General features: G+C 39.4%; 2 protein-coding genes across 3 annotated transcripts; both read right to left on the bottom strand.

Moving 5' to 3' along the window:
- Nucleotides 1-8,852: 8,852 nt before the first annotated feature.
- Nucleotides 8,853-14,603, bottom strand: arpp19a (cAMP-regulated phosphoprotein 19a). Its single transcript, XM_073033130.1, has 3 exons — nt 14,451-14,603; nt 12,889-13,011; nt 8,853-9,722 (listed from the first exon to the last, which is right to left on the bottom strand). The coding sequence occupies exons 1-3, from the start codon at nt 14,508-14,510 to the stop codon at nt 9,552-9,554; spliced, it is 354 nt and encodes a 117-aa protein (XP_072889231.1). The 5' UTR covers nt 14,511-14,603; the 3' UTR covers nt 8,853-9,551.
- Nucleotides 14,604-26,727: 12,124 nt separating this feature from the next.
- Nucleotides 26,728-111,914, bottom strand: atosa (atos homolog A). 2 transcript variants are annotated; one of them, XM_073033128.1, is made up of 12 exons: nt 111,514-111,914; nt 54,774-54,958; nt 54,401-54,606; nt 50,734-50,859; nt 47,780-49,355; nt 41,097-41,225; nt 39,600-39,679; nt 38,381-38,486; nt 37,009-37,167; nt 36,700-36,768; nt 33,759-33,958; nt 26,728-27,375 (listed from the first exon to the last, which is right to left on the bottom strand). In XM_073033128.1, exons 1-12 carry the CDS (start codon nt 111,527-111,529, stop codon nt 27,222-27,224), a joined length of 3,006 nt encoding a protein of 1,001 aa, XP_072889229.1. In that variant the 5' UTR covers nt 111,530-111,914; the 3' UTR covers nt 26,728-27,221. The 2 variants fall into 2 exon arrangements, with proteins under 2 accessions (XP_072889229.1, XP_072889230.1); XM_073033129.1 differs by lacking the exon at nt 111,514-111,914 and adding an exon at nt 91,876-91,999.
- Nucleotides 111,915-144,179: the final 32,265 nt, after the last annotated feature.

The following is a 144,179-nucleotide window of genomic DNA, read 5'->3' as shown; positions in this document are numbered from 1 at the left end:
GAGGGAGTGTTGGGGTTAATTCGGGACTGCCATTACAGGTCAGGAGTGGCTCACGTAACACACATAATGTTAGGAGGCCGGGATGCGAGGGAGGGGGGAGCGAAACTGGGGACCCCGCTACACCGATACTATTAGTGTCACGCGATTCAGTAAACAAAAGAAACAGGTAACTCGTGAGCATATGGCTGCGGGCCAATAAGATGGACACAAGTGCCCGATATTACCTAATATGTAGCGGGGGGTGTGCTAGGGGGAAAAGGGGTATAAATAAGAGCAGATTGTAAGGGGAAAACAGAACGCCTTCTCCAGCGACTCCGTGGATTCGCTGTGCCAGTTACGAATTCTGCAATAAAGCCACGTTTTGCTATATTCCGGTGTTAGTTGTCTCTCTTCCTAAAAGAACACAGGGCAGAATTTCAAGCCCAACACCAGGCTGGTTTCTGTTTCAAAGCTGCAATTTTGTTCATGCTCACTTTCATTCCTGACTGCAACTGAATCATACCTCTGTCTGCAGTTTCCATTGAAATAGCTATTTCAACGGCTCTTTTAAATGTGAGTTGTGCTTCAGTTAGAAGTTATTTTTAAAGCTTTCTTGTAAGATTCCACAACTAAAGGATCTCTCAATGCAGTATTAAGTCCATTACCAAACTGACAATGTTCAGATAATCTCTTCAATTCAGCCACATAGTGTATGCTGAAACGGTTTCCATTCTTTTTTTGATTTCATGAAACCTAAAGCATTCTGCAATCGACAATGGTTTTGGTTCTAAGTGTTCCTGCATTACTTTGACAATATCAGCAAAACTCATTTTGGCTGGTTTAGTTGGAGCAGTCGACTTCTAAGCAAACTGTATGCCTTTAAACCCAATAAACTCAGCAAAACTGGTACTTGTTTCTCACTGGCTATTATATTTGCTTCAAAATACAACTCAATTTGCTCAGTATAGAAAATCCAATTATTTGTTGTGTAATCGAACGTGTCAATCTTTCTGATGTAGCTAGCCATTTCTGCTTTTTATTTATGATTATTATCACCTAGTACTCACTCTTTAAAAACCCATGACTTCCTTCATTTACTGCCTTTTTTAAACTCGATTGTGTCTTCCCTTCTGAAGAACATGTGTTGTGCTGCTATTTTTCAAACACAACCTTCCTCACTGCATTTTTTTTTTAGTTTGAACATCTCATTGCACTTCAACAGGTCAGTAGCCATCTCGGGTTCATTTAAAAAATACCTGTCACCAGAGTTATCTTTTGTGTCTTCAAAACATTAAACTAATTCAAAGGAAGACATGTGAGTCCAAAGTGCATGGTCCAACTTCATGTTTACTTTTAGCAAGACACATTGGTATCATGTGGTAGCATGATGATATCGGCAATTCATGTAGTTATACATATAACCTATAATAAATTAGTTAAATGAACAAGAATGCATAATCAAACTATATATATATACATATATACACACACACACACACACACACACGATTACTCAAATATTATTGAAATATTAAATTGCCAACACCCACCACCTCAAAGGATTAATGAACTAGATGGGTCATTACAACAACTGGGTAGTTTTTCTATCATTAGAATTACAGTCACAGAGTCTTACAGCAGTATAGTACAGAAACATCTCCTTTGGCCCAACTTATCCATGGAAACCATGGTATCCATGTAAGGTAGTCCCATTGAACTGCATTTGGCCCATAGCCCTCTAAACTTACCCTATCCATGTACCTGTCCAAGAGTCCTTTAAATGTTGTTATGGTGTGTCAGCCTCTGACAGCTCGTTCCGTATATGCAACACATTCTGTGTGAAGAAGTTGCCCTTCAGGTCCTTTTTAAATCTTTCTCCTCTTACCTTAAACCTATGACCTCTAGTTTTTGGATACCCTTGCCCTGGGAAAAAGACTGTTTGTATTTATCCTATCTGTACCCCTCATGATTTTGTACACTTCTAAATGGTCAAGCCTCAATATCCTAAAGTGCTAGCTTGCCCATCCTCTCCCTATATCTCAGGCTCTTGAATCCTGCAACATTCTTGTAAATCTTCTCTGTGCACCTTAAAGAGAAATTGTCTTCCCTATAACAATGTATTCAAACCTGTACACTATACTGCAAACATGGCCTCAACTACTTCTTTTAACAACTGAAACATCACTTAGTAACTAGCCTTTATTTGAATTCAGATTTAGTGAATTTTAACATATGCAAGCAGCAATGGTGTGATTTGAATTCAAGATTTGAAATTACTTAATTTTTACAATGCCACCATACCTCAAAGTAGAGAGGAACAGGATTACTTCCTTCTGCATGCCTTAAGCATTGAGTTGACAGAGCAAATGCCAGACCCAGGTTGCCTCTGCATCAAACTTCAGTTACAATGCAAAATCAAAATCATTGTACACAGACTACAAGGTTAGAAAGAATGTAACAGCACAAAGTGTGATGTGCCAAAGATGAAAATGAATAAGCCAGGTTAGGAAACTGGTCTAAAAGGTTAGAGCCCAGATTAAGTTGGAAAATTGGAACCAAAGTTGGCTTCACAGTAGGAGTCAAGAGGCTGATGGCAGAAAGCTGTTTTATAATTGCAATCCTGTGATCAGTACTGTGACCCTTACTGTTTATTGTGGCAATTATGATACAAATGTAGGTATAATTATTAATTCTGTACTTGGCACAGAAACTGTTGTTGACAGTGAGGAGAATAGTCATACTTTGCTCAAAAAAAGGAAATTTATTGCTGATCAAACAGCGTCAGTAGAGGCAAAGGGATAGCCAACCCTGCATCACAAGTAAGAGTATAGAGGGAAGACAGGCATTTTATCAAAATGAGAAGGAGGGGTGAGCCACAGGCTGGCAGACAATTGATGGAAATAGGAGATGGAAGGGGATAATGGAGCAAGACGGGAGGAGGGCAGGAGCAACACAGATATGGAGGCTGGAAGGTAAAGAAAATGATAAATGAAAACAGATTCAGAATCAGGTTTATTATCATTGACATATGTCATGAAATATGTTGTTTTGCAACAGCAGTACTGTGTAATACATAAAACTATCATGTTATAAGAAATATGAAATATATATAAATAAGTGGTGCAAAAAGTGAGATACTTTTCGTGGCTTTTTGGTCCTTTCAGCAATCTGATGACAGAGGAAGAAGCTGTTTCTAAAATATTGAGTGTGTGCCTTCAGGCTCCTGTACTTACTCCCAGGTGGTAACAATGAGAAGAGGGCATGTACTGGGTGGTAAGGGTCCTTAATGTTTGATGCTACCTTCTTGAGGCATTGCCTGTTGAAGATGTCCTCAATGCTGGGAAGGCCATTGCCCATTATGGAGCTGGTTGACTTTACAACCCTTTACAGCTGTTTAGCCATATACAAATACAAGTGTCACTATACAAATCCAAGGATCCCTAAAATGACAGTACAATCAGATAAGATGATAAAGGCATAGGAGTATTTGCCTTCAATAGGTGGGGCTTAGAATATAAGAGCATTGATTAGATTGCAGCTAAAAGACTGTGTATAGTTCTGGTTTCCACACTTTAGGAGGGACGTGACTGCACTGGAAAGGATGCAGAGGAGATTCATGCTTGTCTGAAATAAAGCTTATCAGTGTTCAGGAGAGACTAGATAGTCTTGTTTGTCTTGGAGTGGAGGCAAAAAAGGGACCTAATAGTGGTTAAAAAATTTTTAATTCTAGGTAGCGTCGATTTTCACCAAAGTGAGTTATCAAAAATTAGACAGCATAGGTTTAAAGGAAATCTGGGTTTTGCAACCAGAGTGCAGCTGGAATCTGAAATCTGAATGGGTAGTAAAGGCAGATACTCTCATTACATTTAATAAGTATCTGAACAAGCATTTGATTCAAGACGTAATGGCTGCAGGTCAAATGTGGTGAAATGTGATTAGTTTGGACATAATGAGCTCCAGGGTTATATTTTTGTGCTGTATGATATTCGGATGAGATTGAATAAGAAAGCAATGTGAATTGGGAGTTTACCTGAAAAAGAGTTATATCAACATAGACTTATTTTGAAAGTTGTAATGACTGAAACCAACTGTGATGTCCAGAATTACCGGTAGATTGATAACCTCTGGGATATTACAGCAAAACTGCAGATAAGTTGGTAATTCTAACACCATCACACTCAAGCTGAGACATTTAATGAAGCATGAAGATTTAGCATAGGAGGCCAGAGAGTAGTGAATCTTTGGAAATCATTGCCACTGATGGCTGTGGATGCCAGGTCTCCTGAAAAAAGAAATTTACATTTTCACCAGCCCATGACAACTCAAAGCAGAGAAAGACCATTCAAGGTATTGAGAACCAAGTTTTTGCATTGAGGTTTACACAGAAGACTCATGCAAATGGACCACTTTCCTTCCAAATTGACCATCTGCTTCATCAGGCATCAGCCACATTCTGCAATTTTTAAAGGCAGCAAAAAAAATTGACACCCATTTATCTGGCACCTTTTTCCAAAGCCAAAATACTTTTGTAGGAAATAGTGTGGGGACACTTGCATGATCACCTTGTTTATTTCAATACAACAAATTAATCAAAAATACCAAATTCAGAGAATATATTTTAACCTTTTACTTTTTCTGTTTAGAAATTTCTTCCTATAAACTTCCATATTAATTGGTTTGTAAAATTTATATAAGTCATCATAACCAACAAGCTAATTATTGACAGGAAGAAGAAACTAAAGGTCCATGAGCCAGTCCTCAACAGAGGATCAGAGGTGGAGGGTCAGCAACTTTAAATTCCTCAGTGTTATCACTTCTGAGGATTTGTCCTGGGTCCAACACATAAGTGCTATTACAAAGAATGCACGGCAGTGCCTTTATGTCGTTAGGAGTTTGTATAGCTTCAGCAAGTCACCTACAACTGAGACAAAGTTCTATAGACATGTGGTGCAAAGTATACTGTCTAGTATGGAAACACCAATGCCCTCGAATAGAAAAGCCTATGAAATGTAGTAGAGGCATGCCAGGCCATCATGGGTAAAGCCCACCCCACCATTGAGTACATCTACACAAAATGCTGTCACAGGAAAGAAGCATCCATCAAGAACCCCCACCATCCATGTTATCCTTTCTTCTCACTACGGCCATCAGGGAGGAGGTACAGGAGCTACACCACCAGGTTCAGGAAGTTACCACCCCTCAACCATCAGGTTCCCGAACCAGAGTAGATAACTTCACTCACTCAAACACTGAACTGTTCCCGCAACCTATGGACTCACTTGCAAGAACTCTTCATCTCATGTTCTCAAGTTATTGCTTAATGTTTTTTTTTACTTTTGCAGTTTGGTTGTCCATCTTGTGTGAATTTTTTCAGTAATTCTATTGTACATCTTTGTATTTACTGTACAAACTCAGGAAAATGAGTATGTACTTTGATAATAAATTTACTTTGAACAGTAGTGTAGTACAGTCCTTTCAGTCCATAATGCTGTGCCGACTCATTAACCTACTCCAAGATCAATCTAACATTTCTCTCCTGCATAGCCCTCAATTTTTTTCATCCATGTGCATGTCTCTTAAATCTCCCTAGTGTACCTGCCTCTATCACGACCCCTGGCAGCGTGTTTCATGTACTCACCACTGTTTAAAAATCCTAACTTTGACATCTCCACCATCCCATTCTTTCCTCCAATCACCTTTAAATAATGCCCTCCCATATTAGCCATTCCCATCCTGGGTAAGAGGCGATGGCTGTCTACTTTATCAATGCCTCTCATCTTACACTCCTCCATTGTCATTTCTCATTCTCCTTCCCTCCAAAAAGGAAAACCCTGGCTTGCTTAACCTTTCCTTCTTAGACATTCATGCCTGGTAAATCTCCTCTGCACCCCCTTCTAAGCTTTCCACATCCTTCTGATGTTGCAGTGGTAACAATTCTCATTCTAGAGTAACACTGCTTTTCAGTTCCGCAAATCTAACAGCCTCCTCTGGTTTTGTAGATATCTGAATATGCATTTTGGCAATGTTTTGTTCCACATCCACAAGAACACACCTTCCTTCAGGCTACACTCCGTCAGTACCAAGATTTTTGGTACTGGTACTTGTAGCAGTCAACACTTCTCTTTCCATCTAGAAATATAGTTTTTTTTACATAATATCCATCAATAAACTTGATAACTGAGCCAGAAACTTGTGATTATTGACTCAATTGTTTGGACAAAAGATGAGTATAAACCCTAGATTGTTTGGAGAACACAAAAACTGACTCTTAAAAATGTGACCAAAAAGACTGGAGAGTTGCAAAATTCCATCTATCTCAAAGTCCAGAAGAGAAGCTCATGGGTCCAGCAATGTGTGTGCTGCTTGGGATATCTTTACCCCTGTACGACAAAACTGATGTGGTTCAGGAGCTTATAAATGCCAGTTTTCTTAATGACATCCACACCTCTTCATTGCAATGGAAACATTTCCTGATTAAATTTAGTTTTACATGTTTAAGGTTTATTGCCCTGGTTGATTCTTGACTGGAAAAAAGTGGCAGATATTCAACAGGTCAAGCAATGTTTGTAGAGAAACAGGTCACTCACTGACAGCTATGCAGGCAGTTCTTCATCTGCAGGTTTGCAGAAACTCCTAGGTGGCCAAGATGAAACTATTAATAAAAAGCTTAGTGTCTTACATTCTTTTAAAATAGTTCTTTTTTAAATAGTAAAATATAGTAAATAGGTAAGAATTTGAAGACCAAGATCTTGTGATAAAGTAACACCCGACACAGTAGGAACAAGCAGCACCTGAGTGGAGGATTTTTAATTTCACTATAACACATTTAGTTGTGTTTTTAAAAAAATGATTAGTCAATATGATTGCCTTTGATGCTGTATTAATTGCACAGAAATTAAGACAATTAGACTAGTCATTCAGAGAGAACGGAGGTCAGCTGAAACACAACTCACAATTGTGACTGTGCTTCAAAAGGTTCAAGCAGGCGATCAAGCTAAATTTATTTTGGTTAAAAACAGAAAGTGCTGGAAACACTCAGTAGGTCAAGTAGCACCCACAAGGAGAGAACAGCATCATAGTTACAGGTCAGCTCCCCACCCCCCCCCAATCACTAAGCATTTGGAATTTGGAACACCTCAAATGACGTCAAATAAATACATCATGGAAACTGTCAAGTACTCATCCATGCCTAGTTGAAGACCAGGCAATAAACTGCTAGAGATGAAATTGAAGAAGTGGAGCAGCAAATCAAGTGGAACATCACTCAAAATGATAATTATTGCAAGTTTAACACTCGGGGGAGTTATTGACGCAGACTCTGAGTTCTGACAGTAGGCTATATTGAATTATAGTAGTTATCTTTCTTGTTCTTTATTGATATTCAAAAGCTAAGGGTTATGTCTTGTTTCTATTAAAATATTCAGTTTCCACTAAAACTGAAATTAGCTACCAAAAATAAAACATTTTTTTTCTAGACCAAGAATACTTGTTATAAGCAAGCTACAGACATGGCACATTCAACAAGACAACTCCCAATATTACAAAGTCACCACTAATTTAAGCACTGAATCATCCAAATGACAGAGGAAAATTCAAATGGATGACATATCTTAGTGCTTTTGGAAAGATTTGGCTAAACATTCCTCCCCTCCCCATCTTGGAGGGAACAATGTGCATGTATAAAGGAGGATTTAATTTTTGAAGTATTGAGTACTGTGTTGAATAATGCTCCTTGAAGATGTACAACTTGAATATAAATTTCAAGAGTGGCACAGTTGAGATTAAAATATCAAGGTTTTAAACTGGAATTGAATTTCACTCCAGCAAATTACTCCAAACCTGCTAACAGATCAGCCAATCTGATATGAAATTTATCACTGTGAGCAAATTATGTCCATGTGTCTTTGATGGTTAATCATTTGGTAGAAATGATTCAGGTACCATGCCAAGCCTGTTCCCCCATCTGAACTGGCTTTAAGTGTATATGGGAACAAGCAAACTGGGAGCATACATGACACCTCCATCGCTCAGGGTCAACCATGGATGTTGTGTCCTAGGTGAATTGATAAGCAAGTCAATGCAGTACAATATGAAGAGCAAGCTCTCCCTCTTTACATGAACTCAAAGGAAAGGCAGTTTTGGCACCAGCAGCATTGCAGGACTTGCACTGAACTCAATGTAGGACTGCCTTCGGGACTCCAGCTCCGGATTGGTCCCTCAGGGTTTATTCCTTCTCCAAGATGAGCTGTGAGCCACGGCTGACGAGCCCATCTGCCCGACTGCAGACAACAAATACATTTAACTGGCAAATGCCAACATAAACCAACACTAATTCAGATACTGGAAGTAACATGTGAAAGTGGTTCAAGTACTAATTCCGAAGCATCATTTACTTTAAGACAGAGTTTCACTGATGGCTCCTGCAATGCTGCTGTGCCAAACTGTATTGGTCTCTGCTGTTACTTTGGGTTCCGTTAGATGCGTGGAGGGGGGGAGCTTGCTACATGGGCGACAGCTTGCTCTTAATATTGTACTGTCCTGACTTGCGTATCTAGACAGCTAAAAGGTAACTTCAGGGTTGACCCTGAGTGATGGAGGCCACATGAATGCTACCAGTTTACTAGTTTCCATATGTCCAGTCCAGACGGCGGAACATGCTTAGCATGGTACCTGAATTATTTCTACCAAATGACTAACCAAAGCCGCATGGACTCCATTGACCATTCCCAGTGATATTTGGAGGTTGAGATCACCTTACAACTACAAAACACTGAAACCTAATAACGCAGAGAAGACTTCAATACCTACTTCTTGATTTATATAGTTAACTAATTGCACACACATCCCCAGCATTCAAATGCAGCAACAGCACATAGTGCAAAACTATTTTATTTACAAAAAAATGGCACAAAGTGACTGCACAGTTTATGCTCATGCACATTTCAATCACCTTGAATATATAGCCGCCCTAACCTACTAATCTTTAGGGATACCATTCAGAACTACAAGAGGCACAAGTTGTAGATTGAAATACATCCAGGAAGGGTATAGCAGTATGGACAAATATTGTCCAATTAACAAATATTTTAATACATTTAACATTTCTGAAGGGCCAATGAAAACTGGGTTGCAATTTTTTTAAAATATGTTTTGTGCAATTGTGTTAACATCCACCAAGGACTGTCACTTGCAACACTGAAGTTAGTACTAAACAGGGAAACGGTTAAGAAAAACAAATCAGACTTACCCAATCTAGAATTTTACAGTAGTACTAATGATCTCGAAACAGTAAAAACAAAATGTCAATACTTCTACATGAAGTTATATTTGTGCCTCAGTATTGTAGTCCACTACTTCCTACTTATAACATCAATGTCCTTGCCATCAGTGCATGGTTTAGTATCTGAAATCTCATTGTTCTGTGTTTACTGATCTTTCTTGCAGCAACAACAGTGTTGTAGTTATCTGCCCAAGCTGTCAGACGTATTGATGTAATGGTACAAGAAAAAAGCTAACACAGGAATTAATAGCAAGAAAGAGGAATGACAAGTTTTATGCATTCTTCAAGGTTATCAGACAGCCAGTTTGCTAGCAACAAGTGAAGGTTTTCTCTGAGGCAGATCTTGCGGAGTAGGAATGTGTTCGCCTGTCACTTGGTTCTTGTCTGCTCCACTGTTTGGCAGCTGCTTGTTCTTGATTTTAGCTTTAGCCATATTATAATCTCCTGAATCGAAATACTTCGGCTGCAACATAAAAATAATTCACAGTAAATAATCCCATTTCAAAACTTGCTTACAGTTTACTATTACAAGCCTGGCTTCTGATATTTTAAATCTGCAATTCCTCCATTCAATTTTTAACAAATTAAGGCAGTAGAGATTAATGAAAAAGTCCTGAAGAATATGAAGGCTATTCAGGATTAAACAATCTTGGAAGTATCAAGACATGTATGAACAAGTTTAGTAATGCACTTAGGTGGAGGCAAAGTCGAGAGGTTATGCAGTTATCTTATGTAAAAAGTGTAGCCAAAAATGGAGTACTGTATGAGAGTTTAGGAAGGAGGTACAGCTTCCAGAGAAAATGTATGTTTATGTAAATGAGATTTTGGCTTCCGAAAAACTGTAACTGTTGGAATTCTGAAATAGAAAACAGAAAATGCTGTGAAGACAGACAGACAGACATACTTTATTGATCCTGAGGGAAATTGGGTTTCGTTACAGCCACACCAACCAAGAATTGTGAAGAAATATAGCAATATAAAACCATAAATAATTAAATAATAAGTTAATCATGCCAAGTGGAAATAAGCCCAGGACCAGCCTATTGGCTCAGGGTGTCTGATACTCCAAGGGAGGAGTTGTAAAGTTTGATGGCCACAGGCAGGAATGACTTCCTATGACGTTCAGTGTTACATCTCGGTGGAAGGAGTCTTTGGCTGAATGTACTCCTGTGCCTAACCAGTACATTATGGAATGGATGGGAGTCATTGTCCAAGATGGCATGCAACTTGGACAGCATCCTCTTTTCAGACACCACTGTCAGAGAGTCCAGTTCCAGCCCCACAACATCACTGGCCTTACGAATGAGTTTGTACTGCAGATCAAGCAGAAGCTGTAAAAGGAGAATCAGCTTATGTTTCATATCTGAGATTTGGTCTATTAAACTTTGTTTTCTCTTTCCCAAGTTCTGAAGATGAGCTGCACACCTGAAATGTTGCTGTTTCTCTTTTCTCAAATGCAGCCTGTTCTGCTGAGTGTTTCCAGCGGTTTGTTCTATTTCAGCTGTTCTTTGAGCAAATTGGTTTTAGATAGAAATGACAAGATTCAGTCCAGATGCTACTCCAATCTGATGACAGTTTAATGAGTAAAAGAACGTGGGGAGTGAGGGGGAAGTGATCAAGAATTTATTGTCCATTATGGTAATGAAAGGATTTTTCAAAAGGGAACTGGATTGAGAAATAATTTGCAAGTCTACAACAAAGGAGCTTGAAGGATTGCTCTAAAGGACTCAATTGACTGAAATGACCTCCTGATTCAGCAAGAATGGCTGAAAAGTTGACTAAAAACATCAAAATGCTGCACCTCAATGCAAATGAAGACAATGATATATATCTTTTAAACATCGTTCACATTCACCCAGAGCCAATGCTTTTCCATATAGTTATTTAGGCAACAACAGAACTGAAGCAGTTGTATTATCAACAGTGTAAATGCTTGTACGTGGAGAATAACATTATAATGTATATTAAAAGTAGTAACCTAAATTAAGCCTCCATGAAATAAAATGAGGAATGGCAAAATATCAGTTACTGTATTACAGAACAAATAATACAAAAGGAAATATGTATTTTCTTTTAAAATAAAAAAATCAGTGCTACTAAATTAACTTTAATGACCCAAACACATAGGGACAGTGTATGTTCAGCATTACATTTTGTCCATTTTATCATTACTGTAAAGAAAGCATTATTAATTTGGGTTTAGAATTGTGGATAATTAATCAAGAGCATCTGAAGGTAGATAAATAAAAAAGGAAACTTATCAAGGCAAAGGAAAATGACTTAAGAAAGTACATCATAGTAAGAGCACAGCTGAAATGTTGAGAAGAGCCCAGAGACGGAAAAGTAAAATTTCAGTATATCCAGTAAGATAGAGCCTTGGTAGGATGGGACCCATCTAAAAAATCTAGCAAGATTCACAAGTTAAAAAGCATTGCTTAGACAGCACGTGAAATTTGCAGCACAGGGAACCTCTCAGCGACTAAAGTGAATATCAAACCTTAATAGTCAAAAAAAGGGGTAAACCAAGACAATTAAAAGCATTTCAATAATAAAACTATTTTGGTAGCTAGAAAATAGGATAGGATAATCAGGAGTCAAGAAACATTTTAATGATACTTCTTGTTACCACATAAGAGCCCAAAAGCCAATACTCAACATTTTAGGCACATCTTCTTCCCCTCCACCATTAGATTTCTGGACAGTCCCAACAACATTACCTCCTTACTCTTCTGTTGCACTATATTTTTTATTACTTGTAGTAATTTATCTTGCATTATACTGCTGCCACAAAACCAATTTCAGGACATGTCAGTGATAATAATGTCAAAGAAAACAACTGATTAAATTAGTACCACCATCACAGAAATAGTAAAATCTGGAGGGAACTTCAGAGCTTAGGATTTTAACAGATAAAGGCATAGCTGAGAAAAAAACCTCATTAAATTTGGAAGTTCATATAAGCCTAGAAATTGAAGAGATCAAATTTCTCTTCAATATGGTGCTGGAGGAAACAAATCAGGGGATATGAAAACATGGATAAGATTTTTAAAAACCTACATGCTGCTTAATAACAATTTAAACAACTCAATAAACAAAGTGATATGCAGAGCAATTGTATCGAGCGAGAGCACAGGAAGTAGACTTCTAACCAATGCACAGTAGAACAAAGAATGCAACCGGTGAGTGTTTTCAAAGACTCAGTCTGAAAATAACAAAGGCAAGATAACAGGGATAAAACTGTTTCTGAAAAAAACCAAAAAGTGTATAAAAGGATAAAATACCTTCAGACCATTTAAAAAAAATACTAATTGAAGGAAAAAACGAATTTTTATTATGAACAGGACTAATTATCAGAGTTACTAGCACAAATACCAAGGTCCTTTACAAAAGAAATATTAACATGAGCAAGTTCTTCCCAAACAAATTCTGATTTCCACTTTCAGATGCATTGTTTGTTTTACAGTCAACACTGTATGGCTTTTTAAAAAAATCCATATTTAATGCAGGTGGAAATGCTGCCAAGAAGTATGCGTACACAAATATGTATGCCTAACACTAGACCAAGAAAAATCTCAAAGAATCCACAAGATTCAGCTGATATGCAATTATTTCTTCCTCTAAATACTTGCATCTTTCTGTAGTCGCTTCCTCAAAAATTCCGATCCACCAGGTTTCTGTCCTAACTTTGGATACTTTAACTTCAACTTGGCCTCTTCAGCCTTTTCAGGACTGATGACTGTGTCCTCCATTTCCTGAAAAGGAAATCCATTAGGAAACTTAGTTGGACAGTTTAAAAACCAAGCATACAATCATAGAATATTATCAGTTGATCATCTCTTCAACCCAAACTGTTGTCTTCTTGCTACCCATACAGTATAGCCATTTTAAAAAAAAGAGGTACCTGTCAACAAACTGATCTTTGATAATTCATTATTTAGTAAGGGTGTCATCAGAAGGCAGGATAATGGGATTGAAAAGAAAAATAAATTAGTCATGATCAGATGGTGGGACAGACTCAATGGACTGAATGGCTAATTCTGCTCCTGTCTTACGATCTCTTCCTCCATATTAACTGAAGACTACTCTTCGGTCACTGCACATAGCAGTTGGATGTGCAGACAGGTAGTCTGGCTTAATAAGCCAAAGCATAAAATGACAGCTCTGTCTGGCAATTTTGCAGCTCTGCTGCGCAAGATTGAAGTACAATTTTTAATTGGACAAAACTCAAGAGTTGAAAGGAATTGACATAATGACACAGCAAGCCAGTTGAAAAATCTTCAGCTGGTCGTTTGTGACATCGCAGAAATCAAAAGGGATCATAGTAGACTTAACATAATTAGAAATGAAAGGTTCATATTTAATTGAAATGCAAAATTAAATCAAACAAGCCATCTTGAGGAGTTATTCAAAATGATTTCTCAAGCTGTCCTTCAAATAAGTCCAATCAAATTTTAAGGGGAATCTGATTATAAAACATATTTTCATAAAAAGAAGCAGTATTCAAATAAATTAATGTTGGGACCATTTCATTTGAATTCAAACCTGACATAGGAAGTAGATGTCGTATAATCATGAAAAAAGAGCATCAAGATGTACGTTATAAGTACATTTGGATAATTAGCATGCAAAAAGCAAATAATTTCAATGTGAGTCAAACAATTTACTCTGGATAATATCCTTTATATTTTGCCAATAAGCAAGAAAAATCAATTACACAAGGAAATTAAGGACAACAAATATAAATCAACATAAATTTATTAAGGCACATTCTGCTCAACGGAGGGACACCAGATTGCAGATGCTGGAATCTGGAGCCACAATTACTTTCCTCCCACAGATGCAGCATGACCCGCTGTGTTTCCAACACATTGCTTGCTGCTATTCAACAGATATTTGTTGACGAAAATATAGATTTTCAAAAAAAAACCACACACATGGAAGCAGTGAAAGAGAATTACTACCGGGGTGTTCATAAGGAAGCGCAAAAATTGTTCCCACTTCACAGAATCCAGCTGAAAACATCCAGGCACGATTCTCCCTCCTCCCCATTCCACCATCTTTCCCCCTTCCCATGCCTCACCTTTCTCCACACCCAGCCCCCCGCTCGCCTCACCCACCCACCTGCACCCCTGTCCCTCGCTTGCCCCGGCTCGGCCCACCCCATTCCCCGGCCTTCTCCGCAGCTCCCCACCTGCCGCTCGTCGGTCGACGATCCCTCCGACCTCTTCACCGCCTCGTACTTCAGTGACATCGCCAGCGAACCGAAGCAGCGAGCGACGAACCAGGCCTCCGCCGCCCTGTATCCCTCCGCACTGCGGCCCTGCTGCGCACGCGCCGCCACGCTCTGCGTCGTCCCACTACGGTTCCGCCCATTCATTACGTCACCCAGAGCCAGCCCTTTCAAAACTTTTTCCTCCCCCCCCAGTGTATATTTCATCGCATTCACAATTTACTCCGTTTGAATAACTATTTTCATTCATTTCTTCTTAACTTGATCATTGCTTATGAATAAAGCTTTTCTGAGTTGGATTCTGGGAAATGTAGTTTTCAGTCCCTTCGAGGCACCCTCGCACGTTCAGCAGTCAATTTTATCTATTTCAGAGAAACAGACAACAATGCTGAGCTGCAGCTGCTGAATATCTGAAATAAACTCAGAAAACACTATAAAACATAGGGGATGAATTAGACCCTTCGGCCCATAAAGTCTGCTCTGCTATGTGATCATGACTATATCATTTTTCCTCTCAACCTCATTTCCTACCTTCTCTCCATAACCTTTAATGCCTTTGGTAATCATCCACCTATTGACTTCCACTTTAAATAACCCCAGTGACTTGGTCTCCACAGCTGTCTGTGGCAATGAATTCCTCAGATTCACTACCCTCTGGCTAAAGAAATTCCTCCTCATCTCTGTTCTAAAATAACATCCTTCTATTCTGATGGTGTCCTCTGCTCCTAGGCTGTTCCACGATTGGAAACATATTCTCCACATCTTTTTTATCTAGATCTTTCAATATTCAGTATGTTTTAATGAGATCCCCCCTCACTCTTTTAAACTCCAGCAAGTACAGGGCCAGAACCATCAAAAGCTTCTCATATGTTGACCCTTTAATTCTTTGGATAATTCTTGTGAACCTCCTCTGAACCCTCTCCAGTGGCAGCACACCCCTTCATAGATATGGGACCCAAAGCTATTCACAATTAGAAAGCCTCAATATTACATCCATAATTTTATATTCTAGAACTGTTGAAATGGATGCTAACATTTCACTTGCCTTCCTTACTACCAATTTAACCTTCAAGTTAACCTTTAGGCAAACCTGCACTAGGACTCCCAAATCCCTTTATATCTCCAATTTCTAAATTTGCACCCTGTTTAGATTTTGCCCTTTATAAAAATTTTAAAATAGTTTGTCTTTTTTTTCCTTTCTACTAAAGTGCATGACCATACACTTACCTACAATGTATTCTATCTTCCACTTGTTTGCCCATTCTCTCAATCTGTCCAAGTCCTTCTGCAGTCTTCATGCTTCCTCAACACTACCTGCCCCTCTACCTATCATCTGCAAACTTGGCTAGAAAGCTATTTATTCCATCATCCAGATCATGAACACATAGCATGAAAATTAGCAATAGTCACCAAAGTGGAACACCAATAGTCACCTACAGCCAACCAGAAGAGGTCTTCTGCCAGTCAGCCAATCTTCTGTCCATGCTAGTATCTTTCTCGAAATATCATGGACTCTTATCTTGTTAAGCAGCCTTATGTGCAGCACCTTGTCAAAGACCTTCTGGACATCCACTGACTATCCTTTGTTTATCCTGACTGTTATTTTCTCAAATAATTCTAATTGATTTGTATGGCAAGATTTCCACTTAAGGAAACCATGCTGATTTCCGCCTCCAAGTACCCCAAAACCTCATCTTTAATATGGATGCCATAATTTTGCCAACCACTGAAGTCAGGCTAACTTGCCTATAATTTCCTATCTTTTGTCTCCCTCCTTTCCTCAAGAGTGGAGTAACATTTGCAATTTTCTAGTCCATTCCAGAATCTAATGATTCTTGAAGCATCACTACTAATTCCTCCACAGTCTCTTTAGCTACCTCCTTCAGAACCCTGGGATGTAGTCCACCTAGTCCAGGTGACTTATCTACCTTCAGACATTTCAGTTTCCCAAGCACTTTCTCCTTAGCAATAGCAAATACACTCACTTCTGCCCCCTGACACTCTGGCATACTGTTGGTGTCTTCCACAGTAGAGACGGACGCAAAATACACCATTTCTTTGTCGCCCATTTCTATCTCTCCAGCATAATTTTCCAGTGGTCTGGTATGCACTCTTGCCTCTCTTTAACTTATGTACAGTACCTGGAAAAAAAACCTTTTGGAACACTCTTTTGTATTATTGTCCAGCTTACTTTCTTATTTCATCCTTTCTCTACTTATTGCTTTTTTAATTGCCTTCTGTTGGTTTTTAAAAGCTTCCCAATCATCTGGCTTCCCACTATTTTTTGCTATATTGTATACCCTCTCTTTTGCTTTTATGCTTTCTTTGTCAGCCATGATTGCCTCAGCCTCCCTTTAGAATGTTTCTTTGGAGTGAACTGATCCTGCACCTTGCAAATTACTCCATAAACTCCAGCCATTGCTTCTCTGCTGTCATTTCTTCCACTTCCAATCATCTTCGGCCAGCTCCTCTCTCATGTCTCTGCTGTTACTTTTACTCAACTGTACTACTGATACATCCAATTTTAGCTTCTCCCTCTCAAACTGCAGGATGAATTCGATCATAATATAAATAATTGCCTATTTTACGTCAAGAATACTCAGCAGGTCGGGTAGAATCTGTGGAGGGAGAAATAGATTTAACAAAGCAGGTCAATGAAAGTCTACTCTAACCTTCAATTAGGTTATGGCAGAGCATCTGCTTCAAAATCAAAATAAAACTTATTGTCATATCCATAATACCTGCATGCATAGTTGCAATAAAAGCCATACTTGCAACAGCATCACAGGCACATTGTATTCACAAGAAAGCAGGGTAAATCATACACTTTTTTTTACAAGGAAGAACATAATTAGAAGAAAATAAGAACAAAGTTCTTTGTAGGTACAAGCACGACTTAAGATGCTAGAAATCTAGAGCAAAGCGTGGAGAATGCTGAAGGAATTCAGTAGGTCAGGCCGCATCAGTGGAGGGAATTGAGTGGGCGATGTTTCAGACTGAGATTCGTCATAATTCAGAGTGGTTATAACATTACTGTGCTGAGGAAGCGATTAGGCATGTGCAGGTTGGTTCAGGAGTCAAGTTGTTGAAGGAAAGTAACTGTTCTTGAACCTGGCAGTGTGTGACTTCAGCCTTTTGTACCTTCTGTCTGATGATAGCTACAAGAAGATGGCATGGCCCGGATAGCTGGGATCTTTGCTCACAGATATTGCTTCCTTGAGACAGCATCTAATGTAAGATACTACTAATGACAGGGAGGCATTGTGCTCATGAGGTATTGGGTTGAGTCCACTAGCCTCCGTAGCTTCTAATGTTCCTGTATATACAAAATGCCATACCAGACCATGATGTAACCGGTCGGGACATTTGCAACAGTACATCAAATACCATACTTGTGGAAAAATTCTATTCTCGTCAGCACCACCCTGAAAAAGTAATGGCATAATGCTTCTTTCATTTATGTATTTTTGTCTGGGCCTTTTAACATAATAAGATGAGCTAAGCCACTTCATAAAAGTACAGAATTATCTCACAGAATTTGACATTGAGATGAGGAGATGTTTGGGCAGAAGAGCAATTGAGAGCACACTATCTGCATAATGAATTCCAGTCTGATTCTGGAAATTGCATAAGGACATGAAAGTGTGTAGGTGGGTTGTGGGTGGTCATAAGTGCAGACAAAAACAAACACCACCATTTCTATCACCTGTGTACTATTAAGGACAGTAATTGATTAGATAAATCGGCTGCTATAACAGGTGGAATTTGCATTTATATAATTTACTATTAGAGAGCACTGTTGCAAATATACTGATGAAAAATGGAAGTCCAAAATAGAAATTGCATAAGCTGGGAATTAAATCTTGAAAACACAGCTGAAAAGAAATGAGAAGTTGTTTCAGATACAGCCCCAAGACAAGAACATGACATTGTGGGGGAAAAAAAGGGATAAGAAGCAGGAAATGTTTAATCATACTGCCAATGGCACAGAACATTTTCTTTGAAACTATACAAAGAAATCAGCAATATACAAATATTATTTCACTGATATTTATTTTAGTTTTTAAGTTAGTCATCTTAATGTTCTATGGTGTTTTGCAATCTGTAAATATTTAAAACATAATTGAAATTATGCTTTTATTTTCTGGTATACATTAATTTGGTAACATCATTGTTGCTGGATGCCTAATTATCTTTAGAAATGATCCCAGGGATTAGCAAACGTGATCGCTGAATCTTTGGAGGAAGATTTCCTGAAGGAGAACAGCAAGCACCATTTTTCACAAACTTTGCAGTTATGTCCATTATAGCTATACTTGTTTCTCAAGGGTATTGATTGCTATAGACAATTCTTTAGAGAAAACAACGTCTTTGCCTTTTGTGTATATATATTTTTTTACAAAAATGGTTCATTTTTTAAAATTTTAGATGAATGTTATAGCTGAGTCTTAGTGTCCCATGGCATTATAAGTACCTTTGCCTCTGTGCTTTGAGTACTCATTTGCAGTGTGACCACAGATGGAATACTGATTTTTCCTTTGAGTTAACTAGCTAATGATTCCTACCTGAGACCTCAATGTGATAAAATAATTTAAAAAGATCTTGTAGGATGATCAAGTAACTTATAATGAGACAATAATGTCTATGCATATAGTTAACCTACAGTTTTAGAATTACATTCAGCACCCACTTTATTCGGTACAGGAGTGGAACTTGGTGTGGTCCTCTCCTGCTATAGGCCATCGACTCCAAGGTTCAATATTTTATGCATTCAGAGATGCTCTTCTACATACCACTGAGGTAATGAATGGTTATTTGAATTACTGTTGCCCTTCTGTCAGCGTGAACCAGTCCGGCCATTCTCCTCTGACGTCTCTCATTAACAAGCTTTTTTCACCCATAGAACTGCCATTCACTGGATGCTTTTATTTTGTTTTCACCCTATTTTCTGTAAACTTTGGACAGAGACTGTTGTATGTGAAATTCCTAGGGGATCAACAGTTTTTGAGATACTCAAACCACCCTGTACGGCACCAACAAACATTCCCAAAGTCACCTAAATCACATTCCTTCCCCATTCTGATATTTGGTCTAAACAACAATAAAACCTCTTGACCATGTCTGCATGCTTTTATGCTGCCACATGATTAGCTAATTTGCTATCTGCACTCACAAGCAGATGCACAGATGTACCTAATACAGTGGTCACGGGATGTACTTAATTACTTTGTTCCAACTATTCAAGTTAACTGGTCTGGAGACACAAAAGATGGCAAATGTTAGAATCTGGAGTTGACTAGTCTGATCAATTGCCATGAAGGCTCAGATTGACTCTGAGATGGCTGAAACAGAAGTGAAGTTCTTCAGATGCTGGAGATCTAAAATAAAAACAGAAATTGCTAGAAGTGGTCAGGAGGAAAGGCAGTATCTTTGTAGGGAAAAGGAAAATTAATATTCTTGTATCATAATCCCCAGAATCCTTTATACATTCTTGCTCTCTACCCATTTACTAACCTTCCTTGTAGTTTATTTCAGTCTTCCTTCTCTTTATGTATCAGTCCATGATTGAAAGTTGATGATTAAACTTCCAGTTGTGACCAATTTAAAACGTTTATTTCTTCAGATATTGTTTGGTGTGCTTATTTCCAACATCTTTGTTCTTTGTTCAACTCTAGCTTACATTTTCCATAACAGTAATTGAAGTTGACTTAGTTGATAAAGTATTGGCCAAATTTGCAATGAACTGTCAGCAAGTATGGAATGGAATGGATGAAACAATATATTTTTTGGTTACGTTATGTGGATTAACAGTTCCATAAGTCAAAAGCCCCAAGTGTTGTTCAAAACTTTAATATTGTGTCTCAGCAAATAAGAACAGTCTTATAATCATATAGGTCCTGATGAAGGGTCTCAGACACGTTAGTGCTTCATTCCTGTCCGTGAATGCTACCTGGCCTGCTGACATTTTGTGTGTGTTACTCCTACAACCATATAACCATGACATTGACCTGTCCTGCTTCCTTTATGGATCAGTGGACATACACAGGAAGATTCCCCTGTTCCTCCTAGGACTTTTGCACAGTACTGTATTTGTACACATGGAGGGAAAAGCAACTTTGTAAATCTGGCAGGAGCAAAACATGTCAAAGAATGTTGGGATTGGCGAGGGTGGAGTGCTGTAGGAGAGATGTGTGATAGGTGGCAGAAAAGGAGTGCCAGGGGTTAGGGGATGGCACAGGTACAAACACACCCAGCCCTGAGACACCAGGCAAGGTAATTTAATTCCAAACAGTTGAGTTATCGATCATTGCAGAATGTCTCTCTGGTGCTTCTACCTCCTTCCCCTCTCCCTTCCCCTTTTCCCAACCATGATTCCCCTCTCCCAGCCCCCTTCCCACTCTCAGTCCACAATAGAGACCTAAATTAGAATCAGGTTTATCATCATTTACATATGTCATGTAATTAGTTTTTTTTTGTGTCAGCAGTACAGTGCAATACATAAAATTACTACAGCACTGTGTAAAAGTCTTAGGTACTGTAGCTATATATATATATATATTTCCTATTTTCTGCCCAACTGACAAAGCCATTTAATTTCACCTGCATTCCAATGTTTGTGTCAAGTGCAAGCTTTTTCTCTGAGTTTCCAACATTTAGGTTAATATATTACATAGCAGGAGACCGAAAACTCTGGAAACCCACTAGGCTACAAACTTACAAAAACATCCATGAACCATTACCTTTTGCTATTGCCAGAGAGCCATTTTAAAAATCATGACATCAGAGCAGTTAGGTCATTCATCCAATCGAATCTGCTCCACCATCTGATCATTCAAAGTTCAAAGTAAATTTATTATAGTAAATTTGTTACCATATACAGTACTATTTTGAGATTCATTTTCTTGCAGGCATTTACAAGTAAATAAAGAAATACCAAAGAAAGAATCTACCAAAAAAAAACATAAATGAAGACTTCCAAACAGCTAATGTGTGAAATACAAACTGTAAATAAAAAAATACTGAGAAGATGGGTTGCAAAGAGTCCTTGAAAGTGGGTCTGTAGGTTGTAGAATCAGTTCAGTGTTGTGGTGAGTGAAGTTATTCATGCTGGTTCAGAACTTTGATGGTTGTAGGGCAATAGCTACTGATCCATTATTTCTCAACCTCATACGCCTGACTTCTACACATAACTTTTGATGCCCTATCAACCTCTGCTTTAAATATACCCAACAACTTGTCTCCATGGCTATCTGTGGTAATGAATTCCACAAATTCACAATTCTTTGGCTAAAAAAATTCCTTCTCATTTCCATTCTAAAGGGACATCCTTTTATTCTGAGGCTGTGCCTTTTGGTCCTAGCCTCTCCTACTACAGGAAATATCCTCTTCTCTTCCTCTCTATCAATATCTCCCCCGTCCTTCTAAACTCCAGCAAGTAAAGAATCAGAATCAGGTTTAATATCACTGGCATATATCATGAACTCTTGTTGTTTTACGGCAGCAGTACATTGCAACAGATAATAATAGGAACTATAAATTATAATAAGTACATATAAAAGGTAAGTTAAATAAGTAGTGCAAAAACAGAAAAATACTGAGGTAGTGATCATGGGTTCATTGTCCATTCAGAAATCTGATGGCAGTGGGGACAATGAGAAGAGGGCATGATGGATGCCGTCTTTTTGAGGCTTGCCTTTTGAACGTGTCCTGGATGCTGGGGAGGATAGTACCATGACGTTTACAACTTTCCACAGCTTTTTCTGATCCTATGTAGAGGTTCCTCCATTCCAAATGGCGATGCAACCAGCTAGAATGCTCTCCACGCTAGTTGGAAATCTGTAGAAACTTGTGAGTGTGTTTAGTGTCATACCAATTCTCCTCAAACTCCTAAGGAAATATAACTGCTGTTATGCCTTGTTTGTAATTGGATGAATATATTGGGCCCAGGATTGATCCTCAGAAATGTTGACGGCCAGGAACTTGAAACTTGCTCACCCTTTCTACTTCTGATCCTTCAATAAGGACTAGTGTGATCCTTCGACTTCCACTTCCTGAAATCCACAATCAGTTCCTTGATCTTACTGATATTGAGGCTGACAGTGAAATGATCCTCATAAATTAACACATTCATCCTAGGACCATTCTCATAAACTTGATATGGACCCTCTGCAATTCTAGTATATTTTAGATATGGTAAGCAATTCTAGACTGCTTACTATACTACATATGTGGTCTGACTAATACCTTATAAAGGCTCAGCATTACACCTTGCCTTTAAATTCCAGTCTTCTCAAAAAGAATGCTAACTTTGCATTTGCCTTCTTTACTACCAACTTAACCTGTAAGTTAACCTTCTGGAAATTTTTCACTCTGACTCCCAAGTCCTTCTGCACCTCTGATTTCTGAATTCTCTCCCTATTTATAAATAGTCTATGTCTTCATTCCTTCTGCCAAAGTACATGACCATACATTTCCCTACCCTGTATTCCATCTGCCACTTCTTTGTCTATTTTCCCAACCTTTCCAAGTTTTTCTGCAGACTCCCCATTTCCTCAACTCTACTTCTTCCTCCACCTATCTTTGCACCATCCACAAGCCTGACCTAAAAGCCATCAATTTCACCACTGTCCTCATTACGTTAAAAAATATCACCTTAGTCAGACATGACTTTGCCTAATACATCCACGCAGGATGTCTTTGATTAATCTGTTTCATTCTCAATGAAAATTTACACTGAGCCTTAAAATGGAATACAACAATTTGTTCACCAAGTTAGACTGTCTGGCCTGCAGTTACTGTACTTGGTTTTCCCTTCCCTTCTTAAGCAATGTTTTAAAACAATCATTCCTCCAATCCTCTGGCACCACTCCAGGAAGGAATAGAAAACTGTAGTCAATGCCCCTTTGATTTCCTTGCTTGCTTCTTTAAGAGTCTGGGATATACACTCAGTGGCCACTTTATTAGGTGCATCTGTATATCGGCTCATTAGTATGAATATCTAATCAGCCAATCATGTGGCAGCAACTCAATGCATAAAAGAATGGAGACACAGTCAAGCTGTAAAGTTGTTGTTCGGACCAAACATCAGAATAGAGAAGAAATGTGACTGAAGTGACTTTGACTGTGGAATAAATGTTGGTGCCAGATGGGATGGCTTGAGTATCTCAGAAACTGCTGATTCCCTGTGATTTTCACACACATTTTCTAGAGTTAACAGAGAATAGTGCAAAAACAAAAAAAAAACATCCAGTGAGCGAAGCTCTGAAAGAGCCTTGTTAATGAGAGGTCAAAGGAGAATGGCCAGACTGGTTCAAGCTGACAAGTGGCGATAATAATTCAAGTTACGTGTTACAACAGTGTTGTGCAGAAGAGCATCTCTGAACACACATCATGTCGAACCTTGAAATGGATGGGTTACAGCAGAAGACCATAAAAACACCATCAGTGGCTACTTTATTACATATAGTGTATTTCATATCCCCATGATACAAACAGAAAATATAAATGAGTTATAACACTAACAACGTTTTCAGAGAATCACAGAAGGGGATTACATGGAAGAAGGGCATTTTGCTCTTCAAGCCTGTGCTGTCTTTTTGCAAGAACAATCCAGCTGGTCCTACTACCCAAGAGCTTTGTCGTACTCATTCTGTTTCCTTTGGAATGCCACAGTTGAATCAATATCCACTGACAGCTCATTGACAAAAAACATTTTTGTGATGTTACTTTAGCCATTTGTTTCTTGACATTTTCATCAACGGACTAATTTCTCTCTGTTTTCTGTACATCTTTCATGATTTTAAATACTTCGATTGGGATCCCCTTCCAAACTTCTCTGTTTTGAGAAAGAACAAGCTTCTCCTGTCTATTCAAGTAAGAAAAGCCCTGTATCTTTGGTATTATTCCAGCAAATCTATTCTGCACTCACTAAAGCCACATATTTCCTTACAGTTGGTCCCCAGAAACCAGGTTCAATAATCAATATTGCATCCAAACTTATGTTTCATAAAGGCTCCTTGTAACTTCCGTCAGTCATTTGCTCTGTATCTCAATTTACTGGAGCCCTAGATCTCATGCTGTCCTTTCATTTTCATTGATCTATACAAATGTACTCCCAGATTTCCCTATTCTCCATTTGGAGTTGTGCCACTTAGTTTGTATTGCTTTCCCCGCATTGTTCCAAATAAAATATAACACCATAGGCAACTTTATTTTGATTAAATGCCATGTGCTGCACATTTGCCCTCTCCATCAAGCTGATAACATTCTGCAAATTCAGAAATTGTGAGCTATACTTCCAAATTCATGTAGTGTGTCATTTATCATAAGAAATGCTATGATAAAGACTCCCGAGGAGTACCACTGCACTCTCTCTAAATATTTAATTGCATATTTTCCATTATATTTTGCTGTAATCCAGCAATTGATTAAGTAGGGGGAAAAAATCAAAGTTTAGATGTCTTATCAATTATAGTGGGCATTTTCATTTCGCAAGCTTCCAGTTTTCTAAGTTACATCACTCTTATAATAACATGGTTGAGAAAAGTTCTGTCATAAAGGTGGTCACTGCTCCACATTTTTGATACATTCCTACCATTAGAATTCACCCCAAGCTGAAAAATTGGCGTTCTAAGCACCCCCTCCCCCCCTGCAAAAAGACCAGCACGTGAATACAGTACTATTTCAAAGCATAAGGTGGTCCAGAAATGTATTGCTTGTTCAATAAGATTGAAGACATTAGATTTCTTGATGCCACAACCAAAATGGTCATTGACATGGTATTCAATGACTACTTAATGCACTTGTCAGGCTGCAGTTCAGTTTCTACATAGCTCTTTGCTGGTTTATTGTGTCCAAATTGGCTGCTACTTTCCCTATATGAGAACCATGACTACAGCTTAAAAATACTTGAATGTTTGTAAAGTGCTCTGTGATGACTGAAGTTCATGTAAATGCAGGTCTCAACTTTTCACATATTCTATACTGTACAGCCTAATTCCTCCCCTCAACCTCATTCCAAATTCCTTCCAATGCACCGCATTTCTTTAGTTGAAAGGTCCTCAATGGTTTCTTTGCATTCAATGCTGCTCTTTCATCTTTCAAATTGCTGGCATTACTGCTTCAAAAAACCTCACGGGTGACTCACTACTCATCTTTTCCCCCCCAAAAAATAACAGACTGAACCAGATCAGATTGTCTTATTCATTATTACACAAATTTCAATGGTGCTTTCAACCTGCTTGAAGCAAACACCAAAGTATAGCTGTGACTGCATTAAAGGCATTTATCCAGTCAAACATCAGGGATCATTTAACAAAGTTCATCATTTTTGTCAAGCTTGCTCCAGAGTTCAAATATATAAAAAACACAGATGCTGAAAATCTGTACAAAGAATGGGATGAGCTGTAAACACTTAGAATGCTAGCCAGCAACTGTGGAAGTGAAACAGTAAAAACCTTTCAAAGCAACAGCATTCTCCAAAATATTTAACTGTTTCTCTTTCCACAGGTGCTGTCTGATCTATTGAGTGGTTTCAACATTTTGTTTTTTATTACCCTCCAGATTTGACTTTCTACATGTTATTCTGATTAATTCCATTCCCTCTTTGTCCCAGCATTACTTTCAGATTGCTTCTACTCCGTGTCAATTTCCCATCTGCATCCTAACCCATACCTAGCTCCCATATAAAACTTCTCTTGAAGCTCTCTACCTAAACTTCTCAAGTTACTGATTCCTTCCCACTATGACGTGTTTTAGAGGGGATTGGTAAAGTACTTCTTACTGTTTCTGAATCTGTTACAGAACAAGTAGTCAGAAAATGTGGTCAGCTATTTGGTCCTGTGTAATCAAATGTCTTGATACCTCACAGCCTTGGAGGATGACTTGGGCAAGATATTAGAGGCTTGTCCATGTTCCTCAAATTAAACAGCAGCAAGGAATCATGCCTTGAGGGGACTGGAGGGCCAGAGCAATTTTTTAAAAAACTGTTTAAGGAAAATACAATCCTGATACAGTTATGAAAAATGGACTCTTATACATGTTAATAAAAACACTTGGAGTAGAAATCTATCAATGGAACTAAATTCTGGAAGCTGAGCAAAATATGCAGCCATCAACTACATGTGCACCTAACATAAGTTACCGAAGACACATTATTACTCCAGTGTTTCAATGCATGCATGCACGCACGCGCACACACACAGACACACACACACACAGAGTCATGGACAGACAGACACTGATTTACATAGATTTTGTATATTTGAGTATTAACCATGTCAAAAAAATACAGAGTATGATTTTACATGGAGAACTTTATGCTACATAACACTAAACAGGACAAAATATTATCTGCCCAATAAGTGAAACATTAATTTAAATATTAAATAAAATACAAATAAAATAAAATGTTTTAACACTAAACTACTTGTTTTTACTATTGCAACACATCCAATAAAGTGGTTTGTGACTTCCATTGTAACAGTACAGATAATATCAGGACAACATGGTTTTCATTCCAGTCTACTGCTTGCTTAAAGTACAAGGGATTTTATTCAAAACACTTACACAAGACTGGGTCCACGGTCTAATAGGTGCTGGGGTTCTAAAAGACTAGTACCAATAATTTATCACAATTATGTACTGTGCATACTTTATTTCCATTAATTAGCTGAACATGTGCCATTCTCCGGAAAAAAAAGAAAAATATATCCTAACCAATGAAAAAAGTTGCTAACATCGTGCTGAAAAATGAGGATTTGTTGGAAACTCTGTATAAGATTTTAATTCATATGCAGCACCACTGTCAACTTCCATTGACTTCCGCGAAAAAAGGAGTCTGACATCTCTGTGGAGGTAGATCTTCCCAGATTTTGAACTCTGGAACCTACAACATAAAAACAATCTGATTATGCGTTCATCAGACCTCAAATTATTACAAGCAAAATAAACATGATTCATCCATCACCTATTTTTAAACACAGATACACATTATATTTTTAACAACTTCTTGTATGCTACCCAAAAGCAGAGTTGTGGTCCACAAGTCAAAAAGAATTTATTGAAGAATTGATTCATTAAAGAATAAATTTGAATATTGAAGTTACTTTTACAAATCTAGCTGAGGTTAGCCTTAAGTTAAATGTATTTTTGAAAGACAATATAACTTAGTGGACACTGAATTTATATTGTAACTACCGTAGATTCCGGACTACAGAGCGCACCTGATTAAAAGCCGCTGGCTCTAATTTTAGAAATAAAATCAATTTTTTACTTGTAAAGGCCGCACCGGATTTTAGGCCGCACCGGATTTTCGGCCGCAGGTGTCCCACATTGTAATATGAGATATTTACACAGAAAGATATTACACGTGAGGATTTTTTAACTTTTAATTAAATCCATATGGTAACAAAAACAAATACATATTGCAAATGCTTTTTTTCGAACCGTGCCCGTAACGCGGCTACTTTTAAATATACGTTGCGTATACTTCTTTACTGAACAACATTCCAATATCTCCTAACGACTGGTAAAAAATATATATACTGCAGCCTACCAGGAAAAGTTATTGATCGCCTTTAACTTAAAAGCAGCGTTCGCTCAGATCCAAAGCCGCTCGCGTAATGTGCTCCCCCCCTCCTTTCCGTTTATCGCAAACGGCATTTAAAAGCAGCGTTCGCTCAGATCCAAAGCCGCTCGCGTAATGTGCTCCCCCCCTCCTTTCCGTTTATCGCAAACGGCATTTTTCCCACAAGACGCGGCGAAACCGGGTGTGACGTCATAGCATCCCGCGATGTAGTACAGAAAACAAATATAGTTAAAACTCTTCTAACTTTAACTAGAAAATGAATTACTAAGCGAAAATATTATAAACTAAATAACTGCCATAAAGGCAGCACAATGCTTTTCTTCGAGTGTTTTCCATGTTGATGAGGGTGAGTACAAATGACTGATTTACAATAATTTAATTGTGAAAGTGCGCTTGATTTATCGTACAATTTCATTGGACCTCTGTGAACTACTCATCAATTTTATTGGTCTACTGTTATGAGGCAAAATGTTTACGAGGCGGCATGAAAAAAATCATGTATTAGCCGCTCCGTATTAAAGGCCGCAAAGTTCAAAGCTGTTCAAAATGTGGGAAAAAAGAGGCGGCTTAAAATCCGGAATCTACGGTAACCCAATATACAGAATTTTGTAAAAACAACAAAGAGGAATAGCAAATTATTTCTTGGATTTTAGACCTTGTAACAAAAACAAAGGTTTCAATCTCATTTTGCTGTGTTTATCCATCAAACCATTCCAACAACTCCCACTGTCTTCGCTCTTTTTACCAAATTTAACACATTTTTCTACTTATTCTCCTTTACCTTTTAATTATCTCTAAAAGGATCCTGTATGGACTTGAAAATCCCCTCAATAATCAAGTCTACAAAGATCATCATACATAACCACTCATTTCTGGAATCCATGCTACTTTTGACGACTCCTGTTGATTATGCTTGATTTGTGGGAATATAAAGACCAACGTCATAAAGGCCTGCAATTACTCAGATCAAAATTGGGTACCATCCTAGTCACTCTCAGGTTTTCGGTCACTTAGAGACGTTTAAATTATAACCCTAAGGACATGGTAGTTTCTTTTCTCATTTCCTTTAGCATCCTGAAGCTACATGCTCCTTTAGCCAAATACAGTCGGCCCTCCTTATCCGCAGGGGATTGGTTCTGGGACCCCCCCGCGGATACCAAAATTCGCGGATGCTCAAGTCCCTTATTTAACATGTATCAGTGTGCTGGTCTTTAGGACCCAGCGGAACCCTGGACTTTATTTAACATATGTCTGTGCAGTGGACATTAGGACCTGACGGTGAAGCTCTGAATCCGCAGTGTTTCTGTTCACGAAAATAATCACGATCGTAATTGAAAATAAGGTGGAAGCAATAAAGCGATCGGAAAGAGGTGAAACGCCATCGGTCATTGGAAAAGTATTAGGCTACAGTCGGTCAATGATCGGAACAATTTTAATGGAGCATGTGAAAGGCCCTGCCCCGATGAAAGCTACAATTATTACTTAGCAACGCAGTGGTTAAATTATTGAAATACGTATGTTTCTTAAGTGTTTTATATGCATAGAAAGGTAAAATATGTACTATATACTAAGAAAAATGTTTGACTGACGCTAAATAATACCGGATGTACCTGTTCCGACTTCAAATCCGACTTAAAGACGGACTCGGGAATGGAACTCATTCATAACCCGGGGACTGCCTGTACTTTTGTCATTTCTAGATTACTTACAATACCTAATACAATGTAAATGCTATGTAAATAGTTGTTATACTGTATTGTTTAGGGAATAATGACAAGAAAAAATAGTCTGAACATGCTCAAGCAACGAGTGCTGGCGAGAGAACTTCCGGGTTTTCCCGATCTGCGGTTGGTTGAATCTGTGCATACAGAATCTGCGGATAAGGAGGGCCGACTGTATACCTTTCTAAAAATGTCCTCACCAATTACAATAGCATTCAACTTGCTGTCAATTAATTCATAATCATCTCCTCGTGAATATCCCTTTCTTCACTAAAAAGATCAATGAAAGCACAACAAATATCTTAATATTTTCTTTCAGATCATTAACTACGAATCAATAAATCTCTGCAAATTAGAAGATCCATTTTGCTTTTAACAGCTATCACTTTAAACTGATAGTTGTAATATAAAGCACATGGGTGCATATTGTTCATTTTTTCTTCTCATTTCTACTTATCCAATTGTTAAAGCCCTTTCTTCCAACATTCGCTTTTAAATCGATAATTTATTATCTTATATAGGCTTTATCTTCAACATTTCTTGGCTGATAATATCAAGACCCCATTAGAATGTATAAAAGTTACAAATTTCTATTTTTATATACATTTAAAGTTTCCAATACTTATTAACTTGGCAATCTCCTGCCCAATGTTGACATGAATAATATCGATCAGCTGTCCTAATGTCATTGGTGTTTCTGAGACTTTCCTGTGTGTATGTATTTCTGAATTTCAACAGTAATATTAAAAAAGCAATTGGCAGTAAAACACTGAGAAGTGTTGAAGTTGTGAGGGATGCTTGAAAAACGCACGTAAAAACTGTTATCAACAGCCCTGTGAACCCATTTCTTCTTCGGGCCCTGCAATTTTCTCTGGTTCTTGTAAGTTGTCAAGTTTAAATGAATGCGTAACTCTTCCATGATAGTTCAAATAAAACCATTACCAGCAGTTTGCTTGGAAATGCTGGATTTTAAACTCAGTTTTGTAAACTTGAATCTTTAGCAATAGGAGTAAAATGTTTCCCTTAGGGGCTTGTACTAAGCCTCAAGAATTATATAAATCTCTTTTTATTTGAAGTCAGTCTCAGAATGCTTCCAGCTTAAATATATAAAGGAAATCTTTTTACTTAGGAAGAATAGCTGAACCCCATGGTTAAGCAAGTAGCATTTAATAAACAGCAACCATTTCATCTCAAGTCCATTCTTTTGTTCAATCAAATCACAGATGTTTTGCAACATAACTATAAATAACATAATTTGCCCCATCTTCCTTAATTCCTTTAATTGAGAGAAATTCATTAAAATTAACAAACGCTGTCTGCAAAGAGGAACTCCAACCATTACCACTCTTTGCATGCCGAAATGTTCTTCAAATTCACCCCTGCAAAGTCAGGCTCTAATTTTCATTCTATGCTGCCAGAACTACAGGCCATTACCAGTGGAAATGATTATGTATTGTTATGCCCGCAGCCCCCTCCTTTGTGAGAATTGCAAGAGCACTCTTGGGTTGGGTCAGTGAACCCAGGAAATGAGGGAGAGACGTGAAAATTGCCTCGTTCCCCGGCGATGTAAAGTCACAAGACATTGGCCATTGTCTCTTGGAGACACGTTTGTGGATTGCGATGCTATGCTACGTGACAGCCCTCGGGCAAAGTGGGCTGGGTGACGGGGAGAGATTGCATCATCCCCCAACCTGATTGACATCTTCAACCCTGCAAGTCAGGATAAAAGAGGGGCTGTAGGAACAGCCCCCTCAGATGCACCAGCAGAAACGCTAGCGATCCCGTAGTAGCGGGAAGCCATTTGAAGGAAGCCACGTGCGTTCGGTTCCCTTGCCTGGGGACCGGTGGCTGGTACCACGGAAACAATTTTTGAACTAACAACGGGGAACCAACTCCCCCGACTCAACGGATCGACCTCATAAAAGACACGGGCAAGTTTAAGACTGTCTCTCTCTACAACCCAAGAAAGCTGCATCTTTACTGACAATTGACTTTTATTGGTTCAACGGACAATACAGTATCCCCTAGACAAACAATAGAGTTCTTTCTTATTGATGATTATGATTATACCCGCGCTCTGAGTATTGACGACATATATTATCTGAATGTTTGTATTAATCTTATTTTTGTGCCCCTTTATAAATAAAGACTTTTAAAAATAGTACCATCAGACTTCAACGGACCTCTCTATCTTTGCTGGTAAGTGACCCAGTTACGGGGTACGTAACAGTATACCCTATTGTGGTTCACCTCATTATGTTGAAAACTTCAATTAAACCACCCATTAACTCAATTCTAAGGAAGAAAACTGTGTATATTGTCTTTATAATTTAACCTTTTGATTCCAGTTACTAAACTAGCTGTATTCTCTCGCCAGGTTTACAGTATTCTAGGGATTCATACCATGACAAACTCACCTTTTTGATAATTTTCTTCATCTATCAATTATATTCAAATAAAGTCTGCAAACCCAAGTCTTACTATATATCCACTGTTTCTAGCTTTTAGGACAGGTATATGAATAGTTAAATTAGAAAATACTTGTCCTTTTAGTGCTAAATTGAATGACTACATACAAGAATCTATTTACCTTTGTTTTATCCATTTGTTTAATCAATTTACATCTCTGTATTATTCAATGCTTCAGTACAATAAGCAATGTGAATTATCAAATAGGCTGCGTTGAAGAGAGCAGGAATGAACATTAGGTAATTTCCAACTCATTTTTGTTTCTGCCATAACTGGTTTGTTAGGAACTAAGAGATTCACAGCACATAAGTAAGTAATCTGCATCATCAGAGCTGTGGTCCTCATTGCAGCAAGGAAAGATAAAATCCCATTTTGAAACAAATTTGCTTGACATAGCAAACAAAAATTTTGTCTCAGGACTCAATCATAAAATAATTAATTCTAAAACAGGATACTACTAATGACAGAAACTAGGATATCTTACCACCAGATAAATTCAATGCACATCCGAAAAAAAAACAAACACTGTACAATTTAATTGTACAATTAAATTGTTTTGTCACCGTTTCCTTCAAGATTGAAATGAAATTTAAAATCTGCTGTGTATGATCAGTGACTCAAGGTCTCAGTTCAGTATAATGGTCATAACTTAAGAATTTAAATGATAATATTTACCAATGGAGAAAACAGACATTCTATGTAAATGCAGTATTTCAGGAATGCAACATCATTAGGAGGAATTGGCCTACAACAGATCTGTGTTTTACCTATTCTTATGCTGGTTGAAGAAATGAGGCCAAAAAGTAAAATAATTCTACTCCATGTAGTCATATTACCATCATAATATGTATTCTCCACAACTCCACCAACTATTAAATGTCACAAAGAATAAAAGTGTAAAAATACAAACATTTTGCTCATTTTAAGCTTGGGCTTTATGAGCAAATATGTGTCATGATAAGCAGTGTATGGTATAAGATCACAGATCAGTCATTACCTTAATGAGTAATGGATTCAATGGGCTATTTCTGTTCCCAAAACAGGCTGAAATTTCCAGGAACTTTGAGACAGTGTGCTAGACTCTATCTCTAAATATCGATTCAACTACTGGTGGATTTCTTCTGAGCTGTTTTAGTGTTCAACTTCTCATAGAGTTTGTTGTAAGGTTACTGTTCTAGGTCTATTCTGAAAACAAACAAAGCTATTTCCTGTGATGTTATCCTGTTTGAAGCCGATTCCAAGCTAAAGACAAAAACGTCACATTCTTTTCTAATAGAGTCCAGTGATCAATGCTATGATGAAATTAAAACAATTGTTTTTAGAATTTTCCTTGAAAAATTAGATTTATATACAGAATATTTGAATACTTTGGTCATTACAAGTTAAACCATGTAACTTTGTGTTAAAAGATATAGATGACTACAATTACTTACTACTCCTACTAATGACAATTGCAATATACTGTGAATTTACTCTCATCTTTCTGCTTACCTCAAATGCACGAGGTAGCGAAGTATCCTTTCTTCTGTCTGGATTATGTTTTCTTTATTTGCATGCCCAACAGTTTCACGTTTCACAGGAACAGAAAATGTCCTCTGTCGTAGGAATGTCTGGTGATTGGCTGGCATTTCTCTCAAGTCATAAATCACTACAAACATCTTCACCACTGTCTTGTTAGGATTGAATAAGGTCTGAAATGTAATTTACATTTGTACATTATAAATTATTATAATATAGAAAAAAGTGCTACATAAATGGCTCCACAGGCCATGAGCAAATCTGATAAGCAAATTTAATATGTACAAAATGTAAATATTCCTTTAGGGAACCATGACATAATGGTTTCAATACCAATCTACGCTTCAAAAAAATCTATTCATATTAATGTTAATGACCAATAATAGCATGGCATTGTAACATTTTCAAACTTTTTAAAGAGACATGATTTCTGTTTTCTCCTAGTCTATCATCACTGCCAACTATGGGTAGGGTATGCCTATCCATGAGAAATATCTGCCAGTTTGCCAAAGCCGCTTAAAGCCCGAAAACAAAACATAAAAGCAATACAGTAATAACTGGCCCAATTCTTTTTCTGCTAAAGATGCAATGAGGGCTTCCTGCATTGGCCACACGTCAATGTGGTGAAAACCTATAACTCAGTGAAGTGTTGAAAATAAAAATCATTCTTTTATCCCATTACTGCATGCCTCTCTGTCAACACACGAAATGGGGGGGGGGGGGGTCTATTTATACTGCACCTTTTGTATTCCTTTCAAGATGTAAATAAAGTGAAAAATAGCAAATGCAGTAACCAATTTGGCATGGCAAGTTCTCAGAAAGAGCCTTGTAAAGATGACCTTACTACATAGCAATGTTCTGAGATTAATATTGGCCAGAAAGTTCTGAAAAACTCAACATAATGTAAAATCAGTATTTAAGAATGTGAACATAGATTCGCAATGCATAAGGCTAAGCTACCTAGGCATCTTTAGAAATGCAATGAAAGACTATATCAAACCTGAGTATTCAGTGCTTTTAAAATATCACACAAGCACAAGAAAATTGGAGTAGGCCATCTACACCTAAGAAGAGTTAAGCAATGCATTTATTTATCCTTTTCTTCCTTTGTGTTATTCTAATGCAGAAGGATAAAAAATATGGACTGATGTTATCTTTGAATAGTTGCTCAAAATATGATCAGAGAGTAAGTTGCAGCATCTATAAACACATTCTGTAAGCATTATTGAATACAGAGAATGATTACAATGACATGCATTTCAATTCGCTAAATCTGCACCCCTATTAGGAAGTACTAGTCATGTAAGTAGTAGTCAAAAATCAGAACTACAGTGGAATAATCTTAAAAGCTAACCAATTTACAGTATCAATGACAAGGACTGCAATGACACACATAACCTCTACGACTAAATCTCAGCCTATTCCCATTCTCAAAGCAAAAAATGGATTATAATAACATGGTAGCATTACTCTGATAACAATTCATAAAGTAGTAATTGTTTTTCTTAAGGTAATTCTCAATTTTAGGCTCTTGAGCCAAATTATTCACTACCACTGATAAGCTTTCATCATTTATACAGATTATCTATGCGGATACGTGTTTTGAATGAGCTTTAAATGGAGCAGTGACTTTCTATTCCTATTCAGTTCCTAAAATGGATGGGGTCAGCATCCTCAGCAGTTCCATTTCACAACAACAACATGGCTACTGAAAAATAAAATTAATGCAACAAATTAAATGATTGATTGGAATACAGTTCTCAGAGAGTGATCTAATCTAATAAAAAATAAGGAGAATTTTTTCTCGCATGGGACTGTGAATGTAGAATTCTCTTCTCCAGAGAGCTGTAGATGTCAAATCAATAAGTTCATCCAAAGCTGAGATGGATAAAATTTTGGACTATAGGGGAATCAAGGGGTATGGGGATCAGGCAAGGAAGTGGACTTGTGACCAATGATCATATCAGCAACGATCTACTGAATGATGAAGCAGGCTCAAGGGGCCATATGCCCCTTCCTGCTCCTATTTCTTATAATTAGGCTGGATTCACAGTACTGATCCAGAAAGATGTCAAATTCAAGTCTAGTACTAAGGAAGTTCTGTTTGTAATAGGATGGTATTTCTTTCTGAGGCCCTGTGAGCTTTAAGAAGGTTGCTAGTCCCACAGAGTTTTTTGGAAGAGAGCCTGGAGTTCTCTAGTCACAATCATCAACTTAGTTTCACTCAAAGAGCACCTTTAAAATACTTAAACAGAACTGGACCAAACTGGATACAGATTAATTTCCATTAATTATGCAATATACTAATACTATCTAACTATGGACTCACTTTTAAAGTGACGCTTCATCTCATGTTTTCAATATTTATTGCTTATTTATTTATTAATATTTATTTATTTTTGTACTTGTGAAGTTTGTCTTTTGCACACTGGTCGAATGTCCAGTTGATGCAGCCTTTCATTGATATAGTTATTATACTATCATGGATATATTGAGTATGCCCGCAAGAAAATGAATCTCAGGGTTGTATATGGTGACACAAATGTACTTTGATGATCCTTATTTTGAACTTTGAAGTTTGATTCACTTGAGATATGAATCACCGCATTTAGACACCTGTGTTATGATAGATATGGAACATATTGCGAGTCTATTTTTGATGATAGTACCCAGTTGAAACACGTGGGGGAGAAACATTCGATTCAGAGTATCTGAAATAAACAGTACTTTATTGACCAGTTCCTAGTTGAAAATTCTAGTAAATTCATTAGATACAATTAGTTCTGGCAATTAACCAAGACACAATGTGTCACCAGTTTTTTTTTTAAGGTGTTTCTTCACATTATCACAGCCTCATAGACGATAGGTATAAATAGCCATCAATGAATCAGGTACAAGTTCTAACTAAACTTACCACTTGTATTGTTCCTGATGGAGGCACTCGATAGCCTCGTTTTCCCAAGGATTCCAAACTAATCACACCCTATAAACATATAATCCTCAATTCAGAACAGATTATTTCAAATGAGATATTCTAGTTCTTAAAAAAATCAATTGACTAATTTGAAAAGAAATAGCTTCAACATACCCATAAAGAAACAAAATTCAACAAATGAATAAGTGAGTGATTTAGCAGTCAGTGAGATAGGGTCCTAATCAATTACTGCTACACCATGACCTTGATCACAAGTCCTTAACTACAGGAATGTGTGGTAACACATACCATGTAGGGTGATGGTGCATTATCATCTGAAACACTGTAGAAGGACACTTCAACTGGAAGAGTCATGTGACTGGGACAGAATGTTCCACTTGCTCCCACCTCAGCTGTGAAACCATCGACTGCTCCTAAAGGTTCCAAGCGGAAATTCAAAATAGATTCCTAAGAACATTAAGATACATCAATGTTACAAGTGCAAGGTAGACTGAATTACAATATTTTATTCTCTCTGTACATTTTGTAATGCTTCTGACTAATTAACCACCAAATATCCGATCAGAATCTTGCATTAGTGTTCCATACATTTCAATATCCCTGTATTTAATGAAATACTGTTATAACAAATCTGCTTAATCAACCCCACCAGTATTCTACCAAGTAGCATTTCTCATTACTGTGGGAGGGAAACAGACCTGAATGTCTAATTTTCGATGGTTATTAAGATCACGTATAGTGTGCAGAAGAGACTGACAAACTTTGCACATGTGAACAGACAAAAGAAATCATGGTTTTGTTACATTAAGCTTTCTCCATGGGAAATGTGGAGGGGAAAGGAAGGATCTGATGAAGCTGCTGCAAAATTACAGAAAGGAAAATAGAGAGAAAGTATTTCCATTCTTTGGTAAATAAAGATCTGGTACGAGTTTAGGACCTCCTTCAAAAGTAAAAGGCTGGAGTTGGAACAATGTATTCATGTGTGGTCACTCTGCCTGCAACATTGGTGGTGGCAGAACCTATTTGGACAAGAAACATTAAAGAATGGAAGGGTAGGAGAAATGGAACCAATTTAAAGTCCTTGTTGAATGGTGACACAAGCATGACAGGCTGAATGTTCTCCAACTACACTGTAGATTTTTTTCAGTACTATTTTCTACTACATTATTTTCTTGAATCACAATCTAATCTTTGAAACACTTTAATTCCTTTTGAGATACTGAGAATATTTAAATAGTATTGAGGTTCTCAAAATTGCCAGCGCTGTTTTCTGACATGTATTTATAGATCCATGTTATTCTTGACTGCATAATTTATGTTCTAAAAGGGTTCTGTACTATTCTCTGAATCTTCTTCCCTAAACTCATATGTTATCCAGTAAAAACATACTAGTCAAAAACTCATCAGTAGCTGTTATGACACTGCTGCTTTTACTTTTAAAACAGGTACACCATCTGTAAGCTTGCCATCAGTAAATTTGTGAACTGGTAATACAACAGTAGAAGTGAATAAATCCAAAAAGTCTTTAAAGGTCAAACAAAGGAAACTCAAAACCCAAGAATGGTCCTTCTAGTAAAAAACCTCTTAAATGATATAAATACTGAATCACTTGTTTAAATTATTTCTTTCTGAATGATACATATGCATTACTAATCTGTACCTCAAAGTTTCCAAGAAGGCTTAGACTAGTTGCAGGTGGAGCACTAACACTCAGCTGCTGTTTCCCTTGGTCAGCATCATTCTCTGGTCTTAAATACTTCCTCTGGCTATAAATAAAATGAGAACACGTCATAAAACTAAGAAACTTTGCCTTGTGTCGAGTGGAGTCAATAACACAAGGAATCAAACACTGCTTATTAAGTTCAATAGTAAAAGCTGTACAAACAGAATATTTTGTTAGAAATTAAAGAAAGAATATTAATCCTTAATTAGTTCAAACAAATGGTTACTAATATTTCTAAATCGTGTGTTTCAATATAGGATTCCCTTCACAGTAAATTGTTTTCAACAATCAGTGCAACAGTGTACCGACTCTGTCAAGTTCTGCCCCCATTCCCTCCTCCATCTTGCAGTCTTTTCCACTTCTGTATTTCAATTCTTCACTGGGGATACTTATGCTGGTAATTAATACTGATTTACTTGGCTTTAATGAGCATCTTTTTTCCGTGCACAAGTACCAGGTCAAAATCAAATGCCTCATAACAAACACCAATGACTCGCCAGCAGATGGTGCTCAACTCCATTAAAGATACTTAAGAGCAAATGTACTGAATAATATCAACATTATAGAAAACCAAGTTATATTCTTAAAACTGACTTTGGCAACCACAAAATAGGGTGCGGATGTAGATCAGGGAAAAGTCTGACGTGGACTTTTTACTAAATAGTGTTGTAGGTTGCAGATGTTAAAATATATTATTTATCCAGTAATATTACAGGACAGAAATATGAAATATTTATTTGGACACTAAGAGATTAAAATATATCCCAATGAGGAAAGTGGCATCAAGACATCCAATTCAAATTCAAATAGAGATATTATTTATCATAAATATTATAAAAACAAGTTCTCTGGCAGACAACTCTATGGGTAGGTCATCCTAATATCACCATTTCACCTACAGCTTCATTTCAAAGTCTCTTGACCAGAAATTGTTAGTTGTAGCTTGCTTAAAGAATTTAAGAAAAGAAGTCAATAGAGCAAAATGTTCTCAGTTAAAACAATGATATTATTTAAAAGTAGAACATAGCCAACCTAAAAATTCTGAAATGCAATTCATTAGAGTTGATGAGTAAATTGCCGACTAAATTTGGCAAGCATCTGTATCAAAAGACTGTATGCCACTTTCTTTTAACTGTAGAAAAAGACACAGAAATACCTTTTGCAAGGTACCCCTTTTAGTCTTTGCAATGAAGTGTCCAGGTCAAAGTATCCCGATTGTATTTTTCTTGGTGGAACCTTGATGTACAACAAGATAAATTCTATTAACAATTAAGTTATGCCGATTTACAGACTCTTTGACACTAAACCATTCCTACGATTGTAATAAACAATGCTCAACAATAATCCTTAGGAAATACAAGACTTCAAGATTGAAAGGAAATCAAGAAATATGGATTTAGTGCAGGAAAAGAGGGGTGAAGTGAAAAAAATGCCATTATGTCATTGAATGACAGAGCTCCATGACAACCAAATGATCTATTCATGCTTTTTATTTTTTTTATGTTTTATTACAGTACGTGAACGCAAAATTCTGATGCTATCAAAAGTGTCCCAAAAACAAAGCCCTTCAGCATGGAACAGCAGGAACAGTATATCAATACATAGTTCTGTTTGAATCCTATGTAGAGAAAAAGAAATTTCAGTGCATTAAATAGTACATATATAGGAATGTAGATGTAGGTTATTCAACTCCACAAGCCTGTTCTATCATTCAATTAGATCATGGTTTACCTGTACCCCAATTGCATTCACCGGCTTTTGATCTATACATTTGCTCTTAGCCTTTTCAGATATGAATCTATGAATTCTGTACTTGAAGATTTCAATTGACGCAGCATTACAGTCTCTTGGGAGGTCCAGGCTGAGTGCTTTCTGGATTGCTTCCTGATTTCATCCTAAATCATCTAACTCTAATTCTAAGATTCTGACTGTGTTCTGGATTTTCCTCACCAGAAAACAACACAGCTTCTCCGGATCTCCCTTACTGAACTCCATTATCATTTTAAAAAGCAGGTTTGATAATCTATAATATTTTCAACCAAGATTATGTCATGTTTGTTTGCCAAACAGAAAGAGGACGTCAAGTGTGAGTTATTTCTAGACTTTGATAAATAAACAACTGTATAACTCAAATATCAGACCTTGTTAGCATTGGCAACAGGAACAAATTTGGAAATCTATGTTAATATGTGAAACAAGTTGTTTAACTATCTGAAAGAATAAATGTGCTATTTCTATAGGGTGCATATATGATCAGTTTTAATTTAATTGAAATTGATCATAAATTTAATTAAAGACAATGCAATTTAATAATTCAAATCTTGCATGTGTAATTTTAATGAAACAGTCCTATACCATGTAAGTGCATCACTTTGAAACATGAGATTTTAACATTTTAACATTAACATTTTAAAATCTCCTTTCTAAAACAAAGCAATAAGAAAAAATGTGCACAGATTTGTATGTAGCTAGGACTGAAAACACCTGTATTAGTTATTGTTTCATGGGGGAGTCAAGATGTAAAATACCCAATTTTAAAACTGTCAAAATGATAACAGTATTTCAAATTTGTAAAGCTTTTATAAACGTTCAAAAGCTGTAAGCTATATTTTTGCATTAAAATATTAAAAATTGTCATCAGTCTTTAACTTACAGGACTTGAATGTAAAGGTAATCCAGTACATGGATGAAAAACTTTTGTTGAGATTCCATCTAATGAACGACGATTTTGCTTCTTCCAGAAATTCCCAGAAGGTCTCAGTGGAGATTTTGAAAAATTCTTCTGCAAGGAAAATCTTTATTATGAACTTGAACTCAAATTTTGTCATATAGTTTGATAGGTTAATCTCAATTTAAAAACTTCTGATATTTCCAGTGAGTGTTTTTTATTGCTTTTATGTTGGGGGGTACTACACCTACAAAACTGTGCAAAAGTCTTAGGTGCTCTAGTTTTTTTATATAGTTTCAGATGGTTCGGCCTCCACAGAGCCCAGATTTCAATATCATGGAGACTCTATAGGATTACCTACAGAGACAGAAGCAAGTGAGACAGCCAAAGTTTGCAGAACTGTGGCAAGTTCTCCAAGATGCTTGGCGAACCTACCAGCCAATTTTCTTATAAAACTGCAAGATGGTGTACCTAAGATAATTGAAGCAGTTTTAAAGGCAAAAGGTATTCACACCAAATACTGATTTGATCGAGTTTCTTTTAACCTGTTTACTGCTCTTTATAGTAATTTTTTTGATAGCTAAACTTTTCATTTCATTATTTTTGAAAGCATCTTCACTTTACAGATTTTTTTACATGTGCCTAAGACTTTTACACAGTACTATAGATAATATATGCAATCAAACATTATTTGAATCTATGCCCCTAACGATGACTCATCTCTGTTGGTTGGAAAAGACAGATGAGGTGATCTTGAACAAGCACAACAAATCAGTAGAAAAACAGTTCAAATGTGACAAGAGTGCAGAAGAATTACTATTTCTAATATTACAGTGTTTATGCTGGAACATTTGGTGTCCTTCAGTCTAAGTGCAAAATTGTTTGGGGGTGTGAGCTGGGGTGAATATAAAATCCTAAGACTTAACCAAGAGTGCACACTTCTGGTTTTAAAGGAGGCAAGATAGTAAAGCTGATGATAGATTGGATCAGAGATGGTAGATTGGTCAGATTTAATCACCCAACTGGGCAAGTTTTTCAGACCACTTGAAAAGCAAAACTAATAAAAGTAACAGACAGATGGATCCAAAAGGTTTGCATTGCTTTGAGTCTAATTACCAACTGGGAAAAAAATTATTTCAACATAAGCTACAATTTCCCACTGACTAGACTCTTTTGATCAACCGCCCCTCTTCTCAATTACTCCAATGTTGTCTCTCTATCTCTTCCTCTCTGCACCCCAGCTATGGTTCAATGCTATCAGCTTCCCTTTCAACTGCCCAGCATATCCTCACTCTCACTATCTGCAGTTGGGAAATGTTAAATCACTCTTTACTGTTTTTCCCCTATTCATTCATGAAACATCACTAGCAATGTCAGTATTTATTCTCCATTTCCAACTGCCTTTCAAACTAGAAATCAGTTATAAACTTCTCATGGACATTTATTGTCAGGAAGAATGATTCTGCAGCAGCAGATTGGTGTGAGACCTTAATCTGGATGTTTTGTAAGGTCTACACTCTTAAATGTTTCTTAAACGACTCTGTGGTGATTGGAATTCAGCCCCTAAATTTCTGAAAGCTGCCAAATTTTACAAGAATGTGTCATAGACTCTCTCAGCTAAAAAAGGTAAAAGCTCTTCAAAAAGGAAGACAATGTATGCAGGCTACTTCTACTCCCTACATTTTTCTTAAAAGTTGACACAGACAGAACCATGTCCCTTATGTTTCCACACAGATAGCATAAAATTCAAACTGCTATTTGGGGAGTAGCGTGGAGGACACTGAAGGGGCCCCTGAGGGATGACTTCTCTTTCTGTGGCAGACAGCAAGGACAACCCTTTGTAGTTACCCCAGCTGGATTTCTCTCCTTCCTTGGAGATGGTCACAATTATCCTATCTTTTAAGTTCCTACACATGTCCTCCTCTTCTAGGAAGTGAGAGATGAAATTTTGAATTTATAATAAGTTTCTCTTAACATCCAGATTAATATTTTTCATTTCCCTACTGACATTTTGTCTGGCTAGGATGGATTGTTGTGGGATAGAGTCAAAGGACACTCATGTTGAGGACAAAGTCATGACTGAAGAGTCATCCACTAAGTGTTACATCTGGCAGTCCCTCTTTGCCCTTGTTTAACTGTCCTCCATTCCTTGCTCTCAGTGGTTGTTCCTTGGGTGTGTTTGCTAAAAGTGGCATGGCACTATTGAAGAACCTGTACATCATGCTTATCAACAAGTTGCTGAGACTCCTCCAGTTTCTCCAACCACCTTCTGTTCTGTAGATCATATCCTTCAACGTGGTAATTGGGCATGCTTGTTGTCAATAAGGGACTCACTTTTTACTTAAAGCCCAGCAGCTTTGTTTGGAAGGCGGCGGCTCAAAACCAACTTTTCTACAGTAGTTAGGGATAACAATATGATGAGTCTTACCAGAAGCACTCTCGTCCGAAAAAAAGAATAACAAAAAATGTGCTTGTGTGCAAGGACTGCAATTTAGTATCTCTTAAGTGAAAAGCTGAACACCTGAGCAACATACACCAAGGCCCTGCAACCTTCCTAAGGAAAGGTGCAATACATAAAACCTTTCAGCAGATCACGATAATAATAATTGGAGAAAGTTAACATGATAGAAAAATGAATAACTATACCAGTAGCACCTATTTCTTAGTAGCTACTGTCTCCCTGCACCTCCAAAGTGGTGGTTTGTGGCGTACATGCATGCTTGTAAGGGTGTTCGGTTCTAGATGTTATGTGCTTTCCATACTTATTCCAAATTTTAAACCTCCACAGTTACATGTCAAACACCAAGGAACCATTTACTGACATTTTTGCCAGCTGCTTCTGAGCTGCATGAGTAAGTAGGAGAGGAGAAGGGTGACCTCCTGCCTGACTTTCAGAAGAGTAATATTGAAGCCTTTTAGGTGTCCTCACTTGAGGTTGTCACTTCCTACATCCATTACTGCCTGCTGAAAGCAGGACAATGATCACAATCACAGTGACAGTTCTGGAGATGATTGTAATTTGTCCCTGGCTTCTTCCAGGCCAAAGATGGGAAACATGGAACACTCAATTTACCTGGCATCATGTGTAAGGGAGATCATTCAATGGGAAGTGACTTCATTTAATTCTCTCTGCTTCTGACTGGCAGGAAGCTAGAGCGATGTTCTTTGCTAAGTGTGCAGGTTTCTCTATGGCCCAATCTACATTGCTTTTGAGCATTGCATTCCACTGCTGATCACATAGAACCAAAATTCATTAAACTCCTTCAATATGTAAAAACAAAGTACAGCTGGTAAAACAGAAAATGCCATAAGTACTTTAGCATCTGCAGAGAGAGAAATACAAATATTAATATAGATTAATGACCTTTCATCTGACAAAATGTCACCAACCTGAAATGTTACAATTTTCTCTCTCCACAGCACTTCCCTTAATATCCAACTGGTGTACAACCACTGGTAGTGAATCACTGATCCAATGGAGAGTATGCTGAAATTATCATGAAGCCTTTACTCTGTAACAGTCTGCTGTACCACATGTATTTGTGCTATAATGGCAACCAAATGATCCAATACATAAAAAAAAATCAGCAGCAATCTTCCACAGCCTAGACCAAAGTCTTCATCTGAAGCACCTGCAGCATAGTCTGTGTGAAGTTTTTCCCTCCAACAAATTAGATGGCAAGATTACACATGAACTCTGCTGCAGGGACCTGAGAAGCAACTTCTTCAGGCAGAACTTGGTAGTATATGGAATGAACTGTCAGAGGAAGTGCTTGAGGTACAATAACAACATTTTGAAGACATTTAAGTACATTGATTAAGAAGGGTTTAGAGGGACATGAGCCAAATGTTGGCAAAAGGGACAAGCTTGGTGGGCACCATTATCAGCATGGACGAATTGTGCCAAAGGGCCTCTTTCCATGCTGTATTATTACTTTATTATTCAGACCACTTGCATCCTGTGTTTCGTCAAATTAAGATTCTGTCACTCTGCTATCCTCAGAACGTTGAATCAGAGTCAGAATCAGGTTTATTATCACTGGCATGAGATGTGAAATTTGTTAACTTAGTAGCAGCAGTTCAATGCAGTGCATAATAAAGAAGAAAAAAAATAGTAAATCTCATTCAGTATACTTTATACAGTATATGTATATTGAATAGATTTAAAAAGTGTGCAAAAAACAGAAATACTATATATTTAAAAAGTCAGGTGGTGTTTAAGGGTTCAATGACCATTTAGAAATCGGATGGCAGAGAGGAAGAAGCTGTTCCTGAATCTCTGAGTGTGTACCTTCAGTCTTCTGTACCTCCTTCCTGATGGTAACAGTGAGAACGGTGTGAGCAGTGCTAGTATCCAAATTGGGGCTAGTGTAAAAGTCTTTACCCTCTTGTTGTTAAGCCACCTACCAGGGTAGTTAAAATGAAAAATCGACAAAGTTAAGACTGTGGTACAAGCTTATACTAGTTACAGATTGAAAATCAGAATATACCCAAGCTGGAGAAACACGGAATACTAGAATGAGGACAGAGCATACGGATGCTATCAATTTCAATGGCCATAGCAATGAGAAACTCAATAATCTTCCATGGAAGATCAGTACATGCTGATTCATCCATTTACCTTCTGTTGTCTTCACAGTTCTCAACCATTGTGTCCTGCACAATGAAGGATGTATGGCAGTGTCATGCAATCAATTTGATTGATGTGATCGTCATGACAATGTGGCCGGCAACATATGCAAGCTGAGATAGGTGTATTTTGCAGCACTCCTGATTATGTGTACAGAGCAATATATGAAGGTGGACCTAACTAGTAGACATTGTTGGGAGCAGAATGATAACGGTGAGTTGTATTAAGCAAATGAGAAGATATGATACACAGTTAAAGACATATTCAACACCTGATCCATAATCTCAGAACTTGACTTGTACAACTCCCTTTAAGAAATCAACCTTTTATTTTGTAAATATCTGGAAAACCTTCAGGTCTAATATTAAACACTCTTTTTAACTGACCACCTTGTCTATCAAACATGAAAAACTATTGGAAACTGTCCCTCTTGTACAGTGTCATACTTCAATGCATTCCAGGTCAGATTGGCAATGCACATTTCCCTTTTTCAACTTATATGCTCAACCAATGAGGTGGCAGGATGCTACAACCATGAAAATGAATGGAACCATGAATGAATGGAAGCATAACTGTTGTTATGCTTCCTTCATCCACACCATGGCCAACAGTTACCTGTGCATCATGATCCCAGCATGATTTCCAAGGCTATGAGTTTAGTTCTCATGGAACCCATTATTCTTGAATAATAAGACCATAAGATATAGGAGCAGCAGTAGGCCATTCAGCCCATAGAGTCTGCTCCGCCATTCAATCATGGGCCTGATCCAATTCTTCCAGTCACCCCCACTCCCCTGCTTTCATCCCATACCTTTTGATGCCTTGGCTAATCTAGAACCTATCTATCTTAGCCTTAAATACATTGAATGACTTGGCCTCCACAGCTGCTCGTGGCAACAAATTCCATAGATTTACTACCTTCTGACTAAAGTAATTTCCCCGCATTTGAGTTCTAAAAGGACGTCCTTCAATCTTGAAGTCATGCCCTCTTGTCCTAGAATCCCCTACCATGGTAAATAACTTCGCCATATCTAATCTGTTCAAGCCTTTTATCATTCGGAATGTTTCTTTGAGATACCCCCTCATTCTCCTGAACTCCAGGGAATACAGCCCAAGAGCTGCCTGGTGTTCCTCATAGAGTAACCTTTTCATTCCTGGAATCATTCTCATGAATCTTCTCTGAACCCTCTCCAATGTCAGTATATTCCTTTTAAAATAAGAAGTCCAAAACTGCACACAATACTCCAAGTGTGGTCTCATGGGTGCCTTATAGAGCCTCAACATCACATCCCTGCTCTTATATTCTGTACATCTAGAATTGAATGCCAACATTGCATTCGCCTTCTGAACAACCAACTCAACCTGCAGGTTAAACTTTAGGGTATCTTGCACAAGGACTCCCAAGTCCCTTTGCATCTCTGCATTTTGAATTCTCTCATCTAAATAATAGTCTGCTCGTTTACTTCTTCCACCAAAGTGCATGACTGTACACTTTTCAACATCATATTTCATTTGCCACTTCTTTGCCCATTCCCCTAAACTATCTAAGTCTCTTGGCAGGTTCTCTGTTTCCTCAACACTACCCGCTTCTCCACCTAGCTTTGTATTACCGGCAAATTTGGTCATTTACCGAATAACCTGAATCATCTAATATTGGATTGATCATAAGAAGCTAAACAATAGGATTGAACTCTCCTCTTAAATTCAGAAAAACAGACTTCCATTAGCTTTATTTGAGCTCAGGATGATACCACCTGTACTTAAAGCTGTATGCAGACTTGTATGTCAACTACAATGAAACTTTTATAAAAGCTAAAACAACAATCTGTTGGAGAAATTAGCAGGTAAACCAGCATCTGTGGGAAGAAAGGAATTGTCTAAGTTGCAGGTGGAAACTGCATCAGGATTATAAAGCTCTAAGTGTGTGATGTTAACAAGCTGCTACTTTAATGCAGGTCAAATTAAACAGCTTTTATTTGAGACCAACATAGATTTTTTAAAAAAACTACCAATATGGTAAAAGGTAAAGTTTTCTTACGTTTTGCATTTGATATTCTCCAGGTCTTTCTCTGCAGTCTCCATTAAGTCTTCTTGGCATCGTTGAATTACGTAAGCACGGTGATGCATCACAGCTCTGGGTTTGCGGGTCTATTTTTTCTTGGTCTCGCTTTTTTGAACTGACAGTTTCATTTGTTTTTAATGTACCAGAATGGTCATCAGAAATATCCAATTTATTGCATTCACTTTTAGTCCCAAATTTGCTACATTCTACAGAGTCTGAATGCCAGGCACATGAACATTCTATACTAACTGGATTATTTTTTGCATTGTTGACACTATTTTCAGAACAAGTGCCTGAGTTAAAAGAACAGTCTGATTTGTCTCTATTAAATGCACTGGTATCAAGTTCTGAAGGACTGTGATGTATAGAAGAATGTAGTTTTAATTCAGAATTATCTGCAGAGTTCACAATGTTCTTATGGAAGGAACCAGAACACAATGACTCAACTTTGGATTTTTTCTCATTTACACTGTTGCCAGATGCTGGGCACTTCCAGTTCACTTTACCTATATAATTGATCTTTGACAGTTCGGATTTACCATGCTTATTTACAGTCCTTTCAGCAGAGTGCTTTGTTTCAGATTTACCAATGGTATCGGTAAAAGAATCAGCTGGGAATAGTTTTCTTCGTGTCTGTGGCTTTGGAGAAGCTGTTTTATCGTGTCCAAATTTATCCTTTCTGCATAATGTGACTGGAGTATCTTGAGATGGGGTCCTGGCCTTTTTTCTGTTTTCTAAGAAACTACTTTCAGTGCGGGTGATAGAACTACAAAGTGTTTCTTTCCCTGTACTTCTTGGGCTTTCTTCTTCAAAAGAGCTCTGCAGTAGTTTAGCACTTGAACTTGACTCTTGTACTGTATTAAAATGGCTTCCAGAAATAGATGGAGGATTTTGATCACAAAAACTCAGCCGTTGAGCAATTCTTGCAATCACTTCTTCTCTTTCCTGAAGCAAGCTTCCTATCAAAGGGTTCATCTCACCCAAGGACATTTGAGTAGATGGACTGCTGGTTTGATTGGAATCTGTCACAGAAAATGACTTTAAGGTTTTGACTGTATGGGTTTCATAGGGATGTACCTTAGTTATTTCAGCAGTATTTGCCCATTTACAAGGCTGAGATTTAGTCTGTGAACTTCTGATATCACATATTTTTTCAGTATCACATAATGTTCCCGCTTTGCTTGTTTCTGAGATCTCAGGAGAAGGGCATTTTCTTACATTTACTGAACTTGTTGGCAACAATTCATGGTTTTGAATGGCAGTGCGTGTTTGCTTATTGTACTTATGTTGTACTTGTGGCATGTTGCAGTAGTCTTGCTCTTTTACATTGGTACGTTGATAAGTTTCCTTTTCTTGATTGGGGATATTTTTCCCATAGAAACTGAAGTTGGTGTGAATACTGCATGTCAGCAATGGGTAACTCGGTTGCCTAGGGAGTGATAACACACTCACTTGCAAAGCCAGGCTGTGTGAAATATTAGGAACTGGAAACACGTGTTCAACTGGTGGCTGGGTAAAATTTAGCAACATATCTTCATCGGTTGCACTGATCCTAAATATTAAAAAAAGTCATGAACAAAAGCATTGGAAAATTTTGTTATACAAAGGATCATTAATGCATGCCATATCTGTACTGAGCTATTTCATTTTCGCTCAGAATGAAGATACTAAAAGTCATTCTGATGTCCCTAATATCGTGCTTCTTGCATCTTTTTGGAAGAGTACTTGCAGTCAAGTTAACCTCAAATCAGTAGTTATTTTCCATGCCTAGAGCTTAAAGGCTGAATGGTCAAGCTGCACTGCAGCATGAAACTATAGACTAGATGTTCCCATGTGCTGCATTGTCAGGGGTGGCATCTTTCAAATGAAATATTAAACCATGGTCCTGTAAATTATCTAAAGTGGCTTTTGGAGAACAAGGGACCTCTACCAAAGAGACCTAGCCAAAATTTATCTCTCGATCAATTTGCTAAAACAGTTTATCTTGCCATTTTCATTTTGCTCCTACTTTAAGCGTGACTATACATCAAAAGTACTCAGTTGAATTTAAAGTGCTCCAGGACTTGCCAAGGTTGTCAGGGGTGGTAGTAAATGGTAAATTTGAGTAGCATACTGTCACGCTGGTGTCAGTGGAACTCTAATTTATTTTAGTATCATCTGTATCAAAGGTATAAAAGGGGCATGAAGGAACACAGAAACATGAAAAGGACATTCAGCCCCTTAAATCCACTGTTCAATTAGATTGTGATTTATCTGTTCTTTAAAATCCATCTACTCGCTTTGATTCTAGGACATAAAAGTCTAGCTGATCAAAAACCTCTACAATTAGAATAATGACTAAAGTTTATTTTTGTCTATTTGTATTCCTGAATCTCACTAGCTATGGATGGAGAAAAGTTTCTGGCACTAAGCCATAATCTTAAAATTGGAGCCAGATTCTAGATTCTTCAACCAAAAGGAGTAGCTTCATTCTTGTTTACCCTATTAAACATTTCAATCATCTTAAGCATTTATAACAAATCATTCTTTAATCTTCGGTATTCAAGGGAATTAAACCTAACCGATACAACCCTGGTATCATAACTCAACACTGGTAAATATATCCTACATATCCTTAAAGGCAAATAATTATTTCTTGAAGTGCATCTCTAGGACTCCAAATGGAGGTTGTACAGCTCTAACATATCTTTAGCCCTCTTATACTTCAGATCTAATGATAAAATCCTACACCCATCAACCTTTTTGCTATTAATTTTGATTTAGCTATAAGCTTTTTAGTGATTCCTGTACTTAAAAGTCCTTTATGCACACCTGTAATTCATAATTTCATTTCTACTTAGGAAAAGCTCTAATCTATCTTTCTTATATCAGAAGTGAAAAACCTAGCACATTCCCACAATGAACTGTAACTCTCTCTATATAATACTCACCGGTACAGAATATTACGTGGAACTGCACCTTGTGATGCACTCAGCCAAGCACTCAGCTGAGAAAAAAAGACATACGAACGAACAGCCTGCAGAAGACTTTTCTCTTCAATTAAACGATCTCCAGTTCTTAAAATTAAAAGATAGGAAACATTAATATAATTAGTTCAAAGCATTGTTAAAATGAGACATCTATCAAACATGCACACAATTGAATATCAAAATCTAATACTCGCATTGGATACAGTGAAGGGAATGACAGTTCTTTCTTGTCTTTCTCAAACAAAAATGATAACCTTAATAAAGCAATTCTTCAAAAATAAATCAGTAACTACTTTTTAAATTAAAAATAGATGTTGTGCTATGGAGACACTAAAGAATGGACTGCAAATGGACTTTGTTTCTTTATAATAAACCATCCTCTTGACAATTATTAAAAAGGAACTCCTTCTCTATTTCTCAACATACCCATTGATCTAAAATGAGGAATTTTCCTCATTACAATTGGATGAATAATAATGAAGCTCATGTCCCCTCCTTTTCAGTAACTCCAGTTGCAAGCAAATTGATTCTTATATAGTGCTGTATCTGCACAAGGGAATTATAACTTAGATTTCAAAAGGACCAACACAAACATGTACTTTGTGGTTCCCAAACGAAGGTAAGATACAATCTCCCTACAGTGAAACCATAATACACAACAAACCACTTTCAAAAAATTGTGCTTGTTTGCTGACAACAATTGAGAAAGAGAATTGCTTTCTCTTGGACAGCACTGAAATTCTTGAGTTGTTGAGGTTACACTCAAATCACGCAAGGGGAGAGTATGGCATCATATTCCTGACTTGTGCCTTGTGCTGCTGTTAAAGCTCTTTCACCAAAGGAAAGTGAGGTTCTGACCCTGTCCTTGTACCCACAAGATTCATGTGGCTGGTCCATTTGGGTTTCTCATCAATGGATGGCCACCAGGATGATAATGACGGGGGACTTGGCAATAGTAATGCGCTAAACATCAAGGGCAAGTGGGTAGATTCTCCCTTGTTAGGAGTAGTCACTCCTTAGCAGCTTCATGGCACAAATATTACTTTCAATTTTCCATCCCAGGGCTAACTGCTGTTTAGATCTTACCAAGTGCTAGCATGGTCTGCTTCATTTGCTGAGGAATTGTCACAAAATCTGTACACTACAATCAGAAAATATCCTAATCTCTGACCTTATGGAAAACAATCATTAATGAAGAATGAAGAACTGAGGAAGTAATAATTAATTTCTCTTGCATCATAGGAGTATCACTAATAAAACACTTATCCAATAATGATGGTAAGACTGCAGAACCTCAAACCTGCTTTGTGCTCACCATCATCACCCCATCACTACTTATCAACAAACCCCAAATCCTCTGCACCTCCCTCTGCAAATGGACTCTCGACTTCCTCACTGGAAGAGCATAGTCAGTGCTACACTCATGACTGTGTGGCTAGGCAGAGTTCAAACTCCATCTATTAATTTGCCGATGTTGTTGGCAAGATCTCAGATGGCAATGAGGAGGCTTACAAGAATAAGATAGTCTGGCTGGTTGAGTTATGTCACAACAACAACCTTGCACTCAACTTTAACAATGAGCTGATTGGGGATTTCAGGATGGGAGGTCAGGAGAATACACACCAATCCTCATTGAGGGGTCAGCAGTGGAAAGGGTAAACGATTTCAAGATCCTTGGCATCAACATCTCAGAGAATCTATTCTGGGCCCAAAATATTCATCAATCACAAAGAAGGCGTGCAAGCAGCTCGATGCCATTAGGAGTTTGAGGAGATATGGTATTCTCTTAAAGACAAGCAAATTTCTACAGATATACTGTGAAGGATTGTAGACTCAGCCAGCTCCATCACGAGCACAAACTTTCTCACTATTGAGGACATTTTCAAAAGAGGATGTCTCAAGAAGGCACATCCATTATTAAAGGCTTTCACCACTCAGGACGTGCCCTGTTCTCATTGTTACCAAGAAAGAGCCAGCGCTGGAGTCTGAATAGCTAAACTCACTGCTTTAGTAACAGTTTCTACCCCTCTGCCATCAAATTTCGAAACATGACCTCATATACATTATGTCGCTATTCATCTTTTGCACCATTATTTTTATTGTACTTTTTTATGTCTTTCACTGTACCTCTGCCACAAAAAAACACATTTTGTGACATATTTGTTAGTGATAATAAACCTGATTCTGATTCTACTAGTACACTCTGGATCCCACAGCAAGATAATGCAAATGTTCAAATAATAGGCATAAGTCATCTCTAGTGTTCTACAATTATACAGTTATAGCCTCTCTCTTTCAGCAACATCATCAAAAAACAATGTGATTTTCACACAAATGCTGACAAAAACCCAGTTTGCCTCACTACATGCAATCAAGACCAACAACTTTCATTTGATCTGCTGCTAAGAGCCTTGAACTATTCCTTCATGAATAGAGAATTTGATTACTCTAACATAAGCCTATTTCTTCTCTTAGTGTTCTCAAGATCTTCCAAAACTCACCCATCTCTGCCCATTTCTCTTAACATCCCTGGGCTTGAGAATTAATAAATGGCTTCTAATTAAACAATACTTTGTCCGAGAAATACTTTGGTTGATCTCATCCAGGGCATTCCCCAGACCATTCTCAGATTAAAATTGTTCCACTACTATTGGCTGTATGTTCAATTACTAAGTATCTATATACCAAATAAACTCCCTAAACCCCCTTACCTCTGCTTCTATATTTAAGCCACATCTGTTAAAACCTACATCTTTGACACAGGTTTTGGGCACCAGCACTAACAGATCCTCATGGAGCTCAGTAAAATTTGTTTGCTAACGCTCCTTGAAGCATCCTTTGAGATTAAAGACAGCAGATTTATACATGGGTCTTTCCTTGTGGTGACTGAAACTCATTTATGTTTATTCAGAGTTATTTAACATGATTTCATCTTTTTTTGTTGTTTTTAATTACAGTGCTGATCCTAATCCATTACTCAAATTAACTGACATTTTACTGAGAAAAATATTTTCCCCAGTCCATAAACTAATGTATAAACCCTAGGAATCTAAACAGGAAGATAAAGCATTTTAATGCAAATACACCTGAAACTGTAGTTTGAACTATTCCGGTCATGTAAGCATCTGTACATTGGGATGTACAGCAAATAATTTATCTACTCAGGAAACTGCTACATATTTTCTGTAACAGCATTTAGAAAAGTAGACTACAAAAGACAACTACCACGGAAATGCTTTCTTAAAGGTGCATATAATATCAAATTTAGTCGCAGTGTTTTAATAACTTGCACAGTTTATTTTATATATGGATTATGAAACAATCACATTGAAGATTGTACCAAGCAATCTACTTCTACCTATAACAGATTCTAAGTCCTTTACTTATTGTAAACAAAATGATTAAAGTCGACAGCTATAGTGTGCTGTATCTAAACAAATTCTAACAAATACATGGCCTGTAAACTGATTCTTAGACTCAGACAATGGTATCTGTATTTATGCTCTTTGTTTCAATTGTAGGCATACTCATTAATTTTACGAGACAAAAGGAGGAAAAAATATTAGATATCTGTTAATTTTATTGACTTTTTTTTAGTATTGCATTATGCTGAAGAACAAAGACTTACTGTTTGGGAACTGGCTGTAAAGACCACCTTTCCAGCAGCAAAGCATCCTGTTTGATAGCAGGGTCGTTTATATCACTCCCCTCTGTGGATGGACCGTCAGCATCACTATAGCAACAGTCAGGAAGCAACATCACTTCAACCATGATGGAAATATTATTCCTCCACAGAACCAAAACCTGAGATCTGGTCTTTCTGGCCTGGTAACACTGTCAGAATACATGCACAAAAAGAAAAGAAATTATCAAAAGAATATTTGAAAAACAACTTTTTCCAGAACTAAAGCCACAAATCTTATAATTCTGCATCATTATATATGATTTTCTTCAGTTAAAAAGAAAACAGTATCCAGTAAAAATTTTATTTCCAGACGTACCTGCGGCACTTTTTCAGTGCATTCGTGTTTTGTACTTAAAGACTGTCCAAGCTGTGCTGGAGGGCAATGAAACCCTTCTATACGACCTTTTGCCGAGCATTCTGGTGTACGACCCTCTGTGATCAACAATGTCAGAGAAAGCAAAAACTCCTCTGCATCATATTCAAAGTACTCATCTATTGTATCTGTAAAGAACAAAGAGAATCTACTTAATGCACAAGATATCTATGTAATCCTTTTATTAGTCATCAGTATTTTATTACATACAGATGCCTATACATGAACAAACTCAAAATACTAAATAATGCTCACTGCTGTAAATGGAAGTTCAGCAAGTTCTTGAAACTCTGTAAACAAAGAACACTAACTATATATATAACAAAATTTAATAAGTAGGTGCAGTGCAAAAAGAAAGGGAAAAAATACTGAGGTAGTGTTCATGGGTTCATTGTCCATTCAGAAATCTGATGGCTGAGGGTAAGAAGCTGTTCCAGATAAGTTGAGTGTGTGTCTTCAGGGCTCCTGTACCTCCTCCTTGATGGTAGCAATAAGAAGAGGGCATGTCCGAGATTATTTGTGTCCATGCCAGCTATTTGTGACAATTAAAACAACCTGAGATATTTTCCTGGAGCTCTTAAAAATAAAAAAAAAATACAAGTCTTCCTAATGTATTTCTTTACCATATTCCACTTCAGGTAACATTTAGACTTTACTATTGGTAGAAAACGAAAGATGTAAATACAATCAATCATAAGAACACTTGTTTCTTCTTTAAATGCAATAATGCCTACATCCCATCACACACAGGGAAGGATTCATGATGAATATACAGTGGGTTCTTTGTTACCAGCTGATACCAAACCTAGCCAATAATTAGCAGCAGGAATTAAAATTCAGCACTTCATGGCGATTACAACTGCAGCTGTCAGTATACATGTTGCAGAGCTTTTTTTTTTACTGTAAATTCTACCGTGCCAACAAACTACAGCACCATATTTTGCAGCCATAATGATTTATTGAGCAAGGTAGATATTTCACAATTTTTGTAATCATTAGAATAAACAAAATATGAACAATTGTGCTTCTGTGGAAGGCATCATCCAAAGAAGCAGTTCAATTTGTAAGGAGGAGAATTAGAAATATACTTCAAGAATTATTCAAAGAGTTTTTCAAAAATCCATTAGAACAACTAAAGTAAGTTGCCACAGTATACAAATTTTCTATACTGTACTGCTTTTTTGGATAGTCCAAGCCTGTTACCAATAACATCTTATGAAGTACAGGCCATAAACTGTCACAGTACAATGGTATTCAATCATGGCAAGATGTTAATGTTATCGCTAACAGTGTGTGAAGATTGTTAAAATCTTTCAAATACATTTTACCATATGGCGATATCTTGGATTATTTATTTCCTACATTTCATCATGAAGACCATTTGGCCCATAGAGCCTGCTCAGCCATTCATTCATGGCTGATCCTTTTTCCCCCTCCTCAGCCCCCACTCCCTGTAACCTTTAATGCTGTGTTCACACAAGAACCGATCAAGCTCTGCCTTGAGCACACCAATGACTTGACCTCCACAGCTGCCTCTGGTAATAAATTCCACAAATTCACCCTCTGGCTAAAGAAATTTCCCCGCATCTGTTTTAAATGGACACCCCTCTATCCTGAGGCTGTGCCCTCTTGTCCTAGACTCCCCCTGCCAAATCTACTCTATCTAGGCCTTTCAACATTCAAAAGGTTTCAATGAGAACATGGTGTCTTTTGAAGCTCCAATTTCAGTCATTTGGTCAACTGTGTAATGTGCCCTCCATATCTGAAAACCCTGGCTTCATTTATTCCCAGCCTCTCCCTTTATGCTTTTGGGTGACCAGCAGGTAAATCTGATTCCCAGTTATTAATTTAGTGATTGAGGTATGCATGAAGTATGCCCTTCCAGATGAGCCATGCCGCCTAGCCTAATCATGGGACAATTTACAATAACTAATTAACCTACCAACTGGTACATCTTTGGGTTATGGGGGGAAACTGGGGCACACAGGGAAAACCCATGCAGTCACAGGGAGAACGTACAAGTTCCTTTTAGGCAATGGCAAGAATTGAATCCGGGTTGCCTGTACCATAAAGCACTGTGCTAACCACTATGCTACAGTGTCGCCTGCTACTTCTGATTTGCCACAATTCCTTACAAAATTACTGTCTAAAAAGCATTAGTCTTGGCTTGTTTATTCATAAGATTATGGTAGGTTCAAGCCCTATTCCTCACACTCTAACCAATGCTAACATTCTAGAGGCACACAGGAGAAAAGAATGTGATTTTCCTTTCTACAGGCATCACCTGTTCAGCCAGACATTCAAGATTCAAATTTATCAAAGCATACAGTGAAATGCAGTGTTTGCCTTAAGAACCAACACACCCAAGGGTGTGCCGGAGGCAGCCAGCAAGTATTGCCACACATTCCAACGCCAATGTAGCATGTCCACAATGCTTGGCAGAACAACATGGAACACAACAAACAACAAAAAACAAGCCCCTTCTTGGTGTGGATTAAGGCCAGGACAGGGGAGTGGTGAGGAGAGAGTCGATGAGGATGATAGGACAGGACTTATGGCAAAAGGAGGGGAATGTGGGTGAAGTATTGCTTTGTTCTTGGGGGTCAATGTGTCTTTAGTGTGGAGTGGGAAGGCCATGACACAGAGAGGGCTTGGGATGTAATGCACCATCAATAACTCTCTGAGACATGAGGCGAGATATCGGCTTTTATTGACTGGAAGAAAGAAAAAGCAGCAATTGACCACCATGCTACATCCTGGAGACTGAGGGCAGGGCTCAGGCCTCAATCGCCTTTATACCGGGGTCTGTGGGAGGAGCCACAGGAGCAGTCAGCGGGGGGGGGGGGGGGGGCGTGTCCAGACAGGTATATGTAGTTCATCACATTCACCCCCCCCCTTTGTTTTAAAAGAGAGTCCCCATGGGGCGAAGCTTCTTACAAGTATATTTACAGGTTAAGTCTATCAGGTGGTCGAATCTGTCGCTGCGATCTACGTAGCTCCGGCTGTGATTGCACAGGTGCCGGTGGTGATTGCACCGGAGATGGTGGTTGTGCTGGTTCCGGCCTAACTGGAGGTGTCAGCCCACTAGGCGTCAGTGATCCCTCATGCGTGTGCGAGGCACCTGGTATACACGCATGCGAGACGCCCGGTATGTGAGTGTCGTGAGGAGTCTGTGTAGGGCTCGGTGTGCGCGGTGTCACCTCGGGCACAGGGTTCATAGTTACCGTGGAGTGTTCGGGGTAGTGGTCTGCTGCTCCTGCGGGCGCCAGGTCGCGGACGGAGACCGTGTCCTCCCGCCCATCAGGTAAGACCACGTAAGCATACTGGGGGTTCGCATGTAGAAGGTGAACCCTCTCGACCAGCGGGGAGTATTTATAGCTCCTCACATGTTTCCGGAGCAGCACTGGCCCTGGGGATGTCAGCCAAACTGGTAGGGTGGTCCCAGTGGCAGACTTCCTGGGAAAAGAGAATAGGCGCTCGTGAGGGGTGGCATTGGTGGACGTACATAACAGGGAGCGGATAGAGTGGAGTGCCTCGGGGAGGACCTCCTGCCATCGAGAGACCGGCAACCCCTTTGACTTAAGGGCTGAAAGTGTGGCCTTCCACACTGTGGCATTCTCCCTCTCCACCTGTCCATTTCCCCGGGGATTATAGCTCGTGGTCCTACTAGTAGCAATGCCCCTAGCCATCAGGTACTGGCGCAGCTCGTCACTCATAAAGGAGGACCCTCTATCACAGTGGATATAGCAGGGATATCCGAACAGAGTGAAGAGCTGGCGCAGGGCTTTTATGATGGATGTGGCAGTGGTGTCGGGGCAGGGGATGGCAAAGGGGAACCACGAGTACTCGTCGATAATGTTGAGAAAGTAGACATTGCGGTCGGTGGAGGGAAGGGGGCCCTTAAAGTCAACACTCAGTTGCTCAAAGGGGCGGGTGGCCTTGATAAGTTGCGCCTTTTCAGGACGGTAGAAGTGCGGTTTGCACTCAGCGCAGACTTGGCAGTCCCTGGTCATCGTCCTGATGTCCTTAAGGGAGTACGGCAGGTTCCGGGCTTTCACAAAATGGTAAAATCGGGTGACCCCCGGGTGGCAAAGATGTGCATGGAGGGCGTATAGCTGGTCGAGCTGTGTGCTGGCACACGTTCCCCGGGATAGGGCATCAGGGGGCTCATTGAGCCTTCCAGGCCGGTACAGGATATCATAGTTGTAGGTGGAGAATTCTATTCTCCACCGCAAAATTTTATCATTTTTGATTTTGCCCCGCTGTTGGTTGCTGAACATGAACGCAACTGAGCGCTGGTCGGTCAGCAAGGTTAACCTTTTGCCGGCGAGATAGTGCCTCCAGTGCCTAATAGCTTCCACTATGGCCTGGGCTTCTTTCTCCACCGCGGAGTGCCAAATTTCAGGGCCTTGAAGGGTACGAGAAAAGAATGCTACTGGCCTGCCTGCCTTATTGAGGGTAGCAGCCAGCGTGAAATCGGAGGCGTCACTCTCTACTTGGAAGGGAATGGTCTCGTCCACCGCATGCATCGTTGCTTTGGCAATGTCCCCTTTAATTCCGCGCGGGCCTCGGCAGAGAGGGGAAATGTGGTAGACTTGACCAGGGGGCGGGCCTTGTCTGCGTAATGGGGGACCCATTGGGCGTAATAGGAAAAGAAGCCCAGGCACCGTCTGAGGGTTTTGAGGGTGGTGGGAAGAGGGAGTTCTAACAGGGGGCGCATACGGTCGGGATCAGGGCCAATGACCCCGTTCTCCACGACATACCCAAGGATAGCGAGCTGGGTGGTTCCGAACACAGACTTGTCCCTGTTATAAGGTTCAGGGCTTTGGCCACTTGGAAAAATCGTTGGAGGTTGGCGTTGTGATCCCACCAGTCATGACCACAGATGGTGATATTATCCAGATAGGGAAATGTGGCCTTCAGTTGGCACTGGTCCACCATCCGGTCCATTTCCGGATCACAGAGTAGGGCCTACATTTAGGTTAAGGTTGGGATGGAAAATGAGACTAACTGAATCACAGTAAGGGGCCTCATACAGGATCCAATCCAGCACTGCTTCAAAGAAACACAGCTTGTACCAAGCCATGGTTGCTCCTGGGGCTATTTTGTCTAAGCTCTCTATGTAATGCTCTAAAAGAAGCCTTGCATAGGGAATGACATCATCCCAAATGCAATTGAAGCAGAATTTATTTAAATTGAGCAAGGATGATTGTAAGACCCTAATTATATTTCTGGATTGATGTTAGAATGTTCTAAAAATTGTTGTTATGGTGTTTCACTCCAGTGAAAGCTAAAAATATCTTGACTCAACTTGCTTCTTTATTAGCCTTAGTTTTGTGAAGGAAGGAATAACAAGAATAAAGGAGTTCTATGAATAGGGGGTGCAGGCCATAACAGATTAAATGATGGAAGTGGTGTTACTGTTAACTGAAAGAGGAACTGTAAATAGGAAATGACAAACGAAATTTAAAATACCAGAAGAGAGATAAACAGAAATATTGGAAATGTGAAAAACAATCTGGAAGGGCTGAATCTGAAACAATTGATGTCCTGTAGTTTTTTTTAATGAGTCATGTTGCATGAGGTGCTGGTACCTGAGCTTATATCTAGCTTTACTGGAACAGTCAAGAGTTTTTAAAGAAACTTGCAATTGGAAGTTAAGAGTCACCCTAGTAAAGTGAACAGAGCCACTCTGCAAAGCAATGTTCTCCTTCCCAGGTAGGGTAGACTGTATCTGGAGCAGCAAATGCAATGTGCTAAGTTGGAAACAATAACAGTACAACAAAAAGAAAATTCACTGGAATGATTGTATATATATATATATTGGGAAGTGGGGAGCTGAAAGGGGCTTGTGTCCTATCTCCTGTGGTTGCATGAAAAAGTGGCGTATATCGGAAATAGAGTCAGAACATCACAGAAGGGACAAAACCCTTTTGGAATGCTGAAAGGAGAGGAGAGCAGAAGGTTGAAAGGGTAAAGGAGAGGAAAAAAGCTCCTGAAGCTGGCATGCTGGAATAAATGAATTATATTAAAATATATCGGTTATAAGTTTTAGATAAGACTCTAGCATATTTCTACAGATGTACCAGAGATGTAGCTGGTTGCACCACTATCTGGTATGGAGGGGGCCAATGCACAAATTCGGAAAAGGCTACAAAGAGTTGGAGAGTCTGCCAGCTCCATTGTGGGCACTAGCTTCCCCACCATCGAGGAAATCTTCAAAAGGTAATGCCTCAAAAAGACAGAATCCATCATTAAGGACACCCACCAACCAGCACATGCCCTCTTCTCATCACTACCACAGAAGCCTGAAGACACACACACAACATTTCAGAACAGAGAGTGTGTGTGTGTGTGTGTGTGTGAGAGTGAATGGGAGAGAGAGAGAGAGAGTGAGAGTGTGAGAGTGAGAGAGAGAGAGAGAGAGTGAGTGTAAGAGTGAATGTGTGTGAGAGTGAGTGTGTGTAATGAAAATTTACATACATATTTTAGGTATTGTGCTGCTGCTACAAAACAACAAATTTCACGATATGTCCGAGATAATACACCTGATTCTGATTCTAATTCAACATTAGATTTCCACATTCTGTTACAAACTGAGCAAGTATTCCACAGAAAAAAAATCACTCATGTTAACTATTTCTTTGGTAATTTCCTAAGTCAGTTTAATTATATTCGAACTAAAATATCTTGTGCTCAGTAAAAGTTTGTCATGAACATTTCTTTAATAATTTTAATAAAGATTACTTTTATAATTTCCATCTTCTACAGTTTCAAAATAACAAAAAAGGAAAAGGGCCCAAAGCAGAAATTTGGGCACCCTGCATGGTAAGTACTTAGTAACACCCCCTTTGGCAAGTATCACAGCTTGTAAACGCTTTCTGTAGCCAGCTAAGAGTCTTTCAATCCTTGTTTGGTGGATTTTCACCCATTCTTTCTTGCAAAAGGCTTCTAGTTCTGTGAGATTCTTGGGCTGTCTTGCATGCACTGCTCTTTTGAGGTCTATCCACAGATTTTCGATGATGTTTAGGTTGGGGGATTGTGACAGCCATGGCAAAACCTTCAGCTTGCACCTCTTGAGATACTCCATTGTGGATTTTGAGGTGTTGTTAAGATCATTATCCTGTTGTAGAAGCCATCCTCTTTTCATCTTCAGCCTTTTTACAGATGGTGTGATGTTTGCTTCCAGAATTTGCTGGTATTTAACTGAATTCATTCTTCCCTCTACCAGTGAAATTTTCCCCATGCTACTGGGTGCAACACAAGCCCAAAGCATGATCGATCCACCCCCATGCTTAACAGTTGGAGAGATGTTCTTCTCATGAAGTTCTGTGCCCTTTGTTCCTCCAAACATACCTTTGCTCATTGCAGCCAAAAAGTTCTATCTTAACTTCATCAGTCCACAGGACTTGTTTCCAAAATGCATCAGACTTGTTTAGATGTTCCTTTGCAAACTTCTGACGCTGAATTTTGTGGTGAGGATGCAAGAAAGGTTTTCTTCTGATGACTCTTCCACGAAGGTCATATTTGTGCAGGTGTCGCTGCACAGTAGAACAGTGCACCACCACTCCAGAGTCTGCTAAATCTTCCTGAAGGTCTTTTGCACTCAGACAGGGGTTTTGATTTGCCTTTCTAGCAATCCCATGAGCAGTTCTCTCGGAAAGTTTTCTTGGACTTCCGGACCTCAACCTGACCTCCACCATTCCTGTTAACTGCCATTTCTTAATTACATTACAAACGGAGAAAACAACTACCTGAAAATGGTTTGCTATCTTCTTATAGCCTTCTCCTGCTTTGTGGGCATCATTTATTTTAATTTTCAGAGTGCTAGGCAGCTGCTTAGAGGAGCCCATGGCTGCTGATTATTGGGGACAAGGTTTGAGGAGTCAGGATATTTAGAAAGCTTTGAAATTTGCATCACCTGGCCTTTCCTAACGATGACTGTGAACAAGCTACACCCTAACAAGCTAATTAAGGACTGAGACCTTGGTAAAAGTTATCTGACAGCTCAAATATCTTGGGGTGCCCAAACTTTGCCATGGTGCTCCTTTCCTTTTTTTCACTCTAAAAAATGTACAAAACAAAAATAATACAAAAATCTTGCATAAAATGTTGAAAAGAATGTTTCATCTTTAACTTTATGACTTTTGCAGATCAGTTCATCTTCAACTCACTTAACTATTCACAGTAACAGAAATTTTGACCAGGGGTGCCCAAAAAACTTTTGCATGCCACTGTAAGTGTTGATACTAAAAAAAATGTCATCACTTATCTACAAACTTTACTGATTATAATCTTGTATTAACACTCTAGATAAGTATTGCACTATTCAGATTACGTTAGTAATGCATAATTTGTTTCTTGCTAATAAAATGTATAAATACTTCTGAAATAATTCCTGTATACACCAAATTAAGAGAGAATTCCTTTTCTTGAAGGATAAAAAAAATCCTTAACCTGATCCACAATAAACTACAAGGATGATCATCTCTTACTATTAAGAAAATATCTCCGTTCAGATAAAAGTTTGGAAATTCAACAGTCCACAATAGCCATCTCTTACAATGTGGTAGACCCATAATAGATCACAAACAAGAGAAAATCTGCAGATGCTGGAAATCCAGGCAACGCACGCAAAATGCTGGAGGAACTCAGCAGGTCAGGCAGCATCTATGGGAAAGAGTGCAGTCGACATTTCGGGCTGAGACCTTTCATCAGGACTGGTGAAGTGTCTTGGCCCAAACTATCAACTATAATCTTTTACATAGATGCTGCCTGGCCTGCTGAGTTCCCCCAGCAGTTTGTGTGTGTTGCTTTGGATTGATGTCAAATTTGCTGTCATTTTTGTTAGGTTATCAGAATGCCTTATGTTGATAAATGTTGGCTAATACTGCTTATCCAATAAAATAGTAAGAGGCCAGTACAATGGCACTACTATATAATTTTACATCACCTCAGCATCCATACTTCTCTAAATCTCTCTGAAGTCAAAGCAGACACTTGGCTGCTTTATTTTGTATTATCTGAATAAAGGACAACAGTTACGATGAATTTCATTTATTTCAATCAATAGAGCTTGTCTTTACATAATGATAGAGTGAACATAACAACCAACCTGACATTGTTTAATTTAAACAGAATAGGATAGCACAGTGCCTGTTTGTTGCACTGCCTCGTGGCTTTTATTGAGCCCTCTTAACAATAAACAAGAAGTTGTTTTACAAAACAATTAACATAAGGTTCTTAAACTGATTCCCCAGAAAACTGCATATTATTTAATTGAGGAGGGATATCGGAACTTGATGTCTTTTCTAAAAAATGAGAGAAAAAAAACAGCTCTGCTCAAATAAAATTAAAATAACTTTAAAACAAAATTCTGTGGAAAAGTATGCAAGACTTTTAAGTAATTACCGTTCAATTATACACACTTTTATGAGTACTTGCCATGTCATCAAAATATCATTTGTTTCCTGGATTTGTGCAATCCCTCTGAATCAGTTGAAGAGAAAGACAAGCTTTGATTTAACATTCTATTCAAAATACAATACAAAGTATGCAACCTTTTCAGAACATTTCAGTGAAAATTCGTCAGAACCATATGCTCAAATTGTAAAGAACTGCTTAAACGTAAGAGAACACCAAGAAAGAAAAACAATGTGAAAAAATTGTCAGAGAGCATGAAATGTGCAATTTCTGTGCAAAACTTTACATGGCAATTACATTCAAAATTAATCAGAACTTGAATTATTGAATATAAGTTTCTGGTCTGTGCTCAAAGCCCAACAACATGACACATCCATAGGCCGGGCTGGGAAATATGGCCAGATGTCAGACTGGTAGACCACTATGGCCAAAGGCTAATGGCACCCCCAGGATCAGTGAGTTGTTGGTAGGTTCTAGAGTTGGGAGTTCCATGTGTTATGAGTGATGAACAGACCTGATGGACAATGGGGTATAGAGTTAACTATCCCCCCCCCCCGAGAACCACGAACTATTACTGTTGCTATGCTGACCATGAGAAAGAGAGACGAAAAACAGGCAAGAACATCTGCGACAGATAAGAGAGAGACGGAGATTGCTGATCAACTGTATTGTGACTCCTTTTGAATTATTTACTGTTTTGCTGCAAGTACAATAGTTTGCTCATTAACATTCCTCAGTGGACTGTAGGAGTGGCATGATTTGATGGACACAGTCATTCAGAATTGATGGATAGCTGAGACCCCGTTAGTAGGGATAAAAAGACAGGTCTGGAGAGACACCCTTCAGACACACCAGTGGACACTGATTGAGTGTTGGAACCCACAAGAAAGGTGGGGGCTTTGGAAACCGAACCAGGAGATCGGTCAGTAAAGCTCACAGTGTTACAGCAGGGCCGGTAGGGACTTGTGTGTGTGTCCACTCATGCCAGAGTGACAAGTCCACCACAGAAGAACGGTTTGGCTGAAGACCAGAGGGGTCATAACTGAATGACCACAATGATACGACGGATTAAGAAAGCCACAAAAAAAGGTTTGCCTGCCGCAACAGTTGCTGTTACATCTCACTATCTCTCCAACGATTACAACTCAACAAGCATAACTACCTCAGCACTCATGAACTGAACTGAACTTTATATTCTATGACAATTCATTTACCCCTAGACATCGATAGAGCTTGTTTATTATTGCTTATTATTATTCCTACACTTTTAGCTTTATTACTGCTAACTTGTGTTATATGTATATTTGCATTATTGGTATGGTTTTGCTTATTTTTATTAATAAACACCTTTAAATATAGTACCACCAGACTCCAACGGATACTTCTGTCTTTGCTGGTCTGATGCCCCCTGTGTTTTGTGAATTGGTGAGACCAGAGTCCAAGGCCTATTGTTTAGGGTACTTTCATCAGCGAGCCTGGAGTTTTGGGCACGCTATGCTGGCACACTTGTGGGCTGCTCCTGCACATCGTCGGGTGTGTTGGTTTTCAATGCAAACAATGCATTTCAATGTATGTTTCAATGTTTTAAAGTAATTTATATTACAGATATGAAATATATGTTCTTGGCAAGAACATGCAAATTCAGGAAGTAACTTTTGTTATCAAAGCACTGCTAGCAAATAGTTATTATTTAGACTGGCAAACATTCTGTTCATGTGAAAAAGACATTTGATGTTTACTGAGACATTACAACATTCACAGCTTGTATATAGGCTAAAAGATGCACAATTTCAATACAGTTAGTGACAATAATGCTGTTTCCAAGAAGGCACTGGCCTCCGTTGCAGATTGAAAATGTACAGTCCAAAGAATCAGGTTTTAACTTTATAGATTCAATATTAGTAAATATAAAACTATTAAGCTTAAAGCTCATAAAACTGTAGTTGTAGTCAATGGTGTTAGCCAGCTAGTATTTAAATAAGAAACTATTTAACATTTTATATTTAAATCTGGTTGATTTAATTGTTTCAAATACAATCATCTTTCACTTCTGTTCCAATGATAGGGAAAAAGCTCTGTATTTTGACACCTGATTTGTAACCTTGGGTAGGTTTAGGGTAGAGGCAGAAGTCGGCCATTCAGTCCCTCATGTCTATTCCATCACTCCATAAGATTATTGCTTATCTTTTATCTTGGCCACTTTCCTGTGCTATCCCCATATCCCTTAATATCTAAAAATGTATTGATCTGCCTTGACACAGCCCTTTAAGTAGAAAATTCAAAAGATTCACTCAAGGATTTACAGAAGGAATGTTTTCCTTTCTCTGTTATGAAATGTTAATTTCCCATTTTGAGACTGTGTAAACTCTAGTTGCGACCACCAAGCCAGAGAAACCATCATTCCTAGATCTACCCAGTCAATCCTCACAAGATGTGATCACCTTTATACTTCACGAGTTTTAAAGAATAAAAGTACAGATCAATTTTCTGAAACAAAGTATGTAAATAAATAAGAATGATTTAAGAATAGGTGTGTTTTAAATGGCAAGGGAGTAAATAAGGTGATTGCCTTATTTATCACTTTAGCCATCAGTACACACCAAACACTGTTTGTACAAATTCAAATGATAGCTAAAAGAGGTCATTTAACTTAAGGAAATTCTTAGGACATACCAAAATAAAACAATGGCAGAGCACAAAACAAAAGACAGTGTATATTTACTTAAAGTAAATTCATATAGCCAGTAACTAGTTATATACAGATGGGAAATAATCAGGTTATGTCACAGTAACTCAAACCCTTCAGTCAAAAATATGAATTTCCTTTCAGCTTGTAACACACATAAAGTCTAAGTACACTTCACATTGGTCATTAGTGCACCAAAAGTGGTCAAAATGTATTTTGAATGAAAGGGAAAGAGATTGTGTTTAAACAATTTCATTTTTGGCAGAGCTTCTTTTAAGGAGTTTAAAATAGTTGTTCATACTTCTTAGAAACTGCTAATAATTTTGAATGTACATTTGAAATGGCAACAAACATCAAAATACGATTATAGAGAGAGTAAAGCAGATAAAAACAATGTCTCAATACATTTTAGTGATTTCAAGATAACAGAACAAGAAACAGCATTAGAAAGCAAATGCAAAAGTCCTTCCCTTTATCCATTTTATCCCATTCGAAATTACACAATACATGTGAAATTGGGTTACCTCAATGACAATCTTGGTAGCAGGAGAGGAAAAAACTGGGTTGTCAGGCAATAAAAAACAAGATGAATGCTGGACGGATTTCTTATAAACAAAGCACAAAGCAGCTAAGCTCCTAAATGCTGATGTAATTGTGAATGTAGGCAGCTGGGAATATTTAGTCTCAAACACAACACACCCTGTGTGTCACTATCTTTAATATTATTTAACGTTAACTATATATCATCTAATGAAATGCCTTAGGTTCAAAATTTGAAGTATTTAGCCTAATGCATTATCACACTGATCAAATAAATTAAATGCACACAATTCTTCTGAATGCTCTTTTATTAGCAGAGAACTTGATACACTATGACCTCAGGTGAACTTCAATGTTTTAGAGGAATGTCTTCCTCCAAAATATTTGTGTATCCAAGCACTCCGCCCAAATGGAAGCATTGAGTTAGCCATGGAAGAGTTTGTGTATCACCCATCTTTGAGTTCTATGGCAACAGCCTTGTTTTGTAAAGTCCATTTAATGTGAATGATGCAGACCCATGACAGAGCAGTGAGGAATATAACTTTCGTACTAATTTGAAAGGTTAAAGAGAATGGTAAAACAGAAGGAAGTGGTTTTAAGCATGGTTTTAAATGGAGATTAAGGAAGTATTCTCAGGCAGAGAATTCCTTAGGCAGCATGTCCTGAAAAACTGAAAGAATAGCCATCAATGGAACAAATGAAAAGACATTAACTGTATAAATAACTGGACTCAAAACAGATCCGGGCAGGGTTCAAATTTGATAGCAGAGAGAAATAGGACAGCTAATTATTTCGTGGATCATAAGTACTACAGTTACCAGGTTTATTTTTAAACTCAAACCTTCATCAGCAAATCACACAAGAATACCTGGATATAAATATATTCCAATTACTGAGTAAAGTGGGTTTGAAATGTACAATGTTACATACTTCAGCCATTTTTAATTTCATCAACTTAATCATGCTGCATTTAGTTGCCCAATTCATGGACTTCAATTGGAAGTGAACACCTATCATTGTAATTTTGGGATCTGTGCATTAAAATACAAAAGTAGGCAAATTTAGCACCTTGAAATCCTGAAACTAATAAACAAAAAAAAACAAACATGATCTCAGTTCACGGATCACTGCTCTATGTACTTTGCTAATAATCATGGAAGAAATTCAAAGCATTTTCCATGCAGATAACCATCCGCCAGCTCCTATGTTTGTCCTGTAGTATCATGTTACTGACTATAGTTAAGGTTTTATGAAGCCTTTCAAATCAAAATGTATTCAGCATCAGCTGATACAGTACATTCTATATTGCCAAAAGTATAAGATATGGTAAAGTCAATTACGTGCAAATTTGTAAACAATTAAGACCATATTTGATTTCCGTACTTACATTTTATAATGTAACACCAGAATTTAAATTTGTGCTTGAAAAATTTCTAACCTATTATTTATGTAGTGATACAGTGCAGAGTAAGTCCTTTGGTACTTTAAGCCATGCCATCCCAGCAACCCCTGACAAACATGAATAACCCTAACCTAATCATGGGACAATTTACAACGACCAATTAACATGCATTCCACAGGGAGGACATACAGAGACTCCTTACAGAAACACGTCGGTATTGAACTCCAAAAAGCACCGAGCTGAAATAGCGCTTTGCTAATTGTGGCCTTTGAAATTAAGAAAGCCACTTATGTTCATGTTCGTGAAAAAATGTTTGGTACATATTGGTTAGCAGGTGTCTGAATTCTGGAGCTTGTGACAAATTCATTGTTTTCCCTTCAGACAAATTAACTTTAAAAAGCAGTAAACATAAAGGCTTCTGTATCTGAAGTATGTAAATGGAACCAAAGAGAATTTAAAGGATCAAAGCAAATGCCATTTGGCTGAATCCATTACATAATGATGAATACAAAATATCAAGTACAGCACCTACAGGGTGTTGTCACACCCACATCCATTCGTTGAAACCCCATTCTGTTACTAGGCGTTCATGTCATAACCTTTGCTCTCAATCAAAATCAACCTGGCAGACAAGCCACCTAAATAGAAGAAAAGCTTGCAGTACCAGGTCAGGTATGCCAAATATTCATGTGGTTATCCTATTTCTGATATTAGCAAAGGATAAATTTCCAGTTTAGCTTGCTCTCCTAAGGGACTAGCACAGCATCACAGCTAGTGACTGTCATGGAGCTTCCAAACTGAACAAATACTAAAATAACCATGCTAATGATGGAAGTCACAATACACTGTTTCAGAGATTGAAGGATCAAACTAAATTGCAATCATTTTCATGCCTTCGATGTCTTGCTGGTTCATGGTCATGTTCTATTTTTACTAACTACCGCACAGAAGTTGTCAAAAACCTAAGAAATTGGAGAAGCCTACACCAACCTTTGCTCTACAAACTACTAAAATCATAATGATCTTCGCTTCAACTCTACCTCCCCACCCTAACTTTATACCCTGAATTGAATACAGAAATCTAAACACTCTTCAACTTGGATATATCAGTCTTCCTAGAACTCCAAAGATTCGGTTTTCAGAGTAAGGAAATTTTCATTTATTTTAATTCAATGCAATAGAATCATGAAACATTAACAAGCTACTGATGATTCACAATACCAATCAATAGAGGCACTTTGCCTAAATTCATGAGATATAATGACCACTAGCCAACTTAAACTTTTCCTATAGTTCACCCAGCTATATGCATTTAACTTGTTTTCAATTCCACTTGAGTGTTCAGCTGACTTGTAAATCTAGAAGAGCAAGATCTTTTACTTCTAAATATTATGAACAGAATTATATTCCTGTAAGGCTAATGAAACTGGTTCTACTCAATAACTAATATAACAATATAACAATTGGTGCCAATAACAATTTAGTACTCCAAATCTAGACCGGTGCAATGCACTTTAAGATAATGCTTGTATCACATTTGTCATTGATCCATAAAATGTAGTGCTTTTTAAACACAGAAAAATATTTCAATACGTATATTGTAACATACACAAAATGGTGGAGGACTCAGCAGGTCAGACAGCATGTATGGAGAGAAATAAACTGTTGGTGTTTTGGACCAAGACTTTTAATTAGGATTGAAAAGGAAGGGGGAAGAAGTCAGAAAGAGAAGGGGGGAGGGACGGGAAGGGTACAAATTGAAAGGTGATATACAAATACAAGTGAGGGGGAAGGGGAGATGCAGTGGGAAGCTGGGTGGTGATAGGCAGAAAAGATAAAGGGCTGAAGAAGAAAGAATCTGTTAAGAGAAGAGAATGAAGAAAGAGAAGGAGGGGGCACCAGAGGGAGGTGATAGACATGGAAGGAGAAGAGAAGAGGTAAGAGGGGAGCCAGAATGGAGAATGGAGGAGAGGAGGAGGAGGTGGGGAAGCAGGGAAGAAATTACTGAAAATTGGAGAAATTGATGTTAATGCTGGCAGGTTGGAGGCTGATAGACAGAATATGAGGTGCTGCTCCTCCAAGCGGAGAGTGGCCTCATTGTGATAGTAGATTATTGAAATATTGTTGAATATTGAAAGGCCTAGATACAGTGGATGTGGTGAGGAACAGATCATTGGGTGTATTTAAAATGGAAGCTGATTATTAAGGAATCAAATATTATGGGGAGAAGGTAGGAGAATGGGGGTGAAGGATAATAAAAGCCACAATGGAATGGTGGAGCAGACTCGATGGGTTGAAAGGCCTAATTCTACTCCTATGTCTTAAGGTCTAGAGGAGGCCATGGACCAAAATGTTGGATTGGGAATGAAAAGTGTAATTAAAATGGTTGGCTACTGGAAAATCCTCTCTGTTACAGGTGGAGTGAAGATGCTTGATAAAGATGTCTCCCTACCTACATTGGATCTCACCGATATGGAGGAGGTTGCACTGGGAACACTGGATACAGTAGATAACCCTGACAGACTTACAGGTGAAGTGTTGCCTCCCTTGGAAGGACTGTTTGGGGCTCTTGAGGAAGGACGTGAGTAGGCAGGTGCAGCATTTTTTCTGCTTGGAGGAAGAAGTGCCAGAGGTAGGATCAATGGGGAAGGATGAATGGATGTGAATCACAGAGAGAATGAGCACTGCATAAAATGGAGAAAGGGGGAGGTAAAGATGTGTTTAATGATAGGATCCTTTTGAAGGTGGGGAAGATAGCTGGACGCGGAGGCTCATGGTGTGGTAACAAGATCCTAACCAATTACAGGGAAGAAAGGTGTAGGCTCCATTTCTGCATATAGAGCACATTTTTTTCCATGAACTTAGACCATTTCTTATTACTTAACAGGTGCTTTGTTGAATTGTAATATATTTCTGTTCATCAATAATACAAGTATACATTATGAGTCACCTCAACTGGAACATTATAATTTGGGAAAATTGGTAAAAATTTAACAATAAATAATATTAGCATAAACTTCATAATGTCCAGTAGATGACAAATTGCTTGAAGTCTTCTGGTTGGTTAGTGATTTGCACACTGTTGCCCAGCAGTGCAGGCACTGTGACCAAGAGGTTACTAGCACATTAACCACAGTGCTTGTTATCTTCATCGGATAGCACTTTAGCTCGCTTGCAGTGGAACTGGGGAACATAAAATGGGAACTTATAGCCATAACATGTAGCCACTTACTTATACCTTCTACTTTCTGAGTTGATAATTAACAGCACTTGATAAGGACCTTCCCATCCAGCTCCCAGTGGTTCCTTCTGTAGTTTCTTAATCAGGACACACTCGCCGGGAATCAGAGCGTGACCTCCTTCTGATGGGTCTTCCCAAGTGGCAGAAACTAGTTGAGAAGTGGACTGGACAGCTTGGGTTAATTTCGCACAATGGTTAACTAAACTGTCTGCCATAATGTGTTCAACAGCCTCTCTGAGATCGAGGGCTCACGGTAGAGATGTAGGATGCCTTGCGTTTAGCTCTCTTGTTTGAGGATGCGCCAACGCTACATAAGATGATAGGAAGAGCTATAGGCCATGATTCACCTTCCTCATGATAGTCAATTGTCATTTGATGGTTCCATTCATTCATTCTACTTGTCCTGATGACTCTGGGTGATGCAGACAATGAAAACACTATTCAATGTTATACAGTCCATATAATTCCTGACAAACACTCACATTGGTGATCTGTTCCTTGATCAGAGTCAATGTGACACAGCAATCCTCATCTGGGAATATAAAGATCACCAATTCTATTTGCAGATATGCAACCCCAAACCTGCAGGGAACTTCTGCGTGCTTCACTGTTGGCTGCAGACACTCATCCATGTAATGTTCTACAGCTCTTGTATGAATAAACTGCCTCCTGTTTGAGCCAAAAATGTCAAATTTTGACTCCGGAGCACTTGCTGCCAAAAAGCCATTATCATAGGTGGAAACAAAGCCAAGAGACTCACCTACGCACTTACACACAAGGACTGGGGTGCTAAACACAGGCAGCAAGTGGGACAGGAGCATTTAATTATGACAATTTTTCCATTGCACCAGAGTTTGTTTTCTGGCATGTCATGCAACTTTCAAATGTTTGTTGAGCTTGTGCCCTTAATTTCACATTCCACCATAATTGGGAGAATCGGTCGATCATTTTTGCACTCCACTATGTCCTATGGAGTATATTTGCTGTGCCAGATAAGGATGCAACTTAACTGGAGATACTAGTCCACGATTAGTGCCATTTCTCCATACTCCATCACTGCTTAATTTCCCATCATTTTCCATCCAGAACCACTCGTTTCCATGTTTTAGTTGTCTTACCTATAAATCAGTAGCAGGCATTTTTTTTCCTCACAGGCACTCTCTTGATCTTAATAAACTTAACCCTGCATTTGGCCTTCAAATTTTACCCTCCAAAGTGTAAACCTTCACATTTCTCTGGATTGAACTCCATCTGCTATTTCTTAGCCTAGCTCTGCATCCTAGCTAGCTTTGTTTCCTTCTCGCTCTAAGTCCATTCTTAAATTCCTTCCGAACTATCTTGAAACTAACTCCCTGTCTGATCCTTGCTTGTTAAATCTTAAGTATGCTTCCTTCTTCCTCAGGACTAGATATTCCATTTTTCTTGTCAACCATTATTCTTTCACCCTACCATCCTTTCCCTGGCTCAATGGTACAAACCTATCCAGAACCCCATGCAAGTACTCCCTAAAGAACTTCAGTTTTCCAATGTCTATTTCCCTGAGTATATCCGTTCCCAATTATGTTCCCCAGTTCCTGCCTAGTAGCATCTTAATTCACTCTCCTCCAATTAAATACTTTCCGTTAACATCTGCTCCTATCCCTGTCCAAAGCTATGCTAAAGATCCAAGGAATGTGGTCACTGTTTCCGAAATGCTCACCCACCGAGAGAACAGTTACCTGACCAGATTCATTATCTAGTAATAGATCCAGTACGGACTCTCCTTTTGTCAGCCTGTCCACATATTGTGTCAGGAATCCTTCCTGGATACATCTAACAAATTCTGCCCCATCTGAAGAGTATTAGGGATGTTGAAGTCACCATGACAACAAACGTATTATTTTTCACCTTTCCAAAATCTGCCTACCAATCTGTTCCTCAGTGTCTCTGTTGCTTTGGGGGGTGATGGTGGGGGGAAGGTCTATAGAAAAGAAACATAAGAGTGATTACTCCCTTTTTGTTTCTGACTTTCATCCACACTGACTCAATAAATGATCCCTCCATGACATCCTTCCATTCTGCAGCTGTGATACTTTCCCTGATTAGCAATCCCACCTCTTACCTCTCTTTCTGTCCCTTCTGAAACATCAAAGCAGCCAAACTTGCCCTTGCAACAGCCAAATCTATGAAATGGTCACAATATCACAATTCCACGTACTGATCCATGCTCTAAGTTCATCACCCTATTTTCCCAATACTTCTTGCATTAAAGTAGACACTATTCAATCCATCCAACTGACTGCATTTAAAACTTTACTCTGTTTATCCTTCCTCACTGTCTCTTTGCACCTACCTTTATACCAACTGCTCCATTCTCAATTTTGTGGAGATTGAAGTTTCTGTGAATGATATGACATTATGGTAATTGTTAATTTAAATCTATGGTAGTTAAACAAGTTAAAGAATATGGGCAAAGGTGGATATGTGAAGTTAGGCTGCAGATCAAATATGATTTCATTGACTGGGGAAAAATGTTCCTATTTATTCTTATTCCTACATAGTTATGTTCAAGGATTTGATTTTGTTGGATGGCAGAATGAAATTTAGCCATTAAAAATTAAGAGGATTTTTTTTTATTTTCTGAGAAAAAAATTCAATTCATTGGTCAGACCTTTTGAACTTTACCATTAACCAACGTTACATCCCTAAAATCATGTCCCATATGCTTGGGAGTAGTGGGAAAAGGTACAAGTCTTAAATGCAGACTGAATTTCACTGATTTGAAAGAATGAGCAACAGTTGATTCTAGCTTTCTTGGTATTTTCACAAAACTCATTAATATTAACATTAATTATAGTATACCACATTTATTATTACTGTTGGGTATCATAGCAATTAATTTTGTTTACTTCCAAACCAGAATAATTTGAATTGACTCCATGAAGCATATCATTTAAGTCCAAGAAATTAGTTTATAAATTGGGATGCCAGATAACATAACTTTAAAAGAATTGAAAGATTCTCAAAAACTTTTTTTGATAAAAGTGAACACATGGCTTACCATGTTAAGAACAGAAAAAGTGTTCATTATCCATTCTACTTCAGCATAATCTTCTTCATGACCTGAATATAAATATTATAACACTTTATCGGAGTTTATGACAGTCAATTGTCCTGTCTACAGTATCTTGTTGCGTACAAAACATGTGTGACGACAACTGGGGTTAACCCCATTTGCCACTACATAATACATGCAGTCCTCCTGCTCTCTGTACATCCATAATTAAAACTACACTACTGAATTTTGTAGTGGTATCATTTTCATTATCCATGATTGGTTCAGAGGTTCTTACGTCTATGTGAATAAATTGTTTGTTCCTGCAATTTGATTTTGAGAGTCTTTTAAATTATATGCACACTGACTTTAATCTGAAGTATGTTGAATTAGCTCCAGCAGAACCTTACGTGTACAATCCTGCCTTCCTCTCATGGGCCATGCCTGCATATTCATAGATAATTACTGCTTTACACAACTACCCTGTTAATCAGCAAGTGATGTCAGAATCTGCATTTTCCCTTTCATGGTTTACCATGGCAAATACAAGTTCAGGCTTAGCATGACAATGCTTTCTTTTCTTCCAACCCACATGACCCACATTCAAGTTGCAGCGGTCAAATAAACTGAGCAGTAAAGACTGATACACAACTTCTAAGACGAGTCAAGAACTTGCTCACTCAGCATTACTTCTGAAGACCTAAGTCCAATTCATCAAGATCCAGCCAGCCAGGCTACACAAAAGGTCTGTGCAAAACTGTTATCTGTGCTTCCTTATTCAAACCTATAGATACTATTGAGAGAATATTGGTTTCAGTTGGCTGTGAAATATAGGATAGAAATTTTAAAAGGCAAAGGAAAAGAAAATGCAATTTATCAGAACACTAATGCACATTTACTGTAAGTTATATTTTTGTCATATTGGTTTGTCACTTTATCAATTGAGATGAAAGAAGATGTGATAATAAACTACAGACCAGCTAGAACTGTTATTTGTCATTTAGGATTTCTATAAATCTGTTGGAAGCCTATCAAAATAAATATCTGAATGGGCATGATTACTTCTTAGGCTTCCAAACAGATCATGACAATTTTATTCAATGTTAAGGTTCTGGAAAAATGGTAGCTTGTCTCATTGTCCTGAATGAAAAGTATGGAAAAACATTTTTAAATTCTAACTAAAATTACAAATATATGTAAGGATCATCTGATCTTCTGGGCATAAGGTGATTTTGGGGGCTCAAGATTATTATTGAGATTTGAAATGGACGTGAACAGGATGCTGAGAAATAATACATGGTCTTTATGTTTTTCTCCCCGCAGATACAACCAGATATTTATTTATTTAGTTAGTTACAAATATAGCACAGAACAGGCCCTTCCGGCCCTTAGAACTACACTCCCCCAGCAACTGCCAACAAAACCAACACTGATTTAACCCTAACTTAACCACAGAACAATTTGCAATGACCAATTAACCTCCCCAGTACATCGGAGGAAACCAAAGCACCTGGAGAAAACACACATATTCCACGGGGAGGGAGTACACAGACTCCTTAGAGAGGATGCCAGATTTGAACTCCAAAATCTGATGCCCCGAGCCATAGCAGCGCCTGACTAACCACTATGCTTTGTGACCACCATGGCTATGTTGTACATTTCCAGCATTGTCTGATTTTATTATACAACCTTGATTTCCCTTTAGGTGATGGTTGAGATACTAGACAAGTTAAGTGAAAACAACCACTGTCCAGAAGAGATTATACATGAAAGAGTCATTAGTATCTGGAATGCACTGCCGGAAGAGATGGTGGGGAATCAGATACAATTATCGTGTTTAGGAAGAATTTAGACAAGCACTTAAGTAAGCAAGGCAGAAATGGGTACGGTCCTAATGGGATTAGAATGTATGGGCAAAAGTCATCATGGGTGTGGCAGACCAAGGACTCATTTTGTGCTCTATGATTCTGACTCTGTGACCCTAAAAGTTAAAATCCATACTTTGCTGGCACAGAACTGCCTGCCACCCAAATATATCTGTAAAGGAAAGCAGCATCCATTATCAAAGGACCCCCACCATCCAGGCCGTGCCTTCTTCTTGCTACTACCATCAGACAGAAGGTACAGAAGCCCAAGCATATATGATAAATAAACTAATCTAAATCAGATCTCTGACCTGCATATGTTGAAAGAATTCTTCACCAGTGTAGCTGATAGGGCCAACAAGCCCATTCATATCAATTCAAAATCAGAATTAGGTTTAGCATATGTCATGAAACTTGTTATGCGACAGCAGTGCATTACAATACATAATAATAAAAACTGTAAGTTACAGTAAGTATATACTTACCAAAAAGTTAAATTAAGCAAATAATGCAAAAACAGAAAAAAAAAGTAGTGAGGTAGCATTCATGGGTTCAATGTCTATTCAGATTATCTGATGGCAGAGGGGAAGAAGCTGTTCCTGAATCATTGAGTGTGTGCCTTCAGGCTCCTGTACCTCCTTTCTGATGGTAGCAATGAGAAGAGGGCATGTTCTGGGTGATGGGGGTCCTTAATGATTGATATTGCCTTTTTGAGATATCGCTTCTTGAAGATGTCCTGGATGCTGGGGAGGTTAGTGATCATAATGGAGCTGACCCATTCTACGCAGAGGTGTCAAACTCATTTTAGGTCATGGGCCGGATTGAGCAAAATGCAGCTTCATGCGGGCCGGATCAGTCGGACGCGTGCGAACGCAGCTTTTGTTGCCTCCGTTTTTTCAGCCTGCTCTCATGTGTCTCAGTCTCTGCTATAACTACAAAGTGTTTCACTTTACAAATTCCGTTTCTTATGAAGAAGACTGCCGAGCAAGACTGCTGAATAAACACTAAAAACCCTGAAAACCTGGTACCTGAATAAACTCAGCATTAGCCATATCATACGCCATAGGCGCTTCGATTACTGTGGCCAGCTTTAATAGTAATTAGATATTATCTCGCGGGCCAAAGATAATTCCACCGCGGGCCTTGAGTTTGACATATATGTTCTACAGCTTCTTTTGACCCTGTGCAGTGGTCCTCCATAAAAGATGGTGATACAGAATGCTCTCCACAGTGCATCTGTACAAAGATGTGAATGTCTTTGTTGACATACCAAATCTCCTCAAATTACTAAAGAAATATAGCCACTTTTGTGCCTTCTTTGTAACTGCATCAATGTGTTGATACTCAAAAATGTTGATACCCAGAAATCCGAAATTGCTCACCCTTTCTACTTCTGATCCCTCCTACGGTGTGTACCCTTGTTATACCCTTTCTGAAGTCCATAATCAATTCTTTGGTTTTACTGACATTGAGCACAAGGCTGTTGCTGCAACACCACTCAACCAGCTGATCTATCTCGCTCTCGCACGCTTTCTCATCATCCATCTGAAGTCTGCCAGCAATAGTATTTGAGCTGTGCCTAGCCACACAGTCATGGGTATAGGGAGAGCAGTGGAGTGGGTTAAGCACACATCCTTGAGCTGTGCCAATGTTGTTTATCAACAAGGTGGAAATGTTATTTCTGATCTCCACGGTATGTGGTCTTTTGGTGAGGAAGCTGAAGATCAAGTTACAGAGGGAGGTACAGAGATCCAGGTTTTGGAGTTTTTTGATCAGACCTCTAGTAATGATTGTATTAAACATTTAGCTGTGGTCAATAAACAGAAGCCTGACATAAGTATTAGTATTACCTAGGTGATTCAAGGCCGCTTAAAAAGCCAATGAGATGGTATCTTCTGTAGACCTATTGTGGCAACAAGCAAATTGCAGAAGTTCCCTATCCTTGCTTAGGCAAGAGTTGATTTTAGCCATAACCAACTTTTCAAAGCACTTCATCACCACAGATGTGAGTGCTACTAGACGATAGTAGTTAAGGCAGCTCCTTCTGCTCTTCTTGAGCACTGATATGACTACTGCCCTTTTGAAGAAAGTGGGAACTTCCAACTGTAGCAATGAGAGATTGATTACCATAGACCTTTCTCTTTTCCTCAGAATTAAGGTAGGATGCCCTCTTCCCTTATCTTTCATCTCATCAGTCTTCAAATTTGACAGATTACATAATGTTATGATTCAAGATTGTTTAATATCATGTCCATTACACTATTGTAAAGGAGAATGAAAGAATTGTAACTATGGATCCGATCATGCCCAGAAGAACACAATAAAAACACGATAAATATAAATACATATGAAAGCTGATATACAGTGATTGATTATATGTTCACTAGGCCCAGAAGTGTCTGTATATAAGGTGACTTAGAGAGGAAATGATGAACTAATGGTGGTGGGGGTGGGGGTGGAGAGGTGGGTTAGTGAGTGGAGGTGTTGATCAGCCTTACTGCTAGGGGAAACTGCTTTTGAGTTTGGTACCATCGTAGAAACTACTATCGTCATTCAAGGTATCATCTTGTGTGCAACAATCTTAGTACATTCACCAAACTGCATTTCACTGTATATTTCAAAGTACAAATGACAAATAAACTTGAATCCTGAATCATTCTAACATCTTGTATCCTTTCAAAAGCATGTTCTTGTGCAATGTAGCGGATACACTACTGCATTTTCACTTCATTCTGTGTTCATATTGTTCTCCATCTCCTGCTGCTTTCGCCCTATTTGAATTGGGAAATACCAAGGCTCTCTAACAGACTCTTGTGATAGTAATAATCTTAGTGGTTCTCTCCAGTCAGGTACAATCCTCTCCATTTTAAATCTGCCATTATTACCTATTTCGTTAAAATGAAACTAACCTTGATTCTTCCATTCTCAAACTCCTCTCTCTAAAATCTTAAGGCCTTGTACACTCAGATTTAAGTTTATAATGCACAGAATTCCTCATCTGAATGGCTGAAATTTGCTTTCTTCCCTTGCCATCATACAAAAATGCACCTCAGATTGAATCTATCCTTCTTCCTTGTAACTGCCTGTAACTGAACCAAGGCCAATGCCAGTTCCTTGACTGCTGGAACTCACATCACAGAGCTCTTCAGCTTCCCTCTTTTTGCTCTAACAAATATCAATCACCCAAAATTCAGCTGTCTATGTCTTAGTCACATGCACCCATTACCTCCACATTTACTGACATACAATGAAGCCCAGTTGAGTAATACATTAATTTTAAAACTCCCTCATCTGTTTATAATTCCCTTCATGATATCAACCCCACTCTATCTGTAAAATCTCCTCTTACCCTTTAACATTCTGAGATATAAATACTTCTTAGATTCCAGCTTTTTGATCATCCCTAAATTTAGTGTATCTACTATTGGCACTGTGCTTCCAGTTTTTAAGACCCTATATTCCAGAATTCCTTCCTTAAACCTCTCTTCTTTATTCCTGTTCAAGGAAATTCTTACTAAATATTTTATCATCGTCCCTAATATCTCCACGTGTTAAAGCATCAATATTGTTAGATAAGGTTTTGAACTCCTTCAACATATTTAATAACGATGAAAAAGATTTCCATGAATGCTTATTATTCATTAATACTAAACTCTTTAGGTTTCAGTGACTTACTTCATTTCTTTCCATTCACTTACTGTATAGTTTGTTCTCATTGTGGTTTCCTCTCCACTGGGGAAGCAAACACAAGACGTCTGACCATTTAGTTGTACATCTGTGTTCAGGCATACTGTGACCATGAACTTCAAAGTGCTTGCCATTATACTTTGGTTCTCTCTGCTCTCAGCATCCCACTCAATGGAAGCTCAAAGAACATCTGATCTTTTCAATACTTTAGTAGCTCATTCAACCATTATTTCAGTAACTTCCTCTCACAGTTACCACACCCTTTTAAGTTTTGTCTTTTACATATACAGCTCCTCCTTTCCGTTTAGTTAATTGTTCCATCACTAAATCATTTTGCCTATATTATCATATTTTAATTAATCACACGTGCCCTCACATGAGTTTTACTCCCATTCTCTCTCTCTTTCTTGTTTTCTCTCATGGAGGTAGTTGGTGTAGAGCTTTGGTTCAAAACCCTAAGCTCAAAATGTCAACAATTTCATCCCCTTTGAGTTTTCTGAAATAATATGCTAATTTAGCTTTTGGCTGCCCTCTGTTTAATTTAAAAGTTACAAAGCATTATAAGAAAGAATGGATGAGTTTCTTTTGTCGTCCGTGAAACCATACCAAATACGGTACTTATCCCTCATTCAACACCACCAGAAACAGTGTTATATATCTGTTTAACTACCATGCACAAATGGTCATAATATTTTCTTATATCAAAACAATTACTATTTCATAAACAACAAAGCAGGCTAAAGTCCAACTTTATGATGATGATACATGGAAGAGAATTGTAAACTGGATTGGCTCATGCTTTTTTTAAAGATTCAACTTGGTCCAAATTTACCTTTTAAAAGCACAAATATACAAGTCATTTTGAAATAACATTCATCATAATAGCAGTCTATATGCTTACAATTAAACCAGTGCATATTTTATTCCATTTCAGATTCTTATTATACTATTAGATGAGAAGAAACTATATCTTTTGCAAAGTCTACAAAAAAGCCGCATACCATACTATTAATGAAATTTATGCTAGGATCTCAATTTGCATTATCAAGTCGTCACTTTTTACTGTCATTTCAACCATAACTGCTGGTACAGTACACAGTAAAAACGAGACAACGTTTTTCAGGACCATGGTACTACATGAACAATACAAAAACAACACTGAACTACGTAAACCAACACAAAAAATACACTAGACTACAGACCTACTCAGGACTGCATAAAATACATAGAACAGTGCAGGGATTACAATAAATAATAAACAAGACAATAGGCACAGCAGAGGGCAGTAGGTTGGTAGTCCGATGGCTTGGGGGGAAATCTGTTACATAAATAATCAGCTGAACGGTGGTGTCCGGGATTCCGTCCGTTTCTGTACTCCTGCCGAGTATTTTGTTGCCACAGATGTAGTCCAATTTAATGTCCATTGGAGAGCAGAATGGACGGGAGAGCCAGCTGACTGGGGCTTGCTTTTTTCCTGGCACGGACTCCTGCCCACTCACCTCGCTTCTGCTTCCTCGTACACCGCTTATGACGTCCCCACCTCTGGCCACCAGCATCAGGCGACTCCGAGGACTGCAGGCCCGACTCCCTCAGCAAGCAGACATTGGAGAGCAGAATGGATGGGACAGCCGGCCAGCTAGGGCTTACTTTTTCCTGGCATGGACTCCTGCCCGCTCGCCTCACTTCCGCTTATACCGCATTGTTATCTGTTTATCGTTTGTTATTTTCTTAAATAGTGCAAAGTTCAAAGTAAATTTATTATCAAAGTACATATATGTCATCATATACTTCTGAGATTCGTTTTCTTGCAGGCATTTACAGTTAGTACAAATAAATCAGTAAAAGACCACGTCTAATAAGCCAGACAAGACTAAGGACTTGTGAGAAGATAAAGCCCTCCCCACTATTGAGTATATTCCTGACCATACACTTCCCTATACTGTATTCCATCTGCCACTTCTTTGTCCCTTCTCCTAATCTGTCCAAATCCTCCACAGACTTCCTGCTTCTTCAACACTATGTACCCCTGCACCTATTTTTGTATCGTCTGCACACTTGGCCACCAAGTCATCAATTCAGTCTTCCAGGTCATAAACATTTAACATGAAAATTAGCGGACCTAACACTGACCACTACGGAACACCACTAGTCTCTGGCAGCAAACCAGAGAAGGCCCCCTTTATTCTAAGTCTTTGCATTCTACTAATTAGTCTATCATCTATCCATGCTAATATCTTTTCTATGGGCTCTTAACTTGTTAAGCAGCCTCATGTGCAGCACTTTGTCAAATGCTTTCTGAAAATCCAAGTAAACAACATCCAATTACTCTCCTTTGTCTATCCTACATGCTGTTTCCCCAAAGAATTTCAACAGATTTGGAAGGAAAGATTTCCCCATAAAGAAACTACGCTGAGTCGGTCCTTTTTATTGTGTGCCTCCAAATAACCCGAAGTCTCACCCTTAATAATGGGCTCTAGCATCTTGCCAACCATTGAAGTCAGACTAACTGGCTTGCAACTTCCTTTATTTTGCCTTGCTCCCTTCTTAAAGAGTGAAGTGACATTCACACTTTTCCAGTCCTTTGGGCCCATTCCATCATCTTGTAATTACCTTTCAAGAATCACTAATGTCACTACACTACAATCTCTTCAGCTATCTCCTTCAGAACCCTGGTGTGTACAGCATTTGGTCCAGGTGAATTATCTACCTTCAGATCTTTCAGCTTCCCAAGCACCTTCACCTTTGTAATAGCAACTACACTCACTTCTGCCCTGTCACTTGAATTTCTGGCATGCTGCTGGTTTATTCCACAGTGAAAACTGATGCAAAATATTTATTCAATTTGTCCATTTCTTTGTTCCCCATTACTACCCCTCCAGTGTCATGTTCTAACAGTTAGTGCAAAAATTAATCAAAGCCAAAGGGACTTTGACTTCACTCTTTTACAGATCTACTTCAATAGCTTACAATTATAATGCACCCCATGTAAGACTTCATAGAATTATTTATCACAAATTGATATAGCACATAAACAGCCTGTATAAAGGAGATGTCCAAACCAGTTGAAGAGAAATATCTTAACTGATTTTTTTTAGTTATGGAAGGAATCAGATACATATTTGGTATACATGAAGAAATTACTTTACATTGTGAAACGAACAGCAGACCCAAAGCTGCAAGTAGTGCAAGACAGGAAATGGCAAAATGAAACCACTGAAGTTTAAGTGACTCTAAACTCTGACAACAGAAATTGATTCCTTATAACATGGAAATCTTGCATGTAAATAGACAGCTTGTTTATAATAGAGAAAAAGAATGCAACATATAAAGTAGAAAAAATATCCCATGAAGAAAATCTTACAGAAACTGAGTCTGAAGACGCTAAGAAGCTTGGTGACAACCTTTTACTCAATGTCAGCAACACCTAGGAGCTGATTATTGACCTCAGATGGAGGAAACCAGAGGTTCTTGAGCCAGTCTTCATCAGGGGATCAGAGGTGGAATGGGTCAGCAACTTTAAATTCCTCAGTGTTATTAGTTCAGAGGAACTGTCCCAGGCTCAACATGCAAGTACAATTATGAAAAAAGCATGGCAGCACCTATACCTCCTTAGGAGTTTGCAAAGAATCAGCATGAATTCCACTGCACCCCGATGAAAGCAACAAGGGAAATTGAAGCATCGAAGCAAGAGCAGAGAGGGTCAGCGCTGGCTGCCTGCCTTTAGACTGGTTGTTCTGTACTGGACTATAGACATTATTCAGTCTTATATTTCTTATATTTTGTGTTTTCTCACCTGATTTTTTTGGGGGGGGTTGATATGCTTGTTCCATTTTGGCTCATTTTTGTGCAGCAGGAGGGATGGGAGGGTTGATATACCTGATCTGTTTTTGTGTGGGAGGGGTGTTTGGGGGTTGATGATTGTGCTACCTTTCTTTTCTTTTTCTTTCTTGGTTTCGTGGCTAGCCAGAGAACTGAATTTCAGAATTGTATACTTCAATAATAGATGAACCTTTGACATCCAGAACTTTGACAAATATCTATAAATGTGAGTACATTGACTGGCTGCATCATAGCTTGGTATGCAAACACCAATGCCCCTGAACGGGAAAATCCTACAAAATGTAGTGGATACAGCTCAGTCCATCACGTGTAAAGCTCTCCCCACCACTGAGCACTTATACATGGAGTGCTGTCGCAGGAGACCAGCATCCATCGATAGGGAGCCCCACCACCCAGGACATGCTCTCTTCTCACTGCTGCACCAGGAAGGTGGTATAGGAGCCTTAAGACTCACACCACCTGGTCTAGGAACAGTTATTGCTCATCAACCCTCAGGCTCTTGAACCAAAGGGGATAACTTCACTTGCCACATCACTGAACTATTCTACAACTGATGGACTCACTTTCAAGGACTCTTCAACTCATGCTCTCAATATGTATTATTACTATTATTTTTCTTTCTTTTAGTATTTGCTCAGGTTGTTGTCTTTTGCACACTGCTGGTCCACCCTGTTGGTGCGGTGTTTCATTAATTCTATTATGGATACTGGATTTATTGAGTATGCCAGCAGGAAAATGAATCTCAGGATCGTATATGGTGACATATAAGTACTTCGATAATACAAACAACACACACAAAATGCTGGTGGAACACAGTAGGCCAGGCAGCATCTATAAGGAGAAGCACTGTCGACGTTTCGGGCCGAGACCCTTCGTCAGGACTAACTGAAAGAAAAGATAGTAAGAGATTTGAAAGTAGTGGGGGGGGGGAGGGGGAAATGCAAAATGATAGGAGAAGACCAGAGGGGGTGGGATGAAGCTAAGAGCTGGAAAGGTGATTGGCAAAAGTGATACAGAGCTGGAGAAGGGAAAGGATCATGGGACGGGAGGCCTCGGGAGAAAGGAAGGTGGGGGGGGGGGGGGGAAGCACCAGAGGGAGATGGAGAATAGGCAGAGTGATGGGCAGAGAGAGAGAGAAAAAAAAACCCAACAACTAAATATGTCAGGGATGGGGTAAGAAAGGGAGGAGGGGCATTAACGGAAGTTAGAGAAGTCAATGTTCATGCCATCAGGTTGGAGGCTACCCAGCCGGTCATTTTGACAGTAGAGGAGGCCATGGATAGACATATCAGAAGGGGAATGGGACGTGGAATTAAAATGTGTGGCCACTGGAGATCCTTTTTTCTCTGGCGGACAGAGCGTAGGTGTTCAGCGAAACGGTCTCCCAGTCTGTATCGAGTCTCACCAATATATAAAAGGCCACACCGGGAGCACCAGATGCAGTATACCACACCAGCCGACTCACAGGTGAAATGTCGCCTCACCTGGAAGGACTGTCTGGGGCCCTGAATGGTGGTGAGGGAGAAAGTGTAAGGGCAGGTGTAGCACTTGTTCTGCTTATAAGGGTAAGTGCCAGGAGGGAGATCGGTGGGAAGGGATGGGGGGGATGTGTGGACAAGGGAGTTGCGTAGGGAGCGATCCCTGCGGAAAGCAGAAAGAGGGGCGGAGGGAAAGATGAGCTTGGTAGTGAGATCCCGTTGGAGGTGGCGGAAGTTACGGAGAATTATACGTTGGACCTGGAGGCTGGTGGGGTGGTAGGTGAGGACAAGGGGAACCCTATCCCGAGTGGGGTGGCGGGCGTATGGGGTGAGGGCAGATGTGCGGGAAATGGGAGAGATGCGTTTGAGAGCAGAGTTGATGGTGGAAGAAGGAAAGCCCCTTTGTTTAAAAAAGGAAGACATCTCCTTCGTCCTAGAATGAAAAGCCTCATCCTGAGAGCAGATGCGGCAGAGATGGAGGAATTGTGAGAAGGGGACAGCATTTTTGCAAGAGACAGGGTGGGAAGAGGAATAGTCCAGGTAGCTGTGAGAGTCTGTAGGCTAAGCCGTCTCCAGAGATGGAGACAGAAAGATCAAGAAAGGGGAGGGAGGTGTCGAAAATGGACCAGGCAAATTTGAGGGTAGGGTGAAAGTTGGAGGCAAAGTTAATGAAGTCAACGAGCTCAGCATGCATGCAGGAGGCAGCGCCAATGCAGTCGTCGATGTAGCGAAGGAAAAGAGGGGAACGGATACCCGTATAGACTTGGAACATGGACTGTTCCACCAGCATTTTGTGTGTGTTGTTTGAATTTCCAGCATCTACAGATTTCCTCGTGTTTGCTCTTTGATAATACATTTACTTTGAACTTTTGGTAGAAGTCAGTGACGAATTAAAAGGTGAATTAATAGCATGCAAGATAAGAGAAAGTAATTTATAAACATTCCCAATTTTAGTATCATTGCAACTAACTAATAAGTACCAATGATATTTGCTGGTACACTGTTGAAAATTAAAGCTACTGTACATGTGTTTATATGAAATCTAATTTTGTACTTCTGGTGATACCCCAACTATCTATCGGTTAGATAATTAAAAGAATTAAACAAGAATAATCCTGGGGAGCATTTACAGTTAATATATGATGCAATATGGTATTAAAAACAAGGGGAACTGGAGCCCACCAATTGGATGAAGACAAAAAACAAACTACCGTATATCTTAAGTGCTAAAGCAGTAAAGCATATTGAGAAAACAAAACTCTAAACTCTAGGACTGAAATCTCCTATCCTGAAGATGCAAGGTGGAGGATGCGGGGGGAGGTGGGGGGGAGGTGTGAGTGAGTGGATAGAGATCTGGGCACGTGCCAAGGGAATTGAAAACAGAATAATACTGAGAAAACCTGAAGCTGAAAAGTTAATCAAAGGTTATCTGGCACAGAGGGTTCAAAAGGTAACTTTGTGCTGGTAATTTATGAATTGATGGTTACAGGGTGTTTAGTGGTCAGAAGAATTAACAGGTATTTAAAAATGGAGAATTAGCAGCTAACAGACAAAGGAAATAATTACAACAGAGGCTACTTTTGAAAAGAACAATCATTTTTCATGAAATATTTGTTTTAATCCCAGTAAAATAATTCAGCATACATAATTGAGTTACATAATATGAACATCTTTCAAAAAAAAACTAACCCAATAATTTGAAGCAAAGATGTGAGAAAACCACCATAAGTCACATTTAGAAACTTAATTACATACAAAGCCTGTCTTTCAATGTCCTCTTGGTGCAATGACATCAGTACAGTAAAAAAGGTCACATTATCAAGAGTTGCAGCCTAAGCTTGTTGCAAAAGCCTTTTTACAAAGAGTCCTAGTTTCTTCATGATAAAGAGTTTTATTCCCTTGAGTTGCACTATGGGATATTGTTTCAACCTCACATAAAAAGGGTACTTATGATAACCAAAGTAGCTGCAATCAAATTCCATACAATAGTGGTTTTCAAATGTTTGTTTGACAAAAATCCCTGAAATTACCAACATGTTCCTAAGAGACTCCCTGCAAATATTGATTTACTTCCAAGGATTCTATCCTCTCAAAAGTAACACTAATTATCCATAGGCAAACATTGATTTTCTTTTAAAAAATTCTACAATTACAAAAATAAAATGCTAACACGGTAAACACAACTACAGCCCTTTGAGATTCCCTGCCAATCCTGTAGGATCTCCTTGCAAAGCCCACAATATGAGGGGCCTCATTTTGAAAACTAGTGTATGTGCCAGAACATTTAGAAGATTACAATCTGCGGGTGCGTCAATCTAAAGCTGAAAAATCTAACATGATTTTGACATCAGTAATAGACAGTTAAGCAAGAATTTGAGGTGTTGAAAGTTATGAAGAATCATATTTAGAAACTACTTCAACCTGCCTTTTGGATTTTCCTTTACACAACTCATTACCTTTTCATTTTCACCAGAGAATTTTAATAAATACACTTGATAAATACTTCTCCAAAGGAAGGTGAATACTACAATCCCCAAGCTACATATAGTCTCGTCCCTATCCCCAAATACCAACCAATATTCTCCAATGTTTCTTGCTTTTTTTAGGCTTTAGATTTTGGGGTCCTGCTGATTTGAAAAAGTCCCACTCTCTTTACTGTCTATCATTGGTAAATCTTATAACAGAATACCAAGATCTATTAGTATTAACAATGTGACGTGCATAACTTAATGTGAACATCATTCCAGACATTACACATGGCTCAGAGGCTCCACAGCAAGCATTAATAAATATTTGGATACTTTTGTTCCACAGCTTGGTATTTCAACATACTGGTATGTCATATGACAGTAGAATGTAGTACTGATCATGGCACTTTGTGTATTTTCAATGAAATGTGCAATTTACATTTCCACAGTAAAACAATCTTTGCCATTATTTTTAGTAACTACAAAAAAATGAGGTGAACAGAGGGGATGTGGAGATGAGATGATGGGCACAATACTTATGAAAGTTGGACTATTAACTGAACAGAATCACAATATTCAGATCATGAAAAATGCTACGATTCATGGCTATAAATTTTGCTGCAAGACTTTGAACGGCTTCAATAGATATGAAAATAATAAGTTGCTCGTTGTAACAGTGAGCATCAGAAATATAGTATGTACACTAGAGCCATCAAATAAGTTACAGGTGACAAAACACCAGCAACCAGTTTTACTGCATTGCTGTTAACTACAGTGTAAATATTGGGGATGGTTTCATCACTGTTTTTCCAAAAGTGATTCTTATCCAAATCATTAAATTTGCATAATAGGCTATTATTCAATCCCTACTTTTGCAGTCTAGTCCACGGATATAAAACACACAGATGTAAAGCAATTATGTTTAACCGCTTCCTTGTCTGCATTATAAACAATATACAGCCAGAACTGGTAAATATATGATCCATCTCAACTACCATGTGAAATCAAGATCATCATAGAAACTGTGTTTCAACAAATTTGACACTATGCAAGAAACAGCTCAAAAATCTAACTATAGCAAAGACTATGGAATTGACAACACCCTAGCCACCATACTGAAGACCCACAGTACTATGTTTCATTATTGACATCTTAAGTATGACAGTATTTGCTATTCACAAAAAGCAGGAGAAATCCAACATGGCTGATTATCACACAGTCTTCTCAATCATTGTTGACAGCATGATCAAGCAGCACCTACTAATCAATGACCAGCGTGGGTTTCATCAGGTCAATTCTACTCCAATCCTTGCTCCAAAAATGGAATTCGAGATGAGATTGAGTGTTTGATAAAGCTTAAGTCTATGGACATAGAGGAAGAAATCTTCAAAGAAATTCAGTTGTGGTTGTTGGAGACAATTATTCCAGCCCAGGACATTACAGCAGGAGCTTCTCAGGGTGGTCTTCTATGGTCAATCATCTTCAGCTGCTTCAAAAAATAATTTTCCTTCCACACTAAGCGCAGCAATACGAAAATTTATGAGGTATGCACAATTTCAGTTTCTTTCGCAATCCTTCAACAAATAAAGCAGTTAATATAGCAAGACCTAGTACTTTGGTGCAACTGGTAGAGCCATTGACCCACAATGCTGCAGACCAGAGTTTACTCCTGATCTCAGATACACTCTGTGCAGAGTTGACACATTCTCCCCGTGACCATGTAGATTTCCTTCAACATCCCAAAGATGTGTGGATTAAATGGCCGATGTAAATTGCCCCAAGCATATAGTAGGTGAGAGATAGAATCTGGGGGAGCTGATGTGAATGTGAGGGCAAGGTAAGATTAGCAGAAAAGGGCGGTTGAAGGTCAGCACAGACTCATTTTATTAAGGTTTGAAATTTAAAGACAGCTTTTATTTAGTCATGACCCAAAATTAAGCAACAGCAATTGCAGTAACTTTTCAGATAGTCTACTGGTTAGCTGATCCAGCACCAAATGTCAAATCACTTCAGAAATATACAGACATGCCCAGATTACAAAATCACAATTTCAATACAGCCCAGACATATGGGATGGATTTTCTATCTGTTGTAGGGGTTACAGGTATCTTCTGCTGTACGGGAACTCAAGTTGCGGGCTGGCCTGTGTTTTTGTTTAAATATACTACTGGGCAGCTGTATTTCCGACTTCTGAGCTGTCTGGGTTATGAACAGCTCTCAGGAACAAAATCCTGTCATAACCTGGGGAGGAGCTCTAAAGTGATTTGAAAAGCAATGGGAAATCTTAAGTGTGTTGCATAAATGATTTTCTCAAGTTTGGGAACATGGAAGGAAAGAAAAGATAAAATTTAGGTTATGACAGTGAAAGACCAGAAAAAGTAGATGTGTGCAAGTGGAAGGATCTGAGGTGGAATGCTGAATGTGAGGTAGTGCTGGTTGTATCGAAAAGGAGCCAAAGAAGTTTAATAGTACTAAGAGTGGAAATAATCCCTCACAAAATAACATGTTTTGCAGATAGGGAAGCGAGTATGAAGATTGTAGACCATATGAGGGAGTAAAACCACACTGTTTCACTGTCAACAACAAGGAACTAACAAATATGACCTTAGTGTTGCTGTACCAAATGTCATTGTAGCTTCTGTAACATGAAAGTTAGTTTAACCTGGCATGATTAACAAAAGACAATTATGTACCAGTCAAAAGGAATAAATCTCTTATGCCAGAAAGTCAGTTACAAAGTTGATTGAAAATTCAAAAACTGGATAAAATTTGCAGACTCAAAGAACACCAGAAAAAAAAATCCTTCAACACAATATAGTGTAAAGTATCAATAAATTCTTTAATGGTGTGTAAATTATTAATTTTCTAGTTAATTGCTGAAATAAAATAGGAACTGAAATTTGTCTGTTGCCTTTACATAGCTTTGTTTCAAAGGCAAGATAGGTTGAGAATGCACTAAATTCACAACTTCAAACAGAAGCCGTGTAAACCCAAAGAGATGTCCGGAAGGTGACTTTTTAGGGATTTTACTCTTATTTTCATAAACTGTAAACTATGTCCAACCTAAGGCAGACAAACATCAACAAAAGATTTTTTTGAGGTAATTCAAAGATAAATATTTCTGAAGCCAGAAATGAAAGAATCTGCTAAGTGCAAATGAAACATAACCTAAATCTTTGCTATCCATTGAGCAACTGATATTAATGTGAATCATAATTATTAAATATGCTGAATTCAATCGCATAGAAGAATAAAGTTAGGGAAACTCAACATTTCTGTGTACACTGTTGTGATCCACCCCTTTAAACATGTTACATAGGGGGAAATGTAAGAGAAAGCAATGAAAATCTTACATATAAAAGCACTCTTCACAGTACACACCTTTTCTATGCAGCCATAATTTTCCTTTTTGAACAAAGAATGTTTGACTTCTTGAGTAAAGGAAGTTGCCTCTGGCTAATGCTGGGCTGCACTGTCAGTATCTGAGTGCACCAGATGTCTGCAATGGTCAAAACAACATGTTCTGCTGTGGTGCATATTAGCTCCAGCCTATCACTCTGCAATGCACTGCTTCTACAATGAGGCAGACTTCGACTGGCATAGCAACAGCCAAGCAACCTGATTGGCTGGCAGCAATACGAAACACACAGTGTCAAACTCTGCTATAGTTTCCTGTCTGTTCAGCAGCAGCCAGTACTTCCCTGCTCACAGCTGCAATCAGACAAATTAAAGTTCAGAGTACAACGGCACCTTATTACATTGACAACGATAGGGCTGAGTCACATATATTTTCAATCATGAAAATTCATATTCCCAATATAAAAACAATCAACAGAAAAGTTTAATAGGTATGTCACCAGACAAAACTTATTAAATATAATAATTTTAAACAAAGAAAAAGCTTTCTTCTGCCACTTTGCTTGCACTGTTAATCAGCCACCTTCAGAAGCAAAGTGAACGTTTCTTTAAACCAGTCACCAAAGCTAATCAATTACCAACTGATGGAATGGCACAGTGCTCAACTCAGAAGAAAGAACTGACGATTCATTTCCTTTCTTGCAAACACGTATGAATCTCTTTTAATATCAATTAAGATGATTATATCTCAATAGAATAACCCATCCTCCAATTTCACATACAGGCTCAATTAAAGAAATTGATGAAATTGACAAAACACCTTTAGAAATAAAATGAACAACAAACATTTAGGACCTAAAATGTCTGTGCGATATATTTGTTTGCTATCTTCACAAGAGGCAAAGAAACTATTATTGCTGCAATCTAATCATGGTGCATGTGATGAATGTAAACAAGTCAGTAGAAAGGATCCTGAATTATTCTGAGCTTTACAATACTATGCTTTCAACCTGGAATTTCTGTTCAATGCCATTAGATACTACTGGGATTAAAATCTTCTGTTGCTTGTAAATATAGTATCATGAATGTATCATTGGGTGTGCAAACTTATTAATTTTACAGATGAACCATACAGGCAAAAAAAAATACTGGTTCAATCACAGGTCTGTGCCAATTTAGTTGGAGCCTATTAAAGTAGTTGCCTCTGGGCTATGGAGGGCAAAATATACAACTCAGATTTCCCTTTCATAATTGGTGTATATAAATGCTTCTGAGACCTGGACCACAAACAGTAGACATCTCAAAGTTCAAAGTAAATTTATTACCAGTACTTTGCAAAAGTCTCAGACACACACGTATGTGTGTGTGTATATATATAGCTAGAGAACCTAAGACTTTTGCAGAGTACTGTCATAATTTTATGTATTGCACTCTGCTGCTGCCACAAAAATAACAAATTTCATGACATATGTGAGTGATGATAAACCTGATTCTGATATGGGTCTCTATTGTGAACTGAGTGGGAAGGGGGCAGGAAGAGGGGAATCATGGTTGGGAAATGGGGAACGGAGAGGGAGGGAACAGAGAGTACCAGAGAGACTTTCTGTAATGATCAATAAATAGATAGTTTGGAATCAAATTACCTTGCCTGGTTTTTCATGGCTGGGTGTGTCTGCACCTGTACCAGCACCAGCACTTCTCTGCCACATGTGCCACATCCCTCACCGCTCTACCCTCACCATTCCCAACATTCTATGCTCCCGCCAGGTTTACAAACTTGCTCTCCCTAAGCCTTTTACACGGTACTGTACATGTCACCATATACAATCCTAAGATTTGTTTTCTCACAGGCGTACACATTAAATCCAAGAAATATAATAAAATAATTGTAAGACCGCAGTTCAGTAATGGGGTGAGTGAAGTTAATCTCCCCTGGTTCAAGAGCCTGAAGGTTCAGTGGTACTAACTGTTCCCAAACCTGGTGGTATGATACCTGAGGTTCCTGTACCCTCTTCCTGACTGCAGCAGTGAGAAGAGAGCATGGCCTGAGTAGAGAGGGGTCCTTGATGAAGGATGCTGCCTTACTATGCTCCATGTAGGTGTGTTCAGTGGTGGGGAGGGTTTTACCCATGAAGAACCAGGCTGGACCCACTACTTTTCATAGGATTTTGTAGGCAAACAACTATCAGTGTCCTGTCCCAGACCAACACAGCTCTGTTGTGCAGGTCCTGCTATTGAATATGTCCAACAGTAGACTCCTGAAATAGACATGATTCCAAGCTGTCATGCAAAGACTACCCCACTGCAAAAGGGAAAGATGAAGGAATTTGCTCAAAACCTGAAGAAAAATGGAGCATTCTCTCTGAATCTTGTGATTCCAAAAACCATGCTTGCTCAAAGTGGAGAAGAAATATTTGAAGTGATGTTAGAAACCTCAATTTAATGCATTAGGAACACACGGGGCGACCATAAAAGCAGAAGATATGCACAATGTTGCAAACTATTATCAGTAGCCTTGCCCCACATGTAAGCAAGCCTGCAGTCCCGTGTTGACTTCAGTTGCCTCAGAAACTCTCAAATGGGGTGAACTCAAATGGTTTTTGATTATGAGCAACTGCCTGAGGAGAAATGGTGATCTAGGATTAAATGAAGGCAATGACATCAAGAAAAATTACTCCACTGTCTTACCTTTATTAGTAATTGTTTTAAGAAAGCTACTTCACTCATTGACATCATTCAAACTCTATCACAAGATCACTTACTGCTTTGCACAAAATACAAGTTCTCCATAGGTTTAGAATACATCACAGTGTTATTGCCATTTGTCCCTGATACTATTAGGCAAAACCATTTGAACTACATATATAGATTAATTCACAAAGAAGAAAACATGGAAACAATTAACAAATTAGCAAACAGAAAAATAATGCACAAATTGATTTCCCAATAGTGAAATTTTCTATTTAACAAAACAAAACAGAAGATGTCAGGTTAAAACAAAAGTTATTAAATCAAATTGTGTTACTAAGAATTTTTCAATTGAATAGCACGTTTTAAAATCTTTCAAATCAATTAAATAAATCTTAAACCAAAACTGCCTTCTGGAAGAATAGTGCAATTGTGATAGATACAAGTAAACAGATGAATCAATTTGATCAACTTAATTTTCAGGTGAAAGGTCTCAAAGTACCATCCTGACAAAGTTTTAAGTCATCTGAGATACCATTACAACAGCTGCATAACTGAAGACAGGAAAAAGATGTAGATATTGTAAGTCATTTTGACTATCAAACAATTAAAACATCAAAAGTCTTCAGAGGAAGTATTTACTTGATGCAGTTATTTTGTTAAACATAAAATTCAATCAACATTAAATACAACATTTTACATCATGGAATTGCATTTTATAAGGCCACAAGGTATAGGAGCAGAATTAGGCCACTATGTTTGTATAGCCTGCTCCACCATTCCATCATAATTGATTTTTAACTCCTAATTCTTAACCTGCTTACCAATCAAATATTATCCAAATCTTAATGGACAAAGTTAGATTACAAGTTTCATGGTAACATTAGGATTGCCCTATTATTGCAAGTAATGGGGTAAATGAGGAGCACCCAATATCAAATTTCAATAGAATTCCAACCTGAAATGTACTTCGGTATGCCTTTAAACATGATTCTAAAACAAAATCAAATTGAATTGACTTTATTTCTTACATCCTTCACATACATGAAAAGTAAAAATCTTTACAATATGTCTCCATCTAAATGTGCGATCACAGTGATTTATAATAAATAGAACAGTCAATGTAACATCGAAACACACTCAAATATCAGCGTGAGATAATCAGTCTGAAGGCCTGGTGGAAGAAGCTGTCCCGGAGCATGTTGGTCCTGGCTTTTATGCTGCAGTACTGTTTCCCGGATGGTAGCAGCTGGAATAGATTGTGGTTGGGGTGACTCAGGTCCCCAATGACCCTTCAGACCCTTTTTAAACACCTGTCATTGTAAATGTCCTGAATAGTGGGAAGTTCAGAGCTACAGATGTGCCGGGCTGCCCACACCACTCTCTGCAGAATCCTACAATTAAGGGAGGTACATTTCCCATACCAGGCAGTGATGCAGCCAGTCAGGATGCTCTCAATTGTGCCCCTGTAAAAAGTTCTTTGGATTTGGGGGCCCATTGCAAACTTGCCTAACCGTCTGAGGTGAAAGAGGTGCTGTGCCTTTTTCACCACACAGCTGGTGTGTACAGACCATGTGAGGTCCTCGGTGATGTGGATGCTGAGGAATTTAAAGCTGTTTACCCTCTTAATCCATTGATGTCAATAGGGGTTAGCCCATCTCCATTCTTCCTGTAATCCACAACCAGCTCCTTTGCTTTTGCGACATTGAGAGAGAGGTTGTTTTCTTGACAAAGTTGCTCAGAGAGATTACTTATTCCCTTAGGCCACCTCGTTATTGTTTGAGTTTAGGCCAATCTATGTAGTGTCGTCGGCAAACTGAATTAGCAGATCAGAGTTGTGGGTGGCAACACAGTCATGGGTATACAGGGAGTAAAGGAGGGGACTTAGTATACAGCCCTGAGGGGCTCCTGAGTTGAGAATCAGAGGGGTGGAGGTGAGGGAGCTCACTCTTACCACATGCTGGCGAACTGACAGGAAGTCCAGGATCCAGCTGCACAAGGCAGGATCTAGGCCGAGGTCTCTGAATTTCCTGTTGAACCTGGATGGAATCATGGTGTTGAATGCTGAACTGTAGTCCAAGAACAGCATTCTCATATAAGCATCCTTCTTCTTCAGATGTGTAAGCACGGTATGTAGAGCAGTGGCTACTGAATTAATGAATTATTGATGTTGGCTTAGTATTTCCAGTACAGATATTTACTCATTCCAATATAAGAGGCAAAAGAATAGGTTCTTTCAAATATCTCAGCTTTTACCTGGTGCTCCTCATCAACCTTGTTTGATTATGACTGTGTTTCATACAAGCAAAATCCTAAATTCAGCAATAGGATGAATGACCAGCTAATTCAGCCTGATTCTTGTGGTTCAGGAACCCATAACTGACAAAAAGATCATCACTCTCAGTCAGCTATGTTGGACAGGCAAAGTTGCTCAAAAGCTTAGTATCAAACTCTTAAATCAGACATTTTACTCCAAACTGTGTGGTGGGATGAGATAAACAGACAAAAAGGATAAAAAGATGGATGCGCTCTTAGCCCTCTTCAAGAAATGTAACAACTGACTCTTGGGAGCTATGACCCCATTAGCACTCATAATGGAGAAGCAACATTTGGGATGGTATTGAGAACATAGAAGTTATGCATCATGAGCACAGAGCCCTGCTGCAGTGGGAAGGAGTGCAAGATTTCACTAATTATTTGCTCACACTCTCAGGCACCTCGTTCTGCAGAAGAATCGACACTTTCCACACTGCCCTCATTAACCACTTCAGAACCAACTAAACCAAAGTGGAGGAGGAAGAGAGAAAGGAAAATGAATTAAATGTGGGCAAAGAAGTGAAGGCAGGATAGGACATATGAGGGACGAGGAGTGCCTAAAACAGGAGAAGGATAAGGCAAGAGAATGGAGAGAAAGTAGAGGGTGAATGGAGAAATCAGGGTGAAAGGAGGAGAATATAGGAAGGGGAGGAAGAGGCATGTCTAGAAAGAGATTGCGGTCTGAGGGAATGTACTGTACATAACTCATGACCTCAGTAGGAAATCCCTCTCTATTATATTCAATGCTTTATTGAATAAAAGTAGACCTCCACTACATTTCATCAATGTCATCAGACCTTTAATGTCTCAAGAAATATCAGTCTTTATTGCAGGCATATGTCCTTAAATAGGGCTTGAACCCACTGGGTTAAACTAGTTTTGAATGAATTCTGGAAAGTATTCAATGGTATTGACAACTTCATATGTTTTAAGTAGTAGGAGTGAATTAGATTTTTTTCTCTAGAATTTATAGTCTTTACCTCATATCAAAACATCTTCAGAACTCTAGTGATTAAAAATTGCATGCATTGTGGTCTTCTCCACCCTGACCACAGCTGACAAATTAAGTTTAGTCAGGAAACTAAACGTGCAAGGCAACACTGATTGTCATTCCTCTCCACGCATTGTGGCTCATTGGGTGGTACCCTTGCCGTTTCTTTAGCATTTTCTGTTTTTTTAATGAGGGCTGCGTTGCTAGCTCAACACGGATGGAAAGCATGTAAGGAGCCGGCTGGATTCGAACCCAGGACAACTTGCCTCAAAGTCTGCCACTACACTACTGGCTGGAGAAAACATTGATACTTCTCCATTTAGCTACTGAATGACTACTTTTATATTTGCTTAATTCATGTACAGATCTACCATATATGGTGAAAACAAATGAAGCACAAAATTAGGTTAATATATTACTAAATTAAAGTTAATTTAATTGGAACTAGTTGATGGGAAAAATCCACTCAAAAGGAATAATTGATCCTGCACCTTTTGATTTGTGTTTCACTTAAAACATTATAGGAACTGATGGGAAGAAAAGCTATGGGTTGAAATCTGTTGCAACTACTTATTTTACATTCTAGACAAGGCTTCAGATTCCTATTTGCAAACATACCAGTGCATCTCTCTCAATCCTTTAACACAACTGTTATACTTGTAAACAAATCACCCAAACAGAAAGATGTTGCTATCTTCCTGACCTTCACAGCACAATAATCTTGACAGCTGCCCAAACAGCAGGAAATTATGTTAAGATGACAGATACACAAAGTTGTTGCTAGGTGGGGAAAGCCATATCTTATTACATTGGGTTAATGTAAGTCTAAAGGCAGCTAGGATGATTAATACTCCATTAAGTACAAACACCAGATAACTACCGTAATCAACATCCACAGTCTCTTCCTTTTGAGGCAATTCTGTCTGGTATTGAGAGGCCACTGCACAGGATTGGAAAATGCTGCAGAAAGTTGTAAACTCAGCCAGCTTCATCATGGGCACTTTCAAAAGGCAATGCCTCAAAAAGGCGGCATCCATCATTTAGGACCTCCATCACCCAGGATATCCCCTCTTCTCATTGCTACTATCAAGGAGAAAGTGCAGGAGCCTGAAGGCATACACTTAATGTCTCAGGAACAGCTTCTTGCCCTCAACCATCAAATTTCTGAATGAATCCATGAACACTATCTCACTTTTTCTCTCTTTTTGCAGTATTTAATTTTTAAAATATATACTTATTGTAACGTATATTTATCTTATCATTATGTATTGCTATGTATCATCCGCATAGCGGAGGTTGTTGATATTGTATCCTCCTACTTATTCCAGGTAGGTCTTGTATGGTTCTCATGATGGTTTCACTGTACAGGGATGATACAGTACAGACAGCAAACAGTGAAGGAAATTTACAGAAACTAGTATCTACCATCAACAGAGAGAGCAAAAGACTTGGCCTAACCTTAAACAAAAAGAAAACTTAAGTAATGGTAATATCAAAGAAACCTGATATCCCAAACGGTAGGATCATATTGGGAAATGAAATCCTGAAACAAGTTCACAACTTCAAGTACCTTGGATCATGGGTAATATCTGATGGCAAATGCGAAACAGACATAAAAGCAAGAATAGCAATGGCAAGAACAGCATTTACAGAAATGAGAAACATCTTAACGAACAAGAAAATAGCAATTGACATCCACCTTAGAACTCTTAGCTGCTACATTCTTCCTATATTGATGTATGGCTGCGAGTCATGGACCATCACAAATGCAATGGAAAAAAGAATCAATGCAGAGAGATGTGGTTCCTCAGAACAATGCTATGCTTATCATATACGGACAGGATAACCAACTAAGTTCTACAGAGAATGAAAACAATACGTAAAAAAAAAATCAGAAAACAGCAATCAAAATTCTTTGGACACATCATGCGAAGAGAGACATTAGAACATTTAGTTACAACTGGAAAGCTGGAAGGAAAAAGAAGCAGAGGCAGACAGAGTGAAAAAGATAGATGGAATAACATCATGGTTAAAAACAGGGAGGCAACAACTACAATTCGGAGGGTCAGAGACCGCGATGGATGGAGAGGCAAGATTGCCCATGCCGAACGGCAAGACACTTGAAAAAAAAAATTGCTACGTATTGCCGCTGCAAAACAACAAATTTTATGACATTTTGCCAGTGGTATTAAACCCGATTCTGATGCTTTTTTAAAATTCAAAATAATATTAATCCATTTACATCAATTTGTTGTTGGTCCCTAAGTATACTGGGTACATGACCAACAGTAATTATTGCTACAAAGAGTTCCCATGACCATACTTCCCTTGGCCAGAGGCACAGTCTGTTACAGTGCCACACCTTTCAATTTTTTTCCAAAACAAGTGCAGGATTCCTGTAAAACAACATCCAGATCCTTAAACAAATATCAGGCACAAACTGCGGATAAACCTCAATGCTGTATATATGTAAAAGAGTTTAAGGACCTTTTTAAACATTTGCTTTTGATAAGCTTATATTCCAGAGTAACAGGTGCTAAAAGTACAATTCCTTCAGTTAGACACATGCTGAAATCGGCTGGAATGAGATTTAAACACAGATGTCTGATTAGTACTTTTTTCCCCCAAGAAATGTACCTCTTTAAGGAAAATAATTAAAGATTGGTTATTAACTGAGCAGATTCTATATTATGTTACTCAACAAACCAACTTTTTAAACTGAATCTCAGAACCTCCTGCTTAACTTTTGGAAAAAAAATGCTGAAAAAAGTAAAACATTTCTGTCTAAACTGACCAACTCTGCTCTGTCTGCTTACCACCACCCTTCCTGCTTTAAAAAATATAAGAACACTGTTCACCCCTTCAGTTCCTCACTTGGTCTCCATTCTTACTCTTCCACCCTGTTCTGTGTACATGGTTGCACTCTATTCGGAAGACATTTGCTCTCTAATACCTACCTCTTATACATGGGTGACATTGAACCTCACACTGTGCACTTTCCTACATTCGTACCTTAATATCAATTTCCTGTTGATTATCTACAGTGACTTTGACTCCACATCTATCTAGAATAAATATTAAAGATTCATTCTTCTCTGGTGAAGAGACTTCTCATGTTGTGCATCCTATACCTAATAAAGTGACCACTAACGGTCTTCTGCTGCTGTAGCCCATTCACTTCAAGATTCAATGTGTTGTGAGTTCAGAGATGCTCTTCTGCACACCACTGTTGTAACACGTGGTTATTTGAGTTACTGTCACCTGTCAAATACTTCTTGGCTTGAACCAGTCTGGCCATTCTCCTCTGATCTCTCCCATTAACAAGGCATTTTGTTTCATGCACCATTTTCTGTAAACACTAGACACTGTTGTGCATGAAAACCTCAGGAGATCAGCAGTTTCTGAGATACTCAAACAATATCACAATCATTCCACATTCAAAGTCACTTCAATCACATTTCTTCCCCATTCTGATGTTTGGCCTAAAAAACAAATGAACTTCTTGACCATGTCTACATGCTTTTGTGCATTGAGTTGCTGCCACACGATTGGCTGATTAGATAGTCATATTAACGAACAGGTGTACAGAATGCTTAATAAGGTGGCCACTGAATGTATATGGCAGCCACATGATTGGCTGATTAGATATTTGCATTAATGAACAGGTGTACACTCAGTGACCACTGAGCTTATAAACAATAGATTCTTTAGATTTTAACCTAATAAAGAGATCATACATGTGAAGACAGCTACAGAATTGCTCTCCATTCCATAATGTTAACGCTATAATGCTCTCATTATGAAAGCACTGGGTGAAATACAACTCATTATCACTACATTTTATTGCTAATTTTTTTTTTAAAAGAGTAAAATTCTATCACTGCAGGGATTATTTTGCTACTGGGCAGGTTTACACAGGACAAGTTGGCTCTGTAACCTAGTATTATCCAGACAAGTGGCAGCTGCTCTTTACTCTCCTCACGCAGAAGCAACAAGAGGCTTCTGTGAACATTTAATCTTCATATTCCAGTCATAGATGCATTGAATTTCCTGTCTCATTACTTCAACTGCAGCAATATTAAGGATCTCTTTGGAATCTGCACAAGTAAACAACTTATCAAAGTTGCAGTGAAGGTGGAACCATCATCTACTTGCTCTGGGTGTTTGCAAATGGAGATGTGTACATGTTGCAGACAGGACTTGTGCTGTCCAAACTTGTGTTCTACCTGTATGTGGAAATGTCACCATGTTCTGCATAGATCCAAGGTCAGTCTATAACGGATGTGAGGTGGCGTCAGGGGACAGAGTCAATTGCAGCAAGAACAAATCCATGATTTTTGGCAACTGGCCTAAATGGTGCACTGTCTCCCTCAAAACCATCTGACCACCTGAAGGTGATTGAGATCTGATTTGGAAGAGCTGAGTCATGTAACAAAAATTGACATAAGCAGGGTTAAATGAAAAAATTGGGACTGTGCTCTCTCTAGATGATAGACAAGAGCCTGGTCATCAGATGCAATATGGTCTCCATGTTGCTGTACTTGGCACAGATGTTGCCTATAGTCCATTCCTCTCCTCAGACAACTAGGTCATCTTCTGTTTCATCAACGGATCCAAAGTAGAACATGTCCAATAAGGTGAGATGCTTAACCACACCTGCCCTCATCCTGATAGCCACCTTTGTGTGCACAAACCAAAGTTTGTACAACATCAAGTGTCACTACATGCTAAGGTTCTACCAGTCCCCAGTGATGCAAAGGATGGGCCTGGTCTCGTTGCCTGCAAATGGTCCACTCAGTTGGACAATGGTGCACTACCTGCCCTTAATGGAAAAATCCATCAGACAGTGGTCTGCACAGGACATCTTCCAGGCACTTTGGAAGGAGAACACAATGGATGGTTTTCTACACAGACTGCTGAAACCATTTTACAGAATGCTTTTTGCCAGAACTAAGCAACAAGCATCAGGACTTTCCTTGGCTCGATCCTCTTCGTCAGATCCTTACTGTACAGTCAGAGTCTCACTCCCAAAGCATTCTGCCTTCAGGACAGTAGTGATAAGGATGAGACAATGCAGACTATGGATTTACAAAGAAGGTTTGGAAAAGGATGCAAGGGTCTTTATCAACATTTATCCCAAGCAACTGTAAAACAGAGTACTCTGATCCACAGACTGTTCCCAGGACCTCACAATGAGACAAACATCAAATGCTGCTGGAAGACCATTAAATGAGTGTAAGACAACACTTGTTGGTCTTCCAGTTTCATGAGATATCTGTAAGGAGATGCTGCAAAAGTACCAGTGCACCTAACACACGAAGAACAACATTCTAAGGTCCTGGTGCCACTATACCCTGAGGGACCTATTACAAATAGTCTTAAACACTTGAATTTTGTATCACAAATGGCAATAATGCCTCGTTCATAAACTGCATTAACATGACAAATGTATAGTCTCAATAATATGAATGTATACACTCAATGACATGATGATTATAAAGAAAGCCATGCACTCTTTATATTTATTGTACAGTCGGCCCTCCTTATCCGCGGGGGATTGGTTCTGGGACCCCCCCGCGGATACCAAAAAACACGGATGCTCAAGACCCTTATTTAACCTGTCTCAATGTGGTGGTCTTTAGGATCCAGCGGAACCTGGACTTCATTTAACCTGTATCAGTGCGGTGGTCTTTAGGACCCGGCACAGCTCTGAATCTGCAGGGTTTCTGTTCACGAAAATAATCACGATCACGGTTGAAAATAAAGTGGAAGTAATAAAGCGATCGGAAGGAGGTGAAACGCCATCGGTCATAGGAAAAGTGTTAGACTACAGTCGGTCAACAATCGGAACAATTTTAATGGAACATGTGAAAGGCCCTGCCCCGATGAAAGCTGCAATTATTACTAAGCAACGCAGTGGTTTAATTATTGAATACATATGTTTCTTAAGTGTTTTATATGCATGGAAAGGTAAAATATATACTATATACTAAGACAAACATTTTACTAACTGAGGCTACATAATACCAGATGTACCTGTCCCGACTTCAAATCCGACTTAAAGACGGACTCAGGAACAGAACTTGTTCATAACCCGGGGACTGCCTGTACTTTTAAATCATCTCTAGATTACTTATAATACCTAATACAATGTAAATGCTATGTAAATAGTTGTTATACTGTATTGTTTAGGGAAAAATGACAAGAAAAAAATAGTCTGTACATGAGAGCAACTTCCGGATTTTCCTGATCCACAGTTGGTTGAATCCGCGGATGCAGAACCCACGGATAAGGAGGGCCGACTGTATATATTTTTAAGAATATAGTTTATTTTTGAAATGAAAAACATCTGGCTTCCAGCTCATCTCTTTATTACAATATTTCTATGACAGGCACTGAAGTTAGAGACAAACTGAATAGCAAATACCAGCTATTTACAGAAGTGCTGACTAAAAATAATTTCAAACTTACTCATTAATATTAAGATCAATCAACTTTCAAGAAAATAATCAACAAAAACTCCTTTACAAACTCTCCAATCATGGACAGGAACTGCTAAATTTAATGATATAGTAAATCTTCAATGAGATCTTCAAATGATACTATTGGTTTGCCTATCTCCAAGGACATAAAGACTCCAACTTTATATTAGTAATAATTCTTGGACTGTCAGCATACAATTCACTATAACAGTAATTTCAAGCACAGTTCAATACAAAAAAAAACCAAAGCTGTTTGTTGCAGCTTTCTGTTCCTCTACAATTCTTAATATCAATGCTAAAGTGTACAAGGTTACGGCATTTGCTCACTACGTAATAAACTTTCCCGAGAAAGTTAGGCTTGTACATCTGTACATGAGAATTTACTAATTAATATATTTTATGTCTTCATTATTGTCAAATAAAAGTCATTTACGCATCTTCTTCTCACCATACCTTCCTTGTAGTCTTTCTGACACCATACATTCCCTGTACACCCAAACCATTCCCTCTCAGCTGGTGCCAACAACTCTCTTCCCCTTCCCCCCTCCAATCCCAGCTCTAACCCCTGCTGTGACTTTACCATTCCCTCTGACCTTCCTCTGAGGTGGAATGTTGTCCTCAGAAAGGGCCTTACCTTTGTCCCCCTTTGCCCACACCTCAAACAGTTCCAAGTCTGCCATGATGGAAGCTATTCTTCCATAACCTCCAATTCCAAGCCTACTTCTCTGGCAAGGATTCCCCACCCTGCCCAGATGACACCTTTTCCTGTCTCCAACCCTCCTCCTCTTCTTGGACACCCTGCTCTAGTTTTCTGCCTGTTCTGTATCTTTTCATCTCTATCTGCTAACGAGACATCAACAGCCACAACTTCAGCACTATTTTCTCTTTGAAATTTACTCCATCCTCAATGCACTGCCCTCTACTCTCGCTGCACCAATCCCAACTTCACCATCATACCCACAGACAAAGGGGTTGTTACTTTAGTCTGGCAGACTGACCTCTAACTTACTGAGGCCAGGCAGAAACTCTCAAGACACCTCCTCTTACTTACCCCTTACTTACCTATTCAGATCCATTAGGCCACTGTTTTCTGCACCCTCACCAGCCTCATCAACCCTGGAGGTCACCCATTCATTGTCACCAACTTCAACTTCCACGCTGCACTTAAATTCATTTGGTCCATTTCTAACACCTCTCTCCCCTTTCCTGATATTTCTGTATTCATTTCTGGGGACAAACCGTCTATCAAATCCTTTATAAACCTACCGATTCCCATGTCTATCTTGACTATATTTCGTCCTACCCTGTCTCCTGTAAAATTGCTATTCCCTTTTCTTAGTTCCTTTGTCTCCACTGCATCTTTCCCAGGATGAGGCTTTCCTTTCCAGGATATCAGAGATGTTTTCTTTCTTCAAAGAATGGGGTTTCCCCTTGCTCTACCATTGATGCTGCCCTCACCTGCATCTCTTCCAATCACCAGACATCCGCACTCACCCCATCTTCCTGCCACCATAATAGGGATTGGGTTCCTCCTGTCCTCACATAGCACCCCATGAGCTTCCACATCCAACACATCATTCTCTGCCATCTTCAATGGGTACCTACCATCAAATTAATCGTTATCTCACCTCCAACTCTCCACTTTCCACAGGAACCACACCCTCCATGTTCCCTTCACTATTCATCCCTCCCCATTTATACCTACATGTGACAGTGGTGTTACACCTGCCCATTCACCTCCTCCCTCACCTCCATTCAGGCCCCCAAACAGTCCTTCCAGGTGAGGTAACACGTCACCCGCGAATCTGTTGGGGTTGTCAACCGTATACAGTGCTCCTGATGTTGGCGAGAGCTGACGTTGTTCAGTACCTTTGCTCCATCCACAAAAAGCAGGATTTCCCAGTGACCAACCACTTCAATTCCAATCCCCATTCCCTTTCTGGTATCAGTCCATGGTCTCCTCTTCTTCCGTGATAAGGTCATTCTCAGGTTCGAGGAGCAACATCTTATATTCTGCCTAGGTTGCCTCAAGCCCGATGTCACGAACACTGACTTCTCCTTCTGTTAATTCTTTTCCCCTTCCCCCATCCCTCTTCCTCATTTCCCCACCCTGGGTCCCTCCTTACCTCTTCTCACCTGCTATTCTGACTTCTAGAGTCACAGTTCATTTTGTATAAACATCACTTCCTGTACACAAGCTGATTTTTATATCATTGCCTACATGGGTAATTTTTACTTGATTTGACGCACATAATGAAAAAACATTCATCTCCATCCTCTTTTTATTTGCCCATAAAACCACAATATCTGCAAGTCTTATGTTTTTATTAATATCGGTAAACATTCAGTAGATATATTTTGCACAAAGTATTATGTTTATTGCTCACTGCTACTAAGATATTGTTGTGGCATGAGTTTATTCTTGCTCACACAGCATAGTTATGAAGTGTTGCGGGTATGCATTACTTTGGTTAACACCGATTGTGAGAATAATCGGCAGTATTAGTATATTGAGGCGTTTGGTAAGATCTCATTAAAAACCCAGAAGAAAGCTCTCATCTTGGGTGATTTTTGAGAAGGTGTTTAACTCAGTGCATAGCTTTGTACATACTGCAAGGGCAGTAGAGTGAGAAAGATCATGCATCTTCAAAGGCATTGCCCATGGACTGGAGACGCAGCTGAATGTCACAGATGATAATATCGGCTTCCAGCCCGAGCAACATCGACCTTAAAGACCCGGAAGTCAGGTCAGAATGTGGCTCATGAATCACGGCTATGCGATGCTCAAATGAAAGCACAATTAGCATAGCCGCAGCACAAAACTGTGTCAGAGGTGAAGTGGCTTATGCTAAGCTCAAAGTTGAGATGCAAATAGAAAAAGCTTATTTAGATGTGGAGAGAGCACATGTAGAGCCTATCTCCTATCTGATTCCTTCTTCTCCAGCCCTATACCTTTTCTACTTATCTCCTCTAGCTTCTTACTTCATCCCCTACCCACCTGGCTTCACCTATCATCTTTTTCCAGAATGAGATGGCCTGCTTCAAAGAAAGGGGTTTTCTTTCCTCCACTTCAACGCTGCTCTCACCCGCGTCTCTTCCATTTCATGCACTTCAGCCCTCATCCCATCGTTCCGCCATCCCACCAGGGACAGGATTCCTCTTGTCCTCACGTACCACCCCTGTAGCCTCCGCATCCAGTACATAATTCTCCATAACTTCTGCAATCTCCAATGGGATCCCACCAACAAACACATCTTTCTCTCCCCCCAATTTCCACAGGGATTGCTCCCTACATGACTCCCTTGTCCATTCATCCCCCCTCCACTGATCTCCCACCTGTACTTACCCTTGCAAGTGGAACAAATGCCAAACCTGTCCCTACACCTCCTCCCTCACTACCACTCAGGGCCCCTAACAGTCCTTCCAGGTGAGGCGACTCTTCACCTATGAGTCTGATGGGGTCATCTATTATATCCAATGCTCCCGGTGTGGCCTCCTGCATATCGGTGAGACCCAACATAGATTAGGAGACAGCTTCGCTAAGCATCTATGCTCCTTCCGCCAGAAAAAGTGAGATCTCCCAGTGGCCACCACTTCAATTCTACTTCCCATTCTCATTCCAACATGTCAGTCCATGGCCCCTCTTACTACTGTGATGATGCCACACTCAGGTTGGAGGAACAATGCCTTATATTTCATCTGGGTAACCTCCAACATGATGGCATGAACATCTATTTCTCGAACTTCTGGTAACTTCACCCCTTCACCATTCCTATTTTCATCTCTCACCTCATCTGTTTACCTACCCTCTGGTGCTCCTCCCCCTTCCTTTTCTTCCATGGTCTTCTACTCTATCCTATCAGATACCCCGTTATTAAGCCCTTTATCTTTTTCACCAATTGACTTCCCAGCTCTTTACTTCACTCTTCCCCTCTCCCAGTTTCACCTATCCCTACTACCTTGTACTTCTTTCCCTCCCACCTTCTTGCTCTGACTTCCCATCTTTTTCTTCCAATCCTGAAACACTGAATGCATAGTCCTTTCCATTACTTTCTATTCTCTACCTGGCCTGCTGAGTTCCTCCAACATTTTGTGTGCGTTGCCTGGATTTCCAGCATCTGCAGATGCTCATATCTTTTAACCTGTACTCCTTCCCCTCTCCCACCTACTGATTTTGGGATCTTCCCCCTTCGTTTGCAGTCCTGGTGAAGAGTCAGTTGAATAAACATCAACTGTTTATTTATTTCCGTAGATGCTGCCTGATCTGCTGAGTTTTTTTGTGTGTTTGTTTACACATAGTTTTATTCCATCATATTTTAATTGTTATTGATGAAAATCACTTTGCTGCTGGATAGATTTAACATCCATACCCTAATTTATACTTCCTTATTTAGAGAAGTTCAGTGGTGATTCCTCTACCTCATTAGAAGCAGCGACAATTGTCTGCCCTTTTCACGCAGTTCCCCAGAAACCCTGTGGGGGGCGCAGTACTGAAGTCTACTAGACAGCTTTAAGCAAAATGTTCATTCACTCTCAAATCCTAGCCAGTTACATACTGCAGGATCACAAATATTCAAAACTTTGCTGACCTTATCCTAACCCAGACTGACCTAATGACAGTAACCTCCTGATATAGGTCCTGGACTATCATCTCAAACATCTAACAGCTGTCTCATAACACAAATAGTTAGATCCAAAGTCAGCTGTTGATTATTTCAAGTGCATGGGGGAAAAAATACTTGACAAGAATGAGTGCTAAAGGGCAAGAAATGCATGTGTGTCAGAGGGAACAGTATGGCTCTCCTCCATCTTTCAAAAAGAATTGTTAAGGCACAGAAGGCAGCAATTTGGTCCATCAAACTTGCTTCATTTGTAAGAGGAAGCAACTTGGCTCTTTCCCCACAGCCCTGCATTTTTTTCTTTCAAATATTTATATAATCCTTTTCCAACAAAAACATGAGTTGTAAATTCCAACCATACTCAACCATCAGATGAAGGTTTCTGGTAAAGCTTGTTCCTACCTATTCTGGTTTATTGAGATACAGCACAGAATAGGCCTTTCTGGCCCTTTGAGGCAGGCCACCCAGCAACCTCCAATTTAACCCTAGCCTAATCATGGGGTAATTTATAATGACCAATTACCAACTACCAACCGTTACGTCTTTGGACTGTGGGAGGAAACCCATGTGGTCATGCGGAGAATGTACAAACTCCTTACAAACCGTGGCAGGAATTGAACTCAGGATGCCTGCACTATAAAGCATTACACTAACCACTATGCTACCATGTACATCATGATTTCTGCATAGCTCCATTTTACAGAGAACAATGTTTCAGATGGATGCAGTCCAGTAATATCAGCTGTTGGATCCTCACAATACAGATCTTGAAATCATGATGCGGAACACGCTGTCTATTTACAGGTAAACCTGGATAATTTCCATGCCGACAGCAGTCCTGCCAAATGCTGTAATGTTCTTTACCATATCTATATTAAGTAAGAAAAACACAAAACGCTGGGTGAACTCAGTAGGCCAGCTAGCATCTATGGAAAAGAGTAAACAGTCGACATTTCAGGCCGAGACCCTTCATCAGGACTGTACATTATCTTGATTTCAACCATCTGCAGATCTTCTCTTGTTTAAAAAAGAAACAACTTTTGTTCAATCCAAGAAAGCTTATGGGGTGTTAGCGAGGGATAGAGTTTAAGAGACGCAATGTAATGATGCAGCTCCATAAATCTCTAGTTAGGCCACACTTGGAGTACTGTGTCCAGTTCTGGTCACCTCAGTATAGGAAGGATGTGGAAGCATTGGAAAGGGTACAGAGGAGATTTACCAGGATGCTGCCTGGTTTAGAGAGTATGGATTATGATCAGAGATTAAGGGAGCTAGGGCTTTACTCTTTGGAGAGAAGGAGGATGAGAGGAGACATGATAGAGGTGTACAAGATATTAAAAGGAATAGACAGAGTAGACAGGCAGCGCCTCTTCCCCAGGGCACCACTGCTCAGTACAAGAGGACATGGCTTTAAGGTAAGGGGAGGGAAGTTCAAGGGGGATATTAGAGGAAGGTTTTTCACTCAGAGAGTGGTTGGTGTGTGGAATGCACTGCCTGAGTCAGTGGTGGAGGTAGATACACTAGTGAAGTTTAAGAGACTACTAGACAGGTATATGGAGGAATTTAAGGTGGGGGGTTATATGGGAGGCAGGGTTTGAGGGTTGGCACAACATTGTGGGCCGAAGGGCCTGTAATGTGCTGTACTATTCTATGTTCTATGTGTCCAATTTCCCTAGATGTTTAGCTCATTGGAAGTGAATACCACAGGAATAGACTTTTTACATTTTACAACCCATTCTCTCAAAACCATCTCCAACCAAAATCAGAATCTCCACTTTGACAATCATTGTGCAGAATGCCATTCCGGAACCTGTGTTTGCTTTCAGCATCACATGAAGTTCAGGTCTGGGGTGTTAAAAAAAACAATTTTTTGATGTAAAGCATGTCTTGAGAAGATAAATTTTAATTACTTTCTTTGACGCGTCATTTTTTAAATCCTCCAGGTCCTTTGGAAATTCAGTGTCACTTAGTTGGTATTAGGTTTGCCAGCAAGTGACACTACAGCAGAGATGTACTCGGCTGGAAGTTAAATACAAAATCTGTATGGACTTCCAAACGAAGTAGTAAATAGTTAACAAGGATCTACAAATCTTGTTGCCAAGAAGGAAAAAAAACACGGAACACGATAAATGATATAAACTTTGCAATGTAGTTAAAGGGAGCTTGTTACTACAAACAGTCAGTGATGATGCAAGACGGGTGAAACCTACGGCTTACTCCATTTATAGCTCCAAGACCAATCGGAGAATGCTTTTTAAACTGGCTCGTTTTCGTTCAGTATCGGCGATCATCGCTGATGACAGTCCGCTAGACTGACTGACACGTCGCCAATATACACCACAGTTATTTTGAGTGACCGAACTAAATGCACTGGAGCCAACCGATCAGAGAAGTTTGTTTTACTATCCATCCGACTGCTTCCTAAACTTCTGATAGCCAAAGTTGCAGAGTTGGAATACAGTACATAAAAACTCACCTCGCGTTCCACATCTCTCGCCCCCTGGGGCAGATTATAATTACCTTTTGGACAGAATCGGTGTAAGTAGATGCACGAAATGCCCCTTACCTCGGTCTGACTTCATGATCGGCTGTGGCTTGCTCCGGAGTTGATGCAGCTGCCGTGCCCGTCTCTTCTCGCAGCCCAACTTCGAGCCTCGAGATGGGAGGGTAAGGGTGAGGGGGAGGGGGGCGAGGTGTAAACTGACGAGCCCCCCCCCCACAACTCCTCCCTCCCCCGGCGTCAGCCCCTGGCGGCCCCCGGCTCGCCTCACCGCCGAGATGTCATTGGGTCACCCCCCAGACTTCCACACCGAGGTGGGATCTAAGCGCAGCCGAGGCGAATGCGGTGCCGGGGAGGGCAGTGTGACAGTGCAGGTGCCTCCAGTGGTGGGCCCCACCCTCTGCCTATCTGCCTGACTGTCCCGACCTCTTGTCACTCCACAGCCTCCATGTTGTCAAAACACAACACTCTCCTCCCTCCCCACCCCCCCCGCCCAAAGCCCATCCCCCACCCGGCCCGCCGCCAGGTCACATGTCCCAACAACGGCCCGCCCCCTCCTCCTCTTCTGACGTCGCCCCTCCTCACTTCCGCTCCCCTCGCCTGAGTCTGGGCGCGTTGCCATGGAGACGGGCTCGGCGCTGTCTGAGGAGGAGGAGCAGGAAGGCCTGACGTCGCCTCGGTAGAGGTCCCCCCTCAGCAACTTCGGGAAAGTTTATTATCTCCACCTTAAAAGTGATTTCCTTACGGCGCTAGTTTCTCATGTTAAAAGAATAAAGACAGACTTACATTTTTGTAGCATCCCTTTCAATTTCCCCAAAGTGCATTCCGGGAGAAGAAATGTTGGAAGCACAGAAGTTCAGTTATAAGAACAAATGAAGCAGAATTAGCTCAGTCGGCCCATCCATTCTGCTCTGCCATTCAAAAAGATGACGGCTGATTCAATCTTGGTTTCAACATCCCTTTCCCAAGCAGTCCCCATATCCCGCGTCTCCCTCTTGTTCAAATGTCTGTCACGCTCATTTAGTTGTAGTCTCCCTGATGTAGATATACTACACTGATTTTAGATCGAACTATTGCACCCACCATCTCTATGGGAAATTCAATCATTCAGTCAACAGATTTCACGACATAAGCCAGAGATACTAAACTTAATTCTGATTTTGAATTTGATCACTCTTTTCAAGAAGATCCCTAACTACAAGACCTGTCTAATTTTACAAAACCAGGATAGCATTTTCAATTATTCACAAACATGCTGTTGAGAAGAAAAAACATTTGTATTTAGAAACTTGTTCTGCATTGGCTCATTACCAATAGCTATGAATATATATCAATTAACTATGGAATAAATGGAAAGAGCAATAAAAATGACTGGAATAGTCAGTTTGGATTTGATGGGCAGAATGGCCTCCTACATCACAGTGATTCCATGTTCCTTCAATCATCAACAAAACAAATAATCTGGTCATTGTCACATTATTTGTGGTTGTGTAGAAATTGGTTATATATTAATGAATTACTTTACAAATGTACTAATTTTGTGTAAAGTGCTCTGTGAATTGCTGAAAGAGGTGTGAGAAGCATGAGCATTTCCTTTGCTAATCTCTAGCCCTGTAGCTGTTTAACAAAAGACAAAAAAAACCTTCACAAAGTTTAACAAGAATTATTAATCATCCCCATGACTCTTCCTCTAGTGAAATCAAGATAAAGCACAATCTCTTCAAGAGGCAGAGCTGGAAGCTCAGACAAAATGAATTAGTAAATTGGTTCTGGCAAAAGTTCCTGGACCTGAGATGTTCACTATTTCTCTTTCTACAGATGTGTTTCAGTGTTTCCAGCATGTTCCATTTCTTTTATTTCAGATTTCCAGGCAATGTAGTTTTTCCTTTTAAATGTTCAGTGAATTAGTGCCATTTGCCCAGAAATCCATTCCTGGCACCTAAAACAGAATATAGTAGCAATAGTATGATGGAATACTCTGACTCTGAATTAAATTCACTGATGTTAATGGAATGTATTTTTGAGGCAGAAAGCAATGTAGCATAGAAACAGCCTCTTTGGTATAACCAGTCCATGCTAGCACACATGTTCTAGTCAAAGCCAATCCAGTCAATAAGTCTTTTTTATTTAATTCCACCAGTGCAACTCACTATTTTACTCTTTCATATGATTTCTAGCTTCCCCCAAACACATTTATTGCATCTGTCAGATGCTGACTATCCCTCATCTGAAATTCCAAAATCCAAAATTTTTTAAAAAGTGTTTACATAGCATCACAAATGGAAAATTCCAGGTGCCGAGGTGATGCACATCACAGACAGTCCTGAGAAGTGACGTCACTGAGAGGTTAATGAAAAATTGGAAAACATTTCATAAAGCAAAAAAATAAAGATCTTGGTTATATGTTGAAAGAATGAATTTGACAACAGTGGGGTGAACATGTGCAATTTAATTTGATCACGAAACAAGCAAAGATCTATTGTGGCGAACTAAAAATTGAAGGTCATTGTGAATAATTCAGCAGGCTGGTTGCAAAGATTTAAGAAGAGATTTTTAAAAAATTTAAAGTGTCTCCTGTTCATGAAGTGGCAGCTAAATTCATTGATAGGTTTTCATCAGAGACAATCTTGGCAAACTTAACACCAGAACAAGTCTACAGTGCTGATTGCTCTTAATACCTTAAATAAAACCTAAAAAATAAGTAAAATACAAATATTGTAACCTTTTAATCAAAACATGGCATTGTAGGTGGTGACTGAAAGCTTGCTGTTGTTTGTTGTTGTTCAACAGCTAATTCAGTTATTTCCCCAATGTTGTTGTGCTGCGTTTATCTTCCTACACACCTTATATTTTCATTGTATTAAAAGGTATTTAATAATTTTTACTGTTCAGTACATACGTGAGATAACAAGTGTAAGACAAAGATTGTTTACTAGTAGTAGATAAATTCAGAGTTGGAAACGATGGTGATACCAAGCTATTTCATTATACATTCCAAAATCTGAAAAAGATCCAAAATACGAAACACTTCCGGCCTCAAGCATTTCACTCAAGGGGTTTTCAAGCTGTACTTGTAATAAATTCAACATTCTCAACCCACTCAATGTAAACTGCCTCATATGATTTTGATCTCTTAATTCCTACCAAAAACTATAATGAATCTGAATACAGTGGATTCTGGTTAATTGGTCCACTGGTTAATCAGGGTAGCTGCTTACTTGGGACAACTCTTAACTAACTGAGAAAATAGCTGGGACTCCCTTACTTTATTTGTACTGATTAATTGAAACAGGAGACTGTTCACGAACAGTTTCTAACTAGCGTCAGTTGTGTGAACCTGTTTGGCTGTTGGACACTACACCGTGCTTAGAGCGAACAGCATTTAAATGACATCAGTTTTATGTGATTGTGTCCAAAAAGCAGTGATTCTTGTCACAGATAGTTGTTGAGAACTAAGCAGGAAGACAATTTAGAATTGTTTTGCTCACTGTGGTTTCAAGTGTTCAGGCTTGAAGATGCCAGAAACGGCCGGAAGTGAAAATTAAACAATTTCACTGTTTCAACAAGTGAGTAACTACAAAGAATTTGAAGGTATCAACAATAATCTTGAATGCTACAATGAAAATGAAGACTTGGATGATGCAATTGTCGAAAACATTGGCTGTAGACCATTATCTGCACTAGTTGTCTGCTCTAATTTTGATCATTTGCAGTCAATCAAAAGAACATGGCAGCGTGTTGATTGTCTGTCATATCCAACAATGACTTTGAGACCTGTGTAGGAAAACTTTTAAAGTGGAAAAGCTGCTGCACTGGGACAGGTCCACTCTCTTGACCTCACAAGTCCATGTCCACTGGTACGAGTAGTCATCACCAACTGGGGTCTTCCTTGGTTGCAGAGATTAACCAGGACTTTCTGTGCCTTATCATGCCATTCACTATCCATGAAGTGTTGTAGAAGCACCTTCTTGGCCATTGGATCTCACTGTTGATCTGACTTCACATGCTAAGACAGGCATGTCCCTATTTCACTGGTATATGAGGCCTGCCGGCCACCATCACCTGATTTAACTTGCTTGTCGACGTAGCGTACTGGGGTGTGGCCGCTGTCACGTACAAACAGTTCTTGGTGCCACAGAGTGAGTGTCTGGTGGAGACCAAAGGTAAGTGAGCTGCCCCAGAATTAACACTACAAGTCATTTCACCATAGGTGCTACCACTCCTTGGACCCCCCTACATGGCAGTGTACACTGGATGATTTCTTCTGACGATAACCATCAGGAACCAATACATAGTTTTATAGTACTGTAGTAGCACTGGTAGTGTTCTATTTTGTTTTGTATTTCATTTAAATACTTAATTTATTACTCAGTAAAATGGTAGTTTGTCCTTTTTATGCCTTTTTAACTATTTCCATGAAACTTCAGCTAATTGGGGCAACTGCTTCATTGGGTCAAAATGTACTGATCCTGAATTGCCCCAATTAACTGGAATTGGCTATACTGTATACATCAAAACTTCTCTTAATTTTGTTTTCCCTCAGTAAAAATAACCAAGCTTCTCCATCCCTTGCAGACATCCAAAGGCTCATCTGTGGGACCAATCTAATGCAGGCTGTAGACCAGTTGCTTCAGTTGAACCTCACTGCATTGGGTGATAGGTCAGGATGAAGGGAGCTCTAATTCTTGTATGTCGGTGGAGGGATGGGGTGAGAGCAGACATGTTGAAAATGGAGAAGAGTCATTAGCAAACCTGCTAGCTATGCCTTGTATATTCTCATCCAAATAATTTATATAAATGATAATCAGCTACGGCACACCTCAAATCATAGGCCTTGAGACTGGAAAATGACCTATTGTCCTCTCTCTGCTTACTACCATCAAGCAAATTATGTATCCACTTAGCTAGCTCCCCATATTCCATGCAATTTAAACTTTTAGGTTCATCTTATATTCAGGATCTTGTCAAACACTTTCCTAAAGTCCATATAAATAACATTTACCACCTCGCCCTCATCAATTCCTCTTCAAAAAATTTCAAACAGATTTATGGATTACACATTTACATAATCTCTGATCAGTTTTTGGCTATCCAATACAGGTAAATCCTGTGTCCTTGAATCCCTCTCCAATAACTTACCCACCACTAATATCAGGCTCACCAGCCTGAAGTTCCCTGGCTTGTCTTTGCAGCCCTTCTTAAATAACAGTACAACATTAGTTCTATTCCAGTCCTCTGGAACTCATCTGCGGCTCAAGATAATGCAAGTATCTTTCCTAAAGGCCTCTGAAATTTCTTCCCCAGTTTCCCACAAGGTTTAATAATGCACTTAATCAGGCCCTGGGGGTTTAATCCACCTAAATGTACATTAAGCCAACAATTTTTCTTGGGCCGTTCATATAAAGTTCAATTCATTGCAATTTATTCACCTCAGTTTTGTAGCTTCCATGATCTTTTCTTTTGGCTTCATACGTAAAGGCCTGCTGGAGGATGATAAGCAGAAACACAAAAGAGGACCGATGCTGCCCTCTGATAATGAGGAGATAATAGGAACAGTTAGGGAGGAGGTGAGAAGAACCAAATGCAGTAGACAACTAAGCTGTGTTGTTTGAAGCCATAACCAAATATCAAGAATTTGAAACATGGAGTGATGAATGAGTCAAAAGTCTTCATACCTGCTCCTGCCCAACATCCTGTGCCCGCCTGATTACGAGGTTAGCATTAAGACTGAAGCAATACCACAGATGGCTTCTTACTTTTTTGAAACTAATTGCATATAGTTGTGTTATTCTATATATTAGCTCTCAAATACTTCACATGTTGAAATTACTTTGTCAGTTCTGAATATTATCTATTTGCCTTAATAGATCTTGTCTTCAACATCTTTATAATGAGGAAACATTCCAGTTTAAAGAGGTGTTTATAAAACTCAAATTCCTGTAACCTCTTCCACTAATATTTCATTAGTCTTAATTCTATTTACCAATCACCTTTTAAAATTTTCTTTATCTTTGTTCTTTTTCTAGATATTTTATCATATTATGCTTTCTGGACATATCAGTTCTGGATTTTAATCAGTTCCTGATTTTGCCCTTCCAGCTGAGCACTTAATTATCTTTTGGTGTTAGCACTTTTCTCGTGTTCTGTTTCTTCTTAAATGCTATTCATTTATAGTACCATATAACCCAACAAATGATTTTATACCTGAAATGTCATCGGTCATGTTTTCTTGCCCCATGGCGTTTGACCTGCAATCCCCTGCATTTTCCATTTTTGTGTGAGCTTTTCTTTCTAAATTCAGCAGATCAGTCTCAATATTTAGCTTTCGGTGTTGGCACTATTACATCCATTTTTAATGTGTCAACAATAACTTCATAAATTCATGAAAAAAATTCATTCTGTTGTCAAGATTGAAATTAGGTGAAAATTCAACTACTGGCTCCTAGAATTTGAATACAGTAAATAAGTGCCAATGTAAAGGTGACATTTTACGAGCAGATCCCTTTTCTGCCTGTAATAAATATGGTTTTTAATTTTTTTTCTCTGTAGTTTGATGTTTTTATTAGGTGATAGCACTAAATTGAATGTGTCAGAGCTGTTAAATTACATGAACTCAAAAATGATATAATTCACTCCACTATCTTATCCTTCCCTGCAATTTGGTGAAGCAACACTTTTTTTTACTGATTTGCCACGGAAAGCATTCTTTCTGGATGCACAATGGCATGATGTGCATCTGCTCTGCACGTGACTATGAGAAACTGCAGAAAATTATGGACATAGTTTAGCACATCATGGAAACCAACCTCCCCTCTATGGTCCGTACTTCTTGCTGCCTCAGTAAAGCTGCCAGCTTAAAGACCACGCTCACCCCAGACATCGTCTCTTCTACCTGATTGGGGGGGGGGGGGGGGGGGGGAGGACAGAGATGCAAAAGCATGTACCACCAAGCTCAAGGTCAGCTTTTACCCTCCTGATAAAAGACTATGAATGGTTCCATGGTATGGTAAGATGGACTCTTGACCTCACAATCTACCTTTCCACCTTATTGTTTACCTGCACTTTCACCAAAGCTGTTGCACTTTATTCTGCATTGTTCTACCTTGCACTGTGTAATGATCTGATCTGTAGGAGCAGTTTGCAAAACAAGCTTTTCATTGTAACTTGGTAAATGAGACAACAAAACTAATTCCAATTCCAAATGAGACCGATTACAAATGGAGACGAGTACTTTAATTAATACACTGTATTGAAATTTGATAAAGTTGGGACATTGACTTTCTAATGTACTATTTTAATATTTATATCCAATAAAATTATCATTTTTTCAGGAATCAAAAAAGCATGTGCTTTCTTGTTTGATAGCCATGCTAATGGTTTTCAAACAAGAATATTTGCAGGAATTAAAAAATTCATGACTTGTTGATGGGACAACAGTCTTCAAGTGTGCTGTCTGAGTTCTTATATCCACCCAGATGTTGAAGTCACTGTAAATTCTGGAGCAACATGCTTAATAAAATGAGATCTTGTTAATCGCCAGTTTTTTTTTAAACTAAGGGGATGGTAAATATACTGTGGAGCTTTGGGAAGTGTGGTTTGGATTATGTGCTAAATCTTCAAGAGTCTGGACATTTTACCAACTGCATTTTCCAAATGGAAAGCAGTTTTTTTATTAACTAAATATGAGTAGGCAGCCAGACATTTGATTATTATTAATTTTGCTCCTGAGATCCAGGTCACCATATACAACAGTTGTTGGGAACATTTTGTTCAGCTCAATTTAAATACAGTGGATCCTGATTCACTGGGACACATCAGGACCAGTACATTTTGGCCCAATTAAGAGCCTGTCGCAATTAGTTGAAGTCTCATGGAAACAATTAAAAAGGAATAAAAAAGATGAAATACTATTTAAGTGATTAACAAATTATGTATTTCAATGAAATACAGATCTAATTAGAACACTAGCAATACCACTACAGTACTATAAAGCAGTTCATAATAGTCTTCAACAGATGGATTGATCCAGTGTATGCTGCTGCATTCTTTTGATTGACTATAAATGAACATATGCATAGTAGATGCCTAGTGTAGATAATGGACTGCCTTCACTCAATGTCTTCGACGATTGCATACTCTTTGAAACATTCAAGATGATTATTGATACCTTCAAATTCTTCATAGTTCCTGACTTGAAGTAGTGGAATCGTTTCACTTTCATTTCCAGCATCTCCCAGCTTGAATGCTTGAAACTGCAGTGAGCAAAACAGTTCTGAATTATCCTCCTGCTTATTTCTCCCAACTATTAGTGACAAAAATCACTATTTTTGAACACAAGCACAAGCAGCTGACGCTATTCGGGAAGTCGCAATGTAGTGTCTATCAGCCACACAGGTGCATGTGACTGATGCTAGTTAGAAAATGTTCAACAACAGCCTCCTGTCCCAATTCAATGGCATAGTGGCCCAAATAAATGAAGGGAATCCGGTCTATTTTCTTGAATGTTTTTTGTTTTTTAATTTTTTTTTATATACAAGAGTTGTCCCAAATAAGTGGCTGCCCCAATTAACAGTTTAGACCAGAATCCATGGTATATTGCTTTGTTTTCATTCTGCTGATTTGTAAAAGGGGACACTCAAGTCTTACAAACAAGAGAAAATCTGCAGATGCTGGAAATCCAAGCAACACACAGAAGTCTTAAATTGGAGGCCAATTTTAGTACTAAATGATTAATCCTAGGCAGTAAAGTTCAAGGGTTGTTCCATCATAATTCACTGAAATTAATGTGCAAAACAATACAAGTGAACAGTATCCCACAAAGATTACCTCCTGAACAAATACATATATATTTTAGTAAGAAAAAAACTATGAATGCTAGAAACCTGCAATGAAACTCATGTATTTTCACATCTTATGTTATTATGTAACAAAGCATTTATCAGAATAATTGATGTCTTTTTCATATCTATAGTCTGAAAAATCAACAGAAAGACTTGAGGGCTATTTCCAAAATAAATGCATTGCCGTTTTGTAATAGACTTAAACATTTTGCATTATTAATGTGCATCTCTGAAGAGGAACTTGCATGCAGGATCTACACTTTCAAGCCTGAATTCATAAATAAGTAGGGTTATTTTTGGAATATCAGTTTATCCCCAGCAGCAACTGAAATCTGGCAAACAAGGTACAACAGCAGCTGAGTACTGTGATGTAAACTGTCAAAGGTGTTTTTCTTCCTTTTTAAGAGTCATGTTTATTCACTGAGAATAAACTGAGCAGCTTGATACTGATGTACCACCCAACAAAATGCTTTTGTTTTGTGTAGTGCCCACAGTTATTTACCAGCATTTATAACAACTGCTCTGCAACCTAATTGAGATGTCAATGGATCGTAAAAATTTATTGTAAACTGCTGGTGTATTAGTTCAGGAACTTGCGGTGTAGATTAATGAAGAAATGAAACTAATCCCAAGGATTTTTTCTCTTCAGTTGTTACATTCTCATTTGCTGTGAACATTGCTGTGAGCTGCCTTGATCAGCTGTTTTAGGCCTTGTGGGATAATGCTCCCAACAACTTAGTGGTTTGTCTGGCCACTACATAAGATATTAAGAATCTAACCTAAGATTGGAATTGACTAAGCTGGATCGGAAAGTCCATTAATAAGTAAACTAAGTAGTCTCTCTTTATGACAATACAGAATTCTGACAGTACTAATCAATAACGTGCAAATCTATCGAACTGTTGAGATTAAATTTATGACCTTATGCAACCTAATCCAGTATAATAATACTTACACCAATATATCCAGTGGATTTCTTATACACAAACTGTGGACCTCAAGATTAGCATCAAACTGGAAAGGGTAGCTAGAAAGTTGCATTGATTGACTGCTAAGTACATGATTTTTTTTTTCCCCCTAGAAGAAAAGCAATTGTGATGATTTCCCTGTCAAATCTTACCTGTCTAGAAATTTGACCAGGCTGGTAATTGCTCCTGTGAATGGTGTATTTTCTGTTGCAGATGTATAGGATTGGTGTGACTCCTTGTGCAATGCTCCTGAAATTATATCATAGTTACTGGAAGGAGACTTACTATTTGCCTTTCTGTAAACATCCATATATCAATCTTCCTTCTTCTTAAGTATTGGACTGAAATTCCTAATGAAGTAGTTTTTAAAAAAATTGTTTGTGGCTCCAATCTGCTGACATCCATTACACCTCACTGACTCAATAATCTCTCCTCAACCCTCCCCTTCCTAATGCCAATTGCTCACTGAATGCTCAGTGTCCATGATCTAGTCTCTGACCAACAAACATTTAGTCCCAAACACTGCGGTCCACTTGGACTTATTCCCTGGTCAAGATCTTTCCTTTGTGAATTTTGCAAAGGGTAGCAGGTAAGAGTACCTTGCAATTTGATCCTTCTGCACTCCTCCACCAATGCTAATAACCTTCTCGATAAGTTAGTGAGCAGGAAAAGTTATTGTAAGGCAGAGTTTTGTGGGGGTTCACCAGCAGTGGTATTTCAACAAGCCCAATGCCTTGATGGGTTATGTCTGTGTAAATGTGCAGAGGGGACCTTAATTTGGAAAACTGCAAAAGGAGAAAATCTATTAGGCATTGGATAGGGTGTTAGAGCAAGGATTGAGAAAAGGAGTCAGAGTTGGTCAAATAATGAGGCATGGATGCAGTTTTGGAGATAACAGGACCTTGAGCACTTTAGCAGTTAAATGAAGAGAAAGGGTAGAAGTAATCACCAAGCAAATCACTTACACTGTCCTACCTACAAGATGATGCATGCTCTGAACACTGGACCAAATAGGACCTTGGGCCCTCAACCATGGATGTTGCATCCTAGCTGTTTGTGATAGCAAGCCATGTCCCTTTCAATTAGCAATGAAAGCTTTAGCTCTTTAGAATCATTATATGAACCAGTGATCTTACACAAAATCCACAAGTGTGCTACTGGTGTACCAAGTATGAGATGAGTTTGCTTTTTTAAAAAAATAAAATAAAATGCCATGGCATAGCCCACTAAGATGTTGTGCTATGCAATATTCAGATTCAGTTTATTGTCATTTAGAAACCACAAATGCAATGCAGTTAAAAAATGAGACAACGTTCCTCCAGAATGATATCACAAAAGCATATGACAAAACAGACGACACTAGAAAATTCACAAAACGTTTGGCAATCCCCAATCCAGAGTCCAGAGAGGCTGCTGCGTATTAATATTGCGCTACCGTCTTAGCGCGTTCCCCGGAAAGGAGCTCCAAATCTACCAGACAAAACAAGACCAAAAACTAAAGCTACAAGACCTGCACAAAACCACATAGTTACAACAGTGCGAACAATAGCATAATTGATTAAAAAAAAACAGACCATGGCACAGTAAAAATAGTCCAAAGATGTTAAAGGACTATAAGTTCAAAAGAAATCACCACACAGTTTCCACAAGTCCCCAGGGTCCCGACAGACTCGCCATCCCATGCCGGCGGCAGAAGGGAATACCCCCGCTATGGACTTCCACAGCGCCGCCCGACTCAGCCTCACAGACGCAGCAGACAACGAAAGCTCCATCGAACCCAGCCTCGCAGACACAGCACACACTGAAAGCGACCTGACCGCAGCGTACTCCGAGTCCGTCGAACCTCCGAGCCAACGACCATCCCCTCCGGCACAGCTTCTCCGAGCACCATCCTCTGCCGAGCTTATTAAGATGGCCCTGCCAACGGCCATCGGCAACGCGACCCCGAGGACTGGGGACCTGTTTTTCCCAGCAGAGACCCAGACCTCACAGCAGCAGCAACGAAGGAGGTCTTCCTGGAGATTTCCCGATGTTCCTCTGTGCTCCCACATCCGTTTTCAATTGATTATGATTGCACACGGCACCCCACTTCACAAATAACAGATAATCAGCTCCGGAGTGGCCGCTGCAAGCTGCGTCGCGCCGCCATCTTGGAAATCTTTCCACAAATATACATAAAAAGCCGGAGGAACTCAGCAAGTCAAGACTGATTAAGGATCTCAGCCTGATTTGTCGACTGTTTATTCTCCTCCACAGATGCTGCCTGACTTGCTGAGTTCCTCCAGCATTTTGTGTGTGCTGATCAGGATTTCCAGCACCTGCAGAATATGTGCTATGCAATATACAGCAATTTCCATTTGAATCTTTATTCTAGTTTGTTACATCCTACCAGCAAACTGCATAGCATGACTGGGGTTAAGAAGAGTATGTTATTCTAGTGAAATGTTTGTGAGAAGGATCTGACTCAAAACAAGAGGTCACATTCATTTTGCAGTCAAGTAATAGTGTCTCATTCAGACAACACTGCCAACTTCCAACTGCTCTTCACTTTGTGAACTCTGACCTCTATTCAACCTTGCTCAGCTGACCTGATATTCAATGAATTCCCTGTAATCTAGTTCTTACTCCGTGCTTAGCCAACAGAAATTTATTGGTCACAAACAATGGATTGTTTATTGCTTCAGCTTAGCATTACGGAAACTGAAAAAGTACATTAGTGCAGAACAAACAGTTTTTGCATTGAACCAGGGAAAGAACAGCATAGCAAAAAAAAGTGCTCCAAGTATATTACTTTCTTCAATTCGACTAAATTAACACTGGAGGGTGGATTCATTAATGATTGAATAATTGCACATGTTGAATCTTGCCCATGAACATTCATTGCAGGAAAAATTATTTTTTTACCATTTTAATTCCATCTATTAATTGGTTAAAATTGATCAGCCTGCTATAGTTAGACCAAAAAAACCTTAAAGAGACAATAGAAGCCTTTGTCACCAGAGGCAACCTGTTTCTGGAAGTCAGATATAAAAGTACCTTTGAACCATATACTTCTGTCTCCGAAGGTGTCGGGGCTATCTTACTATGACAAATTACCTTAGAAGGCAAAACTGCATCTAAATACTTTAATGTAGGTGAATAAGGCACAGTTTCTAAACTGTAAAATTAATGAAGTTGTTGTCTGTATTCCAACACGTTTAACTCAATTCAAAACAGAGCCTTTAGCTACAATAAAACATGCTGCAGATATTCTTTGATTAGTATCCAAAGTATGTCACAATATTTACTTTTAAACTAATGTTTGAAACTTAATGGAAAACAAACTTAATATGTTCCAACTATTGGGTGGGGAGCAAACAAAAGATTTAAACAGAAATTCATAAAATAGAAAAGGCAAGAACACAGTCAATTAATGTGATGGTCCCACTATATTATAAATGATTATGAATTTGGAAAGAAGGTAACACATCCATCAGGTTTCTGAAACTCAAGTTCATTTGAACATGGACACAGAATTCTTACATTTTCCATAAACAGTTTAAATATTAACCAGTGACAAAGTGACATTTATGCCAAATTAATATTATGTTCTCTAGGGACAAGATCAGGATACACAATAAACAGAGGAATCATCGCTACAGTTCCATGTTACAATGTGACAAGGCCTTACTCTGCAAGAAATTTATTACAACTCTGGCTAAACAATTGGAGCATTACACAAAGCACTTCGAATAGAGATGTGCATTGTAATTCCATGACATGGATGGAAAAAATGAGATGGTCAAGTTACTGGCACAGCTCCAAATCTCCTAATGTTGTACGGTTAACACAAACATGAAATAGAGTAAGGCAACTGCACATATCTAATGATCCATTTTCTTCAACCTATGATGCCACCATGCATAACTTAGTAGGTTAATACAATATCAGTCTTACTGTCTGGTTTGGTGAAGCATCCTCTCGCAGTTTGCTGCAGATTTCGTAAATTATCAGGTCAGCTGTAAAGGTTATTGGCTGCAGTCTACCATGACTGCAGGATTTGTGTGTGTCCAGGACAAAGAAGCAGGCATGAAAAACCACTGCAGAGACTACCAACCCAGCAAATTGCCGTTTTTCCAAGAGTTCCCGTCTGGAAAGTGCTTATAGGGCTATTAAAACTAAAACTTTACACCATCTTAAAAGTTTCTGACCCCAGGCAGCTAATCTGATTAACCATTCTAGTTAGCCACCCCAGCCTCCTCCATCTATCATCTCAGTCACTGAACTGTAAATATTTTAAACCACTTTTTATAATGCTGTTTATATTGTAACTACATGGTATTTATGCACATTTTACTCCATATCCATATTTCAACCTCTAACTTTATTTTTATATAATTCTTCTAATTGTTGAATGTTGTCGGGCTTCTGTTGCATAGTGCACCAACACAACACAGCAAACTCCTGAAGTTGTTCTATAATCCTACAGGTGTGAATTTTGGACTCCTTTTCAACAGTATCCTTGCAAGCCCATCAAACCTGCACACATGGGGCAAAGCAGAGTCATCAGCGTGCCCACTGTGCTCTAAGCGAGGAACCCTGGAGCACATCCTCAGTAGCTGCACAAGGGCACTTGGTGAGGGACGGTACCAGTGGAGGCATGATCAGGTCCTGAAGACCATCGCTGAAGCCATCAGCACAGGAGTGGAGTGGACGAAGTGGTCCCGACCCTCCAAGCAGACCATTGCCTTTGTCAGAGCTGGAGAGCAGCCAATACCCGCCAAAAGAACATCGGCAGGTATCCTGACCTCTGCAAGAGACTGGCAGCTGTTGGTGGATCTCGAAAGGCAGCTGAAGTTCCCCAACCATATCAGCCACCACCCTGCGACCAGACATTGTCCTTGTGTCTGAGTTTACGAAGCAGGTGGTGATGCTGGAGCTGACGGTCCCATGGGAAGATCACTTGGAAGAGGCCTTTGAAATGAAGCTCTCCAAGCATGCAGAACTAGTCAGCAACTGCCAGCAGGCTGGATAGAGAGCAAGGTGTCTCCCAGTGGAAGTTGGTTGTAGGGGATTCGCAGCCCGTTCCTTAGCCAGAGCCTTCAGCAATTTGGGCATCGAGGGAGAGAGGGAGAGGAGAGCCATCCGCAGTACCACCGATGCGGCAGAGAGGGCCTCAAGGTGGCTGTGGCTCAAGAGAGGGGAGCCATGGAGTCATGTGTAGCTAGCCATCTGGACACAAGCTGGGGTCTGATCAGCCCCGGCTGGGTCACCTGGAGGAGGGTGTATGATGTTGAAAGACCTGAAACACCCGATGATTCCAGCAACATCACTGAAGATATGTCCAGAGGTATCAGTAGATGTATGTACACAGCAGGTAGATGTTGACATCTTTTGCTGCTTGGGAGAGAAGTTAATCCTTATTCAACCTTGATCCCACTCTAATTAAGGTATTTTTGGGGAATAAATTATATATCTATATCGCAATTGGGGATTTCCAAATAAAAGAAAACATTTGCTTTTAACAACAATAAATAACATCATGCTCAAACAGAAGGCCTCCTCTACTGTCAAGATGAAGCCACACTCCGGTTGGAGGAATAACACCTTATATACCGGCTGGGTAGCCTCCAACCTGATGGCATGAACATTGACTTCGCTAACTTCCATTAATGCCCCTCCCCTTCTTACTCCATCCTTGATATTTAGTTTTTTATTCTCTCTGCCCATCACTCTGCCTGTTCTCCATCTCCCTCTGGTCCTCTCCCCCCCTTTCTTTCTCCCAAGGCCTCCCATCCCATGATCCTTTCCCTTCTCCAGCTCTGTATCCCTCTTGCCAATCACCTGTCTGGCTCTCAGCTTCACCCCACCCCCTCCGGTCTTCTCCTATCATTTCGCATTTTCCCCTCCCCCTCCTACTTTCAAATCTCTTACTAACTTTCCTTTCAGTTAGTCCTGACGAAGGGTCTCGGCCCGAAACATCGACAGCACTTCTCCCTATAGATGCTGCCTGTCCTGCTGCATTCCACCAGCATTTTGTGTGTGATACTTAAGAGATAATAATTTAATAGTTTAAGATTGGTTGCCCATTTCCATTGTATTTGTTTCCCAGCACCCAATGTCTTGAGTAGCAAGGGCCTTTCCCCACACCCCCACCCCCAGAGTGCTGGTACCTTTATTGATCACGTTTCATAGTGATCGCAGTTGTTGCACTACTATTCCAAAGATGGGGTGTCCCGCAACTTATTTTAAAGTTTAGGATTAAGATATTTCAAATAACTGTCTTAATTTTATTTCTTTCCAGTCATTTCTCTCTCAAGTTGCTTACAATTCAATACAGAAGACACAATGGGACAGCAAATGCAGGGGCCTGGAGCAGAATCAGAATTTGTTATCACCAAGTTAAATGACATGCAATTTGTTTTTCAGTGGCTGTACAGTGCAAAGGCAAAATTACTATAAGTTATACAAAGAAATAAAGTGCAAAAATGCATAATGAGGTAGAGTTCATGGACCATTTGGAAATCTGAGGACAGAGGGAAAACCGTTGTTCCTGAAGTGGTGAGCAAGAGTGGTGTGGCTTCGGAAACTTCTCCCTGATGGTAGTAATGAGGAGACTAAAGTCCTGGATGGTGAAGATCCTTAGTGATGGGTGCAATAGAGACATAGAAAACCTACAGTGCAATACAGGCCCTTTGGCCCACAAAGTTGTGCTGAACATGTCCCTACCTTAGAAATTACTAGGCTTACCTATAGCCCTCTATTTTACTAAGCTCCATGTACCAATCTAAAAGCCTTTTAAAAGACCCTATTGTATCCGCCTCCACCACCGATGCCAGCAGCCCATTCCAGGCACTCACCACTCCGAGATATCTGTACCTACTCCCCAGCACCTTAAACCTGTGTCCTCTTGTGGCAACAATTTCAGCCCTGGGAAAAAGCCTCTGACTATCCACATGATCAATGCCTCTCATCATCTTGTACACCTCTATCAGGTCACCTCTCATCCTCCGTCACTCCAAGGAGAAAAGGCCACGTTCACTCAACCTATTCTCATAAGACATGCTCCCCAATCCAGGCAACATCCTTGTGAATCTCCTCTGCACCTTTTCTATGGCTTCCACATCCTTCCTGTAGTGAGGCGACCAGAACTGAGCACAGTACTCCAAGTGGGGTCTGAGCAGGGTCCTATATAGCTGCAACATTACCTCTCGGCTCCTAAATTCAATTCCATGATTGATGCAGACCAATACACCATAAGGGGTACCACCTCCTGAAGGTGTCCTTGATGAAAGGAAGGTTTGTGCCCTTGTTGGAACTGCTTGAGTCTATAATGCTCTGTAATAACTTGTGTATTGGAGCCTCCAGACTGGACTGTGACAATGCTCTCCACTGTACATTTATAGAAATTTGTCTTTGGTAACATACTGAATCTTCTCAAACTCCTAATAAAGTAGGGCCACTGCCTTTTCATGGCTGGATCAATGTGTTGGGCCCAGGATAGAGTCTTAGATGTTGATGCTCAGGAACTTGAAGTTACGGTAGACTGAGCAGCATTTATGGGGCGTGGGGGTGGGGAAGGCATTATCAATGCTTTGGGTTGAACCCGACATCACAACTGAGAGTTGCAAGGGGAGTTGGCTCGTACACTCTCCACTGCAAAACCACTTCTACAACTTGCACATTGCCATTCTCCATGCGAGCCTGATCAGCGGGAGTCTGAAAACTTTAGAGCAGAGGATAATGGCATTTGTAAACAGAGCTTATGAGTATTTATTTTGAACGGTGCCACTGATTCCACACTGCTCACTTGAAAGCTACTCTTAACCACTGGGAGCAAAGATCAGATTCCAAAAAAAATTCCTAAAATACTAAACAAAGAAACAATCTGGGCAAATATTTGATTCATTTTAGAATCCAATTAAAATCAAATGTTTCACATACAAGTGAGGAACTTTGAGATCCAATATTATTGATAAAAACAAACATTTGACATCAACGTAACGTAAGCATTTTGAATTGTGTACAAACATGCTAAAAATAATCCAATTGCATTGACTTTTTCTTTAAAAGCTTAATCACCCTTGTAGATATTTTCCCAGTTTGCCACTGCATTTTTACCTTTATAAATAATCTTTCTTCTCCAGCACTTGACTGTTTCTACCCACCGGGCTTCACCTATCACCTCCCCGCTTGCCTCCTTCCCCTCTCCCCAACTTTTTATTCTGGCATCTTCCCCCTTCTCAATTCTGAAGAAGAGTCTCAACCCAAAATGTGGACCATCTATTCATTTTCATAGATGCTGCCTGACCTGATGAGTTCCTCTAGCAATTTGAGAGTGTTGCTTTGGATTTCCAGCATCTGCAGAATTTCTCATGGAAATAATCCCAATGGTGTTTAATTTTCTGTCAGATTCACCAGTGCATTTCAATCTCTTGTGAAGAGTATTGAATTCTGCAGAAAAAACTATGTTAAATCTATCTTTTCTTGGTCACCACTTATTAACTTTATTTAATGTCTGAAGATTTCATCCAATGGTTGTTTCATTTCTAGATCCAATACAGCCCAAAACAATGTAACTTAGAGAGTGAAAATTGTAGTCTTCCTTCTTGCTTAAAGCCACACAATTGAATTCTCTCATTTTCCTATACTTAGCCAACATATTTTTTAAAGGAAATTGATAATTTTTGTTTTGAATAATCTTGCATCTTTTGTGGCTGATACAACTAGTTATATGTCCAATGGGGGCTGAGACTGTAAAAATATGAAGGTTTTAATAACTTAATGTTAAAAACTTCAATTTGGATGAAATCTGTTAACAAAAGATCTGGTCATTCTAAACCCAAATGTTTAATCAGTAACATTTATGTTTTTACTTGATCTTTTATCCTGCTCTAAGATTCTGTTTACCAAAGAGTTGGGGTTGGACGAAGTTCAGAGTTATGTGAAATACAAGAATATTTACACAACATGAGTGCAATTTGAATGAAACCAGTTGATCAAGTGCAAAAGATCTAGAAACTTTAAGCACATGTTTAAACTAGTAACTAAAAAAATCAAAACAAAAAGTGTGAATGGTGGAAATCTAAAATAAACACCTGATCTGAAACTTCTCTTCCACAGGCACAGCTTGTCCTAGTGAATAATTTTTTTTTTTGTTTTAAACCAGATCAAGTATTTTAACTTGATCTTTTATCTTGTTTTCAAAGTCAGTTGATCAAATCAGGCCATACCTGCTAACTGACTACAGCTACAATTCAACTTAATTCTATTAAGCGTTTAAAGATTTAATCACCTCTGATGATTTTTCCATTCCAAGTTAGACAGTTCATTCTTGCCTCCATGAACATTACAAGATCCGGGATCCTGATAACTGCATTGACTACGGAGTGATCTTCAAATTGCATTAACACTGAGAAATTATCTACTGTCCACTAATTAAATTAAAAATATACTAGTTGCCTCAGTCAGTTTAAGTACATTAAAAATTAGTTTGCTCTCAGATTGTGGACCAGATGTCCTTCCTCAAGATACTTGTGCTTAGTGATGTCCATTTTCAGTTGTATTAATTAAGGTCATTGGTACATCAAAGAATAGTTCTAATGGTTAGGGAAAAATAAGCATCTCTTCCCCTGTCCATTGGTTCATTGAAGTATGTGAAAATATAAATTAATTTTAAAGGAGATTTGACCTGTACATTAACCAGTGCAATTTCTCTCCTTGACAAAGTTAGAATGTAGAAGATACTATATGAATAAACTGACGAGAAAATACACTATTTCCATGTAGCACAAAATAAACCATACCTGAGAAATTTATGTACATGATGCATGTTACTCTTGTGAGAATAATTGTGATGGTGACACCTTAAATCAAGTTGCTTATTAAGTACTAATATTCACAACTGTGGTGGTATCAACACCGGACTTTGAGGTGAATGGTTCTGGGTTCGAATCCAGCTGGCTCCTTGCACACTTCCCATCCATGCTGGGTTGAGCGTTGAGCTAGCAACTTGGTCTCGCAGGAAACAGCCAAATGCTAAAGATATGGCAAGGTTGCCGCTTGATGTGCCAGAAGGCTCGGAGAGGAACAGCAACAATTGATAATGGTTATGAATTATACTTACAGATTTTTTTTTGATTTTGGCAATAGAATATTAGCTTGAGCACATTGTGTTGGCTGTGAATTGGTAGTACTTTAGTTATTTGGATAGCACTTTATATTCTTGATTGAAGTCAACAACAGCTGTCATGTATATAACACTGTAGTAGTAAAGTTTCTTATACTCTGAATCGCAGTGTTTCTGCCCATCTAGAGATACCACTGACATGAACTTCACAGTACGCTAATTACAAGAAAATTGCCACAAGCAAAGTCAACCCTTGTACTTGGCTTTCATAGATTTGACAATGGCATTTGATACAGTAGACCACCAAGCTCTCTGGTGTATACTATCAAGACATGGTTGCCTGACAAATAATTACAAATACTGAGGCTACTGAGAAGAGAGGTGAGAGATTTAGAGAGGCAGAGAGATTTAGGAAGATAATTCCAGTCTGTAGTAGCTAGGTGGGTGAATCTTGGACCTCCAAAATAAAGTGATGGAAATGGTGAATCAGAAAGCTAGAATTGAAGGACAGTAGAAATTACGGAGGACTTTATGTCTGCAGGAGAATACAGAAATAGGAATGACACAACCACAGGGCAATTTGAAATTTGTAATGAGAATTATAACATTTGACAGCACGATTAATACAGACAGTTGAAACATTTATTCAGTTGAATTGCGTTTCACTGTGCGTGATAGTTGTTGCTGTGCAAAGAGGAATTTATTTAGGCAAGTCAAGCTGAGAGGAAAATTGCACGATTTTGTGTTACCGAACTTGTAAGATTGGGGGCGGGGGGGGGGGGGGTGGAGGGTTAAACTAGAGTTGCATAGGGATAGGAACCAGGGTGCCAGACCAGATAGTGGAATGGTTTTGGAGAAAGATGTTATTAAGCCAACGTACAAAGTCAGGAATCAGAGGGTCAAGCACGGTGGGACTAATGTTCCGGGCTGTGTATATTTCAATGCAGGGAGTATTGTAGGAAAGGTGGAAGAGCTTAGGGCATGGATCAACTCATGGAATTATGATTTTGTCGCCATTAGTGAGACTTGGTTGCAGGAGGGGCAGGACTGGCAGTTCAGTGTTTGGGGTTCCATTGTTTTAGGCATGATAGAGTGGGAGGGGTGGCATTGCTAGTCAGGAAATATGTCATGGCACTGCTCAGTCAGGACCGACTGGAGAACTCATCTAGGGAGCCTTTATGAGTGGAACTGAGGAATATAAAAGGTACAAACATGTTAATAGGATTATATTATAGACTACCCAACAGTCCTCAGGAATTAGAAGTGCAAATTTGAAGAGAGATTGCAGACTTTTGCAAGAAACACAAGGTTGTGATAGTAGGCGATTTTAATTTTCCACATATTGACTGGGACTCACATATTGTAAAAGGGCTGGATGGGATAGAGTTTGTCAAATGCGCTCAGGAAAAGTTTCCTTAATCTGTACATAGAAGTCTCAACTAGAATGAGTGTAATACTAGATCTCTGATTAGGGAATGAGACAGGGCATAAGCAAGGAAACAATTCGAACCTTGTGATCATAATGCCATTAGTTTCAAGGTAGTTATGGAAAAGGATAGGTCTGGTCCTTGGGTTGAGATCCTAAATTGGAGAAAGGCCAACCTTGATGGCATCAGAAAGGATATGGCAAGTGTGGACGGGAGCAGGTTGCTTTCTGGCAAAGGTGTACTTGGTAAGTGGGAGACATTCAAAAGTTCAATTGAGAGTACAGAGTTCGTGTGTTCCTGTCAGAATAAAAGGCAAGAACAACAGGTTTAGGGAACCTTGGTTTTCAAGAGATATTGAAGCACCAGCTAAAAAAAAGAGGTGCATCACAGATATAGGCAGGCAGGAACAAATGAGGTACTTGAGTATAAGAAATGCAAGAGAACGCTTGCATTTGTGCACGTTAATGGGATTAACATACACAAAACAACATACCCTGATGCCTTCACCATTATTTTGGGGGGATTTTAACCAGGCCCGTTTGAAAAAATCACTAAATAATTACCATCAACTAATCACTGGCAGTACCAGAGGAAACAACACACTGGACCACTTACACTAAGATCAGAGTGCTTACCGTGCTATTCCATGACCTCAGTTCAGAAAGTCTGATCACCTGGCTGTACTTCTACTCCCGGAGTACAGGCAGAGACTGAAGACTGCGGCACCAGTAGTGAGGACCGAGAAGGGAAGCACAGGAGCGCCTACCGGACTGCTTTAAATTGGGGATCTGGACCATATTCAGGAATTCATTTCTGAATCCTGATGAGCATGCTGCAGTTGTCACTGACTTCATTAAAACCTGCGTGGATGAGTACAATGTGTGCCTACAAAAACTTCCTGTACATTACCAAACCAAAAGCCGTTGATGAACCAGAAGGTTCGTCATCTGCTGTGGGCTAGATCTGTATCATTTATATATCTGGCGACCCAGGCCTTTAAGAAAACCAGGTATGACTTGCAGAGGGCCACTTCAAGAGTGAAGAAACAATTCTGAATGAGGTTGGAGGCAACATCAGATGCACGTCAACTCTGGCAGGGTTTGCAAGACATTACTTCCCACAAAGCAAAATCCAATAGCATGAATGGCAACGATACTTCACTACCAGATGAGCTCAGTACCTTTTGTGCCTACTTTGAAAGGGAGAATATAACTACAGCTGTGAAGACCCTATTGCACCCGGTGACCCTGTGATCTGTCTCGAGGCTGATGTCAGGCCGTCTTTCAGGAGGGTGAACACTCGTAAGGTGGTTGGTTTCAATGGCGTGCCTGGTAAGGCCCTGAAAATCTCTGCTAAGCAAATGGTGGGTGTACTCAAGGACATTTTCAACCTCTCATTGTTGTGGTCGGAAGTTCCCACTTGCTTCAAAAGGGAAACAATTATACCAGTGTTAAAGAACAGCTTAAAGTGAGCTGCCTTAATGACTACCTTCCAGTAGCATTCACATCTATAGTGATGAAATGCTTTGAGAGGTTAGTAAAGGCTAGAATCAATTCCTGCCTCAGCAAAGGACCTGGACCCACTGCAATTTGCCTATCGCCACAATAGGTCTATGGCAGACGCAATCTCAATGGCTCTTCCCACGACCTTAGATCACCTGGACAATACCAACACCTATGTTAGGATGCTGTTTGTTAATTATAGTTCAGAATTTAACACTATCAATCCTACAGTCCTGATCGATAATCTTCAGAACCTGGACCTCTGTACCTCCCTCTGCAATTGGATCCCTGTCTTCTTAATCAGAAAATCACAGTCTGCATGGATTGGTATTAATAATTCCTCCTCACTGATGATCAACACTGGCACACCTCAGGGGTGTGTGCTTAGCCCACTGCTCTACTCTCTCTAAACCCGTGACTGTATGGTTAGGCATAGTTCAAAGGCCAACTATAAATTTGCTGATGACATAACCATTGTGGGCAGAGTCTCTGATGGAGATGAGAGGGTGTACAGGAGTGAGATATACCAGCTAGTTGAGTGGTATCACAGCAACAACCTTGAACTCACTGTCAGTGAGACCAAAGAGCTGATCGTGCACTTCAGAAAGAGTAGGACAAGGGATCATGAACCAATGCTCAGAGTTTCAGAAGTGGACAGAATGAGCAAATTCAAGTTCCTGGGTGTCAAGTTTTCTGAGGATCTAACCTGGTCCCAACATATTGATACAGTTAAAAAGAGTGACTATATTTCATTAACAGTTTGAGGAAATGTGGTTTGACACCTAAAGCATTTAAAAATTCTACAGATGTACCACGGAGAGCACTCTGACAGCCTGAATCACTCTCTGGTATGGGGGGAGGGGGGTGGCTACTACACAGGATCGAGAGAAGCTACAGAAAGTTGTAAAAGTAGTCAGCTCCATCTTGGCTACTAGCCTCCATAGTATCCAAGACATCTTTAAGCAGCAGTGTCTCTGAAAGCTGGTCTCCACCATCAAGGACTCCCACAACCCAGGCAGGGCATGCCCTTTTCTCACTGATACCATCAGGTAGGAGGTACAGAAACCTGAAGGTACAGTGATTCAGCAGGAACAGCTTCTTCCTCTCTGCTATCCTACTCCTAAATAGGCATTGAACCCATGACACTAACTCAGTTTATTATTTCTGTTTTTGCACTAGTTTTAATTTACTATTTACTATACACACATATTGGAATTGATTTACCTTTTTTATTTACCCCATCCTATCATGCATTGCATTGTACTGCTGCCGCTAAATTAACAAATTTCACGACATGTGCTGGTGATATTAAACCCCCGAGTCTGATTTTGAACACAATGACGGTGTGTAGCAATATCAGCTTGGGCTTAGGAAGCTGTTTCCAAGGCAGAGTTGATCATCCTTGTGCATTGAAACAACTTACTTGCAGGTGAGAAACAAACTGCTTCTATGAAATATGAAATACTATTAATTCTGCATATATTTTCTCTAGTCAAGCACCTCTACCTAGATCCATTCCTTTCTTGACACCGTGGAGTCCCATGTTCTGGCAGATGATGTCTGTTCGATGTATTTCCACGGTTTGAAACAGTCAACTATTGTGGCCCCTTGCTGATCAAATCTCCCACGTGCTGAGTTTACATATTTTGAAAGGGAATTTCATCCTACCGTCTTGGTGGGTTTGGACTGTAGTCATCAATGAAGAAAGGATAGTTTGTCCACTTTGTCCTCACTCACCAAACAAATTCTTGTTTCCAGACAGTCAGATCTTTTGTAAGCAAATCTCTTCAATGCAGCCTACACACAGCGCAGAACTAAAATGATAAATCCAGCCTTCCCACAGAAGCCTGGAACATGATATCACAAACCTCATCACATACAAATGCCAGCTTTGTTTCTTATTTTTGTGAACTTTAGTAAGTTTTAGTGCATTTATCATTCATAAACTAATAGCAAAGATTATTCAGAGTTGAGATTTATGACCTTGGAATGAACACATTCATGAAGGATATCAGTCTGATGTTCTTCCAGATTATTGCCAACAAATAAAGGAGAACAACTCAAGTTCAGAACATAGAACTGTACAGTGCAGTGCAGGCTGTTTGGCCCACAATGTTGTGCCAATCCTTTAACCTACTCCAAGATCAATCTAACCCTTCCCTCCCACTTAGCCCTTCATTTTCCTTTTATCTACATCCTATCAATGGCTCACTGTAACCTACAGCTTTCTCTTACACAATCCACAACGCCACCAAACTTCATGTCATCTGCAAACTTATTAACCTTCGCAGTACATTTGTTCCACAGTGTTGACTGTATGATGTCAACATGGACTTTGTTATCATTTGTAAGTGATAAAGGGACTTGTCATGTATAACAATTGTCCTTACCAATCAAATTTGTTGATATTCATAGTGTAATTCGAGGCCACCCATTGCGATAGAGTGTCTTTTACAGATGATATGAGGCATGTGCAAAATGGCAAACAAAGTCATGCGCACTTCAGCCAATCAGACTGAAGAGTCATGAAAGAGGCACACAATGTTTCAATCAGTAAGTACATATCAGACTTTTTAATTCAATGCAAAATCACATGCTGAATGTGAAAAAACAAGAAGCCGGGAAAAATGAGAGGAAGGGAAACCCTGATAGAGTAAAGGAGATGGAAAGGAAATAATTTTACATTGATTTAAAATCTGTTTTTAAACTCTCCAAGAACTATAATATGAAGGAATAGAACACTTTATGAAGGAATAAACTTTGAACTTCAGTGAAAAATAATCTTCAGTGCTGAGAGACCATTGACAGTTAAGAACTCGTTTTTAAAAATACTCTTAAACCTAAATGGAAAAGCCCTGTGTTTCTGTGGGTAATTAGTAGGTAAATACAGAAACATCATGTCAAATCTCTTTATAGGGTGCCATTAGAACTAAAAGCATGGAGACAGCAAGTCCTGGATTTTCAAATTACACTGCACTGCTCTTAAGACATGAGAGCTGAGAGCACCACTCCTATTCTTAATACTAATGCCAGGCCTATGCTTCTAAGCTTAGAAATCTTGCAAATACAGACAACACGCAAGATCAGTGAGGTGTCTCAACATGTGCTGTGTTGTTGGCAAAAATAGAGACATTTGCTAAAATGATGCATTGTTCCTCCTTTAAAGTGGCACAGAAATCATAACTGAAATAATTTTGATTCTACCGTGCCCATCAACCCCTGTGGGAGTAGCGGTTTGCTGGAAGTCTCAGGAACACAGCGGAACGCCACATGCTCCTTCTCCAGAGATATGCTTGGGTACAATCTGTGGAAGGCAGGCAGGTATGGTTCCTGTTTGTGATTCATTTCTTTGGGATTGGTGCATGTGTTTTCATGTCTTGTACATCAAATCAGGAACAAAGTGACACCACGAGGTCAGGAAGTTAAAAAACAAAGCAAGTATTCACAAAAGATTAGAGAGTAACGTGAACACGTAAAGACCCTGCGTATTTTCACTGTCAACAATGTTATTTCTGAACTGGGAGAATATTTTTCTCTTGTAAAAAAAAAAGATAATCAGTTTTCTCCTCCTTTTCTGTCTTCCTTTACACAGATTTGCATGGTAGATTACAGAAACAGGCCTTTCAGCCCACCTTTTAACATCCATCCACACAAGTCCTATCCCATTTCCCTCTCTTAGCCCCGTCTACTTCTCCTGCCTCCAACTCCCCTGGCACCTACCTCGCCTGGGAGCAAGTGTGCAGCAGCACACCCAACCAACCAGTAAGCCTTTGGTTTGTATGAGGAGACCAGAGAACTTAGAGGAAATGCACGTGATCGGTGTGAGTGTGCAAACAGTACACAGACAGTGCCCAAGGTGAGAATCAAACACGCATCTCTGGAGCTGCAAGGCAGCGCAGTTACTAACTGCGCCACAGTGTTGTTCTGCTGTTCATATTCCTCGTTGGGCCACCTGCTTGGAGCTCTCTCCTCTTGCACATCCTTTCTCCTCCCTTCTCCCAAGGTTGAGCCTCTAACCCTCCAACCCTTGACACGCCTTTAATCCCACCCATTTCTAACATCACATCTCCTTTCTGAGTCATCGTCAAGCCTTACACATTCATTGTGTAAATGAAAATCAAAACAGCTGCAGGTGCTGGAAATCTAAAAGTATAACTGAAAATGTTGGTAATACTCATCAGATCAGACCACATCTGTGGGAAGAGAAACAGAATTAATGTTTCAGGTCAAAGACTCCTTGTCAGAACTGAGAAAGATAAAATAGGAAGCATGTTAACCTGCAGAGACGCAAGAGATTCTGCAGATGTTGGAAATCTTGAGCAATATTGCAGTGGAGTAAAGGGAGTTACAGAGGCATGAGGGGAGCTGGGCAGGATCGACTGGAAGAGAACACCGGCAGGGATGACAGCAGAGCAGCAATGGCTGGAATTTTTGGAAGCACTTCAGAAGGCACAGGACATAGAGGAAGAAATATTCTAAAGGAAAGATGACACAACCATGGCTAGCAAGGGAAGACAAAGCCAACATAAAAGCCAATGTGAGGGCATATAATAGTGCAACAATGAGTAGGAAGTCAGAGGATTGAGAAGCTTTTAAGCACTAACAGAAGACAACTAAGAAGTTAATAAAAAGGTAAAGATGGAATATGAAAGTAAGCTAGTCAATAGCATTAAAAGGAATACCAAAAATTTCTTCAGATACATCAAGTGTAAAAGAGGTGAGAGTGGATATCAGATTGCCAGAAATTGAAGGGGAGAGGTAATAATGAGAGACAAGGAAATGGCAGATGAACTCAATAAGTATTTTGCATCAGTCTTCACTGTGGAAGACACTAGCTGTATGGTGGAAGTTCCAGGTGTCAGGGATCATGAAGTGTGTGAAGTTACCATTACAAGGGAGAAGGTTCTTAGGGAAACTGAAATGTCTGAAGGTAGATAGGTCATCTGGGCCAGATGGTCTACACCTTCGGGTTCTGCAAGAGATGGCTGAAGAGATTGTAGAGGCATTAGTAGTAAGCTTTCAAGAATCACTAGATTCTGGAATGGTTCTAGAAGACTGGAAAATTGCAAATATCACTCCAATCTTCAAGAATGGAGAGAGGCAGAAGAAAAGAAATTATAGGCCAGTTAGTCTGATCTCGGTGGTTGGGAAGATGTTGGAGTTGATTGTTAAGGATGTGGTTTCGGGGTACTTGGAGGCACATGATGAAATAGGCTATAGTCAGCATGGTTTCCTCAAGGGAAATTCTTGCCTGACAAATCTGTTGGAACTCTTTGAAGAAATATCAAGCAGGATAGACTAAGGAGAATCAGTTGTGTATATGGGGTTTCAGAAGGCCGTTGACGAAGTGCCACACATGGGCTGCTTAACAAACTATGAGCCCATGGTATTACAGGAAAGATTCTAGCATGGATAAAACAGAGACTGATTGGCAGGAGGCAAAGTGGGAATAAAGGGAGCCTTTTCTAATTGGCTGCCAGTTACTAGTGGTGTTCCATAGGGGTCATTGTTGGGACCGATTTTTTTAACGTTATATGGCAGTGATTTGGATGACGGAATTGATAGCTTTACTGCAAAGTTTGCAGATGATATGAAGATAGGTGAAGGGGCAGGTATTTTTGAGGAAGCAGAGAGACTACAGAAAGACTTAAACTGATTAGAAAAATGGGCAAAGAAGAGGCAGATGGAACACAGTGTCAGGAAGTGTGTGGTCATGCAATTGGGTAGAAGAAATAAAAGGATTGACTATTTTCTAAATGGAGAGAAAATACAAAAATCTGAGACACAAAGTGATTTGGGAGTTTTTGTGCAGGATTACCTAGAGGTTAATTTGCAGGTTGGATCGGTGCTGAGGAAGGCAAATGTGATGTTAGCATTCATTTCAAGAGGACTAGAATATAAAAGCAAGGGTGTAATGTTGAGATTTTATAAAGCACTGGTGAGGCCTCACTTAGAATATCGTGAGCAGTTTTGAGCCCCTTATTTTAGAAAGGATGTGCTGAAACTGGAGGGGGGGGGGGATTCAAAGGAGGCTCTTGAAAATGATTCCAGGATGAAGAGTGGTTGATGGCTCTGGGCCTGTATTCACTGACTTCAGAATAATGAGGGCTGACTTAATTGAAACCTATTGAATGGTGAAAGGCCTTGGTAGAGTGGATATGGAGAGGATGCTTCCAATAGTGGGAGATTCTAAGATGAAAGGACACAGCATCAGAACAGAGATGAGGAGAAATTTCTTTAGCTGGGGAGTGGTGAATCTGTAGAATTCATTGCCATAGGCAGCAATGGAGGCCAAATCTTTATGTATACTTAAGGCAGAGCTTGATTGGTTAGTATGTGAAGGGATATGGGGAGAAGGCAGAAGACTGGGGCTGAGAGGGAAAATGGATCAGCCATGATGAAATGGTAGAGCAGACTTGATGGGCCAAATGGCCTAATTCTGCTCCTATCTCTTATGACCTAATATACACAAACTGCTGGAGGAACCCATCAAATCAGGTGGGGAATAAACATTTGACATTTTGGACCAAGACACTTCACCAGGACTGTCCTGATAAAGAATGGGTCTCAGCTCAGCCAAAATATCAACTGTTTATTCCCCTCCATTGCTGCTGCCTGACTTGCAGAATTCCTCCAGCATTGGGTTGTTAAGCTACAGGGAGGGTGAGGAAGGGGATTGTCTCTGATTGGGTAAAACTAGGGTGACTAGTGGGACAAGGTCATGGTCTGGTCAGGAGATTCCAATCCACAGGAATGGAGAAGGCTACAGAGATGTATCGACTCAGCCAGTTCCATTACAGGTAGAGTTCTCCTCACCCTCAAGAACATCAACAAGAGACAATGTTTCAGGAAGGCAGCATCTATCATTAAGTACCCCCACCATCCAGGTCATGCCCCCTCATTAGGCGGGAGATGATGTCCCACACTTCAACATTCAACACTTTTTTCCCCACTGCCATCAGATAAATTATGTATAATTTATTTTAACTTTAGTTTGTTCTTAATATTTGTCATATTTGTAATTAAATGCATTGTTTATGTAAAAAAAAAGCTGATGGCCATTGGTCCCCTTTTACACCTTCCCTTCTCCTTACCTGCTCATCACCTCCCACTGGTGTCCTCCTTCCCTTTCTCCCACGGCCCGTTCTCCTCTCCTAGCAGATTCCTTCTTCTCCAGCCTTTGACCTTTTCACCCATCACCTCCCGACTTCTCACTTTATCCCTCCACCCACACACCTGGTTTCACCTATCACCTGCCAGCTTGTACTCCTTCCCGCCCCCATCTTCTATTTCTGACTTGTTCCCCCTTCTTTATCAGTCCTGATGAAGGGTCTCAGTCTGAAACATCAACTGTTTATTCCCCTTCATAGATGCTGACTGACCTGTTGAGTACCTTTGGCATTTTGTGTGCTACCAGGGCATTTATAGTCAGGATTTACAGCACCATCTTCGGACATATATATATCTAGAGAGCCTAAGCTTTTTGCATAGTACTGTGGTAATTTTATGTATTATACTGTACTACTGCCACAAAAAAAGCCCCCAAATTTCCTGACATAAGTGAGTGACAATAAACGTGATTCTGGTTGGGTCTCTATTGTCAACTGAGAGTGGGAAGGAGGCAGGGAGAGGTGATCATGGGAAAAGGGGAAGGGAGTGGAAAGCAGCTGGGAAACATTCTGTAATGATCAATAAACCAATTGTTTGGAATTAAATGACCTTGCCTGCTGTCTCAGGACTGGGTGTGTCTGCACCCATGCCACTAACCTGTGCACCTGGCACTCTTTCTCTGCCAGCTGTTCCCCACTCCTTCCGTGGCACTCCACCCTCACCATTCCCACCATCCTTTGCTTCCACCAGATTTACTATCTTGCTGTCCGCTCCATGTCGACACATACAGGACTGTGCAGAAGCCTTAGGCAGGTACACAGTATATATAACGACTGTCCTAAGACTTTTGCATTGAACTGTGTCAATAATCTCACATTATTGAGGGTATTTGGCCAATGAGTGAATGGGAGCAGCCGGGGTGTGGGAACACAGACAAAAGAATGTGAACACTTTTGCCCGGTTTTATCTGCTGAGACATGCCCCTCTGCCATCTTCCCTGCAGTCTAACAGACTTCTTTTGTTTCCTCCCCGGTTCTGACAAATGGTCTTGGACCTGAAACGTTAACCCTGTTTCTCTTCCTACATTTGCAGCCTGACCCGCAGACTATTTCCTGCGTTTTCAGTTTCATAGTGACAAAATGACACTTCTACACGAGGTGCTGCCTTCTGTATCACGCGTCTTTGCACTGTACAGCCGCTGCAAAAACAACAAATTTCACGTCACAGAAGTCAGTGATAATAAATCTTATTCTGATGCCCGCCATCCGAACCATGTCACTTTCTCACAGCTACCCGCAGGGCCGAGGTACAGATGCCTGAAGTCTCACAGCACCAGGTTCAAGAACAGCTATTTCCCTTCAAACATTCAGCACAGTGCTGATCACTTCCTCAGTATAGCAACACTGTGACCACATTCAACGACAACGGACTTTTGTTCGTGTTTTTGTTCTAATTGTGTTCTTTCTTGTATAACTTTGTATAATTTTTGTTTCTCTTGTGAGTGGCATGGACCTGATGGAATGTGGCTGTAATGCTGCTGCAAGTAAGTCTTTCATTGCACTGGAGTTTGAATGTACTTGTGCATATCACGACAAGACAGGAGGCCGGCCTCTACAACGGGCAGTTAAATCTGCCCAACCCTTCACCGGCACCAGCCTACCAGCCATCAAGGACATATATACAGAAAGGAGCCGGATAAAGGACAGCAATATCATGAAGGATCCCACCCAATCTGCTTATGCACTGTTTGTCCCACTCCCATCAGGAAAGAAGCTATGCAGCCAGCGTCCACGCCAGGACCACTTGTTTCAGAAACAGTTACTTTCCCCAAGCCGTCAGGCTGATCAACACCTCCATCCATTAACCAATCCCACCACCACTACATACATTACATCCTCTCCTCTCCAAGCTCTCCCAGCACCCTTCATCCACTTTACTCTTACACTCCATTCCTCGTACCTACATCGACACAGTCACAGCGTTACTGTTACCTAGAAGATTTCCTTGTGCCAGGAGTCACTTCATCACTTCATCATGCCCTGTCAGAATCACCTTAGGGACTGATGCTCCTGCACCCAGCATCACTTTAACACGCGTAACTGCAACTACGAAGAAAGCATGGCAGCGCCTCCATTTCCTTCGAAGTTTGCGAAGATTCGTCAAGGCATCTAAACTTTTAACAGAAGGGTGGTGGAGAGTATATAGACTTGGTTGCATCACGGCCTGGTATGGCCTTGAATAGACTATCCCACAAAAAGTAGTGGATACGGCCCAGACTATCACGGGTAAAGCCCTCCCCACCATTTATTACATCCGCACAGAGTGCTGTAGCAAGAAAGCAGCATACATCATCAGGGACCCCAACCACCCATGACATGCTCTCTTCCTGTTGCTGGCATCAGGAAGGTAAACATAGAAACATAGAAAATAGGTGCAGGAGTAGGCCATTCGGCCCTTCGAGCCTGCACCACCATTCAGTATGATCATGGCTGATCATCCAACTCAGAACCCTGTACCTGCTTTCTCTCCATACCCCCCGATCCCTTTAGCCACAAGGGCCATATCTAACTTCCTCTTAAATATAGCCAATGAACCGGCCTCAACTGTTTCCTGTGGCAGAGAATTCCACAGATTCACCACTCTCTGTGTGAAGAAGTTTTTCCTCATCTTGGTCCTAAAAGGCTTTCCCTTTATCCTTAAACTGTGACCCCTCATTCTGGACTTCCCCAACATCTGAAACAATCTTCCTGCATCTAGCCTGTCCAATCCCTTTAGAA

The sequence above is a fragment of the Hemitrygon akajei genome, chromosome 30, assembly GCF_048418815.1.
Source record: "Hemitrygon akajei chromosome 30, sHemAka1.3, whole genome shotgun sequence".
Lineage (NCBI taxonomy): Eukaryota > Metazoa > Chordata > Chondrichthyes > Myliobatiformes > Dasyatidae > Hemitrygon > Hemitrygon akajei.
This window is presented reverse-complemented; position numbering and strand designations above follow the sequence as displayed.

Excerpts from the sequence above, each read along its gene's own strand:
- arpp19a (XM_073033130.1), bottom strand. The coding sequence starts at position 14,510 with ATGTCACTGAAGTACGAGGCGGTGAAGAGGTCGGAGGGATCGTCGACC. Across the intron at positions 13,012-14,450 it reads CGTCGACCGACGAGCGGCAG|GAAATGGAGGACACAGTCAT; the intron begins GTGGGGAGCTGC and ends TTTCCTTTTCAG. Across the intron at positions 9,723-12,888 it reads GGAAGCGACTACAGAAAGAT|CCGAAGTATTTCGATTCAGG; the intron begins GCAAGTATTTAG and ends TTTATGTTGCAG.
- atosa (XM_073033128.1), bottom strand. Across the intron at positions 54,607-54,773 it reads GCACTGAAAAAGTGCCGCAG|TGTTACCAGGCCAGAAAGAC; the intron begins GTACGTCTGGAA and ends GTATTCTGACAG. Across the intron at positions 50,860-54,400 it reads TTACAGCCAGTTCCCAAACA|AACTGGAGATCGTTTAATTG; the intron begins GTAAGTCTTTGT and ends TTTAATTTTAAG.